The sequence below is a fragment of the Malaya genurostris genome, chromosome 2 (assembly GCF_030247185.1).
Source record: "Malaya genurostris strain Urasoe2022 chromosome 2, Malgen_1.1, whole genome shotgun sequence".
NCBI lineage: Eukaryota > Metazoa > Arthropoda > Insecta > Diptera > Culicidae > Malaya > Malaya genurostris.
Genome location: NC_080571.1, coordinates 231,719,763 through 231,840,897, shown reverse-complemented (window position 1 = coordinate 231,840,897; position 121,135 = coordinate 231,719,763). Strand labels below are relative to the sequence as shown.

At 36.5% G+C, this 121,135-nt stretch overlaps 4 protein-coding genes, 1 long non-coding RNA gene and 1 other non-coding gene across 10 annotated transcripts; 4 read left to right on the top strand and 2 right to left on the bottom strand.

The window, feature by feature from the left end:
- Nucleotides 1-11,757: 11,757 nt before the first annotated feature.
- On the bottom strand, nucleotides 11,758-78,653 carry LOC131428075 (kelch-like protein 17). Of its 2 annotated transcripts, none has more exons than XM_058591729.1 (10): nucleotides 78,518-78,653; nucleotides 47,531-48,064; nucleotides 33,669-33,861; nucleotides 33,345-33,441; nucleotides 26,952-27,073; nucleotides 26,766-26,880; nucleotides 25,373-25,479; nucleotides 14,183-14,658; nucleotides 13,594-14,106; nucleotides 11,758-13,539 (listed from the first exon to the last, which is right to left on the bottom strand). In XM_058591729.1, exons 2-10 carry the CDS (start codon nucleotides 47,554-47,556, stop codon nucleotides 13,329-13,331), a joined length of 1,860 nt encoding a protein of 619 aa, XP_058447712.1. In that variant the 5' UTR covers nucleotides 47,557-48,064; nucleotides 78,518-78,653; the 3' UTR covers nucleotides 11,758-13,328. The 2 variants fall into 2 exon arrangements, with proteins under 2 accessions (XP_058447712.1, XP_058447711.1); XM_058591728.1 differs by lacking the exon at nucleotides 78,518-78,653 and adding an exon at nucleotides 70,924-71,429.
- Nucleotides 39,727-40,333, top strand: LOC131428078 (uncharacterized). The gene is made up of 3 exons (XR_009229337.1): nucleotides 39,727-39,878; nucleotides 39,937-40,158; nucleotides 40,220-40,333. It is a non-coding gene; the product is annotated as an uncharacterized LOC131428078 (long non-coding RNA).
- Nucleotides 44,626-47,404, top strand: LOC131428076 (odorant receptor Or1-like). 2 transcript variants are annotated; one of them, XM_058591732.1, is made up of 9 exons: nucleotides 44,626-44,766; nucleotides 45,042-45,186; nucleotides 45,245-45,393; nucleotides 45,453-45,756; nucleotides 45,821-46,008; nucleotides 46,066-46,267; nucleotides 46,326-46,414; nucleotides 46,475-46,547; nucleotides 46,609-47,404. In XM_058591732.1, exons 1-9 carry the CDS (start codon nucleotides 44,666-44,668, stop codon nucleotides 46,660-46,662), a joined length of 1,305 nt encoding a protein of 434 aa, XP_058447715.1. In that variant the 5' UTR covers nucleotides 44,626-44,665; the 3' UTR covers nucleotides 46,663-47,404. The 2 variants fall into 2 exon arrangements, with proteins under 2 accessions (XP_058447715.1, XP_058447714.1); XM_058591731.1 differs by having other exon boundaries at nucleotides 46,475-47,404.
- Nucleotides 62,418-63,401, top strand: LOC131428077 (nucleosome assembly protein 1-like 1). Its single transcript, XM_058591733.1, has one exon. It carries the CDS (start codon nucleotides 62,433-62,435, stop codon nucleotides 63,372-63,374), a length of 942 nt encoding a protein of 313 aa, XP_058447716.1. The 5' UTR covers nucleotides 62,418-62,432; the 3' UTR covers nucleotides 63,375-63,401.
- Nucleotides 78,654-88,709: 10,056 nt separating the features above from the next.
- Nucleotides 88,710-117,723, top strand: LOC131428073 (facilitated trehalose transporter Tret1-2 homolog). 3 transcript variants are annotated; one of them, XM_058591725.1, is made up of 6 exons: nucleotides 88,726-88,899; nucleotides 88,984-89,549; nucleotides 98,748-98,988; nucleotides 99,054-99,189; nucleotides 108,210-108,401; nucleotides 116,100-117,723. In XM_058591725.1, the coding sequence occupies exons 3-6, from the start codon at nucleotides 98,782-98,784 to the stop codon at nucleotides 117,188-117,190; spliced, it is 1,626 nt and encodes a 541-aa protein (XP_058447708.1). In that variant the 5' UTR covers nucleotides 88,726-88,899; nucleotides 88,984-89,549; nucleotides 98,748-98,781; the 3' UTR covers nucleotides 117,191-117,723. The 3 variants fall into 3 exon arrangements, with proteins under 3 accessions (XP_058447710.1, XP_058447709.1, XP_058447708.1); XM_058591727.1 differs by lacking the exon at nucleotides 88,984-89,549 and having other exon boundaries at nucleotides 88,710-88,834; XM_058591726.1 differs by lacking the exon at nucleotides 88,984-89,549 and having other exon boundaries at nucleotides 88,722-88,899.
- Nucleotides 117,724-120,666: 2,943 nt separating this feature from the next.
- Nucleotides 120,667-120,792, bottom strand: LOC131433385 (U5 spliceosomal RNA). The gene has a single exon (XR_009230186.1). It is a non-coding gene; the product is annotated as a U5 spliceosomal RNA (small nuclear RNA).
- Nucleotides 120,793-121,135: the final 343 nt, after the last annotated feature.

Below are 121,135 nucleotides of genomic sequence, written 5' to 3'. Positions count from 1 at the left end.
GCATCGAGCGGCTACCTTCTACCAGAGCTGTGACACAATCAACGTTCTAGGAACTGGATTTGTAGTGTTGTTCCAGATGCGCCAGCGCGTGATTGGATGGCAGCCAATCAGTGATAGAATGTGCGTATTGAAGATCAAGTGCCGTTTCTTCAATTACAACATCATCAACGTACACTGCCCACATGAGACGAGACTCGATGACGAGAAGGAAGCATTCTACGCGCAGCTGGAACGAACCTACGACAGCTGTCCACGGCGGGATGTAAAACTCGTCATCGGCGACATGAATGCTCAGGTAGGTCGGGAGGCAATGTACTGGCCCGTGATCGGGCTGGAGAGCCTGCACGCGGTAACAAACGACAACGGTCAACGATGCGTAAACTTTGCAGCCTCCCGAGGAATGGTAGTTCGAAACACCTTCTTCCCCCGCAAAGATATTCACAAAGCCACCTGGAGATCACCTGATCAACATACAGAAAATTAAATCGACCACGTTCTCATCGACGGGCGATTCTTCTCCGACGTCATCAATGTCTGCACTTATCGCAGTGCCAATATTGATTCTGACCACTACCTTGTCGCGGTTCGTATGCGCTCAAAACTAACGACGTTGCACAATACTCGTCGCACAGGAACGCCGGGACTCAATCTCGAGCAGCTACGCAGCATTCGTACTGCAGAAGAATACGCGCAACAACTGGAGCTAGCGCTTCCAACGGAAGAGCAGCTTGGCGCGGCGACTCTTGAAGACGGCTGGAGAAACATAAGGTCCGCCGTGAGTAGCACTGCTGCAACCGTTCTAGGTACGAAGTTATCGAATCGAGAAAATGACTGGTTTGACGGCGAATGTCAGCAGTTGGTCGAAGAGAAGAATGCAGCAAGGGCGAGGATTCTGCAACACCGCACTAGAGCAAACGAGGAACGATACAGACAGGCGCGGAACAGACAGAACACGGTTTTCCGGAAGAAAAAGCGCCACCAGGAAGACCACGATCGCGAAGCGATGGAACAGCTGTATCGCGCAAATGACACACGGAAGTTCTATGAGAAGGTGAACCGCTCACGTAGAGGCTACACGCCACAGGCCGAAATGTGCAGAGATACCAGTGGTAACCTTCTCACGAACGAACGTGAGGTGATCGACAGGTGGAAGCAGTACTATGACGAGCATCTGAATGGCGAAGCACAAGATACAGAGAACGGTACAGGAATCAATCTGAGTGCACGCTCAGCCGACGACAGATTCCCAGCCCCTGATCTGTCTGAGATAAGTGAGGAGACCGGCAAGCTGAGGAACAATAAAGCCGCGGGCAATGACCAGTTGCCAGGCGAGCTGCTCAAACATGGAGGAGAGGCACTGGCTAGAGCGCTGCACTGGATGAATTCTAGGATTTGGGAGGAGGAGATTCTACCGCAGGAATGGATGGATGGAGTGGTATGTCCCGTCTACAAAAAGGGCGATAAGCTAGACTGTTGCAATTACCGCGCAATCACATTGCTGAACGCCGCCTACAAGGTATTCTCCCAAATCCTTTGGCGTCGTCTATCACCAATAGCTAAGGAATTCATAGGGCCGTACCAAGCGGGATTCACTGGAGCCCGCGCCACTACGGATCACATATTCGCGATAAGACAAGTACTCCAGAAGTGTCGTGAATACAACGTACCCACGCATCACCTATTCATTGACTTCAAAGCGGCATACGACACAATCGATCGAGAGCAGCTATGGCAGATAATGCACGAATACGGTTTCCCGGATAAACTGACGCGATTGGTCAAAGCAACGATGGATAGAGTGATGTGCTACGTCCGAGTATCTGGGACGCTCTCGAGTCCCTTCGAATTTCGGAGAGGGCTACGTCAAGGTGATGGGCTTTCTTGTATCTTGTTCAATATTGCCCTGGAAGGTGTGATTCGAAGAGCGAGGATCGACAAGAGTGGCACGATCTTCCGAAAGTCCGTACAACTTTTTGGCTTCGCTGACGATATTGATATTGTGACACGAAACCTTGAGAAGATGACGGAAACATACATCGGACTGAAAGCTGAAGCTAGGCGTATCGGACTGGCCATAAATGCGTAGAAAACCAAATACATGAGAGGAAGAGGCTCTAGAGAAGAAACACTACGCCTCCCACCACAAATATTGATAGACGGTGACGATATCGAGGTGGTTGATGAGTTCGTGTATTTGGGCTCACTGGTGACCGCCGATAATGACACCAGCAGAGAAATTCATAGACGTATTTTGGCAGGTAATCGTGCGTACTTTGGACTCAGAAAAACCCTCCGATCGAGAAAAGTACGCCACCGCACGAAATTGACCATCTACAAAACGCTCATTAGACCGGTTGTTCTCTATGGCCACGAGACTTGGACTATGTTGGCAGAGGACCAACGCGCCCTCAGTGTTTTCGAAAGAAAGGTACTTAGGACCATCTATGGCGGAGTGCAGATGGAAGACGGAACGTGGAGACGGCGTATGAATCACGAATTGCAACAGCTGCTAGGAGAACCACATATCGTACGGACGGTAAATTTCTCTGAATCGTAAAACATCGTAAATCTAAAATAACTGTTTCTGTGAAAAGCAATTTTCTGACATTGTCTTTAGATGTAATACAAAAAAGTGGGTGGGTAATGTCAGAGATATAACTGGATGTCGTGAATGCGAATATAACTAACATGTTCTTTCACACTTCAGAATATCGTTCTCATAAGTTGTCGTGTGGATTGTGTAAGGTTTCATTTCTTTACTTCCTGAAGTGTAACAGTGTATCTATACAGAACGAATTCAAGACTTTCACTTATTCTAACACATAAATTATTAAGACATGGTAAAAGAGAGTAACAAATTGTTCGCCAGCAGAAGTACATACGGCTAAAATTGCAATTATTTCAATAAAAGAAAATATCCAAAAGTTGTTTGATAATTAATTTACTGACACTTCAAAGTCTACTGCACAGGCTAGAATGGATCAGTCAGGGTCATTTCGCCGAAAGCCATTTCGCCGAAAGGGTCATTTCGCCGAATCCTGAAATCGTCTGAAAATCGTAATTGGAATTGATTTAAAATAAAAAACAAACGGAAGATGATAACGTTAACGCCCGTTTTGTTGACCTATAATTGTATTTCTTGAATAAATATTGATTCTTGTACTCTTAAATGAAGATTGATTCATGAACCTTAGAACGGAGTTCCCAAAAAAAACTTGTTCACTATTAGCTACTAAGCATCAAAGCAGTTGCATAGGAGTATCTACCAGACAAATGTATGTGGTATCTTCCGTTTGTTCGGTGAAAATGAACAAATATCTAATGCGGCTACGCCACATCGTGTTGGTTCATGTGCTGCCCGACCTAACTAAAGCAAAGAAACCTAGTTTTGAGTAGACCGGGCAAATGAGGCGATTACAGGTTTGTATGCAAGAGGCCGTTGCTTCCGACGAAATGACCTTTCGGTGAAACGACCCTCTAGGCGAAACGACTTTCGGCGAAATGGCTTTCGACGAAATGACCCGCTCCCGGCTAGAATGAATGAAACGTGTAATTTTTTTACATTTTATGCCTACCCAGTGGGTAACGCGAAAATGCAATGCATTTCTCCAAAACCGTCGTCCGAACACAAGAAAGACAAGCAAAAATCATGAGTTTTTCTCTATGATATTCGTTCATTCAAATCATTTTAGAAAACTATAATTTTGAATTATTTGTGCTTATTTTTATCAAAAATGTCTGATCATAGTTTGGATTGCATGGAAAATTATGTTGTTAGATTGAGTACAACTCGAGATATTCACGATTACCCTCCGTGGTTGATGGGCTTGACGGTATTGCAAACATCATCAGATACGATTAATTATTGTTACAATTTAATATAAATATGTGTTATAACTTTTAGTTTAATTATTGAGTTTATTGAGTGAGGCATGAAACGATTTGAATAAGATGTTGATTACAATACGCTCCAACATCCGGGGTTGGAGAGGCCGGTAGGGCTTAACTGAGCTCTTCTTTATGTTTCATTTTCATACTACCGGCCCTTATTACCGATGTGAAGTGGAAATTAAGCGAAATGAACGTACCCCACTCAGGTTTCACACGATAACGAAATAGTTGAATGGTGAATTAAGTTCATCTTTGACGTTTATTCTGTGAGGTTGTGTCGTGCTCGTGTGGGATCTGATGGATGAGGTGATATGTGAGTGAAGTATAAGTGAAGTGGAATGCAAGAACGGTAATAAAGGCCACCGTTTCAGCTCAGGACTAACGATCGACCAATAAAAGAGATAGAAAATGGGTGACGGCACCCCTATTCATCTCAAATCCATTAGTCATTTCATATATGAAAACCATTGGTTAGAGCGAGATCTGTTGTGTCTGTTCGATAGATTGACTTTTATGCGGTATTGCTTATCAGAGATGAAGCAAAGATTTTGTATTTGATTTCATCACAATTCATTTATTGAAAGTCGAGTAATCGGTAGAATAATATGGTGACTCTATTAATGAAATGACTATTGGCACAATGAATTTAGTTAAAATCTATTCGAATTTGTCTATTAGAATTATTATCTATTAGAATTTACTATTTAATCAATGTTACAATATTTGCGTGTGAAATACATATTTGTAAATATGTATATGTATGTACACATGTGTGTATATGTATGTATATATGTGTGTACGTCAGTATGCCTTGGTGCCTGTATATATTTATACATGTATGTATGTATGCGTTGTATCAAACCGTATATTATGATACCTTTCGATTGTGAGTGAAATGTTGATTGCATTACGCTCCAACATCCGGGGTTGGAGAGGCCGGTAGGGCTTAACTGAGCTCTTTTTATGTTTTATTTTCATACTACCGGTTCCTATAACCAGTGTTATAGAAGTAGAAGTTAAGTGGAGTGAACGTATCCCAATTGGGTTTCACACGATGACAACAGGTGAACGGTGAATCGAGTCCATATTTGACGTTTATTGGTGGTTTGTGTACAATGGATTACTGTGGTATGAGATAGAATATTGTAAAATAGAACGGAATAATAATGACTTAACCAATGGGCAAACCACTGATAGCTGTCAAACGATGTTCATCCAGATTGTATTGTGAGGATGTATCGTTTGGGACCTGATGGGTGAGATGATGTGTGAGTGAAATGTAAGAGTAAGTGCATGCAAGAATGGTAATAAAGGCCACCGTTTCAGCTCAGGACTATCGATCGATCATTAGAAGAGATAGAAATTGGGTAACGGTACCTCCATTCATCTCAAATCCATTAGTCATTTCATATACGAGAACCATTAGTTATAGTGAGCTCTGTTATCTCTGTTTGATAGATTAATTTCAGAAGTAACATGAAATTTGGAGCATTTTGCTTCGCTAAAACAGCAGTATTGAACCACTTCCGAACTACTGCTATGCGTTATTGCTTCTTAGAGACGATGCAAAGACTTTGTATTTATCACAAATCAATTATTAAAAGTCGAGTGATCGCTAAAATAACATGGTGACTCTACTAATGAGATGACTATTGGCACACTAGTTTAAGTTAGGATCTATCAGAGTAGAAATAGTAACTCAATGTTGTAATGCTTGCGTGTGGAATACATGTGGGTATGTATGCATGTGTGTAAGTGTGTGACTGTGTGTGTATGTATGTGTTTTTGTGTGTATATACAATATACATTTTACCGTGCCTTTGAGTGCGTTGTACCAAATTGGTAGTGATGCATTTCGATTGTGGGTCAGGAATCAGGAATCAGAACAAATTGGATCAAATGGCACGTTCCCCTTGATATTTGGAGATTTGTGCCTTGCCACTGTCAAGGATCAACTGAAGACAACTATATGTGAACATGCTGTAGCAATACTTATGGGACCCAAGGGTCAATATAATTTAAATAAAAATGCATGTTCTCAGTTTTTTTTCCCGTCAAACCATCATGACCGGCCGTACAAAGCTGTCATTGAAAAAACACTAATCCTTTTTTGTCTCTCTTTTTTTTCGGAAATGGATGACTGAGCATAACCAAGAAATTCGGAATAAAGAATAAGATACTCAAGAAAAGCAGGAACAAATGTGATAAATGTGGAGCTGAAAAATTGGAAAATAATTTAATTAACACTCTTAGGAAATCTTAGATACAAAATGGAACATCGGTAAGAATAAAAAGACCATTGCATACAACTAACTTTTACATTTCAGGGAATAAAATAACATCAGCAAAAGTACGGAATGGAAATAAAATAGAAGGACAACAAAAGACACTTACGAAACACAATTGAATAGAACACTGGAATTAAGGTAAAACAGAATATAAACTATGACCAAAGGTAAGAAAACCAACATGAATAAATAATAGAAACTGTTGGGTAATAATATAATTTCCTCATATTGAAAGAGGCGTTTATATGGCGCGCATGCGCTAATTCGGCCTGATACAAATTAACGGGGAGGGCAATACATTTTGGACAGGGCTGTAAAAAGCTGATTGGAACCCTTTCCCCACCAAAATGTAATATAAGGAAATAAGGAAACTCGAGATATTCACGATTAAGTTCTACCTATTCTTTCACAGGGTACACACTAAGATTTAATTCTTTTGTTTGGTAAATTATTTGACGAGAAATTTCGATAATCTATAGAAATGACTGATATTTCGGTACATAAGTTTTCTATTACAATAATTATGCAAATTTTCACCGGACGATCAGTCTTACGTAAATTTTCATTACAGAATTTTGTAAATAGATATACAATTCATACGGTAAATCTGAATAGTCGCCGAGTACGGTAAAAACCATAATGTCCGTATGGTAATATTATCTTCCAATAACCGAACTTCTGTGAAAATTGATTGTCATGAATCTAACTGTCAAACAGTTTTTAGTAAGTGTCTTTTTATTAACCAAACGAAAAAAATCTTGAAGAGTCCATCGAATGGATTGAGGTACAGGTGCAAAAGTTTTTAGAACAATAGAACCACTAAAAGCATTTTGTTTACTTATAGGCAGAAAATAATTTTGTATCACTTGTCCACTTGCTGCCTACACAAATCGTTCGAGGGTAATTTCTGGTGGAGTCGACTGTAGTGTTTTGGAAGGCATTCATAATTCCGTTCAGCCGAAATATTTGATTTGATTTTTTTGTGGAATGAAACCATAGCCACAACAGGTTGGAATTTCCTTCATTCGTTTTTGTGAATTTGTGCTGTTTTTTGAAATCCGAAAATCCAGAATTTTAACCAAAGGAAAACAAACAAATAAAAAATTACCGAACAATCAGTTAGATCCAATTGGTTTACAGTTTACGGTAGTTGTTTGACAGTTCAGCAATTACCGAATGATCGGTAATCAAGTGTTTAGCGTTATCACCTTAGATGTATGCTTCGCCTAGCACTGTTTTAATTCGGAGGAATAGGTCCTGCAATTGAAGAGAGTTGCTTTGATTTGATTTCTCATCAAATCGGAAGTTTTACATAATTTGCTACTTACTGTATCATTGATCGATTATTTCGATTCCATTCGAGAATTTGAAACGTGATACTTTAAGAAACTACGAACTTTTGAGTTCACTCCAGCCATTTAAGTTTGTGTAGACTGCTCTGCAACCGATTTAGCTGCTTTTGTTCAAGATATTCGAAATTTTTTTCTTAGTTGCAGCATCTTGATTTTATTGAAAGAATTATTTTTCAAAGGTATATTTATTAAGGCACAATCCATTTAGGTTTACGATACCGAAGGGCTTGTCCATGTGGGTCCTCAGGAAACACCCTTGAGTCTTTGATCAGACGGGTTGCCCTCGTCGATGGGAGTGGTTCTTCGTGGCGGTGGTGTTGAAATCTGACGTGGAAACGTTTCAAAAGTTGCCGCATCCTTCTGTGGGTCCTCGGGAAACACTCCCAGGCTACGAGGGCTCGGCGGGTGGCCCGCATGTTGGTCATCGACTGGAGCGGCTCTTCGTGGGCGATGATGGTGGTGTTACCGAGAAGAATGAAAAAAATACACAGAGAAGTAAATGTTGTGGAAAACGGAGTGAAAAAAGGGGATATGGGAACGAAAAGACTAAGAACGACAGAGATATAATTAGTTGACATCGAGATGGTGCAGAGACATGGGAAGGAGGAGCGAAAAATTAGTGACAGCAGAAAGATCTTGTTAGTTTCGATGAAGATGTTGGACCAAACCTTTTTTTTAAACTTGGTCTTTTTATCGTCCTGGGATGCTCCTCTATGCCGTTGAAGGGCAGTATAAAAAAGACATTCCAGGAAGATGCTTAAATTCTTCCAGCATATGAGTTCCATCATACATTATCATGCAGGAAAACTTCGTTAAATATTCGCGATACAACTTACGAGCCCGGATTTTAGCCGGTAGACTCTGTTTATCATTAGGGTACAGTTTTCGCTTTGAACGACTTCATACCTTGCCGGTGTTTGAAAGTATGCACGAAAGTTGGAGCCATTTTTATTTTTCTAGCCACAGTACGTACCGAAAGATTTGGTCTCTTCTGCAATATTTCCTTAATCTTCGCGTCGTTCTGGTGGTTTCTGAGATTCGTTTTTATGCCGAAACCCAGCCGTGTTATTTTTGATAACGACAAAATAACTGCTCGACTGTCAAATTTTAAACACAAATTAAAATAGTTCGCAAGGTAAAAAAAAAAGAAATAAAAATAAATTAGTAAAAAAAAAAAAGAAATTATGCATGACTTCAAGGCTATGATCACTTTTGGTTAAAATCTAAATGTCAAGTAGTTACTTACTCCATTGTCAAATCGTTCGATAGTTATATCCAGACACTGGATAGTTCTAGTTTCAGATTTATTGAAAATTCTATCTGTGTTAATTGTTTTTACAATATTCGTTAAAGAAAACATTCCAACATAAAACAATAATATTTTGTTAGTCGAAGTAAGTTTCTCTCGAGATTTTTCTCTGGCACTCTGTATTGCAATTATTACCTACTAATCATTAATAACTTAATTTTCAGTGCAATATGCCTAATTCTGAAATAGGTCTTTGCTTAGGTCAAATATAACTAAAAATAATATAAATATAACGTCATATTTTACTCAAAAGTTAAAATCATCTGCGAAATGGCTCAATTTTGATGTCGAATAAATATAATGTCGTTTTCATCTTAGAAAACTGAAACAAACTTAGTGTAGTTTTATCAAACAAACACTTTTCACGAAACTTGGTAGGGTTCGCACTTAGCAACGGGGGTGTAAGCAAACCCGATAAAACAGTTCGTGCTCGCATCTCATCCGACACAGTCGAAAATTGCTGACGGTCGAGACGATAGAAACAAAGACAATACAGTATAGTGAACAGAAGAGTGTACGAAATGGGCAAATACGATTAAACAAAGCCTGAAACTTGGCCTACAAGACCAACTTCAATTTGTATTGATTTCAAGCGCTGCAAAGTTCGACCAGTAGCAATCGAAATTGAAATCTTGCTTAAGGAACGAATGCATCTAAACGTTAATGATGTAAGTGAGATTCAATTCAACAAGGCGTCTAACTGTGTGTACATTATGCTCAAACGTGAAAGAATAAAATTGCATTTGCTTCGGTTAATAACGGTGTGCACAGTGTTGATCCAAATAATGTTAAATATAAAATCCCTGTGTACTTGGTGGACAATGCCATAGAAGTACGCGTGCACGACCTTCCCCCGCAGACCAGTGATGGGTTCGTTCGGGAAAGTATGTCGCAGTACGGTGAAGTTCTTTCCATCGAAAGGGAAGTATAGCGGAACTTTTTTCCGGGTATCCGGAATGGCGTGCGAGTGGTACGTATGCAACTACGTAAAGCAATTCCATCTTACATCATTTGTGATCAAGACGGGATACATCCGTGTAAAACACTGATTACGTATGAAAATCAACTGGTTAGATGTCAATTTTGTGAACAACCTGCATACTACGGCAAATCTTGCACTGAAACTGCAAAAAGGACATCTTCAAACAAAAATAAGGACAACCGCCCAACAACGGAAACTAGTGAGCGCAGTACTCCTGTTGCACCATCAAACCAACCAGCAACTGCAATTAATGCACAACAAGGCGCGTCTACAGCAACTAACAACGAACCCAAGGCTGCAAGTTACAAGAAAAACGAAGAAAAAACGGAGACGAGCCACGAACAAAGTGCCCCTTAATCATCGCAAGATAAAATTGGAAGCTCCTCTCCCCCTAGAAAAAGGGTGACAACGAGATCCAACGGTAAAAAATTATTTTGTCTAATAAAACCATGGCTCAATCGGCCACGTTAAGCTTGTACGCGAATTGACCTGAATAAAAATTTTTTATAAAAAAAACGATAAAAGAATATGCTTCTAAACGGACTCAAATTTTAGTTCAATTAGATTCAAAATACGGTTTGACAGCAGTTAGGGTGGAAATTGGGTTAGATTTTACAAACAGCGAAAACGACATAAATTGGCTGAATACGACAAAAAACAATTGTAACAATCTCGATGTGATTATGAACCGATGAGAAAAAAATTTAGACGTTATGAACATCAAATGCAATAATTTTCTGTTTTCGAGAAATATTTCAAATAAATCACACGTTATTACATCGAAACAACATATTGAGTAGATTACCTCAGCTTAACTAAATACTTAGACGATTCTGCTAGGAAATTATGCGTATTTTCGTGTAATATTACAACCTTTTGAACGGCACCAACACGTTTGTGATCTTACATCAAAATTGCTGCACATCACTACTGATATGCAGCGATTACGATATAATATCACAACAATCTCGGGGTCGCTCTAAAGGTTGTAATATTACACGAAAAGATACAAAATTTCATGTCTGAATCATATACAGTATTCAGTTAAGATGATGTAATATACTCAATACATTGTTTCAATAATGTGTGATTTCTCTGCAATATTTCTTGGAAACAGAAAATATTTGCATTTGATGTTCAGTACGTTTAATTTTTTTCACATCAATTGATAATCACATCGAGATTGTTACAATTCTTTTTTGCTGTGTAGATTCAATAGCAGCATATACTTCTATGTTAGAGATAACCGGGGTTCGGGTACGTGTACCCTAAACCCGACGGGCACTGGTCAGTTTCGGATTCAGAAAAAAATATGTTTCTCGGGTACGGGTTGGGTACGAGTGACATTTTTTTCAATTTTTAAGATTACCAGTCGGGTCTCGGGTATTCGAACTTGAATAATCGAACTTTTTCTGGTTCGGGTAAAGATTTTTTTAAAGGGTACGGGTCGGGCTCGGGTTAGGAACGAAAGTATATTCTCGGGTTCGGGTCGGGTGCGGGTAAAAGTTTTTCACTTTCGATCGGGTACGGGTCGGGTTCGTGTTTAAAAAATCGATTACTCGACCATCTCTTGTAAACATGAAATTATTGCGACACATTAATTACTAAATTTAGATAAAATTAATAAAATCGCAATTTATATGAGTTTCTTTTGGACGTATTTGTATTGCCAGTTAATTTTCATTTATAGTTGCAATTCATTTTCATTTCACTGGATTATCACTGAGACAAAGTGCTAACTCGTTGAAAATTTCACCAGTCGTGTTCATAATTCACTTCCGTCATGGTAACAACCCAATTCAAAAGATGTAAATAATACATTTTATAGAAGAACTGTGACAAAATTTGGCTTGTTTCGGTTCAGAGGAAAAGAAAAGTTGCAGTTAAAGTTGTATAGGACAGTTTCTTTCTAGATTCGAAGTTACAGATTTGAAATTCAATATTGATCCACTAGTTTATTTTTTGCTACGGCAGTAATAAAGACAGAATAGATTGACTTGCAGAATGTTAGCCTGAATTAACTTCAGCGGAATGTAGTTGTATATAATATTTTAATTTGCTTGTTCCGTATTTATCTGTTATCTGCAGCTGCATTATGTTTATAGTAAAATCTGTTCCCTATTATATGTAAGCTACTCGGGCATATTTTGACAATTCATCTGGTTGCTTGTGACCTGTAGGGAATAGTCACTATTTGTAGTTTTAATTTCAGTCCGTTCGGAGGTGGAAAATTACAACAGTTTGTTTGAATTGTACATTAAAGAGAATGGCAGTGTGATGTTTTAATGTTGCTCAGTTCTTTTAAATATATATGTATGTATGAAAGCGAGATTTGTTTTCTAGTTTAGCTCTTAGCTCGCTTGTTTTGTTGATTATTCCGAGTTACCAAACTCGTATGATATTTGTATTTGCTGCTTGAAATAAGCTGTGCTTATGCGAACTTATCCTCACGAATATGTTTAGTGTGTATTTTCATATAATCACATGTTTCGCGAAAAATGCAATCTTTAAATATGTTTTTTCTTCGATGTTTACTTTTATGATTGTTAAGATATTTAAAAAAACAAGATACTCAAAAGTAGCCTAAAGTATTCTTTGGACTTCAGAAATATACATTGCCATCGTTTGCCATTTATAAATACAATAAACTGTAAGGCTTTAGGTTTCCTTAAGAGGCGATTTCTGTTTTTGTTTTGTCGGGAGGGCTATAGCAGTGATTAATTGGAAAGGTGCTTGAAATTAGATACTTTTGGCTGGTGGGTTTACTGATTCTGTAGATGAGTTCCCTATTGTACATTGAAGGCTTGACATTGCAGAAACATGAGGATACATTTAAGGAAATAATAAAGAAGAATATCACAGATACAGTAGTTTGAAATTTATAGATTCAGAACAGATGTAATACAGATTCATCTATTTCAGTTGTTGGATGAAGCAAAACAATGCTTTTCTAGTAGCAGCTAGGGTACAAGATTTGACTTTGAATTGGCAGTATTTCTTTTTTTCTGTAATGATTTTTGACTATGAAATATGACTGATTTGTTCTTACTATTTTCAATAAAACAAAATTTCAAAAAATCCAAAATATTTAACATCGATACAATATTGCTACAAAATAAACTGTTTAGGTTCCAGTTTCAAAACACTCGTCGGATAATAAAATAGCCGTTTTAAAATAATTCTTACAATATTTCTAACGATGATACTATTTGTTATCTTGTGAGAATTTTTGAGTAAAGCTGATTTCTACAAACATTTTACTACAGGTTAGTATTTTAGGGCAACAGAAAAGGTATGAAAGTGCGCCTATTCAGATTACTATTATTTTTCACTAGCTATATAATTTTGACTACTCCGAGAAAAGTCCGCTATTCAAACTATTTAGCTACTAGAATGTTTTACTATGGTTTGCATTCATCCTTCTGAGACCCATTCACGGTGGCTATTGCATTTGTGTTGCTGCTAGAAACACTTCCGCTTGTGTCGTTGGCATTAGTGATGAGCGGTCATATACTGGTTTGAAGTAATCCACGTTCCAGGTTGAAACACTCTAGCACCGATGCCCCGATGGAGCTTCGCCGGGTAAGCATCGAGGTGACAATCGTCCATTTATTGAGCTTGGGCTCGTATCGTTCCACTGAATTGAGCGAGGAAGAGCCATCATTACCGCCAAGTGCATAGAGATACCCGTTGGCTTCGACGACTTCATGAGTGGATCTGCAGTGATTCAGTTGTTAGTGATGAGAACGTACTATGTACTATAAATCTTACCTTCTAGAATGCATTGGACTAATTGGTTCCCAGCTATTTGCTCTCAGATTGAATCTTTCCCCGGTTTGCATGCACATTGTACCATCGCTACCACCAATACAGTACAAATAACCATCCAGAGCTGCAACCCCGCAGCTGCTCCTTCTGGAAGTCATGCTCGGAACTGCTGTCCAGTTGCCAACTCGTGGATCGAATCGTTCCACCGAAGACTGATAATTGCTTGAATCGAATCCTCCCAGAGCATAGATACAATTGTCCATGACTGCGACACGGCAGTACCTTCGCCGGGTGTTCATCGCAGGGCATGATGTCCAAACTGCGGTCAGTGGATCGAAACGTTCTACGCTAGCCAGACATGAAGCACCATCGTAACCACCGCACACATACAGCAGGCCATCGAACGCACAGGTTCCCAAACATGATCGTTTTGTACCCATCGGCGTTATGTTGCACCATTCGTTGGTGAGAGGATTGTAGCACTCGGCCGAAGCGAGATCATTTTCTCCATCATATCTGAAAAGGGCAAATGCAGATTATCTTGAAGCTCTAATCAATTGACGTATTCGAAAATGAATCTGATACCGCTTACCCGCCAACCACGTAAAGTAATTTCCTAAGCGCGGCTACACCCGCCCTCGATCTTCGTGAAGTCATTGGCGAAATAGTCATCCAGGCATTGGTCTTCGGATTGTAGCACTCGCACTCGTTGTGGATGGCGAACAGACTGCCACCACCAACAGCAAATAAATATTGGCGCATACCCTCGGGTCGTCGTTCCAGTGTTCGCTGCGTTACCAAAGAACTGCGCTGTTCTGGTAGCAGATGATACTTCATCGCTTCCAGCAATAGCTCCTTACAGTGAGGATCTTCACGCACTAGCGGTTCGGTTTCGACGCAGCTCATCAGGAATTCGCGATTAACCAGTGGTAACCGCACGTGTGACATCAGCTCCGAGATGTGCTTCTTGCGTTCGCTCAGATCGTGCTTGATCCAGTTCAGAACCGCCATGAATACTTTTTCCTCGGAGCATATGTTTAGCTGGCTGTTGGAGATGAGATCTTGGACCTGGTGAAGAAATGTTTTTTAAATGATGATTCAGCAGTATTATCGATATAATGCATTATTATCAAAATACAGTTGGAAATTGTCATTTGAAGCGATAAAAAGATAAATAAATTAAATTAGCTAAGAAAAGATGTACGAATGATATCCAAAATACATTCAGTATTTCCTCCAATTTCCATGTCTGTTATTCCCGTTGGGAGTTGATTAAAGTTCAACCTTGCTCAATGCAGCTTTACGTCTTAAGAAACAAAATAAATTGACAAAAACCGAAGGTTTCATTAGTCCTTCATCATTGTGTCGAGATCACAATCGTCACTGCCACTATGATGCATTTTTTTTCTTTTTTTTTCATAAATATCTGTTTATTAATCTTATTTTTGTGTATTACATCAACGTTTTACAGTACAAGTGTTTTGACCCTTTGGCCTTTCATCTTTGTTGTTCATACGATTCGTTATTAATCATAGGTGTTTTACATACTAATGTTTAATCATAATATTTATTTTATTTATTTATAAAATATCTACCTACTTATAACTATCCCTAACCTAATACGTACAAATTTTGAATTATTTGTAGCACCTCTCTTCAAATTTCGTGCAGTATTGTTCGAATTTTTGTTCTAGTATATCCAGGGAGGCCATCTCATGTACTTCACTAGTCCTTGTCCAAGGGGGTAGATTTAGAATCATCTTGAAGATCTTATTTTGAATGCGCTGAAGCCTAAGTTTGTGCGTTCGTGCACAGCCCCCCCAAACAGGGACTGCGTATTGAATTGCGGGGTAGATGATTTGTTTATAGCCATCTGATTTTTCAGGTACAGTTTAAATGTTCTACAAATCAGCGGATACAGAGACCAAATGAGAATGTTGCATTTTTGAATGATTTTGTCAACATGTGACCTGAATATCGGATGTCTGTCAAAGGTGAGTCCTGGATAGATAACTTCGTCGGACCATTCAATGACCTCATCACCGAATCGTATTTGGCATTCGTCTGATGGAACAAGTTTTGGAGATCTTGAATGTGGAAACAAGATGACCTGAGTTTTGGCTGCATTGATCACAATTTTCCAGCTTGTAAAATATTCAGTTAGAGCGTCCAGACCTGTCTGTAGTTTATTCTTCAGAGCATTAATGACACGACCTTTGTAAAGAATGGCAGTATCTTCAGCAAATTGTGACAGAACACCACCACCCGGAAGAGGTGGGATGTCTGATGTAAAAATGTTGTATAGAATGGGACCTAGGATACTTCCCTGGGGTACACCAGCAGGAATAGTAAATCTTTCTGAAAGTGCATTATTCAGAGAAACCTGGCATGCCCTATCTGCAAGATAATTTTTAATAATTTTAATAAGATACATGGGAAAATTATACCGATGCAGTGTTTAAACTGGCCATCGTGCCACACATTATCGAATGCCTTTTCAATATCCAATATTGCCATGGCAGTCGTTTTGGACACTGATTTGTTTTGCTGGATGATGATGTTAACCCTTGTGAGTTGGTGGATGGTGGATCTTCCTTTCCGGAACCCAAACTGTTCTTCCAGTAATATATCCTGTTCATCTGCGAAAGCAAGAATTCGCCTTTGTATTGAATTTTCCAACAGCTTGGATAGGGCAGAGAGTAAGCTGATGGGCCGATAGCTCTTGGAAAAGGAAGGATCTTTCCCCGGTTTCAAAACTGGGATAACTTTAGCTAACTTCCACATTGAAGGGAAGTAACCAAGCCCCCAGCACCTGTTAAAAATTTCAGCTAAGAAAACAAATGAGCGAATACTCAAATGTTTCAGCTCAATGTTGAATGTGTTGTCGAAACCGGGGGCCTTCATATTTTTGGATTTTTTCACAATAGCCATCAGCTCATTCGCAGTGACTCTACTCTTCTCAGGAACCAAGCTGTCTGATTGGTCAACCTCAGCTACGCTATCAGCACCTGCTCTTTCATGTGGACTAACGATGTTGAGTCCTAAATTGTGAGAACACACAAACTGCTGGCCTAGCGCATTTGCCTTCTCTACTGGTGTGATTAAAGGTATTCCTTCAGCTGCGTCCTTGGGTGACATCAGAGGAGGAATAGGCTTCGGTTTTTTCTTAAGCACCTTCGTTAAGGACCAGAAGGGCTTTGAATGTGGGAGAATTTCACGAAGCTTTTGCTGGAAGTTCTTGTTGCGAAGCTCAGTTATCCTTTCCTGGATTATCCTAGTTAAGTTGTTATAAGAAGTCTTCTTATCTAGGATGCCAGTTCGTTGATACTGCCTCCGGTAGATATTTCGACGTCGGATGAGTTTCTTGGTGACACTGTCAATTTGAAGAGAGGAACTCGGCATATGTTGTACTGGAACCGTGTTATCACGAGCGACTGTGATTGAATGCTGGAAGGAAGATAGGGTCGCATTGTTCAGCAGAGAATAAGTCACCAGAGTCATCCTTTGCTTGTGGTTGATTACTGCCCCAGCCAGGAGGGACTTTGAAGGAAGAATCTTTTTGTGATCCAGCGGCTGAATCTTTCGGATTGCTGTGAGGAAGTAGCGGCAAATTTGGAATATCCCTCTTTGGTGGGAGCCGTGGGAAATTAATTTCATCCTTCTGTGGAACATTTTTGCGCGTTGATTGTCGAATTTTTGTGAACTCAGCACGTTTGGGGCACGATTTGCTAGTAGATGGATGGTCGCCATCACAGTTCACACAGTTTACATCGATGTCATCTAGTAGGCAATCGTTGGTATTGTGTGAATCGGCACATTTCCCGCACCGACTTTTCATGTGGCAATTCCTCGCTCCATGGCCGTAGTTCAAACAGTTCGTGCACTGTGTGACATCCCGATGTACCGGTTTATACTTTTGCATTCGATGATTATATGGAATAACGATTTTATCGTTTTCAGTTGACTCATGGTGATGTAGCCCTTCTCCAGATGAACCAAGTACAGCTGATGTCGATACTTTTTGTCCGTGTTATGTCGTTTCATTTTAAACACCATCACAGGCTTTAGACCAGCCTCCGATCGTACCTGCTTTAGTTCGGCTTCCATCATGACGGGTAATCCTCGAAGTACAACCGTCGTAGGTTTGTTGGCGGCAATATCGTGTGTGAAGTATTCCGCTTTTGTCTGCTTCAGGTACAATTCCACTGCTTTGTAGTGGTTCGAAGCCGGAACAGTTATTTTGTAGCCTTCAGTACATAAACGGATTGTTGCCTGTAGTCCTTTGCTGATCAGCGTGTTGAAATCCGAGCGTAGAGCTGGTGGGAAGCCCTTCAGGTAGAAAGGCTTTTTTTTCCTTCTTCTGCAGTTCCTCTTCGACATCAACTGGCAGATCAGCGTATTGATTGTTATTATTATTATTATTATATCGTTTATTTATCCCCGGTTTTAACCTAATTCTGGTTGTTCACCGGGTGAATTGATTGTTACTCAGCAAACGGTCGATTACCTGTACATCACTTGGCTTCAGACGCTTAGCATCCTTTGGATCCTTCTCGGATCTATGGTGCGTTTTACCCATAGCTTGGGTAAGTAGAAAGCTGTGAATAATGGATAAAACAAAATCGAAATTAGTCGTAGTAGGTTATTCGTCTATCCACATCGAGTGTTAGATGACGAATGCCACTATGATGCATTGACCGAGGTCATTATATAGACTATGATGCCCAAGTGAACTAAAGAGGTGATTTTGTCAGTGGCGTTTCGTGACAAAATTGACTAGTTGTGCACTGCTTAGTGCTTATGTAGTATGATAGCAGATATAACAGTTCGTTGTAAGTGAAAACTAAAGATTGAGGAATAGAGATTTGCTTGTGTTTTTCAATATGGGATGGGATATTTTATTAAACAAAAAAATCTCAGAGCTGAGCTGAATAATTCTCTCTTTTCTTCAATCTGTGCAGTGACTCATTATTCATCGGCGGTAGCTGATTGAGATAACAGAACATTTTGAGGCTCCTAATGCCATCCTGTTGACTTGAAACAATGCGCGAATAAACCGGTGTCTTATTGAAATTGTTTGCAAAAGACAGTTTATAAGTCTAAGATGCCGAGGGCATTGATTATTTATCTTGTCGAAAGTTTTGGAGAAATCTGTATAGATTGCGTCAACCTGTAGACGTGATTTGACGAATGGATGTGTAGGATAGCAAATTCTTTGAAGTTGAACGTTTGGCCATAAAACCATGCTGATTTTTGGAAATGTAATTGCTGCAATCGCAACTGTTGAAATTCAGAACAACAGTTTTGAGTAACTTAGATACTGCGCATTGAAACGCAATTCTACGATAGTTGAAAACGACAGATTTGATTCCTTTCTTGAGTACTAGAAAGATATGTTTTTTTTCCAAATATCAGGAATCGTTCCGGAGTTAAGGTAGATAATTGGTCGTGTATAGATTTCGAATTTGCTTTCGTGGTTCACCCATCTAGCTCAATTCCTCCTCCTAGCTATCTCGCATATTTCCATATTGGTTCTCGATATTGTCGGTTTGTTCACAATGAACACCGACTTTTGAACTGAGGTTGTGAGGTTCAAGTTTCATATACCATTCGAGTCAGTTCGTCGAGTTCGCAAAATGTATGTGTGTGTGTATATGTAAAAAAATATGCACAAGATTTTTTCGGAGATGGTTGTACTCACTTTTTCCAAATTTTCCATATGAAAGGTCTTTTACAAACCTATTCATAAGATTCATATGAAAGGTCTAATTCTCCCATAGAACTCTATTGAAGTTTAATCAGATCCGACTTCTCCTTCCGGAATACAGAGTGATACGTGCAAAAAATTGCAAAAAATCTGCTCTCATAGCACGCTGTATATTTTATTTGAACATCACTTCCGGTCTCGGAATAACATGGTGATAAGTAAAAAAAAACTTCAATTTCTCCAGTATTTTTATATACATGTTTATGACTGAAAATTAGGTTTCCGATACGTTCCGTTCCGTTGCGAACCGATTTTGACTATATACGTTGCTAGTTTCCGGTTCCAGAAGCACCGGAACTAGTAGTCAAAAACCAAAAACGAGTTTTCGCTAACTTAGTTTCGAATGAAAGGTCCTATGGTCCAATAAGCTGCTACTGAATTGCATCCTTATGCGACTTCCCATTCCTGAATTATAGAGTGAAGTGTGTGTCACTAACTATAAATTAAATAAACGTTGCAAAAAAAAACCTATTTGAATCCGTTTAGTGGTGTAATGATGCGCTTCTCATATTATTCTTCTATATATTACAGCATAAATTTATCAAAATACTACAATTTAAAAAGAGTTTAAAAAAGATTTTCGAAGATTTCTGTTTCATAATACTACAACATTGAACTTCATATTGAATAATAATTATCAAATCACAATAGTTAGGGTCCCGGCTCATTGCTCCATTCCAGGCAATGAAAGAGCCGATATTTTAGCCAAACGTGGTGCTATTGAGGGTGAAATTTATGAAAGACCGATTGCTTTCAACGAATTTTATAGCGCGTCTTGCCAAAGAACACTTGCCAGCTGGCAAGCTTTTTGGGATAAAGATGATCTGGGTCGGTGGATGCACTCAATTATTCCTAAAATATCGACAAAGGCATGGTTCAGGGTACTGGATGTGAGTAAAGATTTCATTCGTGAGATGTCCAGACTCATGTCCAATCACTACACGTTAGATGCACATCTCCTTCGAATTGGACTTTCCGAGACTAATCATTGTGCTTGTGGCGAAGGTTACCGCGTTATTGACCATGTTGTTTGGACATGCGTGGAGTATCGTGATGTCAGATCTCAACTAATAAATTCCTTGCGTACCCAAGGTAGACTATCCAATGTCCCAGTTCGCGACATTCTTGCTTGTCGTGACGTTCCTTACATGAAACTTCTTTATTATTTCATTAAGTCCATTGGAGTTCCAATTTAAATTTTATTTTATGTTTTCTCTTCCATGAGTTCAACCAATAGCCAGCTATCTTATATTAAATAAAAGTGATGAACTGACACAAACAAACCTGAAATAGTTATAAGATCATGTACAAAATAAATGTATTTCATTTAATGTTTATAATAGCAACTTGCTTGATAAAAACAGTGTTTAGATTAACTAATGAATACCAACATACTAATATGATATTCGAAATGTATTAGGTTTAAAGTACTATGTATTGTGGATGCCATGGCGAAGAAAAACTTATGTATATTGCCTATGAAATAAACGTATTTATGAAAAAAAAACAACATTGAAATACTACATTTGAATTGAAGTTAGTGAAAATCTATTCAATTCAATGTGAGAAAGTAAAGTGAGCTTGGTTTTGTCACACTTAATTACTATTGTCGGTACTTCTGAAGCCGAATGCTGGATATCGGCATAGAGACATTCGGTTCATTCAACCTACAATTTTTTTATGCTGGATGTCGGTTTGAATTTTGCTCTATGACGGTTTGAAATTTGGAAAAATGCACCGGTCGGACTTGGATGAAATTCAGTAAATCATCAAATTTCTATTTGGTTACAGACTATCATGATCTGAAAATTAGATAAATTTACTAGCCTATTTAAAGAATCTGTAACTCATGGACAAAATTTTCTGGAAATAAACAGTTTTACACTAAGCAACCTCCGGAACCAGAAGTTGGATCCGAATGAAAATTGGAATATTATTGGCGCCTTATAATCTTTGATATAAATCCATATTTGCAAAATCGGTTCAGAGATGTCCGAGAAAAGTGAGTGACATTATTTTCATATTTTCGGTATATTACATTAACATTGTTAGTGCATATTACCGTGTAATTCTGGAACCAGAATTCAGATCCATATGAAATTTAGGAATTTTGTATGGGACCAGAAGAACTTTCATTTAAATCTAAGTTTATGAAAATCGGTTCAGCCATATTCGAGAAAAGTGAGTGATGATATTTGTCACACACAAATACGCATACACACATACATACGAGTAAAAATTTCTGAAGTGGCCCCCTCATTTTTCACGAGGTAACCGATTTTACAATAAGTGTTATTGTTTTGTAGTATTAGTATCTACGAACATGTTCGTGAAATATTTCGTCGATATTCGAATTTTTTATACTATTTTTAGTTACATTAACATTTATATACCTTTTTATTGTAATGCTTCCTGAAACTCAAGTTCTTTTTCGAATTATACGAAACTTTGCAACTGGATAAACAACTATTTTTGGCATAGAATGAAGAAAAAATTGTTTAAAAATGTTCAATTTTATTAAACTTTCTACTTAAATTTTCCAAAGAAATCGATATTAAAGTACCTTCTTCACGCGATTTTTGTCTCTGTTAAATGCTAAAATGTTGCATATGTTATTGGTTTTCATAATCAACAAAAAAAATTTTGTGCTCAAATAGGGTTTTTGAAATATTTGACTTTTTGTATACGCGCGCTGTATGCAAAGTGCACCGCGCGAGCGAATCGGTATGGTGCGGCAGGGTTCGGTAGGGTGCGATGTCGTCGGTGTGATTGAAGCGAGCTGCGACAGGTTTGGACAAGTAACCATAGAAAATTATTTTTTGCCTTTCTCATCTCAACTTTTTTAAATTGTAGTATTTCGATGAATTTTTGCTATAATATATAAGAGAAAATGAATAATATGAAAAGGGCATCATTACAGTACTAGGTACATTTAAACAGGTTTCTCCATTAAATGTACGTCAGGTAATTTATTGATCACATATTATTTTACCATTTTTTTTCATTTTTTCGTGTGGTTTGGATGCGAAAATAGTCAAGGAAAACACAAAAGTTTGTGATCATTCCGGAAAAAAGATTAACGGTACAAGTTCAGTGCATTTACTGCACTTCACGAGAAATATTATAAAATTAGGACCGAGTGGAATTCTTTCGCAGCCTCACATGGGAAAAAAGTTATCTTTGAAGGAACCGTGAAAAGACACGCGTATAAAGTTAATTTGCATCAAATCAAAACCAATCGAATTCCAACTGCGCATAGTCTATTCAATTGAGTAAAGGATTCATTCAAAAATATAAACTTTGATTTTTGCATGATAAACGAACCAGACATTCAGGATAGACAACAGCAACATCGATTTAAAAACGTAATGACGATTCAAACTACACGCGAATGTAAGATTTTTACCGACAACGAAGAATTTGTAGTAAATGTTCTGTTCAAACCACCAGAAAATATAAAATAATCTAGAGTCAAACTTGTGAAATAATATGTGATGAATAAATTTCCTGACGTACATTTAATGGAGAAACCTGTTTAAATGTACCTAGTACTGTAATGATGCCCTTTTCATATTATTCATTTTCTCTTATATATTATAGCAAAAAATCATCGAAATACTACAATTTAAAAAAGTTGAGATGAGAAAGGCAAAAAATCTCTATGCTTACTTGTCCAAACCTGTCGCAGCTCGCTTCAATCACACCGACGACATCGTACCCTACCGAACCCTGCCGCACCATACCGATTCGCTCGCGCGGTGCACTTTGCATACAGCGCGCGTATACAAAATATCAAATATTTCAAAAACCCTATTTGAGCACAAAAATTTTTTTGTTGATTATGAAAACCAATAACATATGCAACATTTTAGCATTTAACAGAGACAAAAATCGCGTGAAGAAGGTACTTTAATATCGATTTCTTTGGAAAATTTAAGTAGAAAGTTTAATAAAATTGAACATTTTTAAACAATTTTTTCTTCATTCTATGCCAAAAATAGTTGTTTATCCAGTTGCAAAGTTTCGTATAATTCGAAAAAGAACTTGAGTTTCAGGAAGCATTACAATAAAAAGGTGTATAAATGTTAATGTAACTAAAAATAGTATAAAAAATTCGAATATCGACGAAATATTTCACGAACATGTTCGTAGATACTAATACTACAAAACAATAACACTTATTGTAAAATCGGTTACCTCGTGAAAAATGGGGGGCCACTTCAGAAATTTTTACTCATACACAGACATTTGCTCAGTTCGTCGAGCTGAATCGAATGGCCTACGGGCCGTGGTTCCAAAGTCGTTTTTCACAGTGATTGTATAGCCTTCCTGTATGACAAAGGCAAAACGGAAAAATCTTCTAAATTTGACCTAAAATTGATTACTAATTGCATTTCATTTAGTTCCTGGCCAAACGAACCGATTTCGGATATATCAGTTCCTAGTTTCTGGTTCCGAAAGTATCGGAAATAGTGCGTCAAGAGCTTCGAAAATGAAATTTCTTGTTATTATCCAACATTTAATTTTTTTTAAATGCCTTAGTGATTTTTATAAAAATATGAAAAAGAATTATCACATCACTAGAAGATTACGGTAGCTATGATTTTTTGGGCTAATCAAAATCATTTAGACTTTGTCAGGGTGAATTTATGATGAAAGGTTTCGAAGTCGAAATATATTATGAGCAATTTATGCCAGTCCGATCGCTGGAGCGTTTAGCAGTTCTTCAGTCAGAAAAATAAAAAGAAAGTCCACGAGTCACTTCAAAATAAGCTATTCTTAACGAAGTCTCAAAACTAATATTACGTGGATTTTTCGAATTTGGAAATGAAAAGAGCTGTACTCTAAAACATACTGTCCTCAATCGTTGACACAGAATATAAATATTTTGTATATAAGAGAAACAAAATATTTAATATATTTAACAATCACTTAAAATATATGAGCTTCTTTGTGAGTGAAAATTTTAACCCGTTGCCATAAAATTGAGATTTCTGCCAACTAGCAGGTAGATTCTGGATATCAGAAGCCATCAGGAACTTTCGGGAACACCTACTCGTACGTTTAGAGATTCAGTTTCACAATTCTGACCGCTCAGCGGAAAAGTACGATCAGCGAAGTAATTTTGAACATTATTCACTCGTGATTTAATTTAAGTTACTTTCAATATTAGCATATTCGTTTAACGTTACGTGATTACTTTTTACGAGAAAATGATTTTCGCCGTTCCGATTTGATCAATGATCAATATAGTTTTCACTTTTTTTTTATGATTTCTGCGTACAAAACTCGCATAGTTTCTATTTTTTTTTCTATGATCAAATCAAAAAAGTGAATACCTCGGTACCGGAAATCGACAGTCGTGAAAAATTCGTATCCCATGGGTCATAAAATGTTGGCCCTACCGGCTTTGGCGGTCAGACAAACTGAATACATTTTTGGCACGCTCCGTCGGTTATGTGGCATTCCGTTCAATACTGTTACGGAACAATAATAATGATAAAAGTTAATCTGAAGAAAATTCGGCCTTAAGAAATTTTAAATTGTTGGCTTCCCACTATCCATTATTGTGATAATATTTTCTTATAATGATGAAAATATTCAAATCTCGTAACATCGAAGTGGTAGATTACTAAGCGAAGCACACGACCGACAAGATTTCCCTCAGGATTCTTATTTATCCATGTGGACCATTATATTTCAGAAAACATTACGACTCACTCTGCTGAACCTGTTTGGTCAAACACAAAAATTTCCATGCAGGCCAGCGTAGAAAAGGAATATATTTCGAGCACTTTAAGGCGACAATGTGCTCGGTTGGGCGGCTACGGGTGAAAGGATTTTGTTCACGATACCCAGTTAGGGATTTTTACGCTTGTTTTCTGTTTATGTTGTTATTTTCAGGGATGAGTTAGTTCAGCTTTCATGTTATAAATTAGATGCCTCTGGATTTGCCAAAGACTGTCCCCGATCTGTCGTGGGGCTGCAGAGAGAAGAAATTGTATGTTTATTTACCTCACTAAATCCTAGCAATAAAAATTCCTCCGTACCGACAACTTGTTGAAAGTTTTGCAGTGCATAACGATGGGAACGTGAGTGGAGTTCCTTGCAGGAGTGAGCATCTGAAACGACAAACATGACGAAGAGTGTGAGCGGCGAACAGTAGTAGATGTACAGATATTATCGAGTGGAACAAAAGGTCTCAGGACTTCGTCGGGCTATCATATGTTGTGAAAAAATACGTGATGTGAAACTGCTGAATAATGCATGAGCATGAACGAGCAATTTCCGAATGAATGGGAAACTACGGTACGGTATGCAGTAGGTATTGGAGCGTGAGTTACGAAGGGAATCATAAACGATTATTCGCATTAGTGATCATCCATTGATTACCAAAACGTGTTCAACTTGTTACATATTAATATGCGGTTTTCCGTTTTTCAAGCCAATAACATTCCGAGGTATTAAATTCAATGCAAGTACATATTCGATAGTTTTATTTGGTGCGTGAATAAGTATTTCGAAGTTTTGAAACGTAATAAAGTGGGCCATTTCAGTATACACGCAAATGAATACTCCAACACGACATACCTAATTGTTCCGCCTCAAGCGATACAGCATACGGTTTCAGAAATACAACGAAGTAATCACGAAAAGTGTTAACAATTAATTACAGCCATCAATCAAGCAGCACGGTACACAAACGGTAACTTCATTACACTTTGTCGTTCATGTTCTCAGAGGAATACATAATGATTATGCGTTGGCTGTTTATAGACCGTAAAATTTTCTGTTTGCCCTTTTTAGATAAAATATTCAAGCTAGAATGTCTTTCTCCCTCAAGACCGATAGAAGCAGCTACTGATATATAGATAAAGTATGTTTTTCGGCACGCATATCGATTAATCACATTTTGAGGCTTCGTTCGATATAACTTGTGTTTTGTTTTCAATTTCAAAGCATCGTTGCTCTAATGGCACCGTTGAAATATGATAACTGAGCCTATTTTCAACTAGGACATTAAATTATTTCATCGATATCTTGCATGGAGTCAGTGTAATTAGATCTCGGAATAGTTCGTAGTTAGAGGTGTAAGTTTGGTGAAGAAAGTAGTTCAAGGTGTAATTTTTGTAAACATTCCTGTAAGGTGATCCGATAATTATACCAGTGCTATGAAAGTCTTGCTTTGCCTAAGGGATTACAATGTATATAACGTATTGAGAAACTGTGGCGAATATGAGCTCGATTACCTTATTTCCAATATCTATAAATCTATTAGTTAAACGGTTATTTATTAGTTTAAGGATTGTTTCGCTTCGACACAGTAAACGTGATCGTGATCTATATGGAGATAATGAACTCGACAGGTGCAAATAACGACGCTGACCGAAAGCAATGTAAAACTCACCTGCAAAACTGCGAATCCCCAGACAATTCGAAGGGTGTAACTGGCGGAGTAGAAACTTGCAACATGCCTCCCGAACCGATTGGATTTGGAGTAAGCTCGATGCTGGCAGTAGAACCTGAAATAAATCAGATATAGAGGAAAGGTGTAGGTTATTTATTAGATCAGATACGTGAGTTGCTGGTTCACCTGAACGTTTTCCTCGGTGATGGTGATTTCGCCGCTGTATGCATAATCGATGAGCTGCTTCAGCGATGACGGATCGATGTCATGAAGGGTGACAACATCTCGATTCCTTTCCAGCATATCATCTGGGACAATAGGATACCGGAAATTGAACACAAGTTGTTGTAGAGCAAGATGTGACAGTACAGCGTTGGTTAAGTTTTACGAACGAAATATGACAAGTAATTGCCCATGTATGAATGTTACAAGTGAAAAAGTTTTAGGGAGCAGATGTTCGCAGTCCCGAGAGACAATGAAGGTTCGAATGCTTAAAAGACTTTCCTCTCACCAGCGTAGAAGCAAGGTAGTCTCAAATGTTTCAAGTATTTTGGAGAATATTCATTCAACTGCGTTTCTGTTTCCTTAGCGACAGTGTTTCATTTCTTCTATTTTCAAGATTAATTTCAATTAAATGAATGTTCTCATCCCAATCTAAGTAGCGAATCGCAACTAGCTTTGGTACGACTAAGTCTTAACTATGTTGCAATAAGTGAACGAACATGTTTTTTTAATGTTACACTGGTTATAACAAGGTGATAGCAATGTTTTTGATGTGGAACACATCTTTATTTTCTATATAGGGGTGCAAATCAGAAACTCAAGGAAAAAAAACATGTAGAAATGTGGTCATGTTTTAAACATTTACAGCTCAGTCTATTTTGTATCAATTATTAGTATTATTTCATCATTTGATTGGAAATATTTCTAAGGTTCGATTTGAATGTATCAAGCCACGTATTTTCAATTATATGTGATTGAAATTTTGATTAGTAGCGAGCAATGTCATATTTTGTCTGCTAAAAATCTCCGGTATACTCCGGAGTTCAAAGGGAAAGCATCGCTCTGATTGGCCAATCGATGCAAACGCGAAGCTGTTGGAAGCACGCGAATATATAAATACAAGCAAAATTATAGCTAATGTTTCAGTCCTACACGTAGCATGCTAGAGGTAGGTTGTTGCTAGACAGCAAGACAAGAAGTGCCATAAAATGCCATAAATTCCATGTTATGTCGTTTCGCCTGTGAAATGTGCAACTTTCCCAGGATAAATTTTGAGTGCTTAAGATTATTTTTATAATTTATATAAGATGAACTCGATTGATGATGAGAAAAAGTTTATCGCTTTAACCGAAATCGCAGAATGGTAGAGAAACTTAACGCTTTAAAAATAACTGCTTTTATACAAAACTTGAACACAAGCTTGGCGAAGAGAAGTTTTAATATCAATATCCGTATTGCAAGTATGTACAAAGATATAATTGCATACATTTGGGTTATTTGTGCAATTTAGTCGGCTATAAAACATATACAAATCATGACAAACGATGTTCAGTGTTCCTAATCAAGATCAATCTAAGCAGATTCTCGTGCAATTGCGGATTCAAAAGTGTGACGATTGATTGAACTGTTTGATTGTAGATCATTAGAAATTTTGGTTGCCTTGTTCGAACAACCCAAGTTTCCAATCACCACATCTGTATTATCATATAGACATAATCATTTATAAGTTATCGTTACTTAGCTCGAACTTTAATCACAGTTGTGGGGTTTGATACTCGTTGAAAATAAGTTTATTTGACGTTGCGAAACCATTATGAACACGTTAACATTTGTGCAATTCGTTACTGTTAATTGATATAGCAGCAATATCAGTTGGTATTCGCAGCCTAATGAGAACGAAAGGGCGACGTAGAAAACTTTTTGTTGGCTTGAATACTGCGAACACATTATAGAGCCGGAAGGAGTGTATGAAACATATAATAAATGAACAAGAATATTACCTTTTTCTATCCTACGTTTTGACCATAAGTACGTAGAAAACAATAACGACAAAAATAGCCGATTTTTCATAGTTTACCTTTGCCCACACCGACGAAAGTACCCATGCAGCATCAATCATAGTAACCCATGGGTCAGCAGACAAAATTTGACAGCTCTATCAGTATAGCTCTAACCGTGATGGCAAAAACAGTTAGGCAACTTCGTTCAGAAGTGTTCGCGTTTGAAGAACGGCACCCCGCCGCATAGAATAGGGACATCGTGCGGCACTTTGTGGATACCGGCATCTACAACATCTTGGCACTATTAGACAACGCCGACGGCTGACGGTCGACGGTCGATGGCCGACAACCCTGAGCGACAAGAAGCTCCAAAGGAAGCTGAGTATTCGTCATTGACAACATTTTTGGGAACCCTCGGTAAGTCGCACAAGCTCCACCTCTTACACTTTTCAGGTTACATAGTAGTTATAACGCACGTTGCAATTTTTTCAACTTGTTCCATGAATTTGTTTCATATAAGTTACTGTCATTGAAGTGTAATAACGTGTGCTACTTGGGTCATGTTTTAGAAATACAAGTTATTTCAGCATGGCATTGCAACATAACGACAACTGATTTTTAACACATCAATAATTTATCGCTAGTCACTAATAGTCTTTTTGAGTCACGTAAGTGTTTAGATGTTAATAACAATCGCTCAAATTTCTTTGTTGTGAACTAGTCACAAATAAGCTACCGTAACAAAAAATGTTACTTGGGAAGCGGGTTCGTTGACAAGTGTTCTTTGATAACCGATAACCGCGGTGAAATTCTCTGAAAGTCAAGAAGCTTTCCTAAATTCGCCCTAGAGAGCATCGAATTTCGCAAAATTGTTCGCTTTTTCAATGCTTGGAATGAGGCAAACAAAAGGTTCACTGTTATTATTTCTATTTGCATTAATCTGCAATGTTGAAAAAATTGTTCAGAACAAAAATACGATGACGACCAAACGTTAATGAGTGTGGTTAACTCTGCCTTATAAATAGATTCAGACTCGTAATAATAAATATGACCAATTGATAAGGTAAACTGAAAAAATAAGGCATACTTTTAGTACAGCAATATTTGTCTTCTTTAAACTAAATATTTGTATTCTGTGTATCACTTATCGGTGGATGAATCAACTGATCGTTTTGCTATATGCTAATAACACATGGATCAATAAGTCCCGAGACTAACAATGGAAACAACATTTTTTTTGCAAAATTTTTTTTTATTCATCAACATAATCACCTTTTAGGGTGATACAATGTTTCCAACGTTTTTTTACAATTTTTCAATACCATGTTTATTAAAAAAAATATCTTTCGCTTCAAAATAAGCTTCAGTTTCAGCGATGACCTCCTCATTTGAGGCAAATCTTTTTCCCTGGAGCATTTTTTTAAGATCAGCAAAGAGCCAGTAGTCACTGGGGGCTAAATCTGGCGAGTATGGGGGGTGGGGAAGCAGATCAAAGCCCAATTCGTTCAATTTCGCCATTGTTTTCATCGACTTGTGGCAGGGTCCATTGTCTTGATGAAAAAGGATTTTTTTCTCTGCATGTGCGGTCGTTTTTTTGCGATTTCCTCCTTCAAACGCACCAGTAAGTCAATATAATAATCACTGTTGATCGATTTACCTTTTTCGAGGTAGTCAATGAAAATCACGCCATGCGTATCCCAAAAAACTAACGCCATGACTTTGCAAGCTGACTGCTGCAGTTTCGGACGCTTCGGACGGCTTTCGCCAGCTGTGCGCCACTCAAATGACTGCCGCTTCGACTCTGGAGTGTAGTGATGTATCCATGTTTCGTCCATGGTCACGTGACGACGCAAGAAATCTTTTTTGTTGCGAGTAAATAGCGATAAACTGTTTTCTGAATCATCGACTCGTTGCTGTTTTTGTTCCATCGAAAGCTATCGCGGCACCCACTTGGAAAAAAACCTTTGTCATGCTCAATTTTTCATGAAGGATAGTAAATACACTTCCATATGATATCTGTGTCATCTCAGCAATCTCACGGAGCTTCACTTTACGATCTTTCATTATAAATTTTGTCACACACTCACATTTTCCGGTGTAACGGCTTCCACAGGTCTACCCGAGCGTTCCGCGTCATTTGTGTCGGTACGACCACGTTTAAACTCAGCGAACCACCGATAAATCGTTGCTTTTGATGGACAAGAGTCCGGATAACATTTTTCAATCCATTGTTTCGCTTGCACGGTGTTTTTACCCATTAAAAAAAATGTTTTATCAAAACACGAAACTCGGTTTTTTTTTCATTTTTTAAACATACTACAAAACGAGTTTACTCCAACCTCGATAACTCAGCTGTTTCTGGTCGGATCGACTTATTGATTTTGACCCGTTTCAAGCAAAGGTTAGTACTCTAGAAAGACGTGGTTACTGGTTTACTACGAGCGCCATCTCTGCTTTAGTCTCGGGACTTATTGATCCATGTGTTAGTTATTGGCATTTGATTAAACATTTGACCAATACAGCGCTAGTGTATATCTAATGGATTGTTTTTGCCTTTTGCCATAGAAAGGATACAGAATTGCTAAAAAACTTAACTTCCGATCGGAGACCTCTAGTGCTATACACCATTTGATTCAGTTCAACAAGATCGAAAAATATGTGAAGGTAAATGTGTTCCTTTCTACGATTAATCAATTTTTTCGGAGATGCCTGGATCAATTTCATCAATCTCCATCGTTAACAAATTACAGGGTTGTGTACGAGACACGATCGATCATAACGACATTTAAAATGCAATTTGAAACTCTCTCATCAACAGATTTAAATTTTAAATATGGGGAAATAATTATGAAACAGTATCCAAGATTCTAAAGCTAGTTTCAATAAATCGGAACCTTCAACTGCGTTCAAGAAGTATTTATAATAAAATTCTTCGTTTTTTTTGCGAACTATTTCCTTCTCTGTTCATTTCTCCTTGGCAGTAACGTTCCACTAGGTTCCAGCAGCTTATAAAAGATAACAACACGCTGATTTTAAAATTGCTCCGAAGCGCAATGTCTTTTCTGACGTCTCGAGTCTTCTTTCCGAATTAATTGAGTTTTACAGTCGATGTTGATTCCTCTTCTGAATTATACTTTTTTGCGCCTAGCATTCTCAAAATCGATCCCCTCCAGTTACAATTGACTTCCTCGTGTAATTTTTTCATAGCATTGCACAAATGGCTCGACGGTTTCCTTGCTGTCTTCGGTTCAATGGTATTTATTTCTCCATCTTGAGCATTTTTCCCCACGGCTCTCAAGTGGTCGGAAATAGCTCGGCCGGTTGTGACACATTCGATACCAGTTGTTTTTGAGTTTGTATGTCATTTCCGTCCAATAAGGCCTGCAATTCAATGTCTTAAAGTTTTTTACGTCTGTTTTATACTTTTCTCGTTTCCTACATCAAATCCAGCACCTATGAAACGTTAAAACTATATATTTCGTGTTGCTATCTATAGAGATATTCAACGTAAACTGCCAATGCACTGATAAACTCGAGTCGATACTTAATATCAAATTTATGTAAGAGTTCTGCGAAAGCACATCGCTATTTGATGCTTAAATGCCTGGTACTGGCACCAGCAATAGTGAAATCGCAACTTTAGGATCGGTAACTTAAGCAATACACCGCGGATATTATCAGACTTTTGTATGGAAAACTCGAGCTCGATTGAGATACAGAATTCATGAATTTACTTTAAAAAAGAAGACGAATAAATACTTCCTTTAAATAGTTGATTAATTACTCTAGTTCGCAGGTCTTGTTAGTTGCCGGTCACACAAATTCACATCGGATTTTCCGGTAACGGAAACTATTTTCGCAAGCTTAGGATCTAAGGATTCAATTCCCGGAATTACAGGGTGATGAGTGTTTAAAATTTTATATTAGTTGATGACCGAACGAACCGACACTGGAGCAATTTATGTTTTCTCAGCGATGGCTTAACCGACTTTCATAAACTTAGATCGAAATAAGCGGACTCGCATATTCCATTTGTATTTGTTCTGAACTCAATTTCCGTTTCCGCAATTACCAGGTGATAAGAGTTGAAAATTTCAAACCGATTTCAAATTCGATTTACAAGCTATTTGTAGACCTAACCCCTGTACTTGCATGTAATATACCATTCTCCCGTATTTCCTGCTAGCTAACACAACTGGGTTAAGTTAAACACGCACACATAATTGATAATAATCAATTTCTGTGCGAGATTTCATCGAACACCAACGTTTTATCCCCAACTTAGCTTATGCTGCTCAGAAATGCCTTTACAAACAACGCGTGCCTGCTGAAACTGAAAATGTATAGTAACACGATTAAATTCGACGATATCCAAAAGTGTAATTCGATTTCGTGTTCCTTTCGGCATGGGATTTGCTTCATAACTGCTCCATCATATCGATATTGGATTAACACTGATTTTCTATGGTGTCGAAAGCGACTGAACAAAGCCCACTTGCCATTTCGAAAACTACCAGCAAGAAGGTTTGCGATGGAGCCTGTTGCTGGTGCGTTTAGTTTACGTAGGCATACTCACCGTTGAACATAGCATAGAAATAAGGTGAAACGGACGCCAGTATGACCTTATGTGCATTTATGGTTTCACCTCCGACTTCCAGTGTTACGTCACAGAGCTGCGAAGTGGTTTTTCGGATAGGATTGAGAGCAAGCCAGCATGAAAAGAGCAAAAGGTTCAAATTGAAATTGGATATGAATAAAACAGTGTTGAAGTGCGGTGCCGTAATGGTACCTGGTGTCTAGTCTACAGTTGAAATGACACTTTCAACGCCTTCAATTTGCACGTTTCAGATTGTTTTCAACTGGTGTGGCACTGGAAGCACTTGGGAACGATTGTACTGACCTGCGTGTTTTGTCGCATTCGGCTGATGGCTGAAAATGATGCTATACAGTGACCGGGATTCTGGTGGTAAGCCTGTGGTAACATGTCCTCACTGGACATGTTCGGTGGGCTGAGGTCACTCGGTGTTTGCGTTGAGTTGCTCGTTACTGTTGTGACATCTTCTCCATTGGTTCCGTCGGTCGCTACAGGAGAACTGCAAAAAGAACAAGAACAAGAGCACGACAGTATAATAATTATGGAACAAAGATAGCTCTCTATAAAGCATTTGATGTGGGGCTTTTGTGCTCGACAATGGATTAATGGATGGACATTTTCTCCACTGAATGTATATGTTTAATGGAGACGAACAGTCTTTTGTTACGAAAATTTTGCATTGTTTTCGAAATACGAATAGAAAAAGGTAAAAGTTCATTGACATCAATTCCAGTGAGATCGAGCCGTATAAGATTATATGTGTGCGCATCAAAATGATGATTACGTGTTGTAAGTACAATGGCCTCTCTCAGAGCCTCTAGATAATGTACAGACAAAAATAGCACTGATTGTTTTAAGAGAATCGTTGTACCTTATGATAAAAAAAGAACCGGAATTTTCATTTTAAAATTCCCGCGCTTGTCCAATCGGTAAACTTTTATTCTCTTAACGTTGGCAACTTTTTAATACACATTCTGTCAAATTTTGACGCATATCGTACGATTAGTTTTTTTTGCGTCTATACAAAGAAGTTGAAAAATTTTCGTATGGCTATTTTTATAATGGATGAAAATTTAGAACAACGGCTCGCCTTCGAAGCGCCATTTGGTCGATTGTTGTGCGGTTTCGACGTCATATTCATAGATCCACACTTCATCACTAGTTATGATGCATTCGATGAATGTGGGGTCACTATCTGCGTTGGAAATCATCTCTTTGGCCACATCAACACGACGCTGTTTTTGAATGAAATTCAGCTTTTTTGGCACCAGCCGAGAAGCGACGCGTTTCAAACCCAAAACATCAGTTAAAATGTGTTCGGCTGATCCATAAGAGATGCCCAACAACACAGCAATCTCTCTAATCATTACAGAACGATTTTGCAACACGATTTGCTTCGTCGATTCAATGTTTTCTTCAGTAACAGATGTTGTTGGGCGGCCAGGGATCTCATCATGATCCAAGCTTGTACGATCACCTTTGAAGCGTTTATACCACTCGTATGCCTGTGTTTTTCCTAGACACGCTTCACCAAAGACCTTTTATAACATTTTCAACGTTTCGGAACACTTAAATCCATTTGCAACACAAAATTTGATGCACGTACGTTGTTCTAAATTGTCATCCATTATAAAAATCGCCACACGAAAATTTTTCAACTTCTTTGTATAGACGCCAAACAAAAACTAATCGTTCGATATGAGTCAAAATTTGACAGAATGTGTATAAAAGTGTTGCCAACGTTAAGAGAATAAAATTTTACCGATTGGACAAGCGCGGGAATTTTAAAATGAAAATTCCGGTTCTCTTTTGATGATAAGGTATGTAACAAATTTAGATATGTCATTGTGAGGGTACATGTATCAACCGAGTAACATCATCGTACTACACAAACTGTGCAGTTGTATTCTTTAGCGTTGGTATGATCTACTAGTTTCTGGCCCAGGAGGAAGTTAATTATGTGAGGAAATACGCGTTATTTGGTCTAAATAAATTGAAATATACTCCTTTTGAAGTGAATACGTCTTTACTATGAAACGTCTTCTCAAAATGCGCCCTAGGAAAGAATGTATAGAAATTATTGGTGAATATTTCGAGTTGTACTAAACGCAACAACATAATTGTTTCTCCATGTCACTAGAAATATGATCAGCAATTTATGATTAAATTCATAACACTGTGAGCAAAGCATAAATAAAATAATAAAAGAAATAAAATTGAAAGATGAGAATAAAACACAAAATTTTAGATTTCTCAAACTTTTGGGAACAATTAGGAAAACCCATCACGCTTGTTTCCTTTTTTCGCACTCGGACGTCGGTTTTGAGGCATTCAGGCATAATCAGTAGAATGTGTCGAAAATCGATATTTTCTTATTGTGCATCACACGGATAAAAATCCGTTGCCGGGACCATGATTGAAAATCATGAATAATGAATACCATGAATAATAAGTCATGATTTCATGAGCGAAATGATAGATGTCATGAATCAATAACACATCTTCCATGAAAATTTTCAAGATATCAATCGTTTTGCTCATGAAATTTCATGAGAAGACATGGTTCATGATTCCATGATTAAAAAGTCATGATACCGGCAATAGATTGTTATTCGTGTAGATAAGATTTGACATCGTAGTGAGAATCTTCCACCAACACCAACAACAAAAGATCTTCTGTGTGCTCTAAAGCCTTATTTGGATTAAATTCTGGAACTGAGTTCAGAACCGGGAATTTAGTGCACCTAAATTCTGAACTTAATAAAAGATTTGGAATTTAGTTCTCAAATACAAATTCAGAATAGTAAACTAAAACTCTAGAATTGAATTAGATTTTTTAGATTCTGAAGCTAGATTTTTGTAACTGAGTTTAGTGCCTCAAGCTAAGTGCGGAATTCTTACAGCGAATTCTGATTTAGTATGTGAATTCTAGATCTGAGTTTTGGAACAAAATTAAATTCAGAACTCCGAGCCAGAATTTCGGAACCGACTTCTGAACCATGATTTCGGTTTTAGAACTGATTTTCTGAATTCCGTTTCAGAATTTTATTCCTAACTTTAGTTTTAGAATTATTTCTAGAGCTCAGGCTCGCTTTTCAGAAACTGCATGCTGTAATTGAATTCGGAACTTGGATTCGGGTACTAGATTTTGGAACTCTATTCTGGTTCGAAACTCAAGCTCAGAAGTCATTTCTTGATACATTTCAGTTTTATTTTATTTATTATATTGATTGATTATAGCAGCAAGAATCATATTCTTTCTCGTATGCAACAATAGTAACATACGAATCAATGCGAATTAATAGATTTGACTTAACAAGTTCGCTAGGTTCTTGCACTAGCGTTTTTTTTGAGCACATTTCGGAGTGTTTTTTATTACATACCTACAAATAAATATTGCGATTGGATGAAAGTTATTTTTCGAAATATATCCACTTCTTGAGCTTGGGGTTCCTGAAGTGTACTTTGTCTAATTACCGACAGGATGGTCAAAATTCAACGCCATGTACTTCTGAAATCATTTAAGTAGATGTTCAATGACTTCGAACATCGAAGTCGTCTGGCGAAGACATGGAAAGAAGAAAAGAACGATCATGGCAATGGCCTACGTGGAAGATTACGAAATTGCAACTCGTGGAAAAACCAGTACACGATATAAAGCAACTGTCACGCAGAAAAATATCGGAAAAAAAATTCAGTCAAAGCCTTCCGTCGAGAAAACACCAAAATCGCGATGAGTGCCATTAACGCAATGCGGTTCGAGGCCGTGTTCTTTTGCACACGCCCTAAAGGACCAAAAATGAACTATTCTGTGGCGGTTAATCGTTTGTCAAAAAGTGGGTTCAACGATTTAAAGGGTCAAAAACCATCGATGACCGATGACCGTGGTTCGGTAGGAAAAGTAACCAAAAAGGACGAAAATCGAATCGTGGCTTTGCTTTCGCGCAATCCTGGCTTGTCCTTACGTCAAGAACAATCAAAGTTGAAGCAGTCTTTAGTTATCACACGTCATCATTTGGAAACAATGTAAAATTAGAAAGGTGTTGCTTTCAATGTTCGATTTCCTGCGAGATCAGCTGGATTTGACAGAATATTGATATAGTGCTCAAGTCTGCAATCCCAGGTGCAAATGTAAAGTTAGAGCTTCACACTCGATAAGAACCTTTCATTATTCATTGTAAAAGTCCAAGGTAAACCAAAATCATTCAGTAATTTTTGCCGAGGCCACATCGGACTTATCATCGACTCAATAATTGGACCGACAAACTTGACAAACCCGTGATAGGATGTGTCATGGGTAACAACAAGCAAAATCTAACCAATTCAAGAGGTGGTACCCATCGTTTATTTCAAATGGAAATATTTCAACCATATAATTAAAATTTGTTTTATAAATAGCAGCTTTAATTATTTTGACTGGAGACTTGCACGAAAAATTTAATAAATGGATAGTACTTTACTGCCGTTGAACAGTTTTCAGTTCTACTTACTAACGAATAAGTCTCCTTGTAAGTATGGTGGTAGTCTCATTTATTCTTCGACGGTTCCTATTTTGGAAGGAGTGGAATCCTTTTAACCGCCTCGAATGTTTCGAGTTGCAGCTAAAGCTACTTAGATTCGTAGGATTCTGGCCGTCGATGGACGGCAACCCGACTTGGATAATCGCCTACCGAATCTACGGATGGTGTTTTCGTACCGTTTTCATGTATCTCTATACTTTAAGTCAAATGTTGATAATTTGCTAGTGAGTATGATTTGAGATTTGTACAAGTGATTCAAATCATATGGGATATTTTTTTTACAGGGTGTTGCTCAAGCCATGTTCTTGTTGATGACGCAAATAACATTGATTTGGAAGTTGGAAAATTTCAACTGCAAAATAGAACGAATTCAGAAGTGCTTACGAAAAGTTTCTTGCGTTCTTTATGATCCTTTGAATTATGCTGAAAAAAGGTATGGAACATTAGTTGTGGTCAATTGATTCAGGAAAAAAAGAAATAATTTTGCTAATTCCAGGGCAGTAATCAATAGCATGGGCCGAATCTGGTTCTTAGGAACTCTGTTTCTGACGATGGCGTATGGTACTATTTTCTTTTGGGCAATCTCGCCTTTATTGAAGAAAGATGGGAACCTACCACTTCCAGCTTGGTTTCCGAGCGATCACAGACATTCTCTGGCAGTATATATGCTGCTTTGGTTTTATCAAATATTTGGAATCGGCATGAGTGCTACCCAGTGTTGGTGATTGCCGAAAATTTCACAGAAGCTGCTATATCGCTATCTATATTGTATACAACATTTTCAATCCGGTAGAAGATGCTACAAGAACTCGAGTCTCTCAATGCATGAACCGCGAGAGAATTTTTTTACATTCCTTCGCTCCACTTCATACTCTGAGTATTTCTCGGCCCTTAAAAAAAATTGCAGTCTGATAATGATCGCCGCTGTGTGGAATTTACCAAGAGAGAATCGCAAGTTGACAATTATCGCAGAAAATCGAATCGATGATTCAACTTGATGATTCTCATACTAGGTTGCAATATTTCAAAACCCTTGTGTGGAGCATTCACATACATTTTCATAGACACAACTTATACAAAGATTATATGCACATAGTTAGAATAAGCGGCAGTAGTAAAATGATTCTATCGCAATTGTCAACTGCCTGTATAGAATCGGATCGCGAAACGAGAATACGCGACCGTTTGTTGCTTCAGAGAAGATCCCCACAGCGGCGTGCCAACCTTTGGTTCTCAGAAATATCATCGAGAGAAATTCGCTCTCGCACTGGTGTCGATTCTATGTTAAATGAGCCATGCCGGTTTTTTGTTGTTGCGATGATTTTCAACTCTCTTTGATGGCACTGATTCAATCGTTGAAGAGTTGCCAGCGAACGTTCTTTGATACGATAAAAGCCATCCTTGGTGCTACCTACAACGTCAGTACTGACACTTTGGCCTCCGGACTGATTTATCATTTACAAGCTCAAACCGAACGGTTGGGAATTCTACTAAGCAAGGTTGGTTGTCAATCGTTTCCAACAAATCTTAAAAAATCATTCATTTATTTTACATACGTTTCAGATGGGATCTGAGAATTCCATGCGTATCAGTGAGAAATTACCAAAATCAAACGAAAACGTTGATGCCGAATGTGATTTGTGCAATGAAGTTAGCAGTAAACGGGCCGATATTGATCAGTTATCAAAACATCATGGACAGACTTATGGTTGTCTGGTTGAATTGGTTATTTTCCATAGAAATTTGTTAGGGTAAGTACATTGATCAATCGATGTATCGGCTGCACTGAAAGCTCACTATTATTTCAGGTTTCAACATGAATTGATCGACATATTCGGACCAGGTGATCGCATCGGTGATCATAATTTGCATGACAGCTTTTCTGTTGACTGAAGGATCTAATTTTGTCGCCATTTTCTCTGCCTTCAGCTATCTGATTGCCATGGTCTGGCAAATTTTTTTGTACTGTCTTGCGGGAAATGATTTTACGTATTCGGTAATATTCATTAGTCATTGTTCTAATAGATATAATCCAAAATTTCTACTATTTACAGACAGATAAATTGTCGGAAAGAGCAATGTTCAGTAACTACGTATGTTTCAATCGAACCACTGCTAAAGCTTTTCTTTTCTTTTTGACCAGGTACGAGCTACCCTTATTTCTACACCTAACCAAACGATTAACGTGACATTCTAATTTCAGAATAAAGCGTCAGTCGGTTTTCAAGATTGGTTTTATTTTGCAATTCACTCTATCATTTTCTAGTTTCATTTTGGTAATAAATTGTCCTATTTTAATATATGAACCATAATGTTTTAATTGGTTTATTGTTTCAGATCTTGAAAACATCATATTCATACTTTGCTGTTCTGAATAGCACTCGCAAATAATTATTATTCGAGATTCAATAATAACTCAACGCATGTATAAAAGTCGTAACTGATTTGTCACAAAAATCCTTTCAGTAGTTATTATATTAGACAGAAAATGAGTCTGACATTAATAAAAGCCATATTCTATATATCCTAGTCAGGTCTGATAGTAAAGTTCAACATTTTCTTATGTGTCAAAGTTTCTACTTAGTTGAGCGCCTTCTCCTCGTCCAATCTTTACATTAAAACTGTCTATGAATATTTTGGCAACAGTCAGCCCCGTACCCAGGATTTCGTTTCGGGAGGGGCCCACAAATAAAAAATAATGCATACAACTGATGATTCTTGTGCCTTTAGTATTTTTTGTTTTTTTTTAATTTTTTTTTAAGAGTGAGTGCAAGTAATTAGCAATTTAAGTAAATAAGTACTCACATATTTTGAATTGGACAATGAGGGAATGAAGCAAGAAGTTCTATGTGTCAAAGAGAAGGGATCATTTTTTTAACATTTCTTTTATCATATAACTTCTGGTTCCGGAAAAACTGAGTGATGAATATTGAGGAGTGTATCGATAAGTAGTTAGCAACAATCAAACAGTTATTACTCTGAAATGGCTTAATTTTTTTCAGCGTGTTTTGCGGTGACATGATTGTTTACATGTCAATAACAGCTGCGATTGGTTTCGGTACGGTTTATCGTTTCAATGATGAGTCGAATTGATCCGGAAACACGAAAGAAAATTCTGTACACTTGGTGCTCAGAAAGTGCCAGCCCAGTGTTACGTACAACGAAATTGCAAAACGGGTGAAAGTGCACCACACGAGTGTCAAAAATATTATCGAGAAGTTCGGTAAGACCTTTTCCATGAAGGATTTGGCCCGATCCGGTAGGACAACGGGTCCCAGCCAGCCCGGCCGGGACTTAAAAGTGGTTCAGTACATCAGGAAAAACCCATCGTCGTCGACGCGGGATTTGGCCGAGCAGTTCAACACCAGCATCGGGATGATTTAACGGATCGAAGTTCGGAACTCCCTGAAAACGTACAAGAAACAGAAGGTGCCGAAAAAGTCCCTGGTACAGCAAGTTCCGGCCAAAACAAGAGCACGAAAACTGTATAACCGGATTGTACAGAATAAAGACGGATGCATCCTGATCGACGACGGAACCTACGCCAAGGAAGACTCTCGAGCGCTGCCCGGACCGCAATATTATACGAAATCGGTGTACCAGGACTTGGACGACGCTGACACCACGGTGGCGATGGAAAAGTTTGGGCAGAAGGTGTTGGTCTGGCAAGCAATTTGTACCTGTGGTTTGCGGTCGTCGATTTTCTTCATGAAGGGCACAATTAACGCCAAGGTGTACTAGGAAGAATGTTTGAAGAAAAAAAGGCTGCCACTGTACAGAAAGCATAAGGCTCCTCCTCTCTTCTGGTCGGATTTGGCTTCAGCCCACTACGCCAACTCCGTTCTACAGTGGTTGTCAAAATATAATGTACAATTCGTGGAAAAGGACATCAACCCACCAAACTGCCCGGATCTTTGGCCAATTGAAAGGTATTGGGCAATTGTCAAGCGGCACTTTCGGAAGGAAGGTACAGTGTCCCAAAACATACAGGAGTTCAAAAAAAAACTGGACAGCTGCCACCAGGAAAGTCACAAAAGTAACTGTGCAGAATTTAACAAAGAATGTCAAGTCCTAAGCTCGAGCGTTTCACAGAAATTAGGATTTTCTTCAAGTTAATCAGTGAAATGCATAAAAATGTAATTTTCTACAATATATCGAAAACTGATGTCAAAATATGTTTTTTTTTCGCTTTTTTATTCAATAATCAATGTTGCTAACTACTTTTCGATACACTCTTTTAATTTCAAGGGTGTGCTCCGTCACGATGTAAAAAGGAACAGATATTTCGAAACTATTCAGTATGCTTTTCTAGTTTGCAAAATTTGTTGATTATTTGTCGAACAGATGTTTGAGCCGATTTTACAAATTTATATTCAAATGAAATGTTTTATAATCCCACATGAACCTATTGAATTTCATCGAGTCAACTTCCGTGTCTGGATCAGAGATGCCAGACCTGCAGATTTGTTTGTAAATCAGCAGATTTATAAAATAAGCTGCAGATATATTTCAGTTGCAGACTTTTTGTAGACTTTCTAAAATCACGTTTTTTGTAGACGTTAGTAAAAATTTACAGACTTTTGAAATTGTTGCGGTCTTTTTGCCTTTATCATATAGAAAGGTTATGCAATCACTGTGAAATCCGACTTTTGAACCGAAGCCCGGAGAGCCGAGTGTCATATACCATTCGACTCAGTTCGTCGAGTACGCAAAATGTCTCTGTGTGTGTATGTGCGTACGCGTGTATGTAACGTTTTTTTGCACTAACTTTTCTTGGAGATGGCTGGACTGATTTTCACAAACTTAGATTCAAATGAAAGGTCTTGTGGTTCCATACAAAAATCCTGAATATTACTTGGATCTGACTTATTATGGGGTAAAATGTTCAAAAAAAAAAATGTGAAAATTAATGCACCAAATTTTCTCGAAGATGACTGAACCAATTTTCACAAACTGATATTCAAATAAAAGCTTTCATGATTCCATACAAAATTCCTGAGTTATGTTTGGATCTGACTTCCGATTTCGACGTTATGGAGTAAAATGTGCAAAAATATCAAAATATGTGTACTAATTTTTCTCAAAGATGGCGTGAACGATTTTCAAAAACTTCAAAAAAATTCAAATGAATGGTCTCATGGTTCTTCACAATACTTCCAAATTTCATTTTATTCGACTTCCGGCTCCTTTATAAGATTAGTGTAAAAATTCCAATTTAAATTTACTTACTCGCTTTTCTCAGAGACCGTGACCGATTTCAACAAACTTTGATTCAAATGAATGGTCTTATGGTCCCACACAAAAGTTCTGAATTTCATTTGGATCCTACTTCCGGTTCCAGAATTTTTGTAAGAGTTTTTATATCATCACTATCAGGGGCGAAACAAAACGCGTCAAGACGTGCGTGAGAGCGAGTTCCAATTGATCAAAGCAAACTTGTCAGAGTGAATGCGATGCGCTAACAGTATTGAATAGCGGCCCTTACACGATCATTAAAAGTGTCATTACTAAAAAGTAATGACACTTTTAATGATCGTGTAAGGTCTGCGAGTTCAGTAATGACACGAGTAATGATGGAATTCCGGATTTTCCATCATTACCAAAATTATTTCTTCTTCTTATTTTTTTTGTGGAAGTGCTGAATATCTTTAGAACTATACGCGAAAAAATGACAAAGTGTAGATTTAAATTGTTAATATTTCATTAATCTTAACGTTTCAATGGCAAATCAAATTTATTTTCAGCTAATCGAAAATAAAAATATTGCTATTGCTATTGCTGGAGTAGTTACAAATACTCATCATTAATAATGAACGTGTAATGCTAAAAAGTAATGATGTACAGTAATGCAGTAATGACGAGCGTTTGAGCAGAAGTGTCATTACTTAGTAATGACACTTTTAATGATCGTGTAAGGGCCGCTAATCACTTCGCTTCGTTCCGCGTTCCGCGCTCACTATGACTGCACACTATGAAAATTACTTACTCAAAAATTAGTTGAATCCTATTCATAATCAGAAACAATGAAACAACAATTCTTTAGTTACTCAAATTTTGCTTCTTGGACTGAAAATTACACAAATTTAGAATTGAAATTACTGATGGTAACTGATTATAATTACTCAAATCTTGAAATAATCTTATGCCAATCTACACTGAGTAATGTAGTACTCAGACTTTGAGTAATTATTTTCGAGGGTGTTAGCTTTGCATTATGTCAATTCGACCGTCCCACGACAAAAGGGCCTAACTGCAAATTACAGTTTCTCTTTGTTTACTTTTTCTTTAACGATTTGCCAAACAGATTTTATATTTGACGCTTTACTCTTCGCAAAACTTTCAAGGTAAAACTACAAGCTTTAGATTTATATTGGAAACTTTTGAGAATTTGCAATAATGGCTTCGTAATAATCAAAAGAGAAAGTAAACAAGGAGAGACTCTCATCTGCAGTTAGGCCCTTTTGTCGTGGGACTATCGAATTGTTCAGATTTTTTTTTGTTTCTCCTGACGAAAGCAAATCTTTGATAGGATGTGTCATGGGTAACGAAATGGAAAATTTAACCAATTCAGGAGGTGGTACCCATCGTTTATTTAAAATGAAAACATTTCAACCATATAATTAAAATTTGTTATATAATTAGCAGCTTCGTTTTTCAATCCTCTCGAGAGTTGTAATTATTTTGGCTGGAGACTTGCTCGAGAAATCGAATAAATGGATAGTACTTTACTGTCACTGAACAGTTTCCAGTTTTACTTGCTAACGAATAAGTCTCCTTGTAAGTATGGTGGTAGTCTCATTTATTCTTCGACGGTTCCTATTCTGGAAGCAGTGGAATCCTTTTAACCGCCTCGAATGTTTCGAGTTGCAGCTAAAGCTACTTATGTCGTTTTCGTTTTTAAACTGCACTACACCGGTGCAGTGCTACACCATGGCATGAATAAACGAACAGAAATGATGAAAACATAAACAGTAACCCTTGACTACAATAAAAGATTCCATTGCACAGAGCTACACCGAACTTTTGATGAGTGCTACACCAGTGGTATCGGTGCAGAAAAAGTGTAGCACTGGAGTAGTGCAATTGATAAAAACGAACGGTTCCAGTGCAGCTTTCGCTGCACCAGTGTAGTGCAATTTAAAAACGAAAACGACATTAGATTCGTTGGACTCTGGCCGTCGACGGACGGCACCCCGACTTCGATAATCGGCTACCGAATCTACGGATGGTGTTTTCGTATCGTTTTCATGTATCTCTATACTTTAAGTCAAATTCTTTACTTTCTCAAAGTTGATAATTTGCTAGTGAGTATGATTCGAGATTTGTACAAGTGATTCAAATCATATGAGACATTTTTTACAGAGTGTTGCTCAAGCCATGTTCTTGTTGATGACGCAAATAACATTGATTTGGAAGTTGGAAAATTTCAACTACAAAATAGAACGAATTCAGAAGTGCTTACGAAAAGTTTCTTGCGTTCTTTATGATCCTTTGAATTATGCTGAACAAAGGTATGTAACAGTGGTGGTCAATTAATTCAGGAAAAAAGAAATAATTATGCAAATTCCAGGGCAGTATCCAATAGCATGGGCCGAATCTGGTTTTTAGTAACTCTGCTTCTGGCGATGGCGTATGGTACTATTTCCTTTTGGGCAATCTCGCCTTTATTGAAGAAAGATGGGAACCTACCTGTTCAAGCATGGTTTCCGATCGATCACAGACATTCTCTGGCAGTATATATGCTGCTTTGGTTTTATCAAATATTTGGAATCGGCATGAGTGCTACCTACAACGTCAGCACTGACACTTTGGCCTCCGGACTGATTTATCATTTACAAGCTCAAACCAAACGGTTGGGAATTCTACTAAGCAAGGTTGGTTGTCAATCGTTTCCAACAAATCTTAAAAAATCATTCATTTATTTTACATACGTTTCAGATGGGATCTGAGAATTCCATGCGTATCAGTGAGAAATTACCAAAATCAAACGAAAACATTGATGCCGAATGTGATTTGTGCAATGAAGTTAGCAGTAAACGGGCCGATATTGATCAGTTATCAAAACATCATGGACAGACTTATGGTTGTCTGGTTGAATTGGTTATTTTCCATAGAAATTTGTTAGGGTAAGTACATTGATCAATCGATGTATCGGCTGCACTGAAAGCTCACTATTATTTCAGGTTTCAACATGAATTGATCGACATATTCGGACTATCGATTTACGCCCAGGTGATCGCATCGGTGATCATAATTTGCATGACAGCTTTTCTGTTGACTGAAGGATCTAATTTTGTCGCCATTTTTTCTGCCTTCAGTTATCTGATTACCATGGTCTGGCAAATTTTTTTGTACTGTCTTGCGGGAAATGATTTTACGTATTCGGTAATATTCATTGGTCATTGTTCTAATAGATATAATCCAAAATTTCTTCTATTTACAGACAGATAAATTGTCGGAAAGAGCAATGTTCAGTAACTACGTATGTTTCAATCGAACCACTGCCAAAGCTTTCCTTTTCTTTTTGACCAGGTATGAGCTGCCCTTATTACAACACCTAACCAAACGATTCGTTTAAAAATCTTTTTTTAGAATTAAGCGCCAGTCTGATTTCAAGGTTGGTTTTATTTTGCCATTCACTCTATCATTTTCTAGTTTCATTTTGGTAAGAAATTGTCCTATTTTAATATATGAACCCTTGCGTTTTAATTGGTTTATTGTTTCAGATCTTGAAAACATCATATTCATACTTCGCTGTTCTGAATAGCACTCGCAAATAATTGTTGTTCGAGATTCAACAAAAAAATAATAACTTTTTTATGCGAAAAGGATCATTGTACTGGACATGCAATCGTGCAGTTTGTTGGAATAAAAGGTTCAGTTCCGCACCTGAATGCTTCTCATTTGTAACGTTGATCAAACTTCGGTTCTGAGTGATCAAAAGATAACTTCATTGCACATTTAGCAATTGCTAATAATCGAAACTTTGAATGAACTGACTAATTTTAAAAGCTCTTACAACTAAGGTGTAATTTCATTTTTTTTCAATTCAGACGTTATATACAGTTTGATTTTAATGCGACTACCGTCCATTTATTCGAAACGCTTGTTGCGGGACTCCCCTCTATGAATTTAAGTACAGCTTCTGAGTGTTCATGACAGACATCGATGAAAGCTACGGAAAGCACTCCGCCGTATTTCGAAGCGTGACAAAGTATATTTCAAGAGTGGCTCCGGACAGACGAAAGTCCCCTGCTCCATTTTGAAGGTAGTATTTTTTTCAGCATAATTTTTTCTCTGTACTGCATTATTTTACGGATTATGTGCGAATTGGTGTACGGTGTTTATGTGTGCATCTACTCGGTAAATCTGGGCGTCTGGAACCTACTGAAACATGATGGCATGTCAAAAAATAATTTATGTGCGGTTAATCACCCAGGCTAGACATATTATGTGACATTTTTGTAGTAACTAGAAGGAGAGTGTTATGGCATAGTATGAAGTTTAATCGATATATAGAAAGAAAATGCAAGTGTATTCGAAATTTCAATCGCTTGTAAAATTAATATATTTGTTGTTCGATTTCAACATTAATAAAATACTGAACTGGTTTGAAAATAGTTTTGATATCAAGTTGATTCAACTTACGTATTTGATTTAACCGGAAGAAACATCTTTTTGTTGCACGCTACCAACTTAGAAAGATGCTTGATGAGAAAAATCTTCACTTTCAAAGTGCATAATCCCCTAGAAGTCACCAGCTGGGTAGTGGTGGTTGTCGTAGTCGTCGTAGTTGTGCAAGTGGTTAATGACTTCAGCTGTGTGATTGCAACTTTAGCAGATGCCGGTGCCTTTGCCGTAGGTGATGCTGTTTGTGCGCCGCCTAATGATGGTGCAGATGATGTTGGTTTCGGTGCTACTACTTCATCCACTACGACTTCTTGCGTCGGTTTCCGCTTGTTATTATGGCATTCCGCTGGCGGTGGTCTTGAATACTGCTTTCGCCTATCGTTATCCACCTTAGCCGTTTATCATTCACGGGTAGCTGCAGGAAACCGGTACTGCTTTGTTGTTGTCTATTCCAATGTAAAGGTATTAGATCCTTATTGTTCTTCCTAGCAGGATTGAATAGTGACGAGGCAGATAAAATCCATCAACTGGAGTGATGTCGCGATATCATGTCTGAAAGTAGATAATGTAACTTGTTTAATGTGCTTTTTAAGTTTGTTTAGTTATTTAACAAAAAAAAGTAATTCTAATAATAAATTCAATTTCATATGAAGTCTTTGTCTTTGCATGAAGTATTTGTCGGAGTTATAGACAGTTTTGTGTATCACAATCCATGGGATCGTTGGAATGTATTTTGTTTTGGATATTTGGTTCTATACTTGCACGGTTCGAAGAAGTCTTGTGATTTTACATCTTATAAGATGCACATAAATGAAACGTCGTATTTCACACAAATTTATATTCAAAAGAACATGCGAAATTGTGTGATTTGAAAATTATATGGCTTGAAATCGAACGAAATAAAAAAGACAAAAGAACGATGAAACAGCGCGGCTTGAAAACCGAGAAACATTAGATCACATAGCAAGTCTGTTAATCGTCTGAACCACAGAAGCCCATATCTGCTTCATGAATGATTGGTACAAATAAATCCATACAGCGGCACTTAGTAGCCGAATGTAAATTACATTCGGAGCCTGTAAAATTCTGTACGAGTATTATTGCGTCATTTGAAAAGTTAAGTAGTTATGAATTGTATCGTATGTAGAATTATGTCACCTGTAAAATTCATTATTTTCTTCTGTCTTCTGCCGTTTAGGTGTTCAGGATCATAGTTTGTATTTTGTATCGTATGAAGTTACGGTTCTCAAAGATGCTTGAATGTTTCGAACAGCCATCTGATGCCGGCAGGGCCGGTGAAAGAGGTGGGTACGGTGGGTAGTACTACCCACCCGAAAATTCCAAAGGTGGGTAATTACCCACCTGAAATTTCTAACGAAAATTAATAGTAATATTAGTATCATTTATAACAATAAAAATAGTTTTATTGTAACTGAGAATAATAAATAAAATCAGAATTATAAAATGCTAGTACTCAAGGTAGAGCAAGGATGTTAAGATATACAACAAAAAGGTGAAACGTGACAATGGTCATTTGAGCAAGCAGAAATCTTTTAGTAACTTATCTTTTACCTTCAACCAAAGGGGTCGAGTTTAAGCATCTCATTCATGCAAATCACTCGAGTCTCTGGTATGACGGAAAGTACCGAAAAATGTATTTTACCATTTACTATACGAACCGGCAAAAGAAAAGTTACCTGAAGTAGTCAGTTTCTACTTGCGACAGCATTCTCAAATACATTGAGTTCTTCACTGTATGGATTCTCTATCTCTATACAGCTCAATCTCTCAATCTCAATCTCTATACAGCTAGTTGAACATCAGAATGAAAGGTTTGTTCGAACTATTGCTTATGCCCCCAGAGTCACAACGTGCTGGCTGTTTAGCCTAGGTTGTAAGCGGTATTCAGTAGCGCTGCACTCACCGCTACCTGATGGAAACCCATCATGGTATTTTTACTTTTTCACTATTAGAGATAGTGAAGAATTACTTGTGTACGAGAATGCAGCCGCAAGTAGAAAGTAACAACTTCTGATAACTATTCTTTTGTCGGTTCGAATAGTAAGTGGTAAAAGACCTTTATCGGTACTTTCCGGCATACCAGAGACTCGAGTGATTTGCATTGATGAGATGCTTAAGATCAACTCCTCTTGCGAAAGTAAAGTTAGTAAAAGATTTCTGCTTGCTAAAATCAACCTTGTCACGTCTCACCTTTCCATTCTTTATCTTCACATAAAAGAAATCACTCAAAATCTTTTGACGTAGGATTGCGTCTTTGTTTTCTATACTGGGGTACAAATTCAAAATATAGAAGTAAAACCATATAGACAGTGGTTAGGTTTTGAACATCTACAACTCAACTACGAACAATGTCTAATTCTCCCTGTTTTTCAAACCATTTGTCATTCCTATAATTGATATGACGGTTTCGTATACATAAGTTCACAGTTTCCATATGATTTCTGCTCGTCAATGAGTGCGTTCGCATTTGAGAAAATTACTCACAGAAAACCAAATTCAGTGTCGAATCGACTTGCACTCTGTGCGGTTCGATACTGCCGTAGAGAAGGTTGCTTCCACATCGTCCAAAACAGTCCAGGAACTAACTAGGAAAACAACAGTTGTATTTCTTTATTTATTACCTAAATTTTTCATATCATACTTATAGAATGATTTGTCCATGGCCTTAAAATAAGCTTCAGTTGCAACGATGACTCTCTCAGATCATCAAATTACAAGTAGTCGCTGGGGGCTAGGTTATTGAGAATATGGTGGGTGAAGAAACAGATCGGTGCCCAATACGTTAAATTTGGTCATTATTTTCATTGACTTGTGGCACGGTGCATTGTCTTGGTAAAAGATGATTTTTTTCTGCTTCAAACGCATTAATAACTAAAAACTTTCGTTGGTACTTCCTTTTCAAGATAGTCGACGGTAATTATACCTCGAGCATCTAAAAACTGACGCCATACTTGTTGCAGCTACCTGTTGCGTTTTTCCCGTCTAAATGTTGAAACAACTCCGGAGAATAAATATAGATCCATGTTTCGTTCACTGTTTCATACCAACGCAAGAAATCCTTTTTATTGCGACTAAACAGTGCCGACCAGCTCTCTGGATTGTTGATGCGTTGTTACTTTTGATAGATTGAGAGCAGGCGCGTATACAGGGGGGTGTTTTAGGGGTTCAAACCCCCTCCGAAACTCAAAAAAGTATGATATAATGTAAACTCTTTTTTTCAAATAAGTAGAAAATAAAATGAATAATTTTCAACAAACGACTCCACAATAAAAAAATTTCAAATAATTATATAAAAAGTTCCATTTGTATGGAAATTGATCAACATGTTCTGAAACACCCCCCGAAATTTTTTTCTGGGTACGCGCCTGATTGAGAGCGAACGAGGCACTTATTTCTAAAAGATTTTTTTCAGCCCAGATTTTCGCATACGATCGTAAAAGCACTTCCAGTTCAGTCGGACTTTGATTTTGTGTTCATCCATCACGATTATCAAAACTTGCTCACATTTTTTCCGGATGACTGCTCAATTTGGTCACGTTAAAATCAGAATACCACAAATCTTTGTTTTTAATCTGAGTGCGGGTAACACTTCTTAAACCATTGCTGGACTTGCTCGGTTTTTCCTTATAGGAAGCAATGTTCTATCAATAAATGGAATTCGTTATTTTTAAGTTTTCGTAAATCAAAAAGTAACGTCACTTATAGGTATGTCAGTAGGTTTAGTGTTTGTGGTGCGATTGCCGTGAAAACACTTGTCTTCTGAACGATGATGATAGTTTGACATTACAAACGTCATCTCAGTCGGTCCCGGGACTTTTTTAACAATGTGCTATGCACATCAGCGGCTGGATTTCTTTTGTGCGCCGTTCGATTCGCTCGGGTTTGTGGTTCAATGCATACGGCGTTGGTCTTACAAACCAGTTGTCATATGTTTGAGCCCCGACCTGGAATGATTCATAGTGTCAGTAGGATCGTAGTACTAGCCATGAAATGATTCTGTATGCTAAGAATCGGCTGCGAAGTCTGTTGAAACAGAAAAGCCAAATTCCACAGAAGGAATGTCATGCCAAGACATTGCTTTCGATTCATGCGAGACATCTTTCACCATCAACCCCAACCAACTAAACGATCAGGGTAACCAAAATTCTCAAAGACATAATTTCGAAAATTTGCAAACACAAATAAGTTTATACGGAACCTGCTGACTTAATATTCCAAACAAATATTGGCAGAAATTTTGTAGGTTGATATTGTGTTTAACCCTTAAATGCGCAATTTTGATTTACAACAAAATATTGAAAACGTTTCAAGCTTCGAATTTACGCGTCTCATGCAAAGTTATATCGAAACAAAATATTATTTATAAATCGACTAAATAATACTTCAAAATAGTGGGTCTCCCTGGTACGAAAAATTTCCCATTTGGGCTTAACATGTTTCACCGGCTCTGGATGCCGGTATGTTTAGTGATGCATTTTTTTACTCGATTAATCAAAAAAATCGATTGAATGGCTAAAGTAATCGAGTATTTTCGATTAACGACAGTGCCACTAATCTAGCTAATCGATTAATAGCAATCAAATAATTTATTATATCAGTTAGGCTGTTAGATTTATATCAGTTAGGCTGTGAACCATTTCGCGGTTAATTTTAACTTTTGGTTGAAATCTGACACATGAGTGGTTATTTTGATGTCAAAAATAACTCTACCAGTTCGTGCTCGCATCTCACACGACGCAGTCGAAAATCATTTACGGTCGAAACAACAGAAACAAAGACAATACAGTACAGTGAACAATAGAGTGTACGGAATACGATTTAACAAAGCCGGAATCTTGGCCTGCAAGACCAAATTCAATTTGTATAGATTTCAAGCGTTGCAAAGTTAGACCAGCAGCAAATGGAATTGAAATCTTACTTAAAGAACGAATGCATCTAGACCAGGGGTTCCCAAACTATTTTGGGTCATGGACCCCTTTACTAAAATTAACTTAGGCCTCAGACCCCCATCAATAAATTACTTTGGAAATTCAGTTTCTTGCTTTTTTAATATTGATATAAAATAATTAGCAATTTCTGCGGATGGTCAAATAAACACAACTTTTTAGCGTAAATATTTCAAATAACAACTTATATCAAACAATAGGGGGTCGATTTCTAGACCTCGTCGGTCCCCATAGTCAGTTTTCGTTTACGTCGACCCTCGCATAAAGCATATCGACCCCAAGGGGTCTATATCGACCACTTTGGGAACCCCTGATCTAGACGCTAATAAAGTAACTGAGATTCAATTCAACAAGGCGTCTAACTGTGTGTACATTATGTTTAAACGTGAAAGCGATGCAATTGCATTCGCTTCGGTTAACAACGAGGTGCGCAGTGTTGAGTGTGATAACATTGAATACAAAATCCCTGTGCACATGGTGGACAATGCCATAGAAGTACGCGTGCATGACCTTCTACCGCAGGTCACCGATCAGTACGTTCGGGAGAATATGTCGCGGTACGGTGAAATCCTTTCCATCGAAAGGGAAGTATGGCGGAATTTTTTCCCCGGTATCCGGAATGGCGTGCGAGTGGTACGTATGCATCTACGTAGGGCAATTCCATCTTACATCATTTGTGATCAAGGTGGGACACATCCGTGTAAAACGCTGATTACCTATGAAAAATAGCTGGTTACATGCCAGTTTCGTGAACAACCTGCACACTACGGTAAACCTTGCACCGAAACTGCGAAAAGGACATCTTCAACCAAAGACAAGGTCAACCGTTCAACAATGGAAACTAGTGAGCGCAGTACTCCTGTTTCACCATCAAACCAACCAGCAACCAATGTACAACAAGGCGCATTTACAGCAACTAGCAACGAGCTCAAGACTGCGAACATCAAGGAAAACGAAAAGAAGACGGAAATCAACAACAAAACCACCGATGCGGCAATGGATGACGCAGGAAGGACGCTCCTCTCCTCCTAGAAAAAGAGTGACAACGAGATCCACTTTAAAAAACACATTATTTAAAAAATCGGCTAATTCGGCCACGTAAAGCTTGTACGCAAATAGGCCTGAATAAAAAAAAATGACTCTGTTCGAGAGCATGGTTATTTTTGAAAGATCGACGGTTATTTTCCGACATTGAAAAATGTCAACCAAAAGTTGAAGTTAAAAGCGAAATGGTTCACGGCCTTAGTAGATAACGTTTAGCCTTAGGCTGCAGACATAGTGGGCGCGAGAAGCGAAGCCAAGCTGGTGACTAACATTGGAAAATCAAAAGCGAGAATGATACTAGTAGTTAATCAAAAGGACTCTTTTAGAGTACAAGTGAGAAATCGGCTCAACTTTCACTCTGACAGGGTCCCTCTGTTTTGCTGTAAGTACGTTTCCTGCTTTGGTCAGCACCAAGCTCGGCTCAGTTTCTCGCGCTCACTCTGTCTGCAGCCTAAGTCTAAACGTTGCTATGATGAGAGTTGATGAGAGTTTCATCTGTCATTCATTCAAGGAAATACGAATTTCAATTTAAATAATGATTTTTGATCCATTCTGCCTACGGTTACAATACATTTTTCCATCCGTTTGATCATAGATATTATTGAATTTTCTAGACATTTCAAACACATTTTCTCATATTTTTCTTACTGTATGATACACTAATGGTAAAAATTTGATATTCAACACAGATTTTCATTTGGCAGCTCTGATTCTTTTTAGAATAATTTGATCGATTAATTGCACTAATCAATTAATGTTTAATAGTAATCGTTTACACCAATCGAATTCCTAATAATCGATTAATACAAAAAATCAGACATCACTAGGTATGTTAGCACCAGACATTAGAAAGTTCACCGATTACGTTGGACCCCTCGCGTTTCGGGCCCCAAACACTGTGATGTTTGATATTTATCGCGACGCTTAAATTGTGAAAATTACTTCCACTTGATGTCCCAAAACATTTGCTGCTGTATGTTATTTCAGGTAAATCGACAAGTTATTGTGAGAGAATCAACCCAAGAATCTCTATTTTTCGTGCAATAAATAAGGTAAACTAATCAGCTGATTTTGAAGTTTTGATTTGGATCTCATCATGATGTCATCATGACAGGGGACCGGTTTTGAAGTAGTTCGTTTCGTCAACCATAGTAACACATGATGTCAACGTCAGTAACTGATCATAAAATTCACGGCAGCATTATTCTACTTCTTTTCATTTCATATTCCGGTCCAGTTGCGTTTGAGCATTAAACGGTCTAAATCTTCATATGAGATTAGACACATTGGATTCATATGAGATTAGACACATTAGTTACATTATTGAATTAATAATTTTGGTTATTTAGGGGTTTGGCTAAAAGCCGAACGCTATTTGCGGAACACTTTTTAACTATAATTTTACGTCAGCCTAACGGTTCTAGTTGAACTGTGAATCGGTTTAATTTGAACTGTACTCAGGACTCGAAAACAAAATGTAAGGGCATATTCAGTAGTGTTCTAGTTCTAGATGCATAATTTATGTCAGTTACAGAATTTAAATCTGAATTTTATAACTAGAAAAACTGGCAGCCCCAGCAGTGTTTTACTCGTGTTTCAAATATACAAAAAAATAGAACGGCATCGTAGACCAGTAGAACTGGTCGAATAAATAAAACTACAACGTTTTGCTGGGTATACGTTTGTTCCAGTTTCTGTTCTATTATAGATCTTTCATATAGAACTTCTAGCTGCTGAATTTGCTCTAAATAATAGCATAAATAAAATACATCTAGGTTTCCCAGTGTAATAGTAATGTACTTGAGCAAACCATGACAGTAAAAATTGCCGTCTGGTGGAAAATGGGGGCGCATTTAACACATCCACAGTAGCATAAATCGAATAAATCTAGATTTCCCACTGTACGGAAACACTGACAGCGCTTCTAGTGAGAAACGGTTGTACTTTTTTTCATTAGCTGCTGTGGTAGTGTTAAATGCGCAGTCAACTTTATACATACATGCATTTTAGCAGCATTTACGCAGCCATTCTACACCAGACGGCGCTTTTGGTGTCACGAGCATTACATTACCATTACACTGGGGAATCTAGATGTATTTGATTTATGATAATAGGAGGTTAATTGTTGTAAAATATATGTGCTGCATGCCTACTAAGCTGACACCATTTTGATAACTTGATTGTCTATTCAAAACGGGAAGCATGATTTTTGTTTATTTCTTAGTACATAACAGCTCTTAACCTTTAGTCTGATGAATTGAACCTTTTGCTTGTGATATTCTTCAATCATTTATATCGATAAAAGTTACTTGGGCTGTGAACCATTTTGCGCCAAATTTTGATTTTCGGTTAAAATTGGACATCTCGACGGCAACTTTATATCGAGTAGTTAAATTTGACTAAAACCACGACCCAATTCAACATTTGACGGATAGAAATAAAATGATACCAATTATAATAATAATTTCAATACCGAAAACGTTATAAGAACTTCGTGAAAAACTCACTTCGTTTGATAATATATTAAAACTTTTTTTCGGGCATTTTCTTTGACTGATATTAAGAAAAGAATATACACGGAAGGAATTTTTACTAGATACCTGAACTTGGCACATTTTTGCAAGATTTATTTCAGTGTCGAAGAATAACTATCGAACTCAATAAACTACCGTGCTACTACGGTTATCTTAACAACGGAATGAATATCTACTCAACTATCAGTGTCTTATATTCCGTTTTGAAAAATTTAAAGCACATTTTAATGGAAAAATACAGTACAAATCAAATTAAAATACAGTACATTTAAGTGGAAAAAACAGTACATAGTAGTTGGATCGAAAATACAGTACAATACTGTAAAATACAGTACGAATGCAAGCATTAGTTATGCTTAACATATAAAGCTGAGCATAATATTTAAACAAACACAAATCCCAAAAATAAGTTGTGAAATCAACAAGCAGGAACAAGCATGGTTTCGATTTTCCTCATACATACACATGCACGACTCTTGATGTTGATAGAGGTAGCGAACTAATGACGTTTTTCTTCGACGTTACCCCCAGTAGGTTGTGTCCTTCGGGATCGTATACGAAATTGCCACGAGGATACGCAACCAAAATTCGGCTGTGGTAAGAATACTGCGAAGCGTGTGCGTGCTGGTTGGTTGGTTGACGCAAGAGGCGCTTCAGCACAAAGGAAAATGTTGAACTTCCATTTATTGTCAATTTGACCTAGTTTTTTTTACTGTTCTGGCCTATTTACTTTTATATGCGCATCATGTTGTTGTTTTCGTTAAGGGTGGGTTTGGCTTGCACATTCAAGCATTCCATAGGGATAGTAGGGAGGAAATCAAGAAAATCAATGCATAACGGGACATGGGGTAGGATCCATTGTTGGGTTGCGAGAGGTACGTTTGGTGATGACAACATTTTTGTCGGAACGAAGAAATAATAGAACTGAAGGTTCACACCAAAAATTCGACTAAATAACAATCGATTGGAAATATGTTGTATTTGAAAGTGAGAGGAAAATAAGTGCATTTGCTTCGAGTGTTCGAGTGACAGCAGTATTACACATTTTTCAAATTGTTTTTTCTTGGTATTGCTATTGCAAAGTTACTGTATCGGATTTTATTCCAATTCGTTGATTGAAAGTTCAGTAATCGACAAAATAACATGGTGACTCTACTAAAGAGATTAATATTGGTACAATAATCCTAGGTATAGTTTTAGTATATAGCAATTCAATTAAACAACTGTTCTACAAAAAAAATTGGATCAGCTGTCCCAGAGAACTTTATCCCTCATAAAATTCACATCTGGATCAAATTATTTCTTGCAATGATGAATTCTGCCGAATTTAAACGATATTCTCATCGCCAATTTTTGGATGTTTTATGTAAAAATGTTTCAGCTTTCAGAAAAAAATATAAAATAACATAGTGCCCATTGGTCGTAAACCATGAAAACCGGTTAAAAATTATACAATTGATTTTTTCAAACACAAAACTTCAACTTTACAATATTCGCACAATTTATTAACAACATATTAAAAAATTAGCGGAATCGATCTAATGGTCATCCTAATGACAAAATAAAAAATCTGTTTTAATCCTCCTGGTAGTGTAATGATGCCTTTCTCATATCTCACATATTCTCATATATAAATGTGTAATATTCTTCAATTTCCTTTGATTCTTAGAAAAACAAAAAGGTTTGTCCATAAACTAGTATAGCCTACAGAGTGAAACAGTACTCAAGTCGGTTAGGCCATCTCTGAGGAAACGAGAACGAGGTACTTCCGAAACCGTAATCTGGGAACCGGTATATTCGAAGTTGGTTCGAGAAAAGTAACTGGGATTAGTTATTGAATCTATGGCTACAATCTTCGGTCATTCATCAAAAACTCAAGAACAAGGAAAGCCAAATTAATGTTCGACCGTCTACTGACAATGACTACCGATTGAAATAGTTTTGAGGCAAGTTTAGAAATTATTTTACTATTCTTTACGTTTCGTCTTTGACTCGTCAGTGCAGAGCAGTTCAAATTGAACTGCTTATTGCAAACTTAAACAGTTCAACTTGAACCGCTAAGCAGACGTAAAGTTAATGCTACTTGCAAAACACTTATTCAGTTGGTACCAAAGTACCACGTCTTTCCTGACGTGCCGAACGAAAACGTTGTTTTCGGCTTATACTGGCCGATTCAGGTATGGTCATTTAGGTTTGCAATAAGCAGTTCAATTTGAACTGCTCTGCACTGACGAGTCAAAGACGAAACGTAAAGAATAGTAAAAACGGTTATGTGCCCTAAGCACAAACATAGGCTAACCCCTAAATGATTAATTATTTTACTTTTTATTTCCGGGTCATTCGGAATCAGAAACCGAGAATCAGCATAGCCGGAATCGAGTTGTCGGATGAAATTCGGAAGTTTTGTATGAGACCATGAAATCTTTCATTTGAAACCAGGGATGCCAGGTCATTTTTTCAAAAATCTGTGATCAAACCCAAAACCTGTCTGTGAAAATCTGTGCCCGTTTTCCGTACCACAATAGCAGTTCAAAATCAATTTGGTGAGCAAAAAAAAAGGTCTCATACCAACACGGTCTGTATCTTGTTCCTCAACCGCTCTGTACTTTTTGGTGCTAAACTGTGCTCGGAATTAAAACCTGTGAAAATCTGTGATTTTCTCCAGAATCTGTGAAAATCTGTGATCATTTTCAGAAATCCGGGAAAATCTGTGTCATTTTTAAAATCTGTGCAGAAAATTGAAAATCTGTGAAACACAGATTAATCTGTGAACCTGGCATCCCTGTTTGAATCTACGTTTGTTGAAATCTTTCACGCCATCTCAGAGAAAAGAGAGGAAGTAATTTGAAATAAGATTTTTTTTACTAATCACACTGTAACTCCGGAACCGGAAATCGGATCAAAATAAAATACAACAACTTTTATTAGGACAATTGCACCTTTCATTTGAATCTAGGTTTGTGAGCATCGGTTCAGCCGTCTCTGAGAAAAGTAAGTTCACTTATTTTCATTATTTTTGCGTGTATCATCCTGTGATTCCGGAACCGGAAGTCGGATTCAAATGAAATTCAGGAATTTTTTGTGGGGCTACAAGACCTTTCATTTAAATCTAAGTTCATGAAAATTGGTTCAGGCATCTCCGAGAAAAGTGAGTGCAAAAAAATGTTACATACATACATACATACATACACACACATACAGACATTTTGCGTACTATACGAACTGAGTCGAATGGTATATGACACTCGGTCCTCCGTGCCTCGGTTAAAAAGTCGGTTTTTACAGTGATTGCATAACCTTTCTTTATGAGAAAGGCAAAAATACGGGTGTAATATTTTTTTTCATCTAATTGTTTTTTCTTGGTAAAAACTAGAAAATATTCGACATGTATTTTTTTATTTCAATATGGTACGTTGAATTTTCGAGATGTGATTTCTTAAATTTCTTGTTTACAAAAAAAGAACCTTTTCAAAATCACTGCTCCGAAAGTATTAATCTTTCCCCTCTGAAACTTTGCCAAGATTAAGTTAAGCCCCTTAACTTTTCCATTAAATTTGTTTTAAAGGTTGTTTTATGGAATCGCTAATTTGAAAGCTAAGAAAAAACGCACGTTTCATGTCGTGGACGAGTTTTTGTATCTTTATTAGATTTTACAGTATAGGATGTTATTTTGTAAACGCGAAATTTCAAAAAATCATATCTCTAAAATTAAACGTACCATATTGAAATAAAAAAAAAATACGTGTCGAATATTTTTGAGTTCATTACCGAAAAAATTAAGTCATTCTTTGTAATCGCATCACTTAAGAACAGATGGAAGGATTTACATGATTCTTTTTCTGTTTGATCAGATTCTACCCTCGCCGGGTAGGGATATCCACCGGAAAAGTAGGAAAAATCCATAAAGTTGTTTTGTATGGAAAATGGAATTTTCCGTCGAAAAAGTCGCCTATGCTTGCTAGATCATCGGAAGGTGTTTGACGCATAACGAGTTGCATAAGTGTTTGGCCGTCGAAGAAAGGGATACTACATCGTTGAAAGATTCTTTTAGCGCGCAACGAGTTGTTTTGTGTGAAGTTTTCACATGCATACTTGATCCATGTGATTCTTCATTTCGAACCACGTGCTTAATTGGGTATTTAAATTATTGCTTACTAATGTCGTTTTCGCTAGAGAAAACTGAAACTGACCCAGGGTAGTTTAATTAAACAAATACTTTTAACAAAATTGTGTTGGATTCGCACTTAGTAACGGGTATTTGAGCAAACCTGATATAAAAACCGGGTTCGAAATTGATTCGATTTTCAGCTCAACAATGTTGAAACTAGGTTCGAAACTAGCTTCAAACAAACGATTTGACAGCAGTTAGGGTGGAAACTGGGTTGGATTTGGCATCAATCGAAAACGACATGAATGACTGGCGAAGTGCATATGACTGTTCTAGAAATACCGCTGTAAGCAAATGAAAAATTTTTGATATTGTTCATCAGGTGATGGATTGTATGCAATGGAGTCAGATGAATAATATTGGTTATTGTGAATCAATGAAAAGTTTGCGCTGTAGAAGCGCTAAGGCCAAACTACTCTGCTATTTTCTCTGCATACCATTCTTGAACGACTTTGCTGTAATGACAGCTTGCCAAATCTGGCCAAAACATTACGGGATGCTCGTGGGGTCGAATGAACGGCAAAATTCATTTTTGGAGACGCTCTTTTTGGTATAGTTCCGATGTCATTGTCTTATTTGTAACGAAAACTTTTTTTTGCCACAGCTGCCAAATCATAAATTTTCTTGCAAATTTGTCGGCAAAAACAAATCTAAATTTCGCTGGAACAGCCCCCCGAGCCGTTGCCAAGTAAAATTTTTGACCTGGGATTGACCCGAAGTCAGCCTTGACATAGGCTTCATCTTCCATCAGAAGACACCCGTCAAACTTGGTCCGCACCTGGTCGTATGGCGCACGAATTTTAACCAAAATATTCTGTTTTATGGTACGATTTGGCTGTTTGTTAGCTCGATACGACTTGATTTATTCCCGGAGTCGAGTTCTCCTCACGTTACTATGGGCAGCACCGAATTTTCTGACCAAATCACGGTCCGAAAGATTAGGATTCCTCTTAATCGTCTTCAAAATCTTACCACGCAGTTTCCGGTCGACAGTTCCACTCCGACGATTGGCTTCAGGCTTCCGAATAGTCGTCAATGTTTCCTTATACCGTTTGATAACGCGCCATATGGTATTTCTGGGCAATTTCAGCTGTTTAGCTAGCCTAGATGCAGACCACAATGGATTTTCGAAATAACTGTGCACAATTTTTCCCTTCTTTCGGCTTCCATGTTGATTGTTTACAAAGTACAGTCGATTTGCGGAATGTCAAAAATCATACGTGAAGCTGACAAAATTCCCGACACGTGAGTGCCATGAACTTCCAAATCCGACCACCAGGAGCGCCACAATATGAGGAAAAGTTTGTTCCATTTCTAGATGAAGCAAGCTTTTTATGCGAACAAATAATTTTTAGGCGAGAGGAAGTTCGACAGGTCAGCTAGTAAGATTATATTTCCCGAACCGAGATTGTTTGACATTCCAGCTTTCAAATAAGCCCAAGTTGATCGAAATTCGTCGATAATTTTCGAGAAATTTGAGCCGATGAGAAAAGTGTAATTAGTCGATTAGGTCACTTATGACACATCTCCGGAACTGGACGTCATTTGATCTTTTATTTTTTTATTTTATCGGTTACGCCACTTATACCATTATATCTCAGGATCCGGAAAAGACAGCCATTTAATCTTCGAACTTGATCAATGGCTTAATAGTAGTTTCCAAATAGGCCCAAGTTAGTTAAAATCGGTTCTGAGAAAGTTGAGCGGTTAAAAAACAACGCATTTTGCCTATTACGTCACTTATACCATTATATCTTCGGAGCCGAAAATGACAGCCATTTGATCTTCGAAATTTTCAATGGTCCAATTTTTTTCCAATCAATTTTCTCAGAGATGACTTAACCGATTTTAACAAACTTAGGCTCGTTTGGAAGCTAAGCGGTTCAGTCATCTCTGAGAAAATTGATCAGAAAAAAATTCGTCGAAAGGTGCACGCACATACACATACACGTCGACATTTTCCGATTTCGTCGAGCTGAATCGGATGGTATATAGCACTATGAGTCTCCGAAGTTCCATATTTTGAATTGCTGCCAACATTACGGATGAGATGTTATCACTCAGGTTATAGGCACTCTATGGTAAACTAAAAAGAAGGTAAACAAAGAGAAACTGTCACGTGCTTATAAGGCTATTTGAAAAATTTACCGAGACTTTTTTTTGGGAATACATTTCACAAATTGCCAGGAAAACTTTAGTAGGCGGCCATGAGAATTGAAACTCTCAAAATTTCATTTTTTATCGAATCTATCATCGATAGATTATTAGCTAGCAATAGCGAAGCAGTGGAACACAAGTCATTGGTTTGCCAAATTTTAGATTTAACAATCAAAGCCGAACAACTTCAGACAGTTACTATGCTTCCGCCAAACATTCGTGCTAAGATCGATGCATTGAAACGAATTCAGATAGACTTGTTGAATAAGGAAGCCGAATTTCATAAGCGTGTTTATTCCATGGAAACTGATTTCCAAACAACTCTACTGGAAATGTTCGACAAAAGACGACAAATTGTGAACGGGTTTTATTTACCTGAGCATGAAGACACTTTGAAGGCAGAAGATCACGAAATAGCCACGGATGAACAGGTTAAGGGAATTCCGGAGTTCTGGCTGAGTGTTTTCAAAATGGCTCCTATTCTGAGCAGTCTCATTCATCCACACGACGAAGATGTGTTAAAGCACCTGATGGATGTTCGTTCGATTATGATCAATGAACCGAAAGCTGGATTTGTACTGGAGTTCGAGTTTGGACCAAACAATAACTTCACCAATAAAGTGCTTACCAAGCGATACGAGATGGAATGTGTTCCCGATGAGGAGAAGTTGGCATCGTTCAATGGATTCGAAATTTACGACACTGCCGGGTGTCACATTGACTGGAAGGTGGGTGGTAATTTGACCGTAACAGTTGAGAATGGAACGGAGCGAGCCGTAGATTCGTTCTTTAATTTTTTCCGTCCGCAAAAGCTAGTTGGAAATGCGGATCCGTTGGTGTACAAGCAGTTTATGGAATATGATTTCGAAATCGGGTATTTCATCAAAGAACGGGTTGTACCTCGTGCGGTTCTTTTCTACAGCGGAGATTTCGTGAATGTTGAAGAGGACTCGTTAGCTTACGTACTGGATGAGCAAGGGCAGCAACTGTAAATTCTGATTAGTTAGCAATAAATTTTTAGTCGAAGCTGCTGTTTTTTTTCTATTACCTTGGAATTAAAAAATGCTCTTACTTGTAGATACGTTATTTATATTCAAATTTTGACCTATTTTACGAAGAAACATTTTTCGAGTAGAATAACTCGTGCACCTGTATCATGCCTGCATTCACGGAACTAACGCTCTATTTACGTTGAGCTGTTTTGTTAAAATGAGACCTTGTTGCGACTAGGTACATCCAATGTTCGTCATGATGATAGAATGAGCTCACGAATCGATGACAAAAGCCAAAACAAACACGTTCGAATGAAGTGTGCGAAACGCGCTAAAGTTGCTGTACAAAGTTTGGGCGACAAATGAGTAAACAAATAAAATCAGGGTGGACACGATTTATTTGTCTAAATGTTGTTTCATTGTTCATAGATGCAATGTCGAATGGAATACAATTCTGATGAACGAAAGCCAAATTTCAACATGCCTCAAGAAAGCATGTGATTGATATCAAAATAACTTTCCCGTTACAAATGGTGCTTCAAAAAATGTTGCTCAACCCCACCCTAAAGTATACCCATTTTCCAGCAGGCGAACCAATAATGCTTACAGCAGTGAGACGAAAGCACTAGTTGACGACAAGGTAGGTATGTAGCACATATACGAGTGAAAATATCCGTCATTCGATTGGGAACACAACACAATGGGCTGCGGACGATCGACGCGTGAGGTATTTAGTTTAATTTCCCCACGAATATTGCATGAGGATCTATGGTGAGATAATGTGTGTATAATTCTGAACATAGGCATCGACGGTGGGTACGTGATTTGTTAGCAAATATATGCTTTAGTTCTACGACGATATTTATTTTGGTGATACAGAGAGACGGCCGCCTGGATCGTGCCGGTTCCATAGGAAATGAAATAATAAAATAAAACACTAATCTGTGCTATTTTGCGGACAGCTAGCATGTATAATCGTACCACAGGTCAATCACATGTCTGTCCCGTTTCTCTAGTACAGGGGACTTTCCAACTTAAATACGGTGAAAGCTGAGTGAAAATGAGAAATTCCTTTCATATCGCAAACAACTTGAAGATTTACTTGAAATTTCATGTGCTTCCACCGAAAAGCAGACTGGAAAAAAATCATGATTAAATAGTGAAAATGAAACAAAAATGCGGAAAAATTACCCCTAAGACAGGATTTGAACCTACATCGTTTGCCTTTTCGGACATATCGTTTTGCCAACTAAACTATCTAGAGTGGACCGTCGAAATAAAATTCGGGCCAAAGGGATTTTTTTTAAATAATTCAAATGATGAAACTATCTACTTTTTATATATGCTTTTAAATATTTGTTTATTTCCAGGTAGCCGAGTTACGAAGCACTAGAAAAAAATGCTTTTATCCGTCATGTTTTCTTTTCGGGGTTTACTTTTTTATTTTGGATCAAAATTAGCGGTAACAAATCATTCCTTTTTCCCTAACCGCAGCTTTTGTGATGATTAATTCATAAAATATTAAAGCAAACTCTTTATTAATGCTTGGTTACTGATGACACTGCGATTCATGAATAAATCCCGATCACTTTGGCCGAACTAACAGTAAAATAGTTGCTGACAAGTTCGGCAATAATTGACAGCTACCAAAGTAGTTGAGCATTTTGCGAGACGATTATCGAGCAATCGGCTGTGCCAATCTCGTCATTTGTCGACAAGATTCAACAATAAAATTTAAGTATGCAGTTTTTTTGGTTAAACTGATTTTGGACAATCATACAGTACGAAAAAGTCATGTTAATTTGTGTATGGGAAAATGAAAATATCATTCGCTTACTACAAAAATTAGCTTCCAGGCGTTTCACGAAAGGTGACGTTATCCAGGACTCCTGGCTCGTAATGCTACATGTCCTCCAACATTTTGATGCCCTTTAAAAAAAAAGATATTGTCAAAGCCTTCAAAATAGGCTTCCGTTTCTGCAAAAATGTTAACATCCGACGAAAATTTCTTTGCCTGAAAACAAGGATGGCATTTCATTTAACATAGGCATTTCATTTAACATAGAGATTAATAACCAGTGCGAGAACGAATTTCTCTCGATGACCCGTCTGAGCATCACGGGTTAGCACGCTGCTGTGAGGATTCTCTCTGAAGCAACAAATGGTCGCTCAATCTCTTTTTGCTATCCGACACTATACGGGCAGTGAATAATTGCGATAGAATCATTTTACTATTGCCGCTTATTCTAACTATGCCCATATAACCTTTGTATAAGTTATGTCTATGAAAATGTCTGTAAATACTCCACACAAGGTTTTGAAATATAGCAACCTAGTGTGAGAATCATCAAGTGGAATCATCGATTCGATTTCCTGCGATAAATTTCAACTTTCGATTCTCTCTTGGTAGATTCCACACAGCGCCGAACATTGCAAAACTGTATCTATTCGGCAAGGACCGTGAAATACTCAGAGTATGAGGGGGAGCGAAGAAATTAGAAAAATTCTCTCACGATTAATGCATTGAGAGGCAGTAGGTTCTTACAGCATCATCTACCAGATTGAAAATGTTGTATACAATATAGAGAAATATTGAGCCGCTTTCTACCAAATTATTGGCAATCACGAACATTGCTTGGAGAAACCTCATCTGACTCGTCTGACACGATCAGCTGTTATGTAAACACTAGAGGATAGATTGTCAAGAAATTTTGTATTTTGTCATCTAGGGGCTTGTTCTCAACAAAAATATACACGGTTTGAAATTATTCACGTTTTTTTCTGTGTGAGGTCGAAACTTTTCATTCCATGTAGCATCAATATCTTTACCAGTATTTGACATTTCGTTGAGTTTGATGCAGATATGGACAATAGGGTTGAACAAAATATTGATTTGAGCTCCACCAAACTTTCGTGTTCCTTTTGGATCCCTTAAGCACCATGCAAAATTTTAGCTTGATCGAAGAAACTATATTTTCGCGCCCGAGGTTTAAAGTTTGTATGAGATTTAATATGGAGAAATTCACTTTTTAAAGAAAAAATCGACTAGAAATCAACCTAGTCAAAGTCTTGGCGTTAAATTCCTTTTGTGGAAATTGGCCTTTCTGTTTCAACAGACTTCGCAGCCGATTCTTAGTGTGGCTAGTACTATGGATCCTACTGACACTAAGAACTCTTCCAGGTCGGGGCTCGAACATACGACAACTGGGCTTGTAGTAAGACCAGCGTCCTATGCTTTGAACTGCCAACCCGGGACTCGAGAGTGTTATTTTCGTAGGAAATTTACCGAAGAAGAAAACCTTTGAAGACCGCAAAACAATCCGACATTTGTAGAAAAAAGTTATTAAAGGAAAACCGACACAAGATCCGAACGATGGCTCATTCCTTAATATATCTAGTTAGCATAACTGCTGCTAGTGGTGGTAATATGACATTGTTTTCTTTTATTATACAATAACGGTTCATCTGAGTTGTTTGATGTCTTCACGATAGTTACTCAGTTTAGAAAGAAGACTTTTTTTAAGTGAAAAGCCACGTTCCAAAATTCACTATAAAGACACAAAACAGTCTAACTTTTTAATTTAAAGAAAGAGGTTTTTAGAATCTTCCACAATATTTTAGAAAAACTCAAATCCAATAACTTGCCCGAAGATATAAACTCTCTATCACTTATAGTTTAGAAGATATAGAGGATAGTATATTTACAGTAAGGTTTGGAGCATGGTTTGTCACTTAAAAAGAATCTTCATTCTAAGCTGAGTTACTATCGTGAAGATATAAAACAACTCAGATCAACCGTTATTGCATAATGAAAGAAAGCAAAATCATACTACCACCACTAGCAGCAGTGGTGCTAGATATATTAAGGAATGATCCATCGTTCAGACCTTGCATTGGTTTTCCTTTAAAAACTTTTTCTGCCAATGTCGGATTGTTTTGCGGTCTTTGAAGGTTTTCCTCCTCGATAACTTTAGTAACACATGCATTGATTTTTACAGTGCATAAATTAATCTCCAGTCGATTTTTTTTTTGTATAAAGTAAATTTCTCCATTCAGAATCCCATACAAACTTTAAACCTCGGACGCGAAAATACAGTTTCTCCGATCGAGCTAAAATGTTTGATGGACCTGAAATCAATACTTTGTCCCACCGTAACGGACAATCCAGTCGCGAGCGGTTTGAAAGAACTAGTTAGTCTAGAGAAATGAGTAAAGAACAGTTCTTTGTTGAAGAACGATAGTTCTCTAATCTTTTCAAATTTAAATAACTGTATATTTCGAAACGGTCGAAGTTTTTAAGAACGCAGTAGAAACGGTGTATATTGGCAACCTCTGAAAAAGTGCACAAAAGTTAACGACTGCTACCTTAAATACATGCAAAAAAGTTACTGAATTTCCACGAAAGAGTTTGTTGCCAACGAAATATAATTAGCTGCTCTCGTACGGTTTTTGCAGAAACATTCAAAATTTCCAAAAAACAAAAACAAAACGGTTCAGGTGAACTAACATGGATCAATAAGTCCCGAGACTAAAGCATAGATGGCGATCGCAGTAAACCAGTAACCACGTTTTTCTAGAGTACTAACCTTTGCTTGAAACGGGTCAAAATTTTAAGTCGATCCGACCAGAAACAGCTGAGTTATCGAGGTTGGAGTAAAGTTGTTTTGTAGTTTGTTTAAAAAATGGAAAAAAACCGAGTTTCGTGTTTTGATAAAACATTGTTTTTTAATGGGTAAAAACACCGTGCAAGCGAAACAATGGATTGAAAAATGTTATCCGGACTCTTGTCCATCAAAAGCAACGATTTGTCGTTGGTTCGCCGAGTTTAAACGTGGTCATGCCGACAAAAATGACGCGGAACGCTCGGGTAGACCTGTGGAAGCAGTTACACTGGAAAATGTGAGTGAAGTGACACAAATTATAATGAAAGATCGTAAAGTGAAGCTCTGTGAGATTGCTGAGATGATACAGATATCATATGGAAGTGTATTTACTATCCTTCATGAAAAATTGAGCATGAAAAAGGTTTTTTGCAAGTGGGTGCCGCGATTACTTTCGGTGGAACAAAAACAGCAACGAGTCGATGGTTCAGAAAGCAGTTTATCGCTATTTACTCGCAACAAAAAAGATTTCTTGCGTCGTTTTGTGACCATGGACGAAACATGGATACATCACTACACTCCAGAGTCGAAGCGGCAGTCATCTGAGTGGTTTTTTCCATTTTTTAAACAAACTACAAAACGACTTTACTCCAACCTCGATAACTCAGCTGTTTCTGGTCGGATCGACTTAAAATTTTGACCCGTTTCAAGCAAAGGTTAGTACTCTAGAAAGACGTGGTTACTGGTTTACTACGAGCGCCATATCTGCTTTAGTGTCGGGACTTATTGATCCATGTGTTAATTCTTTCGGTTGAACTGTCAAGTTCTGAACGGTTCTTTGAAATGAACTATTTTGCCCATCACTAGTTTGATCTCTAGTTTGTAGTATCGAACATTGACATGTTTGTGCATGAAAAGTCGTTTCGCGAGAAGTGTTACTTAATTACTTAAACATGAAGGAAAGCTCCGCAGAAAGTCATCGTATAAAGTTTACGTTGAACATGCTCTTGTTGAACAAACATGCAGAAAGTGGTTTCTGCAGTTAGAAATGGAAATTTTGACTTGGAAGACAAGGAACGTCCCGAACTCATTTTTCATGCGTTTGGTGGGAACAACTGGACGTTATTTACTATGAGTTACTTCAACCGGGTGAAACCATCAGTAGTGACGTGTACTTACACAGAAAAAAATAATGAAATTCGCACGACATGTAATTCAATAATACTTTGAAATAGACATCAATTGAATCGAAAATGTGATTGAAAACCATCATCGATGTCAAAGTGAATTAGAATGCTTTGATTTTTCAATGAATTATACAACATATTTTAATTTACGCTTAGATTTGCTTTTAAAGTATATTGAAAAGTAAAGCCCTGAGGAGTATATTCATATTCAATTTCCTGCTCCAAATATGTGCATGAAAATAGATGTAAAAATAGATACTTCACTATTCACCATATTCACCGGACATTACTCTGTCCGATTACCATTTGTTCCGATCCATGGCTCATGACTTGCCAGAACAGCGCTTCGAAAACTAAGATATAATCAAAAATTTAACCAATTCATTTATAGAATCTGAAGAAAGCGATTTCAACGCGGTATCCAAGCTTTACTAGAAAGATGACAAAAAGTAGTAGATAACGATGGACATTACTTTGAATAACGCGGTACTGTAATGATACTCTCATAATAAATCACGAAACTTTGTAAACAAAACGCCTCGAATTATTCCTGATAAATTGTCATTAGGCACTGTGATCACTAAAAACTACAAGGATCAGCCCCATGAGGTTGTTCGAGCCATTGATGTGTAACAAGGCAACTAAAATTTCTAATGATCTACAATCAAACAGTTCAATCAATCGTAACACTTTTGAATCCGCAATTGCACGAGAGTCTGCTTAGATTGTTCTTGATTAGGAATCAATACCTAACATTGTTTGTTTTATAGCCGACGAAATTACACCAATATCCTAAATGTATGCAATTATATCTTTGTACATACTTGCGATACGATTTTGATATTTAAGCTTCTCGTCGCTAAGCTTGTGTTCAAGTTTTGTATGCAAGCAGTTATTTTTATAGCATTAAGTTTCTCTACCATTCTGCGATTTCGGTTGAAGCGATAAACTTTTTCTTATTATCAATCGAGTTCATTTTATATAAATTAGAAATTAATCTTAAGCACTCAAAATTTGCCCCTGGGTAGTCTTAAGCACTCAAAATTTATCCTGGGTTGCATGACACAAGATCAGAGCATACCAATTAAAGCTTCAAATCGTTTTATGGCACTTTTTGACTTGCTGTCTAGCAACAAACCTACCTCTAGCATACTACGCGTAGGACTGAAACGTTGGCTATAATTTTGCTTCTATTTATAGATTCGCGTGCTTCCAACAGCTTCGCTTTTGCGTCGATTGACCAATGCTTTCCCTTTGATAAATCACTTACTCCTTCAAAACCGTCGTCTATGGCAGGGAAATCCGATATGCCGGAGATTTTTAGCAGACAAAATAGGACACTGCTCGATACTAATCTGAATTTCAATCATTTATAATTGAAAATACGTGGCATGATACATTCAAATCGAATCTTAGAAATATTTCCAATCAAATAATGAAATAATATTAAAAATTGATACAAAATATACTGAGCTGTGAGTGTTAGAAACCTGACCACATTTTTTTCCTTGAGTTTCTGATTTGCACCCCTATATAGAAAATAAAGATGTGTTCCACATCAAAAGATCCAAAAGATCCGCCGGACTTGGGGATGAGCTGGACGTGATTATTAGGATAAGGTGGGTTCGACTCCAACACTCATTAAAATTGTGGGTTCGTTTCAAATTGCTTAAACGATGCCTTTCTAAAGTACTAGTTATTTAATAGGTGTTCTTTGACTCAACTCATTTTGTTCGAATACGTATATGTTGATTAACTTACAGTTCTCAGTTGAAAAATGCCTTTAAATATATTTTTTTCCCAGCTAGCTCCACCGTAACAAAAAAAAGCTATTTCACTAACTCAATTAGAGAAGAACACCAAAACGGCACCGTTCGGCAAAGATACGTTTCATGAAATTTCCGTCGAACGATTACATTTAAATTCGATTAATTATCACTTGTTACTGTTTGCTTCTTTTCATCGCAGGAGAAACTGTCACCGTTTTCGTTTCAGTAGCCGGTCATTCACCCGCTTCCAAGATATATTTGCTTAATGCCGGCTCCTCTGTGCCAATTTCAATTAACAATGAACGAATTTTTGGTAAACACGAACTATCCTATATTTCGCCGCTTTTTCTACTCCATATGTTTGCACGAACCGAGCTATCCATTGGGCTTCAGTTCAATATAAAAATCACTGCATAAGCCATCCGAAACTGATTTCACAAAGATGATTCTCCGGTCCGCGACCGCATTGATCGACCTGCTGTTGTCAACTGCGGTTCTCCCGTCAAAATTCTGCCGATTATTGTGCAACGGGTCATTTACACCGGTCCACGCACACATCACCCGGTGAATGGAGAACGTAGTCTCGGAGCCTATGTATGAATGGTAGCAGCTGGGAGCAGCCGAAGCATACGCACGCGGTCCGACTAGAAGAGCAAGTCTCCAGCGCACCACACAGCGGCATGGCAGAAGTCTACACAGAGACAGATATACCACCCATTGCCACCCACTCCATGGGGCAGGTAGATATTACCCTTTTCCAGCGGATTGGTGACTGGTTGTGCAGAGGCAGTGTTTACAGTTACTTTACTCATGGGACAGGGAGCTCAACCAGGCAATGGAAGGAGGAAGTTAGCTTTCGTCTATTGTGCGGTTAATGGATATGTTTTGGGTGAAATGTGATTAGTGCATATACATATACATGTGTAGTGGGTACGAAAAAAACATTCGAACAAAGTGTGTTATAATCGTCAAGTTGATGAGAATTCAAAAAAATATTCCCCTTGGAGGAATGTATATAAAAAATATAAGAGTTTGGTATATCTATCGATTAATTTCAATGCCATCGAAAATGGTTATAAATCAATAGTTCCATTTTTATGATTAAAACTAATTTTGTTTTATATTTTCTATTAAATATTAGTTTATTTTAGAATTTGAGATTATCATATCGAGGTGTGAAATTGTCGATATTTGAATACTGCAAATCTGTAATTCTCAATGTCTCAAGAACACTGAAAATGTTTGAAAAGAACCGATTAACATTGAATCACAAACGCGGTGGAAAAGAACATCATTAATAACATATAAATAAAAGGATAATTTATTTGCAATCTCAATATAACTCCAAGTGATGTTACAACACACTAAACTTCATTCGGTATTTTTTTTATCTTTTGACGAACTACCGAACATTCTCGTTCTACTGATATATCAGCAAAAATAAACATTTGTTGACAGCAATACCTTAATGTACCACTGTGATGAAATGTAAATTTTACTGAAAATTCAGGTAATGAGTATGGAACACCTGACATCGGTTAACCAATTAAAGTGTTAACAGTAGGATTACATTTATGATATTTTACAACTTTAAAAGTTTTCGACACTTATCGAGAAATGCATTGCAGGTACCTAAAAATTTCTGAAAGATGAATTATTGAATTCAGTACCAGTTATAATTTGAAGAAAATAATTTCACATTTACTGTAGTATTATTCTCAGAAATATCAATATTTTTACAACAATTTTAAAACATTACAAATTTCCGCAACTTAGAATGAAATTATAGTGAACATATATGCTATTATTTATTTATTTAACTAGCTAATTTATCCGGCGTTGCTCGCAAATGTTTCGTGAAGACAAGGCCGAAACAATTCTAGAAATTGGCCTCCCCATTGATACTCTAATTGTAATGAAACACGTTCATGTTCAGATTGCGAATGATCAGTGACTCATCTCAGATCTCACAATAATAATAATTTTCATAATATAATTCTAACGTACTTCAATTATTATGTATATGTGCTTGTAACGTACTTCCGTACTTCCTCGTCGCATTCGATCTACAATACCTTTGGCTTCCGTGGCTATAAACACATACTACTTTCTATAAACAAAAATTATGACCTCATTATCTTCACGTAATTGCTAAAAATATTCCATCTGATAATTATTTTTTTTATAACGAAAGGCTGTTTAACATCATAACTACATTCGTACTATAGAATAACGTTTTTATATCGTTTATTTTACCCCGGCCCCAATTTTGGTCGTTCATCGGGGAGGTAAACCTATAGAATAACGGTTCAGTTAATACAAATGTTGTTGTAAACTTTTTTCCATCACCTTCAGTTTACTCAATTTACATAAAAAATGCACATTGATTGTACGATTTTGTCAATTCAGATCGATATTGAGAATACTTATTCCCCCTTCCTCTTGTGAATATTTTTGTGTAGCTAACTTAGTTGCTAGAAATATGGTGTACTCGTGAAGAAGTACCAATTTTTCGTAAAATCCGATCAATTTTCTCTTACACTTTCCATGTTCGGGGCACTTGTTACACACCCTCACCCTCGAAATAACCTTATAATCTAATTTGATTTAACTTCCTTTTTGTCAGTGAACTTACTACAGATCTCTTCCCTGATTACCCTGAGTAGTGTAGTGAGTATCTGTGCTTTTAAAAAATATCGATTCCCACCTTTGGTACATGTACCAAAATTGGTGGCAATTCGTTTAGTTGTTCCGTGATTATGCTGAGACTTAAGTACACACGTGTTCGTAGGCAGATAAAGATTATTTTCCCTTAGTTCTTTGAATTCCCCGGCAAAATGGAACCAGATCATTTGAAATCATTCAAAGAAAATTGCTTTGAATTCAAATTAAATTCTTGTCACTTTCTTGTTTTACAAAAAATGGGAGATGAAAATTTATTTTCAAAAACCCCTGTTAATGACACTTGCTACACATTTTCCCCCCTGAACATTCCCTGATGATTATCTCTGAAGAGCAAGAAGTATCTATGCCAAATTTGATAGCAATCCTTTCAGTAGTTTCGGAGTTATGCGGTTACAAACATTACATCCACCTTATTTAAAGGCACTTGCTACATCCACCCCCCATATAATCATATCTAAGGTATGGAAAATGTTTGTATGGCCTTAAAAAATTATCGATTCTTGTCAAATTTTATGAATTTTTTCATGCCTCCCCTGTCAATGACACTTGCTACGCTTTCTCTCATATAAAAATATCTTTATGATAATTCCTAATAGTAAGAAATACCTGTGCCAAGTTTTATAGCAATTGGTGCAGTAGTTCCGGAGTTATGCTCCCACCATAAAAATAGTCTTATAACCATCTCTGAAGAGCAAGAAGTACATGTGCCGATTTTTAAAAGCAATCCGTTAAGTAACTTCGGAGTTATGTCATTACAAACACCTCCTTTTAAAAGGCCATGCTACATCCATCCCCCATATAATCATATCTAAAGTATGGAAAATGTTTCTAAGATGTTTAAAAAATATCAATTTTCGTCAAGTTATATGAATTTTTTCATTTTTATGACATTTTTTTCAAACAAACCTGGAATCATTTGAGAGAATATTAATAGACCAGATGCATAATTAAATAATCTGTTGAAAATAAGGTCTGTTTAAAAAAATGAAACATTTTCGTGTATAACTTTTTATTAGATTGGTAAAATTTACGAATAATTAGTTTAGAGAGTAACGTTTACATGTGCAAAATTTAGTAACAATCTGTCTTGTGATTATCAAGATGACTTTCAAAACTAAGCGTTTTTTGGAAATATACAGTCTTGTTGATTTTGGAAATCGATGCATTCTAATTTAGTTTTACATCGATTATGGTTTTAAATCAGATTTTCAAATCAACTGATGCCTATTTCATAGTACTATTAATTTACATGTCGTGTAAATTTCATTATACACAAAAACCTCAATTTACGCCCCTTATATATGTATATATGTATACATATGTGCACGTATATGTACATAAACATATACATGTTTATACATATACATAAGCACACTAACTTCGCCAATCTACATATGTATAAAGATATACAAATATATGCACGAATACGTGTCAACATGAAAACATTGATACATATATAATGCGCATAAATTGAGGTTTTGGTGTATTCTACACTTTTACCTATTTTATAAATATAAAAAAAAAGGTTTAAATATTAAAACCTGTTTTAATCCACCTAGTGGTGTAATGATGCCTTTCTCATGTACAATATTATGTGGTATTCTATTCAAAATTTTTCTCTTCGATTTTTGAAAGAAACCAAGAGATTGTTTGTGCATTAACTAGTATAACATACAGAACAAAACAGTGCTTTGATTGCGTAGGTCATCCTTAAGAAAACTAAGTGGGTTCACTATTATATGCACTTCCGGCACCGGAACCCGAGAACCGGTATAATCAAAGTTGGTTCGTACGGCCACTAACTAACATGACGTACAAACTCTACTATACGCACTCTTCATTACGATTTAAATGTTTGTTGCATCCGAAAATATTCAGTAATTTTTGGTAGGACCATAAGACCTTGTAATTGATCCTAAGATTGGGAATAACGGTTTAGAGTCCAGTTTATAACATTTTTTACGGTTTTTGTTCCGCCGGTTTAAGTGATGGTGTACAATATTGAACACACTTTACCCTATAACTCCGGAACCGGAAGTCGGATCCGGATGAAATTCAGGAATTTTGTATGGAGCCGGAAGACATTTCATTTGAATCAAAGTTGGTGGAAATCGGTCAAACCATCGCTGAGAAAAGTGAGTGAGTTCCATTTTGGTATATATGACCACTGTTTCCGGTACTTCCGGAACCGGATATAGGGAAACAGGATAGCCGGAATCGGTTTGTTTAGTTGCCTACTGATAATGACTATCGATTTGTGTAGTTTTGAGACCAGTTTAGAATTTTTTTTACGTTTTTTGTTTCGCCGGTTTAAGTGATGGTGTACAATATTGAACACACTTTACCCTATAACTCCGGAACCATAAGTCGAGTCTTGATGAAATTCAGGAATTTCGTATGGGACCGGAAGACCTTTCATTTGAATCTAAGTTTGTGGTAATCGGTCAAACCATCGCTGAGGAAACCTAGTGAGATTATTTGACACATACACACTCACACACACACACGCACACACACAGACATTGCTCAGCTCGATGAACTGAGTCGAATGGTTGGTGGCCCTCCGGGCCAAGTTTCACTAGTCGGTTTTTCAAGTGATTGCATAACCTTTCTATATAAGAAAGCAAAAATAGGTGTAAAGCATTGTAAAACATTTTCGAGGTTTCATATACCAATCGATTCAGCTCGGCAAACTGAACAAATGTGTGTGTGTGCAAAATTACGAGACGTTAAAAACTGCATCTATTTAATAATATCTGTTCCATTCGACCTTGAATACTAAAAATGATTTCAAATTTAGATACCTTATCATAATACCAATCAAACAACCCATAGAGTGTAAAAATTCGTTAATTTTTTTGTTTATTAATTTTTCGTGTTGGAGATTTTTCCGCCATATCCCAATAGTGAGGGTTTTTGGATGAAGTACGATGAAATGCCGCTTGGAATCAAAATTAGAAAGAAATCGTTCCTGAGTAAAAGAATAATTGAATACACTACTCTTCAGCATAGTTTTTTGTTTGGTTTTAGCATGGTTCCGTTTTGGCAACATAATTGTTCGGAGATTCAGTAAATATTAGAATTTAAAGTGATAACTCATACATTTTATAACTGAATCAATTGTAACTGAAGTAAAAACTTAATATCGTATTACTCTAATAAAATTCGTGCATTTAATAATATATGAATGCATTCAAAAATATATCTAGAATTTTTTTGGTTTTATTTATTTCAATACTGAGATCGATTACCAATCCTTTTAGCCACAATTTTCAAGTGACAACGAAGCAATGCGGTTCGATAAAAAAGGAACGACTTTTTATATACCTCACTACTACGTGGATAGAACACGTTTTTTGTGTGAATTACGAGGCAAAATATATATGGAATCTTCAAAATTGGATGAACACTGTCTATTAGTACCTGTTGTTAGTTGTTGGTCTTTCAAATCTATTTGTGCTATTTAGCTCTTTAAATTCTGGTTCCGGAAATACCAGATGAGATGGACTCCGGAATGGAATTCAGTCCGATTTCTCAGGAATGACAAAACCGGTTTTTCCAAGATTAGATTTAAAGAAAGGTCATATGTTTTTATGGAATGTTTTTTGATTCCAAAACTCATTTAGTCAGTAATACATAGTAAATGGCCGTAAAAACTCACTATAGCTGTGCCGAATTCTAATTTCCGGTTTCGGAAAGAATTCGGTAATAAAACTAATATACATGTCCCAAAAATGATTGATCCGACTTTCCCCAACTTGAATTTAAATAATTCTTTGCTCAGATAGACCCCAGTGGAATTTTTTTTAAATCCTGTTTCTGGTTTTAAGATGAGTGTTAACAATTTCAAACCGTCCTCAAAACGACGACACACAAATTTTCAAATCTCAAAAATTAATACCAAAGTTATTCAAATTTGAAGATTTCATTTCATTTTGTTAGCATTATTGTCGTTACGTATTATATATCACTAGTTTGGTTTAGATATCTTGAATATGTAATCATTTCATTTGATTCAATCTATACCTTTTTACGGATAATGTATGCGTTACTCTTCAATATTAAAATTTAACAAAGACGGACCGAATTATTTTCGTTATAATATTTATGTAATTTGAATATCGATTCTAATAATGTTATTCGGTTAACATTAATTATTGCTGAAACACCTAGGATTTATCTACAAAATTATATTACTCTACCGCCTAAAATTTCTTTTCCTTGCCTAATATATCATCTTCTGAACGACGGGTCGATGTCCTGAATAAAGAACGCATACATTTACATTTCGGAACAATGTTCCATTCGACATCATAATAAATCATAAGTCTTGTGAGACACAGACATACACACATAACGGCTTTAATCATGAACTTCGCCAGAGTCTCATGGTTAAGATCATTCAATATTCATACATTTCCCACAAACGTCGACATCGTCCTTTCGGTTACATAAATTCCCAGTGTATATTTCTTTTTCTCTTTCACTATTCTGCAATGCACCGCTGAGAATCGCTGTCAGCTAGGCTTGGTTTTTGAATCACGTAAATATCAAATTTCTTTGCACGTTTCTCATTTGTCAGAATCCATCATCATGTGATAGAATGTGGGAAAATTCTGAATTCTACTTCAACTAATACTGCCATTCACCAATACTTCAAGAACATTGTAAAAGTATTTGTTTGTGAAGTAATAAAATTGGTAAACAGATAACTTCTTAATAAAGATCATTTAAAGGATTTTCTTGAAATTAGTATTCTAGAATCTAATGATTCCAAAAGATTATCTAGGAATGGAATCTAACTGGAAGACTGGGCGTCTTCATTAGAGCGAAAAAACAAAATTGTCACAAACACAAAATATCCATCTAGCTCAAACCAATATTAAGTTTAAAAATCCTACCTTTTTGCACATGAATATCACTTTAAACATTAGTATTTTTCTTTAAAAAATAATAAAAATATTCCTTCGCAGAGCAGTAGTACAACGCCCGATTTTCACTCGATGAAAGTTTCCGAATGACTGCTGAGGAAAATTGCCAAACGCACGCACACGCAGACCATAATGTGTATCCTTCTGATCCTGCCTCAACTCGTGCGAACACGGAAGTTAGTGGGAGTTGGAAAAGTCTCCACATGGAAGGTGGGGCTCTCTGCTCTCCGCAGTCAGTCGAGCACATCCAGAGAGGAGTACACAACCACTACAAGAACAATCCTGGTGGGGTGTACGATTGAGTGAATGAATGAATCGATGCGGTGCTGGGGGTAGGAAGCCAAGTGGTTCGTCTAGCATGTGCTCGCCGGACACCGCGACGACGATGGATGATGACGACGACTTGTTGTCGCGTCACGAATAACAAAAATAGCGTCTAGCTGTGTATGTATGAATGCTTGGGGGAGCGTGAATGCCGTTGATTTGCATGAATATAGCATATAGCGCTGAAAGCGGTGCGACCCCATATCTTTCGGTTGGATTGATGTAGTCGGTGTGACCACTTGTGGATCTTTTGCAAAATTCAAGGTTATTGACTTGTTTGGGCTTTTTTTACCTGAAAAAAAAGGTTCTCGTAATTTATGTTAAAAATTCGAATCGGAATATTTTTATATTGTTCTGTTGGCCAGCAAACTTGATAAACATACGCTCGAAGACTGATGTTGATAGACAGAAAATTCTAACGGCCAGTCACTTCAAAACCCGATCATCTTAGAAGGATTACAAAAAAAACTTTTTTTTAATTATTTTCTTTTAAATTTCATACAAAATGTAATTGTAACACTCAACGTGATTTCATATTAAATTCTACAGATTTAGTGTCATAATCTAATGGCATTTTTCTCTTCACTCTTTCCGTTGAACTTTGCACGGAGTTTTCGTTAACTTGTCAATTGCTAGTTATATGGGTCATCAGTTTTCTTAAGGTCTTCCTTCGTGATTGTCTAGCCTGATAGTTCATACCAAGAAGTCCTTGGCGTAATGTCAGTTAACTTAATCAGGTTAAATCTCTCATCGATATATATCACAATTCCCTTGTCATAGGTTTCAACAAATTGTTTATTTATTTTTTCTATGTTTTGTCTTTGACTCGTCAGTGCTCAACAGTTAATGTCGAACTGTTGTGTCACCTACCAGTTCTCCATAAGCCGCTAAGCAGACGTAAAACTTCAGCTCTACTTGTTGCAACATTTGAAAATATACTGAAGTGCATCGTCCTTGCTGACACGCCGAACGAAAACTAGTTTCGAATAACTTGCCGATTTAGGTAGTGGTCGTAAAGGGATTAGCTTATGTTTGTGCTAGGGCACATAACCAAATTTATTTCATTTTTCATTACATTGTTTACCATTCCGGCCCGGATTGACTTCAGTATTGAATGTTCTCAATAAATTTGTGAAAATCGACTTTTGAACCGAGGGTCGAAGAGCCGATAGTCAAACCAAAGATAACTTAGGCCTCAAACCATCGGTTCTGGAACTAAAGGGTGATGAGTGAAAACGAAACTTCAAAGTCAATAGTTGGTTTCATAGAAGAAAATTAGCTAATCACTTAAAAATAATAAATTCCTTTAGTTCACAGATCTTTCAAGATGATGACAACGCAAATTTACATCGGACATACCGGTCTTTGGATTCTGGTACAGGAAGTAACGGAAATAGTTGTTAAAATCTGGAAAATGGAACTCATTTCATTTTCTCAGAGACGTCCATTCCGACTTTCACTAGCTTTGATTTAAAATGAATGGTATAATTTGGTATATTCACATGAAAAAGTATCGGGAAGTCATCGAATTCATGTAGAAACTTATAGCGAACTTCCTCCAATCGCCAAAACTTGTGAACGCTGGTTTCAACGTTTCAAAGTAGGCGATTTGAATGTTTTTAGCAAAAACGTACTCAATCCACCTAGAAGTTGTATGATATTTTTTTTATCAATCCGAATTTATATTTTGCATAAATATTTTTCTGTGTTTTCAGTTTCCGTGAAATTATTTTCATGACCTTTGTTTTAAATGACAGTTTGAATTTTCAATCACTCATTACCGTGTGATACCGAAACTGCTAGTTGGATCCAAAAGAGAAATTGTATGACACCATAAAATTATTCCTTTGAATCTAAACGTGTAACAATCGATTAAGAGAAGTCGAAGTGAGTTCCACTTTCGAGTTTTTGGGCATTATTTATGGTACTTTCAGAACCGGTATTCAGAGACCAGCTCGTACGACCCCGAATTAATATAGCGAATATATTGGAAAATTTTTTGGTATCGTCATTTGCTATGACGGTTTGAATTTTAAAAACTCATCAACCTGAATCGGATGTCGAGATCGGATCAATCCAGAATCGGATGTCGAGATCGGATGAATTTCACGAATTTCATATGTGGCCACAAGTATTTTAATTTAAATTTTTTGTATATGAATTTCGTTTTGGCCTTCTTTGAAAAAACGATTCAGCTCGTAAATTGGTGTAGCCGAGGTCAGTTAAATTCACCTAATGGATTGTACACTATTTCATTTGATTCGATTTAAAAATAAACAGAGTAGCCAGCTATGAGATATCGTAGTGCATTCGAAATTAAATTTTTGGAGACCGAGAACCGAATACCGGTAAAACTGAAATAAGTTTATTTGGTTATCGACTGTCAAAATCTGCAAACACGATTAATTTATGTTAAATTGACATTTTTACACTAATCACCTTGTATCTCCGGAATCGGAAGTCGGATCACATTAAAACCTGTATTTTTTATAGGATCTTAAAGCCTTTTCATTTAAATATTATATAGAGGAAATCGGAAATCGACTAGCAGAATGAGTCACATTATTTTAATTTCGTTTCACATATCATCCTGTAGCTCCGGAACCAGAGGTCGGATCTAAATGAAATTCAGTAACCTTGTATAGAATCATAGGAACTTTCATATGGATTCAAGTTTGTAGAAATCGGTTATGTCATCTCCTAGAAAATTGAATTAAATTATTTGTCACACACACATTTACTGATCTCGACCATTGGAATATGGATGACATCTTTCTTAATCATATCTCATATGCCAAAAACGAACCGTGCTAAAACCGAAAGTAAATGTCAAGAAAAGGATGCTGGTTGAAAATCGTGTTTCACTTAACGTAACTCACACTTTATCATACAACGCTACTCCTGGAATAGGGTATAAAATCGCTTACTCAAAAATATCGATATCTCCGTTAAAAAACGGACGGATTTGAACAATATTTGGCTTGTTGGAATGCTATTTCCGTGTGAGATCTATGTCTCGAAACATATTTTGTTTACAAGGACAATTGTGACAGATATTGTCAAAAAACTGAAAATTCTGACATAAAAATTCGTATAACTAGCAAAGTAAACATCCGATCGCAAAAACATTCAAGTGCGTTCGAGCTGATGAGAAGATCTTCCATTTGCGACTAATTTGATCAAAATCGGTCCAGTCAACTCTGAGATCTCGACCTCCTTGTTTTGTTGTTTGGGCGAATTCAGTAGGGGAAGATGTTCGGTTGCCGGCAGTGTTCGGTTGCCGACACCCCACCGTAACTTTTGACAGAAAGCAGATAGCGTCATTTCGACAAATGCCATGTGTGTGTAATAGCAGCACGTTCATTTTGTGCCGAAAACCAAAGCAAACAGACGCTTGTACTTTTTGCTGTGTTTGAAACAAATTTTAATTGCGTGAAATCAACACAAAAGTTTTTTATGACTTTTTTTTATAGTATCATAAATTGAAGAGCATCAATCGAAAAGGTGAGTGGATTGAATATTTATGAAGTGAAATCGGTCTATCTCGTGATTTAATACCGGATGATACCAAAATTTTCGCAACCCAAGTTTTTATTTAGTAATTTTCAAAATGTCTACCGATTTCGGTTGCCGGCACCCCAAGGAGTTCAGTTATCGGCACCCCATTTTTTTCGACAAATCGCGAAAAATTGTTAGTGATATGCAGAGATGCCAAGTCTGCAAATTTGTCTGTAAATTATCAAATTTCTTAGTTAACATGTAAACCTTTTTTTGTCTAAAGACTTTGCACGGATTTTTTAAAATCCGATTGTTTGCAGACATTCGTCAGAAATTATAGACTTTTGTGAATTGGCGCGATCTTTTCGTTTTTGTTAGCTAAAATTATTGTATTACCTGGCATTTAAGGTGATATGCAACACGTGGAGAACTTGACGGCTTCAATACATCCGTCATACAAGTAGAAACTTTGGTTCTCTCGTTATGGTAGCCATTGCGACTTCAAACAAATCGTCCAATGCAAGGAAAATGAACTTTAATGCACTGATTAATGCTATTAAATGTTGCAATGTTACAATTATAATTGCTGAATGGTCCAGATAAGTATACACTAACACGCGATTGGCACGTTAATGAATCAACATTGTGGAAGCAGAACAACTTAGTTGAAGCTGCTAACTAAACACAGCTAAGCTTGGGGATGGGGACGGCGAACGACGGTTGAATCCTTGTGGACATTGTTGGGTAAATGTAAATAAATAAAGCGATGTGAGATAGCATATCTAATCTTCATTTTTTGTTTAATGTCTTGTCGACATTGCGCAGCGACGGCACAGAAGCAGATGGATGTTGTTTCGTGTTAGGTTGGTCTTAGCAACTTTGTTTGAAACAGTACCATTAGAAAATTTAGCTTGATAACCGTAGGTTCTTTTGTAACCGATTATTATTATTATATGAGTGTACCTTTTATTTTGAATATGTTTCACCGTACTATGGAGCGCCTTTTCAAATTTAACCCTCGGCAAGAAGGATAAGTTTTTGGTCGTCAATATCTCTTGTCGTATCTAACAAATCAACATAATTTTTGCTGCATACCATCGAAAATATGATCAACGTTTCATGATAAAATTTTCAGTCATACAGATTTAATAAAAAATAATTCAAAATTATAATTTTCTGGCATGTTTGTATCAACGAGTATCAAAGAGGAAAATTATGACATATGTTTGCCTGTTTTGAGGTAGTAAGCGACATTTTATTTCTGTGTTACTTACTGAATAGGTAGAAAAGGATAACACTTGATAAATTTCGCTTATTCTAGCCTACGCACTTGACTGTGAAAGAAGTAAATCAAAAGCGTCTTAAGCACCTTATTTCGGTAGGTTCAGTTATAATATATAACTATATATGGATATAGTTACCGAAAAGAAAAAGTCACTACGATGGAGAAAATTCTACAAACCAGCCCTTCTAAGGATTATGAATGTTTATAAAAGAACTAATCAACTGTTGCAATATGCAAATCGGAAATGAAAAGAATCAATCCGATGAACCGTTCGCAGTGAGAACTTCGCACCAAACGAGTGCAAGTAAAACCAACATTCAACTGCTTTGTATTCAAAAATCATACATTGTGTGTATTGAACAATCCAATCAGCGTGATCACCACGAGGTAGCGTTATGGTGACTGTTTTGACATATCCCATGTATTTAGAAAAAAATTTGACGAATTTTTCAATTTACTTGAGTTTGATATAATGCAGATGGCCTTACAATTATGAGTAAGAAAAACGATTATTCACGTGTTGACATCAAACATATGATTTCAAATTGCCCTATACTCTTGACAATCTCGGATGAAATATGAAATTTTCAGTTCACATACAGATTTGATTTAGATGATAAAACATGAGTAAATAGACTAGTCATAAAACTTTTGATCATTATTTATCAATTAATCTCAAAATCCAACCCAAAACACAAAGAATATCCCAGATATGAAAACAGTACTCAAACTCACTTCTTCGAATTTGGTATTTCATGTTACGATTTATCCATAAATATCATGATGATTAATGATCGATTTTTTTACCAAATTTTCACACGGTTTTGTATGTTAGTATTCGATTCATTAGAAAAAAATAGAAGTCCTGCATTTTGTTCGAATCTTCAAGCAAAATCTGAAAATTATCACCATCGTTTAGTTCAAAGCTCGCCACTCGGGCAGCGCAGCGATCGCAAAAGAGTTGGTTAGATTCTTCAACTGGTTTGAATTCGTTTTGGCGACTTCAGAATATGCAAGTGGTGTCAGATGTTTTAACATCTGTATTAAATTAGAGAAAAATACTAGTATTCACATCAATCCGCTTATGTCTCAGACATTACCCACTTTTTGTGAGGGGATTGGGGATTTATCCATCTTATTTATTAGTGGAGTTTCAATACTTGTTTGTAACGTGTGTAAATTAACAGCTGTGTCTAATTCTACCATACCAACGATATTAATTCAGAGATGAAATAAAATGCAGAAAATACTTACAATATGCTGAACGCAATTGCGTTGTACAAACATTGTCTAGAAACTATTATATTTTGAATATATTACCCATTGAATGCATAGTTAAAGAAGGATGCATAAATCGTATTTCGTTCCCATTAGGTATGGTTATTACGAACGAAGATCGAAAATTTGCTGATGCTGAAAAAGTTAGCACTTAATTAACACTCTGAAAACAAAATTTATGGAAACGTTCTTCTTGCCGAAATCGATCTCGTCTTTTTGTTCACTCTTGAATATTCTATTTTCATTATACATTCTATTATTTTTTTGGAATAGAACTATTGCAGAGAAAACTAAAATGTCAAGCTGTGAATGGTTGAATGAAAAAGTTGGATAAGTATAGATAAGGATTAGTTTGTGAAATTCGGTTGAATATGTTCGATTGCAAAAATTGAATAAAAAATTTGAAAATCAAAACAATGAATGCAAACACCGGATTTGGATTTTGTGATGAAAAAGTCGATTAAAAATATTGCAAAAAACCCGACAAAACCGCTTTGAATGCTTACTATCGCTGCCTGGAATATATTATGGGATCTTGTTGGTGTATCATTTCACTTTTCTGTATAGGAATAACGCCTGAACTTTTTTCAAAAACACCGACATTTATCAATTAGGTTTTAAAGATATTGCATTATTTATCTTCTATTGAAATCTTTTGAGCTTCCAAGGGATCCTTCGGTGGATCAGTTTTTAAATAACATGTTCTGCATAATGCAAACTCAAGCAACTTCCGAGAAAACCAAATCGGCTCCAAAATTTTCCGTCTTGCCTTTCTATATGACTATGCCGAACACAAAATGGAACTTACACGACCTGTAAACCGATAGTACTATGAAATAGACATCAGTTGAAACGAAAATCTGATTTAAAACCATGATTGATGTAAAATTACATCAAGATTCATTTAGTTTTTCATTGAACAATACAGTTTACAAACCGCTTATAACTATAGTTTTTTAACGTAACTTTCCATTCAACTGCCTGCTCCAAATATGTGCATGAAAATAAATGTAAAACCACAAAATATTTTTATCTGTGTATATATGATACACTAGTGACACACACTTAAAAAACCCTGTGATTTTACATCTTATTAGATGCACATAAATGGAGCGTCGCAGTTCATGCAAATTTACGTCAAAGAACAGTTAATATTGTGTCTATGACTCCATGACATGAAATTCATTGAAATAAAAAAAGAATACAGATAAGCAACCGCCGCGACATGAGCCGAGAATCATTGGATCGCAATTACATTAGTTAATCGACTGAGCCACAGAAGCATGAAACTGATTGGCTGGAAAAAGGTGCATTTATATTCATACAGTCGCACCTGCTAGCAGAACACAAGTTACAGTCGAAACCAGTAAAATTCAAGCTCATCTAACATTAAGTCATTACAAATAAAATTCTCCGTCACTTGACAAATTAGGTCTTTATAAATACGATTAAGTCACCTGTAAAGTTCAATTTTTTTTGGAATATAGTTAATGTACAAGCACATTAATTGAACATGCTTTAAAGCAGTGTGCATTCAATTTGCATTCAAAATTTAATTAACCATTATCTTGTTACAGCTTTTTGTCATGCTAGATATTGGCATTTAATGCTTTATATTGCAATCAAACATTATCGATAACAGTGCACAGAAATTGAATTGCTACATTAAATCAATGCATTGGTGTTGAAAAAACTAGAAAAATTCTTCAATTCAAAGCTATATTGAACTTTGTTGTCTGTAATACAGAAGTAATATGGATTACCGACATTTGCTTACATACACACTTAAAAAAAACCCTGTGATTTTACATCTTATTAGATGCACATAAATGGAGCGTCACAGCTCACGCAAATTTACGTGGAAGAACATTTAATATTGTGTCTAAAATTCCATACATGAAGTTCATTGATATATAAAAAAAGAAATACTGAGGAGCCAACCGTCGCGACATGTACCGAGAATCATTGGATCGCAATTACATCAGTTAATCGACCGAGCCACAAAAGCATGCATCTGTTTGGCTGGTAAAAGGTGCATTTAAATTCATACAGTCGCACCTGTTAGCAGAACGCAAGTTACAGTCGAAACCAGTAAAATTCAAGCTCATCTTACATTAAGTCATTACAAATGAGATTTTCCGTCATTTGACAAATTAGGTCTTTATGAATAACATCGTATGAGGGATTAGGTCACCTGTAAAATTCAATTTTTTTTTGTGTGAAGGCTCATATGAAAGGCCATACTCTTCTACAGAATGCTTTCAAATTTTATCCAGATTCGACTTCCGGTTCCACTCCAATAAGCACTCCATGTTTTTGTAAATGGCTGAACCGATATAAAAACATTCAACTGAAATGTCTCACATACTTGTTTAACATTACTGGCTTTATTTGTATATTACTTCCGTTTCCGAAATTCCGTGATAATGACTAGAAAAAATATTCATTTCAAGAGCCTGTTTTTGTACATAACAAGGTAAAAACGAAAAAAATCCTCAGTGCTAGTCGTATGATACTTATGTATTTCTTGTTAGTTATAAAAATTGATTTAGGAGATAAGAGGTTTCGGAAGTACCGGAAATAGTAATTAAAATCCTCTGTCATTCAGAACGACGAAACAGAAAGAATAAAAATCTTCTAAATTTGTCTTAAAACTGTTCCAATTTGAAAGCAATGTAAATTCCGGAAGACCCAGTTCAAAAACTTCAAAGCGGAGTTCACTTCGTTCTTACAGTTTTGACCGAATGGAATTTCAAATTCTTGGCTTTGCTGTAGAATTTCATCCGAATCCTACTTCTGGTTCCGGAAATACGGGGTGAGGTGTGTTCAAAATTTCAAAACCATCATTTTGAACGACGATGAAGAAATCGGTAGAAAGTCTTCTAAATTTGGTTATTCAAAACTGTTTTGTTCACGAGCAGACTTTCTCGTTTTTATTCAAGATTCAATGGGAAGTTTTTTGAAAATATTTATGAGAGTATGAGTAACATGAGAAATATACCGTCACACCACTAGCTGGATTAAAACAGGTTTTGAATAAGAGAACGATTTTCATATTATAAATAATATTTTCATCATTTGACAGATTTTGAATTACTTTGAAATTTGTTTCAAAACCGCATTAGAAAAATCTTAATACTTCACGTTTAACCGATTTTAAAGCCCCTCTGATGGAGTAGTTCCCAACTAATTGTATATCAGAGGTATCTAAATTGTAGATCTTCAAAAAGATAATCGTTCACAGTCACAATTCGTTGAAATCCTCTACTCGTTGAGATTCGTGTTTCACTCCTTTCACGTCCTAAGTTGTAGATTTTATATAGTAGATTTTGACAGTGAATACGGTGTAATTTGTTAATTGCTGACCGAGTAATCAGCAAGAAAAAACTTTAGGTGACTTGTTAAATTCGAATGCAATTTTCCTGTGCCGCATTCGCAGACTGAAGAATTTAGAAGATACTGAAATCGTTCCAAGTCCACGTAAGCTAGAACTCGATGGCGTGCCATCGAAAAGGTAGGATATGAAATAAAGTTCTAATTAGCTATTCCAGCGATGAACCTAATGTCGTTCATTATTGTGACGTAATGTTTTTTTCTGCTTCCTGAAAACAGTAAATGATAGGAACCAATCAAATACAATCTACAATCAGCCACGAATCGAACTGTTATCAATGTGCAAACAAAAATTAGCTCTGATAGCCAGCAAGACAGTGAATCCGAACACATTCGCTTGTATAAGTCGTAAGAAATAGCAAACGACCCGACTAGAAAATTAAAGTTTTCGCCATTCTCGTTCCGACAGTGAAATGTTTCTGTAACCATTTTTTGTCCATTAAAATTTTGTGTTATTTTACAAAACGAAAACGATGAAATTTAACTTATTCTTATACTGGAATAGGAAGGTGATAATGAATGTTAATCAAACAGATTTATTCAAACTTCTTTTTTCAAAGTGACAAAATTCCACGTATGTTCATATTTAATTCCTAATGAGTTTCTATATTACATAATTCGGTATTAATAAGTTATAATATTTATTGCTCTTTCATAGTCTGCAGAATACTCTGTGTTTCTATTCGGGAAGTCTTCTTTGTACAATCAGTTCGTGGTGGTCGATCCTTTACAGAAGGGTGACCGTTAGAAGCTATAGTCAAACGATGAAATTTGTGCATTTGTTTTCATTTTGTTATTCGCGTAAGCGGAAGGTATGCGTGAAAAAAAAACAATATATGAATAATAAGAATGGAGAATGATGTGATGATTGAGTACAATGTCAAACGCAGCGATGTATAATTGTCTGTGAAGTTTGTCTTGCCGAAGCAGACGCGTTCCTATCTTCGACGTGATCAGAGGTGTATGGCAAAAAAAAAATCGCCGATCACTTAGTGCACTCCGTAAAGATATTTAATGAGAAATATATTCACTAATGATGGATGAAAGAGTTTAAACTGGTGCTTGTGAATGTCAATTTAGTCGTCTGGATCCAAGCGAATCAAGTGCATGAACGGAAATCATGAAATCCGTCTAGTTTCGGTTATTTTTAGGAAATCATATTCTGAATCGCAGTTATATTAGAAACTGTGACCGCCGCAGTTCTGTTGCATCTCACGGAATAATGTAAGTCGATAAAGTGATTATTAGTGTCTAAGCCAATCGATTGGAGAAGTAATCGTTTGATCGGTTGGAGACTCAACAAGTGTTAGTTTTTAATAGCACGAACTTACTCTTATTAGTAGTGATACCGCGAAGAAAAACATTGTCGATGGAATGAACGAAAAAATAATCGATGGTAGTTCAGAACACTAAGTTCAAATCGTAAGCAAAATTGTAAACAGAAAGTGTTTATTCGGCTCCTGTGTTTATCTGGTTCGATAAAGTTGTGATCGTTTGCTAATGATTTTTCGAGCCTTCTGTCAATGTTCGAGAACCGTGTTATTTTAAAATGATACGAAAACATTTGTGTTCTGTTACCATGTTCTTGATATGCAAGGCAGATATTTGATGTGTATGATGTGTTTTTTATTAAGTTTTATTGACTAAGAAAAAACTGTTATCGTGTTATTGACGGTTCATTGTTTACCCATCTAAATAATTCGATTGGTTTTATTAACTAGTTGTTTTGTTTTCTTCTTTTGTTTCGTTTTCATACTATTTCGGTAAATGCGTTTTGCATCGATCGAATCAAGTGTTAGTCAGATGTGATCAAGCTTGAACTATAAGGCGAGTTAGTCAGAATAGTCCATTCACTAAAATTCAAGTGGATTTTTAATGAAGCTGCAACATGCGGACGAGCGTTGTCGTGATGCAGTATTACGTCCTCTTGTCACGACTCATATTTCATTTTTTTTTTTTTCAATAGAATGGTCCTACCGATCTTGGTCTTATTTTATTTATGGCCTTATCGTTGGTTTTGTGTATGCCCGTTGCGGTTAGGATCATCATAATAAAATCACTTTTCATGAATAGTGACACTTCTTTTCATACCGTACCTGCCACATGCTTCCGTACCTTGTTATAAATGCTTCCAGTTTGCTTTCAAATCTTGTCCGAGACTGTCGCCAAATATACCGCGAATGACCGGTATGTCAGAAGCAAAAAAAATTGTAAGTCTGTTTGTCTGATATTCGTACAGAACACAATGTTCCCATGTAAATTGTCTGAAATTTGTTGACTCTTATAGGTCATACGAGAAACTGGACAAGAAGACATCTACACTAACCCACATTTACAAATGAAAAATATTTTTTTCAAATATATATATTTTTACAGTTAGCCTCGTCGAGCTCAAGCAAATGAGCCAGAATCAATGTTATGTAAATACAACAGATTTCACTCACAAGAAAATTACTTTCGTGTTATGACCAATTGATGTAGCATGTGCTTCTAATTCTCGTACATAAAAGCCTCAATATTGCCACCTACTCGACTATTCGCCTCAATCTTCCAGAACGTTCTACTGAGTTCTGAAAAGATTACGAAGATCTCCTGCCTGTTTGCAACAATTTGAACTCATCTCACACAATTTACCTAAGTGTAGAGGATAACTCCATTTCCATGTCGTTTAAATCACATGAAAATTCGATCGGAATAAAACAAAAGGTGGGTGGATCATGTCTGAAACATAACTGAATGATGTGAATACGAATAAAACTTTACATTTCCCAATATCTAAAATCGTTCTCATAAGTCGATATATTGTATGAATTGTGCAAGGTTTCATTTTTGTTTTATTTCTAGAATTGTAACGGTGTAGTTATACTAAAGAACAACGAGTTCACGGCTCCGTTATTCTAACACACAAATTAATAAGACAGAGCAAAAGAGAGCAAAAAATTGTTCGCCTGCAGAAGTACGATAATTTCAATGAAAGAAAATTTCAGAAAGTTCTTTAATAATCAATTAACTGATACTAAAAGTCAACAGGCTAGAATGAATAAAACGTGTCAATTAGTAGGGGAAGGTGTTCGGTTGCCTGCACCCCACCGTAACTTTTGACAAAGGGCAGATAGCGTCATTCCGATAAATGTCATGTGTGTGTATAATAGCAGCACGTTCTTTTTATGCCAAATACCGAAGCAAACAGTCGCTTGTACTTTTTGCTGCGTTCAAAACAAATTTTAATTGCGTGAAAATCAACACAAAAGTTCTTTATTTCGTTGTTTATAGTATCATAAATTGAAGAGCATCGATCGGAAAGGTGAGTGGATTGAATATTTGAGAGGGGAAATTGATCTATTTCGTGATTTAATACCGGATGCTATCAAAATTTTCGCAACCAAAGATTTGTTTTGTCATTTCCAAAATGTCTACCGATTTCGCTTACCGGCATCCCAACACCTTGGGACCGGCAACCCATTTTTTTCGACAAATCGTTAAAAATTGCTGCTGTCGAGACAAAGCAATCCAAAGTTTTGGCCAAATATTTAGCTGCTCATACATCAGATGGTCCGGCTAAGAAAAAACGTGCAAAACCGGCCAAATCAACACCAAAGGCGCCACCATCCATATCATCGACTAAGAGAGCCAAGGTGAAGTCATCATTAGACAATGAAGACTTTTGTCCAAAACGCTTCCAAAAAGAAAAAAATCTGTTCTTTTCTTTCAATAACTGCAGTTTTTACTTATATTCTTCCATTTTTAGTGAAATTTCTTGGGGGTGCTGGTAACCGAACACCTTTTTTGAAATGGCCAAAATTTATCGCTTTACTAAATTTCAATTTATTTTTCAATCAAATGAATCAACTTAATTTCTTAATCAGTTGTTAGCTAGGTACTTTAGCTTTCCATTTATGCATAGATGTCCGCATAATGTGCACTAAGTCAGAAGTTATGAGCTTAAAATAAAAGGGTGCCGGTAACCGAACACTTTCCCCTACATTTTATACCTACCTAGTTGGTAATGATCTCTTTCTCCATCAAAACCGTCGTCCGAGCACGAGAAAGACAAACAAGCATAATGAGTATTTCTCTTTAATACTCGTCGATACCAAACATTTTAGAAAACTATAGTTTTCAGTTATTTGCGATTATTTTATACTATTGAAAATTATATCATAAATTGCTAATCATATTTCCGATAGCAACTTGTTATTTTAACAAACAGCAAAACAGAAATTTTGCGGGAAGTGTATATAGACCTCAAAATAGTGTCGTGATGTAAATGCTGCATCCAAAATAGTGTCGATCGCAGTGACATCTGCAACTGTTCGCCACGATTAATGAGTAAATTTTACACACAGTTCGTATGCGACCCTGTATATCTGTTTTCTTTGCTTCAATTTTGTGTTCTTTCACTTCATTCGATTCAGACAAACTTTCAGATATTGACGCCAAAATAGAATTGACACAGTGTCATCCAGCTTACTTACGTTTATCTGTCATATGAAAGCAGGTTTACAAAGTCAATCCATGTTTTGTAATAATTGCTGGTTTGTAAGATATATAAGTTTAATTCCGTGCCCGACCTAGCCCCGGTCTCCCCAAATAATTTCTTAGTTTCGTGGGGGTATGTCGGTGAACCACTACAGTCAACAGTTTGAACAAGGTTGTTGACCATGTAGTAGTTTATTCCTAGATAACATAATAACATATACAAAAAACATTAAAATACGTAATATTGTTTCAGCACAAAAAATAAATAACCTAAGGTTTTGAGTTCGTTCTTGTATGTCTTTGCCGTGGTATTTATCTTGCATTCAAATTCTCCTCGAAACAACATCCATTTCGATAACAGCATGCTCATCAATCAAACCAATTGAATTGATGTGACGGTATAATCTTTTGCACGATGAAACAATTGATATAAACGAATGAAAAGGTATACAACAAATGTGGACTTTTGTTACTCTCATACAAGAAAATCGAGTTTAATAATCAAGTAGGCGGAGAAGATCATTTCAACTAGCATAACTTATACAGTTACTAGCCAATCGAACTACGGATTTTGATGGAATTTATATACGATTTTTTTGTGTGAATCCATCTACATTCAGAAAAAATAAAAACAATCTTCGACGAAAATTAAAGTATGATTTATTTTTTTGAATTTTATTGCATGATATTATTTGCATTAAAATATGAAACAAAATATTTTGTAAGATTTGCTATTAAATTCAGCTAAATGATCTACGATATGAATGATCGGTTGAATCAACTGATTCAATCGCATATAAGATCCATCGCCTGCCAATTTTCAAGTTAATATCTACTTTAACAGTTGATTACTGATTTGACGTATGTCGCTTGCTAAGCTACCGGTATGAAAAATTCTACTTTCAAAATTCAAAATAGTTACAAAAACAGTCATTTAGGACAAGTTAGTAAAAAAAAAACAGTCATTTAGGACAAGTTAGTCATGGCGTCAGGCAATGAAATCTGCACTAAATGACTAGAAATTTTGAAGACACCAGAACATCTCATAAGTATTACTATAGCACCACCCACTCTAGCACATTTCAGAATAATCAATATGTTTCCTCGAATATTGCGGGTGAACGGCAATTTTGATTATTTATGGAAAATTTCGCATTAATTCGTATTTAATGTCTCGTGATACTTCACGTTCTTTGATAGTGGGCATTTGCGTGGTCTTATCATGTATTGTTTATATGTCAGTACAATGAATTGTATTTTTTGTACTAATTTCACACTTTCATCTTGTTGCTAGTGCCAAGCACAAAAATAAAGTAATTGCATTGACCTTGGGTCATGTATTCTGTTTAAGTGTTTGTTGGGACAGATTACGTTTCATCTTTGAAGTTGACCCGAATCCAATTCAACAAATTTCTCTTTACTCACGTAATCTGTCACGTGGGTGTTGTTTTTTGTGGGGTGGGTGACCGGAATCAGGTTTTTGATGAACACCACATGTATTTTCGTGCTACACTTAGTGTACGTTGTTGTTGTTTCTAACGAATTCTTGGCATCCTTCAACGAATTGAATGTATATAACATTAATAGCTTTGTTAAATTGAAGCAAATGCAGTTGTTCTAGATCGAGACGCAATTGCACCTTCTGCAAAGTTTTGGTTAATCGCTGGCACAATTTGACGAAAATACACACGAATAACGTTTTTAATTGTTAATTATCGAAGAATACAATTAGAGTGTTCCATTTGTTCTGTATAGGAATCTTTTTGAAAAATTTTCAGCGTCTGGTATTTCTATCATTCTATACTTTGCTTCATGTATCGAGCTGTAAACACTGATTAACCACACACGAGTCATGATAGCTTGATAGCAGCGACACGTGACAGATATTGCTTTCCAATAATATTTTCCTCTTGACTTTTGCCTTTCTCTATAGAAAAGTAAAAGAATTGCTGAAAACCCCGACTTTCGAACAGAGCCACGAAGATCCATAGTGTCATATACCATTCCACTCAGCTCGAAGAGATCGGAAAATATCTGTGTGTGTATGTACGCTGATAAAAATATTTGGTGAATTTACATTTGTTTTCATGCACAAATTTGGAGCAGGCAATTGAATGGTCATGTATACCGATAGTACTGTGAAATAGTAAAACTACATTGAGATTCATTTATTTTTTTATTAAACAAGACTGTATAATAACTGTCCCAGAAAGTATGGACGCACTTTGATTTCGCTGTAAAAAATTCACAAGTGTTTGATATTCAAATTTTATTCGATATACTGATAATATTAGACTACAACAACAGAATATTATTCTCAACATTTGCTACTTAGCCATTGAAGATTAGCTGGCGCACCTTTTTGCGAACGTTCCTCATTAAATTTCTTGGCGACAAGTTTTGACACTTTTTTCCAATTTTTTTCGAACTGTTGAATGGTTTCGGCTGCCGAGACATGTTTCCTAAGATGTGCCTTCGTTAATGCCCAAAATTCCTCAATTGGCCGAAGTTGTGAGCAATTTGGTAGATTCATGTCTTTTGGGACGAAAGTGACATTTTTGGTAGTATACCATTCTACCGTTGATTTCGAGTAGTGGCAAGAAGCAAGATCTAGCCAGAAAACAACAAGATCATTGTGGCTTCGAATCATGGGTAGAAGTCGATCATGGGTCATGGGTTTCGAAATCTTACCGCAGCTACAAATTGCTTGCCAGACCATAGCTTTCTTACCAAATTTTTTGACTTCAATCGATGTCTCGGACTGGTTTAACACTTGCCCTTCTCGCACCGTATAATATTGTGGTCCCGGCAAGGATTTGTAATCGAGTTTCACGTAGATTTCGTCGTCCATGATTATGCAATTCAAATTTCCATCGAAAATCGTATTGTACAGCTTTCGAACCCTCGGCCTGATCGATGTTTCTTGTTTCGGACTACGTTTTGGTTGTTTCTGCTTTTTATAGGTTAGAAGATTATTTAGCACGAAGAACACTTGACTTCGAAGTGCCTACTTTTTTGGCCACATCCCGAACTTAAACCTCCTTCTTTTGCCCGAACGCCTTCAGTATACATTTATCCAACTGAGGATTAGCAGGACCTTTTTTTCGACCCGTTTTCGGTTTATTCTCAAAGGTGTTATCCTCACCGAACTTCCTGATTGCATTTCGCACGGCTTTTACTCTTACTCCTTCCATTTTTGCTATCTTTCTCAGTGACAGTCCGCGTTCTGTGCACCATTTGTACACAATTTTTCGACGTTGTTCTGCTGAAAGTCCACGCATTTCGAAACAAACTAATGAAAACGAATAAATAACTGCACAAGTGGTTAGAGAAGAGTGTAAACAACAGGACGCAGCCATAAAAATTGACAGATTCTGAACCATGGCGAAATGGCAGCGGTTTTTGGTTGCGTCCATAATTTCTGGGACAGTTTTTATTTACAAACCGCTTGGTTTTGTAATGTAATTTACAAAACCAAGCAGTTTGTAAATTTACAGTCTAAAAAACTAAATGAATCATTATGTAGTTTTACATCAGTCATGGTTTTAAATTAGATTTTCGTTTCAACTGATGTCTATTTCATAGTACTACCAGTGTACATGCACGGAACGACCGAAATTAGCTCTGCGCCTAATTCGTATTACTATTTTTGAATTAGTTGATTTTAACAACAAAATTTCAAAATAACTATAAAATTCGTTAAAATTGAGAATTTACTGTGCTGAAAAAAACTCTTATTTTTAGAGAATGTGTTTTGTTGGCGAATATCCCGGACACAAACCAGCAATATTTCAATCCTACACAAAATTCTCATTGACAACTAATTTTGTTATTAAAATCAGAAAATTTGTTTTTATTTATCTATCACCATTATTACTGAAGGACAGCACAAAGAAAACAAAAATGAAATTGGTTTTACTAACAAGTTTATTAGCCAAAAACTCATGAGAAGTGTCAAAGCAAAACTTTAAATGCTAAAAGGGACAGTCTTGTTGAAACTGCTTGCAAATTGTTTAGATGTTTTTCGGATGTGTTACGATATATCCATATATAAATTTCTAAACCGATATGTAAAAATGACGTAAACTGTCAGTGGAAAGTGTATTTATTCAAAATTTGTGCGCATTTGAATATGAATTTCGATTGTGCGTAATAATGTTTTTACGCGGAACAGTGAAGTGAGTTTCGAATGTTGCACTCTAATTGTACATGTCAAATGATGGTTTTTATATCTTGCAACCTTCCGGGCTACGCCGTCCGGTGCGCTACTTGTATTCGGTTTTTGTTTTCCGAGTGCTCAAAGTTTTCAGTGAGAGAGTCGATTTCGCGAAGTCGAATGAAGAAAACAGAGATTTAGAAAAAAAATTTCAAAAAGAAGTTTATGTTTCGCTTATGTCTTTTTCTCCAATACAACATCGTATAAACACGATATAGAAAAGACTACCGCGACTGAAATTTTTTCGGTGGTAGTGTGCCATCTAGTGGCTAGTAGTCATTACAGTGTTAACGTTTTTTCGGTGACAAAGCGCCATATAGTTGCAAATTGCAGAAACCAATTCAACCATTTATGTTGGTTAAAAACAACGTTTTATTTCTCTAATTCAACTAAAAAATTAGTTGAATAGATATGAAGTGTACCTTAGCTAAGAAATGACAGCACGTTTAATTGGTGAATTCAACTAAAAAAAAAGGTATTTCAACAAATATTTTATCATTATTAAGGGAATGAGACTAAAAAAATCTAAATTAGCAAAAGTAAGATTTTATTAGTTGTCTCAAAAAATAACTAATAACTAATCTAAAATCAGAAAATCAACTAATTTTTTCGTCAAAATGCTGATTTCGGTCGTTCCGTGTGGCGTTTAAGTTTCATCTTTTTTTTCTTTGTATGTGTGTGCCCCTTTAAACGAATTTTTTTCGTGCTTAATTTTCTCGAAGACCGATTTCAACAACTTTAGACTCGTTTGAAAGTTATTATTGGGCCATTGATCAAGTTCATAGATCAAATGACTGTGATTTCTGGTTCTGGAGATATGACGTTATAAGTGACGTAACCGACAAAACTGAACCGTTTTCAACAACTTATTCTCGATTTGTGTTTTGGTCTTACTCTCGTTCGGAAACTACTATTGGTTCATTAGGCAAGTTTGAAGTTCAATTGGCTGTCACTTACGGATCCGGTGGAATAATGGCATAAGTGACACAAACGTCAAAACTCATTATCGCTCAATTTTCTTGTATATGGATTAACCGATATCAATAAATAAAATTGAGTTGTAGGTCATTTTCGAAAGTCATTTCAAGTTTCGAAGATATAATCGTTAAAGTGACGTAATCGACAAAATATTTTTTTTTCTATCCGAATAATTAGTTTAGATAGTGACCTATGATTATTTGATCTGCGAAATGTTTCAGAATATGTGGCGTAAGCGCTAAAGAAAGGTTTTGTGAACTACCCGAATCAATCTGAATAAATTGGTGCTAAAAATGAGATCAAATTAGTGACAGAAATTATCTTATTGAAAACAGGCAAAAAAAAATTTTTTATGAGACTGTATCGATGAAAAAGAAATGCATTTTCACACCACTAGGTGGATTAGGAATAGGTTATTGTTTGTAATCATTGGTATTATAAATAGTTCTACATATTTTACTAACAAATTTTGTCTTAATGGATGGTAATCGTAATATCAATCACCCTTCGACTATGCTACAGATTTACTCATATCAAAATATTTACCAAGTAGACGGAGACTGTTTGTTTTGCTCAGCTTCAAACACTTCTCTAGACAATCATCTGAATGTGTTGGAATTATCATGTTCTTCATAATACAAACTAAATGTGTGAAAACTGTTGTTTTTTCACGATAATTCTTTTTCACTGCATTGAAAGAATTTTACTCATATATATAACTACGACATTTTTCTAATTTCCATTTACAGATAACACTTCGACACTAATAGAAATAGATGCAGAATGGCCACGGTAAAACATTCATATCATAATGCGGTAAAGGATGAACGGCAGCTTACGGGCAAAAACAATCTGCAACTGATCAAACCTTCGTTAATATCCGTTTTCGCTAAAGACATTGAGAACAAGGATATCGAAGAAACCTGCAGTTTGTATGGATCCGCAGCTGAACTAGCAAAACGTGCTAACAGAAGAAGCGATCGTATGCAGGTATCACTATTTTTTACCTATAATTTTAAATTGGATAACAAACAAACAAACATCTTCCCTTCTAGTTGACAATGAGCATCCTAGCGAATCTAACTGTATTATCGTCTGGAATGGGACTGGGCTATTCAGCCATTACGTTACACTCTCTGACGCGGGAAGATAATCCCCTGCGGTTAAATGCGGAGCAGGCATCATGGTTCGGTATGTTATTACGTTTTGATAAGATTGTGGAACTGAAGAAGCATAAAGGTTGACCCGTATTAGGCCGACCAGACCGACCAGACCGACCCGACTTCGACTTTTTTCCGACCTTCTGTTAAAATCTGCAGTTATTGGAATCACGAAATTTATTGATCACTAATTTTGCTCGTTCTTGATGTCTTATGAGAAGTTAAAAATAGAAGCTATTAAATGTCAATTTATTCCTTCACCGCTAGTTCGTATAATGAAAAACCCTTCTTAATCCATCTAGTGGTGTGATAATGACTTTCTCTTCTTTCATAACAGTCTAATGAAAATATATTTCATACTTTTATTAAATAATTTAAATGTTGACACCAATTGATTCAGATTGATTCGAGTAGTTCACAAAAGCATGCTTATGTCACACAGTCAGCATCATTTTTCCAAACTAGTGCTTGACATTTGCGTTGCCTATTTGTATGAGAACAGTGATGCTAATTTTAAAAAAACCTTCTCAGTCCACTTAGTGGAATTTTCATATAACTTGAAAAATCACCAGTACATGAAATTTTCGAAATCAAAAAAAAAATTTTATGCCAAAAGGCTTAGAATTGCATGAAACGTCGAGATTTAGTGTCATCTCGAAAAAAATTTTTTTTGAAAAAATTGACTTTTTGGGACTTTCTCTAAGTCCCAGAAAGTTGATTTTTTAAAAAAAATTTTTTAAGTTGATTTTTTAAAAATGGATTGAAATTTTTTCAGAAGACATGAGTCGGACTTCCATGCTTCGTGATGTATAGGAAATTTTTGCATCCGATATAATTATAATGATAATAGTTATAATTAAAGTCCAATCACAAAACATAATTAGGTTGCTAGTTCAAAAGTATTACCCTATATAGTATGAATTTTATATACAAAAGTAGCATGAGCTCAGGACTTCGCTAGTTTAATTTGTTTAATCGAAATTGTGCATGAGATGTAAATCAACCAGCTTGAATTAAGACAAAGACATTATTCACTTCGTATCGAACACTCGTTGTAATCGGTCGCTTCGGTAGAATCTCCCCAAGTGTTTTCTGTAGAGTGCCTATTTGTAGATTGCGATTGTTTGTTACGGGTAATTTCAGTGCCAGTGTATAGGATCAAAGCTAACCCATCCCGATCTAGTGCAATTCGATCCGTTGTACGGATAAAAAGTGCATTTTTCGATACCACAAAAGTCGTTGTGATAACACGTGCTTACAGCAACGCATTTCCATATTGGCTGCCAAGGTCGAGCTCTGCCTCCCGGACGGTAGCCAGCTCGGACTTAGCCTTCCAGGCGTAAACTGATTGCCATCGGCTATACTGTGTATGTGCAGTGAAGACTTGTGTGATAGTGAGAGTGTGTCTGAAGATACTGCTTAGCATCTACCGCCATCGTAAAACCAAACACGTGGTCAGCGTTCATTGGTAGCTGTGTTGAGAAGTTTTCTGCATACCAGCTGCAGGGACGATCATTTTGCTACCCTTGAAGTGATACAAGCTAAGTATTATTATATTATTTGTTCTATCTTTCCTTCTCGCTAGCATATTTTTGTGAAGCGTCTCCTTCACCTTATTATGAGCGAGGGTGGAGGCCTTTCCCCCTCAAATGGCAAACCCCTCATCAATATGGATTTTATAGAAGACCAAAATGATCTTCCTTCCTCTGACAATCCCCCTCGTACTCGCGTGTGGCCGATCGGTTCTGCTGGGCCTTATGTGGTATATTTCCGGTCCAAAAAAGATGAACCGCTTAATTTGATGCAAATATCGCGCGAACTGGCTAAACATTATCCGGACGTGATTCAGATAACAAAGGTTCGAGCAAAGAAATTGAAAGTGGTCGTAAAAACTATAGAGCAGGCGAATAAGATCGCTCGCCACGATGCTTTTACACGGAGCTATCGAGTCTACATACCAGCGCGAGAAGTAGAAATTGACGGCGTGGTCACGGAAGCGAGCCTGAATTGCGAAGATCTTCTGAAGCATGGGGTTGGTTGTTTCAGGGACCCTACACTTCAGAAGGTAAAAATATTGGACTGCAAGCAATTGAATTCAATAAAAATTGCAGAGGATAATACAAAAACATATTCTCCATCAGGCTCGTTTCGAGTGACTTTTGCTGGATCAGTTCTTCCTAACTTCATCCTTCTGGACAGAGTTCGCTTACCGGTTCGACTTTTTGTGCCGCGGGTGATGAATTGCACCAACTGCAAGCAGTTGGGCCATACAGCCACCTATTGCGGCAATAAACAGAGATGCATCAAATGTGGGGGGGACCATGCGGATGATTCCTGCGGTAAAAAAGCTGAAAAGTGCCTTTACTGTGGGGAAAATCCACATGAATTGAGTTCATGCCCCACATACAAACTGCGCGGGGAAAAATTGAAGCGATCTCTTAAAGAACGCTCCAAGCGCACCTTCGCAGAGATGCTGAAGAACGCCATGACACCTGTCGAATCGGTAAACCTTTATGATTGTTTGCCTTCTGACGAGATTGACTCCGATGACCCTCAAGAGGGAACATCCTTTGCTATGCCTAGCGGTTCTAGGAAAAGAAAGCCAACCTCATCTCCTAAACTGCCTTGTAAAGGCCCAAGGGTGTCCTCTGCGGGGATCAACAAAGTTACAACACGGGGAAGTGCTTCACAGAAACCGAAGCAAAAGGCTCCTGGTCTGGCAAACTTAAGATCAGACCAAGAATTTCCATCACTTCCTGGTACAACAAACACCCCCAGTACCCCCAAAATTCAACTAGACAATCAATCAAGTGCTGGACTACTGAAATTCTCTGATATTGTGGACTGGATTTTCAGAACCTTCAATATTACTGATCCTCTTAAAAGTATGATTATGACATTTATGCCAACAGTTAGAACATTTTTGAAGCAGTTGACTGCTACATGGCCCCTCCTTTCAGTGATTGTATCCTTCGATGGCTAACTCATCGAACGGGGTTGAGGATTCAATCACTGTCTTACAGTGGAATTGCAGAAGTATTATCCCGAAAATTGATTCCTTCAAAATTTTAATAAATAGTGTGAAATGTGACGCGTTTGCATTATGTGAAACCTGGTTGACTTCAAATATTTCCCTCAACTTCCACGATTTTAACATTATTCGCTTGGATCGAGATAACCCCTACGGAGGAGTACTTTTGGGGATCAAAAAGTGCTATTCTTTCTATCGAATTAACCTCCCCTCGATACCAGGTATTGAAGTGGTCGCATGTCATATCACAATCAAAGGCAAGGACCTTTGCATTGCTTCCATTTACATTCCCCCAAGAGTCTCGGTTGGGTTCCAATGGCTCAGCGATATCATGCAACTTCTTCCTGCGCCGACGTTAGTTTTAGGAGACTTCAACTCTCACGGTATGGGATGGGGTTGTCTTCATGATGACAACAGATCAGCTATGATCCATGATATTTGCGACAACTTCAATATGACAATCTTGAATACGGGAGAAATGACACGGATTCCTGCACCACCAGCAAGACCAAGTGCGCTGGATTTATCCCTTTGCTCGACCTCGTTACGACTAGATTGCAAGTGGGAGGCAATCCCTGATCCCCATGGTAGCGATCATCTACCTATCGTAATTTCAGTCGCCAAGGGATTGAGACCATTGGAGACAATCAATGTTTCGTATGACCTCACACGAAATATTGATTGGAAATGCTACGCAATCTTAATATCTGAGAAACTAGAAACAACACAAGAACTTCCTCCGGAGGAAGAGTACACGTTTTTGGCTGGCTTGATTCTCGACTCCGCGATTCAAGCTCAGACGAAACGTGTACCCGGCGCGAAAACTAACATCCGTCCTCCCAACCCGTGGTGGGACAAAGAGTGCTCATCTCTGAACGCTGAAAGATCTCTAGCATTCAAACAATTCAGAAAAAACGGAACATCTGATAATTATCGGAATTACACGGCGCTAGACAAGCGAATGAAGAACTTAGTTAAAGCAAAGAAACTAGGTTATTGGCGACGGTTTGTTGACGGATTAACAAAAGAAACATCGATGAGCACTCTTTGGAACACTGCTCGACGAATGCGTAACCAAAACACGACGAACGAAAGCGAGGAATATTCTAACAGCTGGATATTCGATTTCGCTAAAAAAGTATGCCCCGATTCTGTTCCGGAACAGAAGATCTCCCGCGTCGCGATATCGAATACAAACGAAACACCGTTTTCGATGGTAGAGCTCTCACTTGCGCTTCTGTCATGTAACAATAAAGCCCCGGGGCTAGACAGAATTAAATTCAACTTGTTGAAAAATCTGCCTGACTCTGCCAAAAGGCGCTTGTTGAATATATTCAACAAGTTCCTCGAGGGTAATATTGTCCCTCATGACTGGAGACAAGTGAGAGTTATCGCCATTCAAAAACCTGGGAAACCAGCCTCCGATCACAATTCGTATCGGCCGATTGCTATGCTCTCCTGCATCCGGAAGTTGTTTGAAAAAATGATTCTCTTTCGTTTAGACAATTGGGTCGAGACTAATGGCTTGCTTTCAGATACACAATTTGGTTTCCGCAAAGGCAAAGGAACGAACGATTGTCATGCGTTGCTCACAACAGAAATTCAAATGGCATTTGCTCGTAAAGAACAAATGGCATCAGTTTTCATAGACATCAAGGGGGCTTTTGACTCGGTTTCTATAAATATCTTATGTGAGAAGCTGCATCAGCATGGTCTTTCACCGATTTTGAATAACTTTTTGTATAATCTATTGGCTGAGAAACACATGTACTTCGCGCATGGTGATTTGTCGACAATACGATTCAGCTACATGGGTCTTCCTCAGGGCTCATGCTTAAGCCCCCTTTTATACAATTTTTACGTAAGTAATATCGATGAATGTATCAACACATCTTGCACGCTAAGACAACTTGCCGACGACAGCGTTGTGTCTATTATAGGACCCAAAGCTGCCGATCTCCAAGGACCACTGCAAGATACCCTCGACAACTTGTCGACATGGGCTCTTCAAATGGGTATCGAGTTCTCTACGGAGAAAACTGAGCTGGTTGTATTTTCGAGGAAGCGAGAACCAGCACAATTACAGCTTCAACTAGGGGGTGGAACCATAGCTCAGGTCTTCACATTTAAATATCTCGGGGTCTGGTTCGACTCAAAAGGTACCTGGGGATGTCATATTAGGTATCTGAAACAGAAATGCCATCAGAGAATCAACTTTCTTCGTACAATAACTGGATCATGGTGGGGTGCCCACCCAGGAGACCTGATCAGGCTGTACCAAACAACGATATTGTCCGTAATGGAATACGGATGCTTCTGCTTCCGATCCGCGGCGAACACCCATTTTATCAAGCTGGAAAGAATTCAGTATCGTTGTTTGCGTATTGCCTTAGGTTGCATGCAGTCGACTCATACGATGAGTCTCGAAGTGCTCGCGGGCGTCTTACCATTGAAAAACCGATTCTGGGATCTCTCATATCGATTGCTAATCCGATGCGATATCTTGAATCCGATGGTGATTGAAAACTTCGAAAGGCTTATCGAGCTTAATTCTCAGACCCGTTTTATGTCCTTGTATTTTGATTACATGGCCCAGAATATTAATCCTTCTTCGTTTGCTTTCAACCGTGCTCATTTGTTGGATACTTCTGATTCTACTGTGTTTTTCGACACATCCATGAGAGAAGAGATTCGTGGGATTCCGGGTTACATACGCCCTCAAGTGACCCCTAATATTTTTTACAATAAGTTTAGAGCAGTCGACTGTGAAAAAATGTTTTACACTGACGGATCAAATCTCAACGGGTCCACAGGCTTCGGTATCTTCAATCAGAACATCACCGCTTCTTACAAACTCAGTGATCCGGCTTCAGTTTACGTCGCAGAATTAGCTGCTATTCAGTACACCCTCGAGATCATTGAAACCTTGCCCAAAGACCATTACTTCATTGTCACGGACAGTCTAAGCTCAATAGAAGCTCTCCGGGCAATGAAGCCAGGAAAGTATCCCCCATATTTCCTGGGGAAAATACGGGAACATTTGAGAACTTTATCTGAACGGTCTTATTCAATATCGTTAGTCTGGGTCCCTTCGCATTGTTCCATTCCGGGCAATGAAAAGGCAGACTCATTGGCCAAGGCGGGCGCATTAAATGGTGAAATTTACGAAAGACCAATTTGCTTCAACGAATTTTTCAGTATATCTCGTCGAAGGACTCTCGAAAGTTGGCAAACTTCATGGAGTAATGGGGAGCTGGGACGATGGTTACACTCCATTATCCCGAAGGTATCGACGAAACCTTGGTTCAGAGGGATGAATGTGGGTCGTGATTTCATTCGTGTGATGTCCCGGCTCATGTCTAATCATAACACCTTGGATGCACACCTCCGGCGTATCGGCCTCGTGGAGAGCGGTCTATGCACTTGCGGTAAGGGTTATCACGACATCGAACATATTGTCTGGGCATGTACCGAGTATTGTGGCGCCAGATCGCAGCTAATGGACTCCCTTCGGGCCCGAGGTATATCACCTGGGGTTCCAGTACGAGACGTGTTGGCTCATCGAGACCTTCCCTATATGTCACTCTTATACCAGTTCATAAAAATCATCAACGTACAAGTCTGATCTGTGTTCTCTCAGAAACCTTTATCCCATTCCACGTGGATGTTTAAGCCAATGAAATAAAAGCGAAACGAAATCTTGCTTTTTTGCAAAATGAGCTAGTATTCCTTAGAAAGTCTTCACTTATCCCCCGATGATATTTCAGTTCAACCTCGATCCTAACATCCGCTCGCAACACCTCATCCAACATCTGTTCACCATCTTCTTCGGAACTAACAAGATCTTTGTGCTGACACTAATTTTGTTTGGCTCCCCCTTCTTTCGTCTTTTCACTATCTCGACGTGAACTAATAAGATCTTTTCGCTGAGCTAAGTAACTTCACTTTCTTATCCCTTGTTCCAACAACATTTATTTCTCCCTGTTTCACTCCTTCCAGACGATGATCAACGCGCGGGCCACCCGCCGGGTTCTAACTGCCCGGGGGTGTTTCCCGCGGACCCACACGAAAGAATACGAAAAACCATCGATGCGTACCAACGTCACCAGGATAATTCAGCGTACAAGTTCCAACCGACCAGACGCTGCCGATGACTAGTTGGAGACTACATCCTTGGAATCTGATCTCCTCGAAATCACATCACGAAATAGAAGAAATTACTTTAATTTTAAGTGGTAAAATTAATGCCCTCGGCATCTTATAGCTTAACGCAGTGTGCCTTAATATATATTATTGAATAAAAAAAAAAAAAAAGACATTATTCAGAATGAAATATTTTATTCTTTCTCATATAGAACAATTTTGCAATCAGCTGAAAAATCGACTAGCAAAAATTGGCCTGGAGCTCCAGATGTCATGTTATGAAAGTAGCCCATTAATGATAGTTCTGATATCATGAACTATTTTGATATAATGTAGGTACATCATTTACATTTTAATACAATTTTGCTACGATAGTTTGAGAAATATGGATTATTTATTTTGTCTCAAATTTTAACTTTTGTGGTGCATATGAGATTTTGATAATAAATGATTTTGTTAAAAAGACATATTACGGTTCTAGGCTCCTATTTGGGGTTGTCGGAATATCGATTCAGTAACCTCGATGATCGTTGAAAATATCGTACAATTTAAAAAGTCGAACAATAATATCCGAACGAATAATCGATTCATAGCCCTGTTAATCGATTACAATTTAATCTATTGGCTTGGAAGTTATATTCAATTAGCAAAACCGTGCATTCCTACGCATAGAAAACGAATTCTCCTGCCCAACAACAAAATATCCCTCAATGAGCTAGGAAAAAGTAGTATAAAGCGTTATATGCTGGACAAAACGGCTCCCTTCCTTTCTAAGTATTCAAGTTTTTTCTAAACAAATTTTTTATCACTAACACTATCTTTTCGTATGATCTTTCTGCTATGCCAGTTTGGCAGTTGTCGTTTGCTGGAAAATATGAAAAAACTGCCAATATCATTAGGCAGCTTTTCGATGTAAGGTTTTGCTTCGACCAAACAAGCATTTTAACCGTGTAAAACGTCTAATGAGCGGTTGCTGCTTAGTAATTAATTTTTAGAAGTGCTAATGTCTCTATGTACAGTATAAAAATCCCGAAAAACAAAGCCATTTCTTTGATAAAAGAATTTTCTCATAACAGTCACTCTACGGACATTATGCCCCACCTTCGATTCAACAGTATGCTCGAGTTAAAATATTGTTTTGAAGGTTTATAACGGTTATTAAAACAAAATGTAATTTAATTTAATTAATTGATTATGCAATTGATTTCTGATGCAAAGAATATCTTCTTTATCTGCTTTTCTTCTATACCGACATTTTGAGGGACATATTGCATCATTTGTTGTGTGGCATATTATATAATTGCTGGGGCATTATGCCTACGCCAAGCGAACAAATTGATAATGTGGTCGTTTTGTAAAATTCTTATCACTTCTACTGGAATCATTGAAAATTATGTTCCTCATGCGTATTGCAACGAAATACCTATATTCGAAGGAAATATATCAGTAATTTTAGAAATATTTCAATGTTTGCTTCAACGGGACATATTATGACACTTTACCCTACGTATCTGCATATAATTCTCATTATGACTAAAATCTAAGTTTTTTCATTTAAAAGGATTTCTAAAAGTACCGTAATAATCCAACGAGAAGCTAAACACAGTTAATCTGTCATTTGCATTTAGGTCGTAATAAAAAATTCCATACAGATATCATGTGCTCAACTTCCCCTCCATTTTGCTTCTGCTCGTGCGCAGATGTTTATTGACTAAAAGAAAACATTTGTACCGTTCATCAATTATTCCCAGTTTGTATTCTTCCCCTTCGCTTTTCGAACAAATTATTTTAGACACAGCGTAGACTGACAGACTCATGCAAGGGAAGTTATAGTTCTGACCGCTTACCTGCTGCCATATTTTGTACTGTACTTTCAGCTTCTATCAGTGCTATTGCATGTCCGTTCGGAGGATTAATTTCAGGCTACCTGCTAGATCGAATTGGACGCAAATGGACGCTCACACTGATAAATATTCTATCGATCGTTTCATGGGCGCTGATCGCTGTATCCAGTAGAACCAACTTCGAGCAGATGTACACTCAGATCTTGATCGCACGTGTAATCATAGGTGAGTGTGAGCTTTTGTGACGATGACTGTCTTTCCATTACTTATAGGTTTTTGCCATGCACTTTCCACAGAACTAATGTAAGCGTATTGGAACGAAACGAGGTTGGATGGAATTTTCATTCTTAGCATTAAAAAATATTCTTTACAATTTTAGTATTCATGCTGCAGATGGTGGGAGAACATTTTTCTTTTTACACGAGACAATGTTATTGTCAATATTTCGGTTTTCCGCCATACTACCAATAATATGGTCTAAAGAGCGAATATTGTCTCGTATAAGCCGCCATTTGAACTTTAATGGGTAATTTACAATCTTATACTAACAGACTCGTGTGAAGTAAAATTTCAATTTGATGTTCTTTTTCATACCAAGAAATATTTCCAGCTGATTCAACATGAAGTTCATGTGAAAATTCATTTAAATACTAGCTTCATTGCTTCTACACTCAATTTAGATAAGTTTTTCCATTGAATGTAACATGTTTTCCAATTGATTGTGTTTAACACACATTCTACATATATTTCTAAAATAGAAATTTCTATGCGGATTTTTCCTTACGATATTGATATATGATAGGATAAATCCGGGTGAGATTCCGCACTTTATTTTCAAAAATTGATTTTTCTTCAAACGTATTCGCCGAATCAGAACATGAACCGAAGGATCATGCTACATGTATGTATGTATGTATGTATGTATGTATGTATGTGTGAAGCCACCATCAGTTCAAGGCATTACCAATGTATGCGGGTAGACTTACAGTAGATCCGATTTTGATTATCAGATAGCTTTCATATAATTGCTGTTAAGAAGGCCAAAATGGGTTTTGAGGACCCGGCGCCTTCCAGCAAGAACATCCGGCCATATAATAAAGAAATTCGCTGTACCAGCTTAAACCCGCCTGATGGTTCGTTTGTTAGAAGGGTGCGTCTTACTCATTTCAGACCTTTAGGGAGAAACACAAAGCTTCCCCCGCGTGACTCAGGTTGGCAATCCACTCCATCATTCAGTCATTCACTTGTAAGATACCCTGATGCACTCCCTGCCCCTCCCCGTTGTCGATATACTTGAGCATAATACAACATAATACAATATAATAAATATTTATATAGAAAAATATAATATAATACAACACAATATAACATAATATAATATAATATAATATAATATAATATAATATAATATAATATAATATAATATAATATAATATAATATAATATAATATAATATAATATAATATAATATAATATAATATAATATAATATAATATAATATAATATAATATAATATAATATAATATAATATAATATACTATAATATAATATAATATAATATAATATAATATAATTATAGAGAACAGACATCCAAGTTAGTACAAACTTCTTTGAAAAGCTGTGTAAAGCAAGTGAAAATCTGTTAAAAATCACCGTTGCACACGACTTTGCACGTATGAATGTCTGTTGGATATCTTTTCTCTGTTATATAACATAATATAAAATAATATAACACAGTTTAATATAATATAGCACAATATAATATACCATTACACAATATATTCTAACAATATACTATAACATAATATTATATAATATAATATGATATAATAAAATATAATATAATATAATATAATATAATATAATATAATATAATATAATATAATATAATATAATATAATATAACATAATATAATATAATACAATATACACTGAGGTTTTTTATGCGGTTTTTTACGCGAATTTTCAGAGTTATGCGGTTTCCCTTCTGCGGTCTTTTTTTATGCGAAGTTTCAGAGTTATGTGGTTTTTTTATGTGAAGTTTCAGAGTTATGCGGTTTTTTTATGCGAATTTTCAGAGTTATGCGATTTTTTTATGCGGTACGAAAATTCTCATAAAAAAGACTTCAGTGTAATATAATATAGTATAATATAATATAATATAATATAATATAATATAATATAATATAATATAATATAATATAATATAATATAATATAATATAATATAATATAATATAATATAATATAATATAATATAATATAATATAATATAATATAATATAATATAATATAATATAATATAATATAATATAGTATAATATAATATGATTAATATAATATAATACAATATAATATGATACAATGTATAACAGTTGATGTCGCAGTGTAAGTTATGCTCTTCTTTCGCCGCAGTACTGCAGAAAATATAATATTTCATTTTAAATAATAATAATAATAATAATAATGATTATAATAATAATAACAACCATATATAATACAATGTGATATAATTCAATTCAATATATAACAAATGATGCAACAAACAACAGAACCACATGTTGCAATATACTATGATAAATATTGCACTTTAGGATGTGCTTCAAACTACAAGCCTTTTCGCACCCTCTCATTCTGCTACTAACGCAGAAGGGGATAGCACCCAGTCGACGCCGTTCTATTGACCAAATGTCATCATAGACGCTCGGGGAGGCATGAGATAGGAACTTGTGAGGACCACCATTTGATGACCCAAAACCGAAGGATCATGCTACATATTGAAAAATTTATTTGTCGTTAAATAATGAAATTTGCTCTTGATATTTATATTTGAATAAAAAATTCACATCCGAGTGAGATGTCACACTTCAGGGTGAGACATGGCACGAATATAAAACGTTGGAGAAAATGTTCGATATTGTTTTATACGAAAAGATTATCATTTATTGTTGTGTTTCAACTGAAAAGCAAACATAATCATTAAACAAACAAAAGTATAATTTCCTTGTAAAAGATAAAAGATTGTTTTTATGTATTTTACAATATTTTTTCAGTTCAATAACAATATCTCATTGGAGTGCTTATAGGTGCGGCATCTATACCGATTGGCGGGTTGGTGGCTTAATACGTAGGTCTTACAAGCCAATGGTTGTATGTTCGAACCTCGACCAGGGAAAGGGTTCTTGGTGTCAGTAGGATCCGTAATACTAGCCATGCAATGACATCCTCCTGTTCGGGTGCGTGCTACCCAATCTACAAAGTATTGTAATTTCAAGATTTTCCGCAATTGTTTTTTATGTTTGATATGTTCAGAATTTTTTTAAATATATTAAAATCGGTTGTGCAACTTACAACAGTTAAGTTTCACAATACTACTGTAGAACAACTTTAGGTACATCTAATACAATTGTGCAGCAAATCACCTACTTGTTCATGTTTCACTAACAGTTATGCAAGTTCTTCAGAAATTTTCACATCGTCATGTAAAACGAGAGTAACTATAACAATTGTGCAACTTATCAAAATCTTTCCAAACGGCTGTCATAATTGTATCGGACACAATATACGTCAAAATTTCTTTAAATCGAAATGATGCTCTCCGAAATGAAAACGAGCGAAATGATGTTCTCTCCAGGGAAAAAATTATAAGCCGAATTGTGAACCATGCTGTAAAAAATATTTTTCTGCTGAGTCCGCATAGTTTTGGCTGCCTCATGAATTTTTGGGTCAGTGTGTGCTGTTTTCTTCAGGTAAAAAAAAATTCTATAACATTCAAAACTTGAAAAAAAAAATTTCAAATGAACGCAAAACTTGCCGACATGAGAATATTATCATAAAAGTGGCAGAAATACAGCGTTATATACGCAAAGAAAACAAAAATCAATCAGATACTGGTTGAGCAACTTGTTTTTGCCACTTCAGCACATGGGCTTACCAAAATAATACCTGTAGTGCGTATCACAAAAGTCTGGCCCGCTAAGATGAATGACTATACTGTATGGTTGTTTAAATCAACTCGATTGTTTAAAATAATAACAAAACGTTTAATATTTCTTTCTGAAATATTTACATGTTCATGTTTCTCGTTATTGAACTAATATAAATCATTACCCTGCATGAACCATTTTCCATGGAACTCACTGTTACCATCGATGCCATATTGGAAAATATTCAAGAAAAATTCATTTCGAGATTTCTCAAGTTCAATAAAACATTGGTTTGATAAAAATCGTTTACACGTGCATTTTAAGAATGTTTGAATACACATATTTTAAACTCCGTCCCGATGATTCTCATTGAAAATATTAAACAGTTATTTTCACATAAATTGTTGTACTATCATCAAACCGCGTTAATTCAAAGGCGCTTGACAATTTCGGGCGTACGAAAACATGTTTTACCATAAAAATGCAGTTCGCTGTCGATTTTTCATTTACAAAAACACAAAAGATCAATTCTACAATATCATTTTGCATTTGCAGATTATTTTACAAGATCCATGCTTGTGTAGCAGTTACTAGAATAGTAATATATATATATATATATATATATATATATATATATATATATATATATATATATATATATATATATATATATATATATATATATATATATATATATATATATATATATATATATATATATATATATATATTTATATATATATATATATATATATATATATATATATATATATATATATATATATATATATTTATATATATTTATATATATATATATATATATATATATATATATATATATATATATATATATATATATATATATATATATATATATATATCACAACAGTTACTAGAATAGTATTATAGACTAACTTGATAAATTGCACAATCAGCAGAAAAATACAGGACAACAACTTAACCTGCTACTTGGGTATGAATCGGCTGCGAAGTCTGTTGAAACAAAAGGTCAAATACCTCCAAATGACTGCAATGCTAAGACTGCTTTTTTATCTACACCGATTGTAGGTGATAGACAACACTACACTAACATCGAATCGATATATGAGAGTCTCGAAAGTGTGACATCTATACCGACCCGGCATCTCACCCAGATTTACCCTAATACATATTTTGGCAATTTTTTATGGCGTATGGAATGAAGATGGATAATCGTTAAATAAAAATATCTAGATTTGAAGAAATTAGTTTTGTTTATGTTAAAGATGAGCAACGGTTCTAAAGAACTAGTTCTGCTGGAAGAAAATAGCGACAGTTCTCTAATTTTTTCAAAAGAAATAAAAGTGATTTAGTTCTACAAGAAATGGCATATTGCGACCTTTGAAAAAGTGCTACTTTGAACACATGCAATTAAGTACTTTGAACTATTTAGTTCTGAACGGTTCTTTGTAACTGAACTGTTTTTGTTCAACTCTAGATTGCATATCGTTTTCGAATAATTAAAATTTTTGGCTGATGTGGCCATTGAATTGCTGTAATGTATAAACAATAGAGTAACTGTAGAAAAGAAAATGAGGCTCGACTTTAAATGTTTATTTTAGAAAGACTAAACGAGTTCCCATAATTTGGTTATCCTTCTTCGTTTGTCTATAAATATAATGAAGCAATTTCTTAGAAAAATTGTAGAAGAAAGTGTTCGGTTACCGGCACCCTTATCTTTTAAGCTTATAACTTCTGACTAAGTGCACATATATACATCAATGGAAAGCTAAAGTCCCTTGCTACAACTGAATAAGAAACTAAGTTGATACAATCGACTGGAAACAATTTATTATCACTTTAGTAAAGTGATAAATTTTGGCCATTTCGAAAAAGGTGTTCGGTTACCGGCACTCCAAGAAATTTCGCTTAAAATTTAAAAATATTAGAAAAGACGGTTCTTGGTCTCTATACGATAAATGGGGAGACCTTTTTTTTTGCTCACTGAAAGTGAAGCCCGACAAAAACTTCCTTGTATACAGTAGATCCAGACAAATCCAGAGAAATTTTTGAGTTTTGACAGATTTTTGGAAAAATAACCTGGCAACTCTGCTACTAAGCAACGTTTAATGGCATTAAAGAGTGCATTAAAGGTCATTTTCTTTGACTTGGACGATTTGTTTGAAGTCATCATGACTAACAGAACCAGAGAACCAATGTTTTTACTTATATGATGGATGTATTGAAGCCGTCAAGTTTTCCACGTGTTGCATATCACCAGAGATGCCAGGTAATATAATAAGTTTAGCTAGCAAAAAGAAAAGATCGCGTTAATTTTCATTATTCAGTAATTTCTGACGAATGTCTTGAAACAATCGAAGTTTCAAAATTATAGACTTAAATTATAGTCTTTATACGGAAAACGGTTTACATGTTAATTAAGAAATTTGATAATTTACAGACAAATTTTTAGACTTGGCATCTCTGCATATCACTGACAATTTTTCGCGATTTATCGAAAAAAAAATGGGATGCCGGTAACCGAACACCTTTGGGTGCCGGTATCCGAAATCGTTAGATATTTTGAAAATGACGAAAAAAAACTATGGTTGTGAAAATTTTGATAGCATCTGATGTTAAGGTGAAATGTAGTGGAATGCACTTTTCGCGTTTTCGATCAATTATTCAAAAACTAGACCGATTTTCGAAAAACTAAAAACACTTAAGTTTTCGCAATTAAATTTATCACAACTAAGTATTCTTAGCATTTTGAAATTTTTCTTTGCCGAGCCATACTTGAATATTTTCTTGTCTTCAATCGTTCTTTTGAAGGGAGAACCCATGCTTGCTACTAAACTAAGGCATATACATGGAAAGCAAGTTAGTTAATACATATGCATATAACCTCATGTTAGTCAATCATAATTACTCATGATTCATAGCTCTAGTGTAATAGTAATCACTGGCAATAACGATTGAATTAGGATATATTTAAAGTGTGAAAGACTCAAAAATCCATTTCGAATCAATGAGTCATTTTTACATGTCAACAAAACGAGTGATAAACCCACTGCGCTCAATGACTGAAAATATTGCTGATTCCTATGTTACGATTCGGGCAACTCAAGCGGTTGAAATTTTGCGCGCCTTTTTTCAGACTACATTTCACCATAGATCGATTTCACCTTATAAATATTCAATCCATTCACCTTTTCGATTCGATTCCAGTTCAATTTATGATACTTTGAAAAACGTGAAAAAAACTTTTGTATTGATTTCCACGCAATTAAAATTTGTTTTGAGCGCAGCGAAAAGTACAAGTGTAGGTTTGCTTTCGTATTCAGCACAAAAAGAACATGCTGCTATTACACACACATAACATTTGTCGGAATGACGCTATCTGCTTTCTGTTAAAAGTTACGGTGGGGTGCCGGCAACTGAACACTGCCTGCAACCGAACATCTTCCCCTATGCTTTTGGCGAAAGGAAGTTGTTCTCGGAGAATCTGAAACAAATATTTGTTTGTTTACTAATTGTTTAGAAAACATAAGAGAATTTACACGATATTTCTATTTTCGGTCGTAATAAGACTTATTTTTTTATGTCAATCTAACTAGTTTTCGATGTAGGAGTATGTTTTTCTTTACTGACCTGGATGTCATGCAAATTTCGCACATCTAGAGTGAAACGAAATCACCCCAGATTTGATTTTCTAATAACTAATATATCCTATTTGATTATTTCTTAATGGTAAAACAGGTTTAAACACAAATCGGCTGAATCTATAAATAAGCACAATCGATTTATTTCCTTCATTTTTCGCCTTTGACTGATATTCTCAAAGTTTTACTTAGGTATATTATAAATTTTCCCCCATAAACTTTTGTAGAAACTGTTTCTAAAATAGTTAAAACTTTGTGTTTTGACACTATATTCATCAAGTACTAGAATATTTACCCAAACTATTCGTCGTTGTCATACTAAACATTTTCATGAATGTAATTTTCTTTTATTTCTAGGGTTGGTAATCGGCCTAGTCAGTGCTCCCGCATCGATCTACTCCGCTGAAATTGCGACACCACGAATGCGTGGCCGACTTACGGTGCTTACGTCCCTAGCGATCGCTTTAGGAATTTTGATAATCTACAGTTTTGGTTACTTCATTCCGGAAAACTTTCGTCTTGTAGCCGGGATCGCATCGGGATGCTGCGTAGTGTTTCTGCTGCTTTTGCTACCTCTAACGGAGTCTCCGGCGTGGTTATTGTCCAAACAACGAGAGCAGGATGCCGAACGCTCGTTAAAAAGAATTCGAGGCTACGGTAGTTGTCGGAAGGTCGTTCCGGAGATTGAGCTTGAATTGGAACGATTACGCAATAACATAGAAGCTCAACGGTTATCCGGAAAGGAGAGCTTGATCAACATAGTAAAGCAACCGCAGGTCTACAAGCCTCTTGGAGTGATTATAGGATTTTTTGGGTTCCAACAGTTCTCTGGCATTTTTGTGGTAATTGTTTATGCAGCGAAAGTATCTTCTGAGGCAAGTGTTTCGATCGATCCTTTCTTATGCACTGTACTGATAGGAGTGGCACGAGTTGTTGCTACTGTTTTGGTGGCGTACATTTTAGACACATGGGGTCGGAAGCCACCGTCCATCTTATCTGGAGTAGGAATGGCAGCCTGCATGTTCGGAATCGCAGCTTGCATTCACTTTCCCTTACCCGAAGAACTGCGTTGGATTCCGACATTTTTAATGATCGCCTATATTTTCACAAGCACTTTGGGATTTCTAACCATGCCCTTTGCAATGTTAGCGGAACTTTTTCCGCAGAAAATAAGAGGTCCAGCATCCGGTGTCAGCGTTTTCTTCACCTATTTGATGTCCTTTGTAATAATAAAACTATATCCGACAATGGTTGCCAACATGGGCAGTGCCAATGTGTTCATTTTTTATGGAGTTATTTCGATAATTGGAGTCATGTATGTCTACCACATTGTTCCGGAAACAAAAGGCAAGTCTCTTCAAGAAATTGAGGATTACTTCCGCGGGAAATCGGCTAATGATCGATCGAGCCAGTCAGTAGAGGACGAATTGTCGGCCTCGTCTCTGTAAGCCTGAATCCATGTGAATGACGAAATACTCAAAAGATTACTATGCTACTTAATTACCTTATCGTATTCAAAAGTGCCATTTAGTGTAGTTTTAACTAGTCCTTAGTCTCGTCAAAAGTCAGCGAAGAATGTTTTAAACATTTTTAAACAACATTTGTCATTTTTAGAATGACTCTTACCGCAAGAAATTTCACGATCTATTTTGCGTTAAATCAACTCAATTATTCAAATAATTATTTTAACTCATTCAAACAATAAGCTGAACTATGTTAGAAAATTTCTATATATTGTTAGATAAGTTAGCCGAAACAGTAACTCATTATAGTATGTTTTGAAAACCTTATTGCTCAGCACGAATCCGTCACTCAAAATAGTACCAAGTGCTGTGATAGTAGCTCTAATTACACGAACACTATCTGGATCTGTGTTAAAAATAGGGTCTAAATTGAAGAATTCATTTCGTAATAGACATCAAACATTTTAATTAGGAGTTTTAGTGCAGTTTAACTGGATATGCGTGAGGAAATAAATTATTTTATGATCAATAAACATTATTTCGAGCGATAGAACTCAAAGAAAACTGCCGAACTGTAACTGGGACCAGTTGACTCTTGAACTGTCTTCTCCGAACTGGGGAAAAAATTCTTACGACCGAACAATCTTACCGTCTATGCGTGCCAGTTTCAATTGGATTTTATATTAGATTAATGATTTTATGTTCTGATGCGAAAGAATTTACGTCACTATTGGTTTGCTTGACCGAAGCTCAATGAAGTATGATTTTTCAAACACATTTATGTAATGTAAGAAATTAAACTGAAAATTATTTCTGTTTAGACACTCTAAATTCAAGTTCAAATGTCTGAAACTCTTTCCTTTATCATCAAATAATCAAATCCTAAAACCAGCCTGGCTTACCATATGAAATTAAGTTATCAACAATGTGGTAACTATTCAACCAGAAGAAAAAAATAGAGTCAATCATATCCATTTTATAATTTCAAGTTCGAATGTTTGAATCTTTAGGATTAGCATTTGTAGGAAAACCGCACTCATCTCCGGACTATAATGGACTAAAAAACTAATTTTATTCTCAAATAATGAAAATTTGCCAAATAGTAATTTTTGAACTTGATTGATATGTTAAAACGATTGTTGTTTTTTTGGCCGTTATTTTTTTCTTCGTCCTGTTCACAGTTTAACAAAAAACCTACGCACCTATTCAGCCTTGACACTCACCTCTAACGGATAATGAAACTCTACAATCGTGGAATACATACAAAGACATACATCTCAAGCAATGACACCCACACATTAACTCGAAAAAAATTGAAAAAGCAATCATCCGAGATGTAGCTTCTAATGTAGTTGTTGATTCTGCACGCAGAGAAATTGAACTTGTTTAAAATAACAAAACAGTCAGTAGATTTTCACACCTGATTTCTGTTAATTTCAAGCTAGAATACAATTGTTTTGGAACAATTTTTCCCTTCTATCAACAATTATATCAATTTAATTTGAAGCAAAATTATCATCCTGGCTAACGAAAAAATGGTTTGTCTCGGCAGATATTATAGTTGAAATAATTCAGTTATTTATTACATGTCAACAACAGTTGAGTTGATGTTATTGGTAACGTATTTGTTGACTCAATTATGATTAAATTTATATCAAGGAAAAAAATTGGTTCATTCTATCTATGATATGTTTCGTGTAACGATACAAAGTGAGTTGTTTGAATTAACCGTATCAGTTTTTTTGTCTCATAAACCAGAGAAGTTTTCTCTTCCGTGGATAATCCAAAAAGTTCGCACGTGTTTTAGAAGGAAAAATTATGTGCTTCTTTCGTTTCCTTCGGGCTCTTCAACAGTTCAAGGTTATGTATGGATAATTAAAAATATTACTAAACTTGCATTACATTACATAACAGGTGTTTTTTACAGGAAATATCTGATGCAAGAATTCTGTCTTGGCCAGACTGATGGAGCGCCGAATTATTTGTTACAACAAAAATTAATATACCAGGAGCTTGATTGTGGCATGTGAAAGATTTGATCGTCCCACGACAAATGGGCCCACCTGCTATTGAAAGCAATTAACTGTTCGAAAATGGATAAAAATCGGAATAAAATTAGTTCGAAAATGACCTTGAAAATTAGTTTGAAAGAATTTTCAGAATAATGACAAACAAAAATGTATGATTTCAACAAACAAAAACGTATGTTGAAATACTAATTATTTTAGGTTTGAATCATTCATTTCAACTGTCATGTTTATAAGTTCAAAGCACTAATAATATCACCTTTATCTAAAGTTACTTCATTTTAAACATATTTTGAAAGTTAAATTTACCATGCTTCTACGGATTATTTTATGCGAAAATTCATAATTATGCGGTTTTCTTGTTTGTTCTTAAAAATGCACGAAACATCTAGTGTTATCACAAAATTTTTTTCGAGGTAACATCCGATCTCGACGTTTCATGTATTTCCAAAACATTTGGCAATAAACAAAAATTTTTCGATTTCTGAAATCCCAAAACTTTCGATATTCAAAAACATTTTTTTTTGTTTTATCACCAGATCTCGAAATTTCATGAATTTTTTAAAACATCTGGGAGCAAAACAAAATTCCATATGTTTGTGGTTTTTAATGCAAATTTTTAAAGTTATAGGTTTTTTATGAGAATTTTTGAAGTTTTGCGATTTTTTCAATACAAATTTTCGAAGTTATGCATGAAAAAATACCTGAGTGTATATTTTGTGTTCATGATTTGCTACCAAAATGTTTCAAAAATATGCGATAAATTGTCTGATTAGTTCTCGTTCATCTATTCTAGCCATTATAAATCATTTTCCGACTGACTATAACACATCCCGTTGATTGTAGCCCGAGTAATATGCAAATTAGTATGTTGGCTCGGCTAATGAGTACTCTCTCAGCAAGCGGTTCTATTTTGTTGGTCGTTGAGCGCTTGTTGAACGACATACTGCACGAAATATTCGTTCAGTTTGATGTTTTTTCTCTTGCAAAAATAGTGTCAAAATTAGGTAATATGAAGGTAAATATAGAAAGAAAATTTGTTGTTATTCTACGTGAAGTAGAAGAATTGTACATGTATGTATTGTTAGTTTAAAAAAATTTGTGGGAAAAAATTCAGAAATTCTCCAGTAAAACTAGTCCAACGGGGTTCCAACTCATATTAAAAATGGCTCAACAATGGACTTCTGTCTGCCGGGTTTGTTAAACGAAAACAATGGCATTCGATTCAACAGTCTCAACAACCTAATATCACCTATAAAGTAAACAAATCGATAAACGAAGGCCGCGTGTTGGCCTCCCGTTGAACGTTTTTTTTTTCTAAGAGGGTAATGAGATCCCGTACAAGAAATAATGTACCACTGTCCTGCTTGAGAATGTAACCATGTTACAATGTGATCCCATATTCGACGCCGTTTTTTCAGTTTAGGAGCCTATCAACCTTGTTAGGGAAGATAGGCAATAACAAAAATTTATTTTAGACTCATTAGAGTGTCCCTCTCCACGGAAATCTTTAGTAAAAGGCGAAAGATTTATTCGACATTTGAAGAGAGACCAGAGTGACGATCCCTTCTTTTCATTGGTCGCTTCATTCTGAACTGCTATGTTGCGCTAGTGATGAGTATGAGCAGTTCGCGTCGTCAGCAGCGTGTTTACCGAAGCAGGCAGAACGAACATGGTGCGAGCAAGATGACGGGGGGCCGAACTGCGCAGTGTTGCCGTACACATTGATTACTTAGAAAAGTGTATTGAATCGTTTGGGACAAAAACGAACCTCATTTTGAATACTGAAAATCTTTACAGTTCTATTTCCCTATGAAATGGAATTTGGAAACCTAATATCACCTATAAAGTAAACAAATGAGTGTCAAATTCAGGTAGGTAATTGAATTGTCTCTTAGCCAAT

What these genes read in the sequence shown, in the direction of transcription:
- LOC131428076 (XM_058591731.1), top strand. Translation starts at nt 44,666, where the DNA reads ATGGTGGTAGTCTCATTTATTCTTCGACGGTTCCTATTCTGGAAGCAG. An exon ending in TCAAAGTTGATAATTTGCTA is followed by an intron (nt 45,187 to 45,244) that starts GTGAGTATGATT and finishes CATTTTTTACAG; the next exon opens with AGTGTTGCTCAAGCCATGTT. An exon ending in TTGAATTATGCTGAACAAAG is followed by an intron (nt 45,394 to 45,452) that starts GTATGTAACAGT and finishes TGCAAATTCCAG; the next exon opens with GGCAGTATCCAATAGCATGG.
- LOC131428075 (XM_058591729.1), bottom strand. Translation starts at nt 47,556, where the DNA reads ATGTTTCTTCCGGTTAAATCAAATAC. An exon ending in TTTCTATGCTATGTTCAACG is followed by an intron (nt 27,074 to 33,344) that starts GTGAGTATGCCT and finishes CTATTGTCCCAG; the next exon opens with ATGATATGCTGGAAAGGAAT. An exon ending in TCACCGAGGAAAACGTTCAG is followed by an intron (nt 26,881 to 26,951) that starts GTGAACCAGCAA and finishes GATTTATTTCAG; the next exon opens with GTTCTACTGCCAGCATCGAG.
- LOC131428077 (XM_058591733.1), top strand. Translation starts at nt 62,433, where the DNA reads ATGAGAATTGAAACTCTCAAAATTTCATTTTTTATCGAATCTATCATC.
- LOC131428073 (XM_058591727.1), top strand. Translation starts at nt 98,782, where the DNA reads ATGGCCACGGTAAAACATTCATATCATAATGCGGTAAAGGATGAACGG. An exon ending in GGAGCAGGCATCATGGTTCG is followed by an intron (nt 99,190 to 108,209) that starts GTATGTTATTAC and finishes CTGTACTTTCAG; the next exon opens with CTTCTATCAGTGCTATTGCA. An exon ending in GATCGCACGTGTAATCATAG is followed by an intron (nt 108,402 to 116,099) that starts GTGAGTGTGAGC and finishes TTTTATTTCTAG; the next exon opens with GGTTGGTAATCGGCCTAGTC.